Genomic DNA, 144,179 nt, shown 5'->3' on the forward strand with positions numbered 1-144,179 from the left:
GAGACCCAAATAGGTCGAGGGAAAGCTACCTATGCCACATCCTAGAATATCAACCATCCTCCTCTATCTCACAACTAGAGTATTGATGAAGAAGACAAAGCTCTTGTTCCAATTGATAAGCTGCCCCGATCCCCTAGTGTAAGAACTCGAAATCTTTTTGACCACCCTAGCTTCCCCAACCGAAGCTTCACCCCCCATAATGGTATCATCCACAAATTGATTATGAGAGAAAACTAGGGGATTATAAGAAGGTTTGATTTCTTTCCAAAGCCCCTGAAATTTTGTTAGCTGAAATCATCCTTCCCAAACACTCATCCAAAATGATAAAGAGAATAGGCGATAGGGGGTCCCCATACCTTAACCCCCTTGAGGGTTTGAAGAATGTTGAAGGAGAACCATTGATAAAAAAAACCAAGGAGGAAGTAGAAATTAGTTGGTTTATAAGCTTGCAAAACTTAGAATCGAACCCAAAGGCTCTAAGAACCTTGAAGAGAAAAGACCAGTGAACTCGATTATAAGCCTTAGATAGGTCTAGCTTGAGGAGAAAGCCTTCTCTCTTGCCTTCTTCCAAAGAATGGATGACTTCATGAATAGTCATGATAGACTCTAGGATTTGACTCTCAGAAACAAAACCATATTGTTGAGGAGCAATAATAATAAGTAGGATCTTGATAATCCTATTAGCCAAGACTTTAGAAATAACCTTGTAGAAAGTGTTGCAGAGGTTGATAGTTTTGAAAAGATCCATAGAATCTGCCCTCGTAAGTTTAGGGATAAGTACTAAGAATGTAGCATTAACCTCCTTGAATAGACTTTTTGCTCCGAAAAACTCTTGGACCACTTCGATAACATCCTACTGAACCACTTCCCAGAAAAATTGAAAGAAGAAAGTAGGGAAACCATCTGGACTTGGAGATTTGTCCACAAGGAGGGAGAATACTGCCTGCCCAATTTTTAAAGGGGAAGGAATAGCCTCAATCATAGACTTGTGTTCTGGCTAGATCAAAACTAGGATATTAGAGTTAATATCATGTTGATCATCTTTCACAAGATTAAGATCTATACTCAATAGATTAGAGAAGAACCCCCTTTTTTAATCTACTAATTCTGTTATGGACTCTATGTTTCAAAGTAGAGATATGGAAGAATCTAGTGCTTTGGTCCCCCTCTTTTAACCAGACAACTCTCGATCTTTATTTCCAATAAGCTTCCTATTGACCAATAATATTGCGAAGCTCAGAAAGAATAATTGTTTCCTCCTCCATCCTCTCTTCATTATAACCCTCCTAAATAACACCGCAAATGATGTTGAGGTCCTCTAAGATCTTTTCTTTGGATTAGAATATGTTACCAAAATATGACTTATTCCACTTGTTGATTTTGTTCTTGATATATTTCAACTTCTTGGCCACTTTGAACATGGTAGTGCCCTCTATGTGAATACTCCACCACTTCGAGATACAGGGAGAGATATTTGGGTGGGAAGTCCACATTCTTTCGAATCTAAAGGGGAAATTATGTTTGATGGTCATGGGATCAATAGTTAGAGAAATAGGAGAGTGATCTGAACTAGTTTGAGCCAATAAAAACAAATTGCAATTGTTGGAATTCATCCAATCTAAAGATATGTGAGCCTTGTCTAGCCGCACTTGGATGCAATCTTTGCCGACTCTTCTATTAGACCAAGTGAAGAAGCCTCCCTGAAGATAAACATCTAGCAAAGTCAAATCATTGATGAGGTCTAAAAGGTCTTGCATACTATCCAGATTCGAAGCCAAACCACCATGTTTCTCATCGTCCCTTAAGGGGATATTACAGTCCCCTATAATGATACAATTTCCCACTTGGAATCTAGATAAAATATTTCTAATATTTACCTTATAGTTACTCCTACCAATCTTAGAATTAGGAGCACATACATTCAAAAGATACCAGCTTTCATAATTTTTGACATTAAGAACTTGAATGAGAAGAATATTACCTTCACCATATAAGACTTGGGGCTTGAAAATGTTGGAGTTGCAGAGAGTAAGTAGACCCCTCCAGGCCCCATCAGAATTCATAGTAAACCACTCCAAAATACTACTAAAAGAGATTCTCTCCACGGACTCCTTTTTCATTTTGTTTTCTTGAATAAGCATAAAATCTTGTCTATGATCCCTAATCATATTTCTAATTACCTCTTGTTTGTGGGCTCCATTTAGCCCACGTATATTCCAAGATATGACCTTCATCTCTTCTTTGCGAGGCATGCCTCTTGGATGGTTTTCTGACTCCCATCCACTCGATTCATTCTCATTTCCTCTTTCATGTTTTGGCTGTGACTGTTCCTTCCAGGGGTTTTAGGTTTTGCTCCAACATTAGCTTTCGCTCTACTTCTGGTAGTTGCTAGGGAAATCAGAGAAGGGTCTCTACTTTTCTTTTTCTTTCTAACTGTAGTCCACTCCCCTTAATGCTCATCTGCAAAGCTCACAAAGAGAGCCTCCATTCTTGTTAATTGGCTTGGCGATGAGGATCTAACCATTTCCATCACTCTTGAAACCTTCCTAGGGGATGCTACCTCCAGGCTGAGGTTGATAATAGATTCCCTAAGGGAGGGTTTACTCTTTTGAGCAACATCCTCACGCCCTTCAAGAGCCTGGGAGTTGGGAACTTGTGATATGTCTTCTTCTACTGCATGATCAGTGCTTACAATCCCTAACTCCCTAGAAAAAAGATACACCTTGTAATTAGCCTCCATAGGATTAGAAATATGAGGGATAGCAGTTAGATTCATTTCTATGATAAACAACCTTAGTGCTTACCTCTTCTATAGCTCGTAGTTGAGCTACTAGAAGCTTAAGCATATCAGCTTCCATAATGGAGATTTCTTCGGATTCTGCCCCTTGAATCACTACAGCTATCGATGACTAGGCTTCCACTTGGTCCTCCTATTGTTGCTTGGGCCCTCCTTCATGGTTCACAATTTCGTTCGGTCTCCATACCTTATCTCCATCTTTGGTATTCTTGATTTTGTATTTCCTCCAGAAATCCAAGGCATAACTTAGCCACATGGTCTGCTTTCTTGCAATGGAAGCATGCAAAAGGGACACTTTCAAAGTCCAACTTCTGAATATGCATGCCCAGTTTGGAGTGAAGATACACAACCTCCGACATGTCTCTGCCCTCACTCACCCCAATACAGATCTGAGCATAGGTTAATCGACTTCTTGACACCGTTATGGGGTCAATGGATAGAAGCCTCCCAAAAGATTTTGCTATGCCATCAAATACATCTTCGTACCAAAACTCTATTGGAAGTTCAGGAAGGCAAACCCAAACAAGAGCTTGAACAAAGAAAGAATCATTAAGATCCAACTCTGTGGTCCATTTTTATAGAGCAAGGGTAAATCGACCAAAGGACAAAGACCCTGAACAGAGGATCCTTGTGAGATCTTCCAGACAAGAGAACTCAAAGGAGAGGAAACCCTTAGCCATAGTCGCAATCTCAACATGACCTTTTAGGTCTCATTTGTTCCTAGCATAGGTCCGCACAATATCGATATTCGACCTTGGTCCAATGAACTTCCCAACTAGAGAAGAGGCTATAGTAGCAATATTACGATCTACTAGCTCATCAGGAATCTCAATAGCATATTGCCCCTTTTCCTTATCTGAGATATCCTTTATCTCTAGGACAGAGCACTTACATGTAGGTTTGATACCAAAGAGGGAAGACCATCGACCAGTCAAATCCACATTGAGGACTTTTCGAGCAGAGTGCGGGCCTGACATAGTCCAACCAAATCTCAATGCATCCTTCCTGGGGTTCTTCCTTGGTTCACGTGGGCCCTCATTCCCAAAGGATGGCTTAATCCCATAGGCATCCTCCTCCTGGCAGGCCTCAGATCCCTTCTCTGTACCATCTCCCGCCTAAAGCATAATTCATATTTTTGATCTTGTCAATTCTCGCTCCCTCTCTACGCGCCATAAGGCCTCACATCATAATGTTATATCAGTGATACTACATGTTGTGCTTGTCATCTCATGTGTTTTTTAGTTGATTCAAAGAATTTACGTTTTTTGAAGACTAGTTGCAAACAATATTTACTAAGAACTATATTAGACAGAGGTTTGGTATACTCTTTGGTGAGTTTTAGTGGAACAAAATTTTGGTTTGTGATTTAGGATACATCATGAAGACTTAGATTAGCATCTACATACATGTTTTTTTAGGATTGAAGACTTGGATGTCATATTTCATGTTGGACTATGAAAGGGAAATTATTTTCTAGCTAACCTAGTCTAGAAATGTGTTGATTTGATTATAATGATTAAATAATGGATGATAGTGGATAATTTGATATTATAATACATTTTAAATTTGTTCCGACTTACACTTATTCGATCACCTTGGTTCATGCAATTTATTTTGTAATTAGGTCTCATATTGAGCTGACCTAATGAGTATTAAAGACATATAAAAAAGTGAATTCATTCATGAATTCAAGTGTGCAAATGGATGAGAGCTAAGAGGGAGAAAGTGATGATGTGAAGTTAATTGTGTAAGTTTAGATCAGAGATAGATTAGATTAGATTGAGAAGAGGTATGTGTGGAATCTAATAATGTACTTCAAAGGAACTCTACTGGCATTGTTAATGATTTCAACCAGTTCATCTGGGTGGATTGTTGTCCACTTGGATTATTCTCCAGTGTGGGTTGTTACCCTTGTTATAAAAGAGCAGTGAACTTCAAGCGAGTGCTTGAATGCATTTGCATTATTAATCTACATTTAATAAGGTATTATATGTACTAGTACATAATCTAGTAAGTTTGATCCCCACTGTAGTTTTTCCATTAAATGGGTTTCCACAAAAAAATGGTGTTTTGTGTTATGGTGTTATTTAGTTTGCATTGCATTTAAGTGTATAGATTTGTTGTGGAGGATGATTTAACAGTTTAATTTGGTCCCAACTAATTTAACCCATCCCCTGTCAATGGTTTGTTGTGCATTATTATTCCTAACATAAATCAAATGTGATGGAGCTAAAGTATAAATGGGAAGTATGGAAGGTGTAGGAAGGAATCTAGGTCCATACTTCCCATTTATACTTTAGCTCCATCTCCTATATCCTAATTTTTTTTTGCATATTTTATCTCTCAACCTAGTGTGGTTCCATTTTTCCTTCCTCCTAAAGAAGAAAAGGACCCTTTGTTACTGATCATAATCAAACTTAAATCTTAAACAAAACTAAACATTGCATAGTTCCATTACTACTTTCATAGACGACATTATAGGGCCCATGATCTTACTTCCTAAAACATCTCCTCCCCTAAGACACTTTCAAATGTCTTGATTCCCTTTGAACAACCTATGCTTGGCCTAAGGGAGGAAGTTAATCTAAGAAGATGAAATTACATAAACATGGTGATTTTATTTATGTTGGATATTCTCTCATGATTTATTTGAATGAAGAAAATACTCATGGTGATGAGGATTTCATTTTTTCTAATGCAAATGATGTTAATGATAATGATTTTGATTATATGTGTATTGATGTATATCATGACTTACCTATTATATTTACAAAACAATAATCCCTAGCTCCTAGTGAAAACACAATGACTCATCCTTAGTACATGATCATTGTTTGGAACTAATGGTAGGTCCACCTATCGTGCTTGAAATTGCATCTATTGCATGTTGTCTACCTCCCATAAACATTGTAGACCAAGATGAGGGGAAGGTGATATGTTTGATTAGTTCCTCTTGTATGGTGGATTCCTTTATGTGCTTTTGTATTTGTTTAGTAAATTTTTCATGACATGTTGCTTGTTATATGTTTTGTTTGCTTTTTTCTAAACAACCCTTGTTTTTTATTAAGTAAGAAGCCTAACAAGCAAGATGACCCTTACAATTTCAAGGTTTGAAGGCAAGAATTCAAACCATCAAATATCCCATAAAAAAGAGATGGAACACAAAGCCTAAAGGCTTAGCCCAAAAAGAAAGGGCCAAACTCTCGCCTCATGAGAAGTAGAGCAAGATTTATTTTCTCTAGGGTAGTTATCAACCTAATTGTGAGAGTGTTGTAGAAGTTGAGCAATGTGAGGAAAGGTTTAGTAGAAATCAAAGAGAGAATCAGAATAATGGACTATCATATGATTACTACTTGCATCCTTCCACCAAGTAGTAGCACCTTTTCAATGCAAAAGAGCACAATCAATAGCCATGTGTATAATAGAGAAGCAATGCCAACAATGGAAGGGAAGGCCCTCAGTATGCTCGAGTCTATGGCCTTTCCCCTATCATGAGCACCACATCCTTCGGAAGTGGTTGGAGACATCCATATCGACCAAAATATAGGTGAAAGTAGAATGACCCATAGTAGACATAGCTTCATCCACCTTCAAGAAATGACCAAGGGAATTTCCAACAACAACAAAGCAAGACATCTTCTAGAAACGGAGCGGGAGATTTGGAAGGTGAACCCACATTGAACACACATTGAGTGGTTCAGCCCAACCCATAACTTGTTCAAAACCAAATTTTGATCTTTTAGAAGAAGAAAAATAAACAATAAAAAACTCCTTAGCACAAAGGAAGAGCTCAATGTCACCTGAGACTGATGTTCTCCAAGGGTTGGTTACCTAGTAGTTTAGATCTAGAAGAGAGGGCCAAATCCATGCAAACATACCAACCAACCCACCACTCTAGTAGAATTCCACATTCTTCACCACTTCAGGGCCACTAACCACCACAAGTTGGATATTGGCAGAAGAAATGGGAAGATCTTTCACCTTTGAAGGGATTGTAGAAATAGATTTGGTAGCATGGGTATAGCTCCTTCCACCAGGATTTAATTTAATTTTTTTTTGTGGGAAGGGGGTTTGGACCCCTTGCATGCAACCTTAGGACAAGAACTCCAAACACCATAAGCCAAAGAGAAACCTCCAAGCCAAGTAGGGGAGCAACAAGACGTTTCCCAATGAGCAAAGCAAAGGGAGCCCTAAGGCTAAGGCCAACACCAAAAAGAGACAAACGTGAGGAGATGTTGGCATCAACCGCAAGAAAAGCACCAACTAGTTGAACAGATATGCCACCGCCATTAGTAGAAAATGGCCTGCACACAAGATAGGTTCAACAACATCACATGGGGCTAGGATTCATGTAGCACTCATATCAGTGGGCAGAGCTCCTGCAAACCATACTAACCCTATAGTTAGTAGATTATTTTTAGGCTCTTTGTGTCACGTGTCTTATTTTTCTTGGTTTTTCCTTTCTTAGGGGCATCATTTCTATGGTTTATCATTTACATTACATTATCATGCCCTCTACATTATCCAATAAATCCCATTGAAGACAATCTCTCTCTCTCTCTCTCTCTCTCTCTCAAAAGTTTGACCAAGGCAATCCCCTTTCCATAAAATTGCCCTCATTTTTCTGCATGCAAGAACAAGTCACGAACCTACTGACTGAGATTTAAGAATTACAAGATCTGACACAATCTACAACTGAGTTCAGTAAAAAGTGTCAGGAACAAGATGTCTCAACCACCTTCTCAGGAACAAAATTGAAAACACAAGTCACTTGTCTTCTCTAATTTCCATTTTTGGTATGTGTACAGAGCTATTGATTTTTTTGCCAATCTATATATTCTGCAATGATCCCATTTTTAAATCCTTTAAACCTTAGCAAAAATAGTAAATTTGGATGAAACAAAAGTAGATTGTAACTTTCTTCAATGATTCGGACTCAAATGGTATAGCAATCAATGCATGGGATCTAGGTGTAGAATCATTATAATAAGGCTCTTCCCACAACCCTAAGAACATACTAAAACCAAATAGTATGTAGCAAAGCAATGACAACAACAAAGGGAGGTGCCCCATAATCCAATGGTTGAGACCAACTCTTTAACTCCCAACCATCGAAACCACATTTCTATGAAGAGGCAAGGAGAGATCAATATCCACCATAAAATGAGTGAAGCTATAATGTCCCATGAGGGAAGTGGAATCACCAGCCTTCAAAAAATGACTAACAGATGTTAATGAGCTAACATTTGTTTAAAATATGTGTGCCATCATAACTGTGGTACATGCACGGAATGGTAAGAACAAATTTAAATCAATTGTGATCCAAAAAAGAGGCCACATATCTTATCCTATATATGATATGAGCGAATAATTGAGCCTTTGATTCAAGGAGTGATATATATGAAAAACCACAACTGCAGAAATCTCTCAGTCCTAGTCTAAGGATGTCCCTACTACTGTAATGTACCCTATTTAAAACCAATATGTAAGATTGTGACATAGAGTAGCTACCTTGTGTACGTTTGATAATGTTATAAGCCAAGCTGTTTTAAATTGGATGGTGGTCCTCCTTTGTTTATTTAAATATTACTTGAGCATAAATAGATAGGAAAACTAAAATTGTCACCCATGATAGTTAGCAAACTCTATATAGATCTTAGACTAGGTATAGCCATTATATTGTACCATAGAGTTGCTAACATAACTATGGTTGCTAGCTATATTAAATTGGATATAAGTTCCTTGGTCTGGCAAGATGTTTCTTTGAGATGCAGTCAACATCCTTGATCTGTCAAGATATTTCTGTTATGTGTAATGAATGATAGGACAAAAATAGTCATTACCAACGATGGTCAGTACACTCCTAACTACTTACCAATGGTGGTCAGTACACTCATAATAATTTCTCTATTAAAATCAGCCAATTATAAACTGGCATTAAGGATTTATTGCCTGGCAAACGAATCCAGTACACCGTCAAAGTTCACTGCTCCTGATCTCATCTAAATTCCTAATGTTTCATCCCAGCCACGAACTTAACTGGGCATGTCAAGTGGCTTAACAAAAAACAGTATGTCACTTCCTCGACAATGATAAAAAAGAACATCCCCAAGCACTCTGACCTGTGAGACTTGGCAGTGTATTCTGTGTTTGAGTCCAAAGTATTTAATTGTAAACTTCTGTATTAAACGATAAATATATATTTATGGTGACAATCTGTTCAATATATTCCCTCCAAGAAAACCTAATATATATTTATGGTACTCATTTGTTCACTACTGGTCTCTTTAGTGAGAGCTAATCTTGCATTTCGTCTTTCTTGAGCATTTTGACTTTTTTCCCACATGAACATAGTCCATATTACTCAGCTTAGGGTTTAACTCCTTAAACCAGTTATTCTTCACTGGGCCCTTTACTGAGTGCAACTCCAAGACCTGATATATTTGGTCAGCACTCTGATTTTTTCTCCCCAGATGCAGCTTCCCATTAGATTGTGTTGGTATTGAACTTATTAGAAATTCATAAGAGATTGGTATTTGTCTAAGTAATAATCTGACTTAAAAAAACTCAAATTAGTAATCAGAGTTGGATTATCCCTTTTGGTGACAATCTGTTCAATATATTCCCTCCAAGAAAACCTAATATATATTTATCTTTTCTTCCAGGGATCAAGTACGAGGTTGAATTCACCTATTATTATCCAATTTTGTTTGGATGATCTTTTACATTGTATACAAGTTTAAATTTGAATTACCCCAGGCAATGTCTGCTGGACATTTAAAGCATTGCTTTTACCACTTCTATGACTTTCAAATGAAATGCTTTGCAACTCTGTAGACAAAAATTGCAGCTCACATGATGAGTATTCTAATATTACATAAACTAACAACTCACTTGAACATCTTTGTAGACTTCAACAAACTTGCACAATTAGATATAGAGGCTAGCACTTACATTAAGAAAGTCTGTATCAGCAGCACAATATTTCATGACGACTCAAGTAAAGGATTAGTTTGTAAATGAATCAGAAAAAAAATGAAACAATTGATAAACATAAATATTTATGTTAAGTCACTAGCAATAGAATAAAATCCATCTGGATCTATCCTTAAATGGATCTCCCTTGGCCATTATCAGCTTCATTATATTAGTGAGTTTTACCGTGTCTTCTTTAAACATAAAAGGATTTTAGTATTCCACCAAAATTGTAGCCTCCTGTAAACAATAAAGATTTTCCTTCTGATAGAATTTTATCTTCTTCGGTGCTGCCACTAAGATTCAAATCTACACTCATATGATACATCTCGCCCGGGGTATGGATACCATGTTTGCCATGCCTTCATTGTTTGCAAAGCTTAACATGGTTTCTGTATATTGTAAGATCAAGAGATTCAATTTATCAGTCCTAAGTAGCAGCCAGTTATAGCAGTTTCCATGATCTTTCACTGTTCAACTTTGTATTGATGCTGTACACAAATACCAAAGAAGATACTCATTGGATGAACAAGTGTCTGCAAGGTCTTGATGTAAACTAGTCAATGCCTTTTGTAATGACCTTAATGCTGGAAGAAAATCTTTGCAATTTTCTTGAATTGACTTGCCGTGGGCTTTACAAAGCTCCTACAACACAAGCAAACGAGATCAGAAGTTTGCACACTTGGGAGTTTCTTATATAATATTTTATCTCTTGCCTATTTTCACTTAAATGTACCAGCATTATCTGTGGCAGAAGGTTAATGGCATCAAAAGACAAACCTGACACCACTGAAGAAGAAATTCAAGATGAGGAGAGCCTTCCAAATACTCAGCAAATGTTTCAATTAACCTGCGCAAATACTTCGATGGAACTGCTGCAGCGATAGTGGCAACATCCTTTGGTTGCACACAGACAATACACTTCTTGATCAAGCTAGCATCATTCAGACGAAGAGAAAGAACCAGGGCCCTCAGATGTTGACCATGGCTGAGTGCACCATCTACTGCCTGAAACATATGTTAAAAATGATCATCTGATTAGGGTTCATTTTCATTTGTGACTGATTTGCTGTTCATTTTCTCTGGAGGAACAAACTCCAAGCAACAATAAATAACTATGTAGGATAAACATTCTACCTGCTGGGTTCAAAATAAAAACAGTATGACATGAAATAAATGAAAATAATTTTAACAAGCAGAATTTGGAAATTATTTTGTAATTTAATGTTGATGCAATAAGGGCAAGAAACATTCACTGTCAGCCTGGGGTTCAAACAATCATACTGCAATCAAGATATGCCACTGCTCATTCTGTTATATTTTTTACTTCCTATACCCAATATCTGCATATTACATGGGAAGGTAGGAGGATGAGAGCAAGAACACTAAGTATGAGGATATGCCATTTGTTTAACAAAGATACTGCAATCAAGATATGCCACTGCTCATCCTGTTACATTTTTAACTTCCTCCCAGCCAATTATCTTCATGTTGTATGGAAAGGTTGGAGGACAAAAGCAAGAAAACTAAGTATGAGGATATGGCATTTGTTTAACAATGATAGTGCCAAAGCATTTATCAAAGAAACATTTATAAATGAGCATGAATACTCTTGTCAGTGTCTGAAGTTCTACGTCAATGCAAAGTAATAATGAATATTTATCTCATTTCATTCAGGTCTTAATACCAGTTACCAAGCATATCATGACTTGAAAAAGAATGTGCAAATAATTGACATCTACTGGATACCACATAATACCTCTGGTGTGACATCCATATCAAGATCAGTTGGATCAAAGACAAAGGAATCGTCTATTGAATACATCAACACTCCTTCTGTGGTTGCTGCTGCCCATGATCTCCCAGTCGATGAGATTCTCAAGCATTTTGTATAGACAACAGGTCGACCATGGTTAGATGCGGTTCCTGGTAAATCCTCTCCCAGTTGTCCCCTTTCTTGTCGATCCAGCCCTCCTTCCATGTCACTATCTTCATCATCAATCAGACCCATTGGGCCAGCATCAGTCATGTCTTTTGAGTTCAAAAAATCTAGAACACCATCAAGAGAAAGGTTACTGGATATTTGAAATCGCCGAAGTAATACCTGTTATATCCAAAAGAGATAAACAGAATATGACTAGATCAACACTTTATCCATTCAACGAGAGCAGTTTTACTCCTTTATGCCTCAATGATAAAGCAAATATTCAGTATGCAAAAAGGAGCACACAAAACTTGATTTTTTAAGGATTTAAATTTAATCACCAGAATTAACATATTTAATATCATACTGGAAATTGAAAAATCATATTTAATATCATAATGAGAAGTAATGTAAGCACCAAGGAAAATCATACAGAAAGCTGAAAACAGTGAACACAGCTCTGTACTTTCAGAAAGTGTAGTACTGATCCATAATATAATGCTTCTATGAAGTTAGTTATTTACAATTCATTACAACGTTTATTCTATAGTTGATTTAACATCAAATGATTAGTAAAATGCATGTTGCTGACTAAAGATTGAAAGTTTGAAACTATGGATCAAGTCATTCTAAGCACCCAATAAATAGATGAATAGAGCCAAACTGATCTGGCACAGAGGGTACCGGAATTTTTTATAATTTATATTTGAACAATAAAGGAATACACACAGCTCAATATTAACACAAGTATTTATCTTCGAAACCCTAGCTTAAGGATAACCAGCCTGAACGATACTTTGTACAATCCTGAAGCTCATTATGCAAGAACAAAGTAGTGATGGCACCTATAGGGCAAAAGAACAAGATACTTCACCATGGAATTATCTTCAAATTCTTTCTACTCTGCTCTTCAAACTTCTGCTGTTGTCTTCTATCACTCGCAAAAAAGTCGTTAATGTTCCTGAAGTGACATTTTATCTTCCACTCTCAATGAAGAATCATTACATTGAAGTGTCCGTATATACATCATTTCATTAAATTATGAATATACCTGGATCATCCCTCCCACACAAAGATGTTGAAGTCCCTCCAAAACTACTCTTGGAGATATGGAATACCTAAGTCAAATTGACTTGTTTGGTGTGTTTGTCTTTGTGACACAAACAAGCTAGTACTTCAATTCTCCTTGCCTTAGTGCCCGTGTTAGAATGGTAACTAATTCTACAGATACAAAACTATCTGATGCTAAATCAGCAAATATTAGCTAGCTTTTAAGTTTAGTAATGAAGACAAAAAAAAAGTTCAAAATCTCTATATGCATAAAAATCAAGCTCAAAAGCACTGCCATAATGTATATACAAACTTTGAAGGGCTGTGAACTGTAGCGGAAGAATTCCAGATTTTTACATTCATTAGTAAACCTTTTCTTGGAAAAATGAAGCCACACCAATCTTGAAGTGATAAGATAAGATAAGATAAAATTATTGATGTCTAACAAAAGACTAGAAGAGTTCTAGGGATTGAGAGTTTACAAACAGACAGCTAACAGCAGCAGGAGCACCAAACGGTGTCCGAGAAAAGCAAAACAACTGAAAAAACAAGAAACAAGAAGAGAGAGGACAAGAAAATGACTAAGAGTCTTTTCTTGGCAAAAAGAAATCAGCCACAAAAGGATAAGGCTGTGAGTGAAAACAGGAGCCCTGAACTGTCTCTGAGAACCCATGGAGGAGCATCGCTGGCGTAGAAAACCCTAGTGAGGTCTAATAGAGCTGGAATGACCAACTGAACTGGTAGAACAAGTCAGCCTTTTCACACCCCGCAAAGTAGATAAGGGTGCAAAAAAGGCAGTGATAGACTCATTAGAACAATGTCGGTGAGGAAGTAATGATTGCAAAGTACTATCGCGAAGCAGAGTGACCTCCTGAAGATAGAGCACTATACACCGCTGGTCATAATAACTGAAAAAAGTAAAGAGAGAATAGCAGTCCCAAAGCAGACAATAACATCTCCCTCGGATCTCATAAAAGATAGGGCACCGGAAAATAAAGTGAGTCTCTGTCTCAACCTCAACTAAAGTACACAGCTTACAAATCCATTCTTCTCTGTCAATATGATGGTTTGTCTAAGCATGAAGATGATGAGAACCAACTCTAAAAACCCTAGAGAGATACAAAGGGCATGGCTCCACCGTTGAGAAAGGTAACTAGGGCGTACAATAATCCCCTCAATGATCTCCAGAATGTGTTCCGCATAAAAGGCCATCCTTGGATGTAAGCCACCATGTGGGTTAGTCCAAGTAGTAATAATATACTGTTTGTAAATATCAAGTCTGACATGCTCATTTAACTCTTGTCTAGAAGGGAGGAGATGAGCAGGGGCATCCAAAGAAAACTGATAAGGAGGGAGGCGATCAATATCAATCCCAATCGAGCTCAGCAAAGAAGATGCCTGTGCATACCAGCAACAAACACAGGAGCTAGTATCGGAACTAGCAATAGTTGTGGAAGAAAAATAAGCCAGATAGGAATATCTATCACGGTTGCTAACTGAATACACAAAACCACGCAAACGATGAAGGAACCAAATCATATAAAAAATAGTTGCAAGACTAAAGGGATGGGCACCAAATTCAGCAAGAATGATACTGTGAGGAGTAAATCTGTGACATCTAATAATGCGATGTAAGAGTAGTGTCTAAACTCACTCAATCGAGGCCCAGTCAGGACTAAGGAGAGAAGGCCCCCAAACCACAAATCCATAAAGAACAGTTGACCAAACAAGGGAGTCCAAGAGGGATAACTTGGATGGGTTATCCTAGAAATGGTGTCTAAAGCATTGTTTCTCAAGCATAGCAAGAGAGCCCATACCCTTGCAAACTCTAGACTGAATCATTAGTCTCATACTAAAGCGAGGCCCAGAAAACTTAACTCCCAGATACATATAAGACAAAGTAATCTCAATCTCTTGCCCCTGGAAAAAGAAATGAAGATGAGAAGTCTTAAGGCAATTAAAGATCATAATCCAGGTCTTACCTAGATTAATCACTAGTTGTTTCTGAGCACAGAAGGAAGCCAAACCATCCAAAAGCCTCTGTAAACTTTCTGGAGAAGAAGCAACAAGAACCACATCGTCCACAAAAAGAAGAATGGAGATCATAACCTAGTGTAAGTAACAACCGTCACCTGGGAGCAAAGACTTTAGAAGGAAGTTCTTAAGCTCATCAATGTACAAACCAAACAAAGTAGGAGAGAGAGGGCAGCCTTGTTTCACCCCAATGGTGCTATGGATTGGGACAGAGAAACCATCACGAGTCCTGAATCTACCCACAACGGTTTCATATAATCTCATAATAGCTGTTAGTAACATCTCTAAAATCCCGATCTCCTGAAGCTTCTGAAATAAAGCCATCCTATGAACAAAATCAAAATCCTTGTGAAAACCAACAAAGCAGTAGTAAACTTTCTTAGATCTGTGTCTAGCCTCCTCAATAATAGCTCGTAAAGTGAAAATGTGATCCATAGTCTGGTAATCTGCCCGAAAACCAGCTTGTCCTTTGGCCCTACAACCTTTTCTGTCCAGCTCTCTGGATAACATAGCAATGAGTGTTGTAGTATATAGTTTGGCAAATGTGTGGCCGATCATAATAGTCCTATAATTCCTCGGATCAGAAGCAGGACCAGTCTTATGGATAGGATAAATTAGATGCCTGGACCAAGAAGTCAGAAGACCAATACAAACCACCTTATTAAATAGTATAGAGAGATAGGGGCCCAAAATGGAGGCACCAAACTTGAAGTGTTTAGCTTGGAACCCCTCATCATTCGCCGCTTTGTTGCATCTCATGGATCTGATGGCCTCATAAATGTGAGAGGGGGTGAATAGGTGAGAGAGAATAGAAGGCTGCCCGAGAATGTCATAGAGAGCCATGGTATGAGTGGTAAGAGAGCGAAAGTCAAGGATGGAAGATGGGGGGGTGCAACGCCAAAAAAGCTGGGGATAATCATTCCTATGTCTTTCCTTGAACCATAATTTATCAATCCTAGGCTTGCAAAGTCACAAAATTATTTGTCTTTCTTGAACCATAATTTATCAATCCTAGGCTTATTAAATCATAAAACAAGCAATTGTACTGTGCTACTTAATTAAAATTTCCATTAAAGTCGAGAGGGGTAGAGAGGAATTAAGAACACCATATTTATTCTAGAAGCCTGCCAAAGAAAGAAAAAACAAACTCTAATACCTAAGTTATGTAGTTGACACATGCAATGTGTGTCTAAATGATATGGATGCAATCTACACTTTGTTCAGTTCAATAAGATTTTGGCTAGGGATGCAATCTGTCTTTTAATCCATTAGTTGTGTATCTCCATTGTTTGCGTATATTTCTATGCTCCATATTCTGTGCCTCTTTATCTCTTGAAGAACAACACGCAATTGTTTTGCTAACTGTGGAAAAGACACTACAACAAAAATTGTCCCCACCTCCACCAATCTGATAAGACACAACATTTAATTCCGCCCCCCACCCCCCCCCCCCCCCCCCACCCCGCCCCACCATACCTTTTACAAACCAACACAAGCATCTATTTATAACTTTCTTATGATCCAAAGTCCTCCTGAACCCAAACCCAAGAACAATTTCAATTGTCCCTAGAAATTGTATAGACTAGTGTAATAGGACTCAGTGAATCTGACCGGGACTCTGTGAGTCCAAGCTAGAGTCGCCCTTTCCGAGGCAATTTGCCTCTGGACTCAGACTCGGCCAAGTCCTAGCAGAGTCCATGTGAACTCGCTAAGTCTAGGGACTCTGCTGAGTCCCGAGCCCAGAACTCTCCAAAATTTATTTTTATTTTTTTTAATTTAAAAAAAAAATTTTAAAGATAGAGATTTCTGGAAGGTGTTTTTTTTCTATGTATATTATTTTTGAAAATGATATTATGGTATATGACATGTCATGAATTTATTAAGGATTGAATCTTAAATCTTAAATCTTCAACTTTATGTTATGTTATTCACTTTTTTTCCTTCAGAATTTCGCTATTATACTTATGTGATCTATGCAAAATTGTGTATGAGTGGCTTCTATTTATCTCAATTATTGTGTATTTGATGTTAATTGACTAAATGATGCATGAAAAAATCATTAAATCCTTTAAAATCTTTGAATTTCATGGGTTTTTCAATTTTTGGAGTCCTGTCCGAATCCGAGTCGGATTTTGACTTCCCAGGTCAGAGGCAAGTCCAAGTCCCATAAATATGGTATAGACCGTTAGACATATTACATCATTGTGTCTTTAAAATACATACAATAATCATTTGATAGAATATGCTAGGTTTGTTAGTATGTTGGTTATGGTTTGTCATTTGTGTGGATAAATATATATTCTAGGAAAAAAACATTTGCATTTGGTTATATCAATATGAGTGTTTCTAGGAGTTGTTACGAGCACTCTTCTATATGTAAAGGAGTTGTTATAGGAGCGCTTCAAATAATATGTCACCATTCAAATGCATGTCACAGCCAAGTTCTTGAAGACCTTAAGTAGAGCTGAGACTAACCTAGTGTGCAGCTTTATGAAAACTTGTCGTAATTGTTGAATATCAATAGCTGCAATAGAGATCTTATTTGAGTGTCTCTGCATTTTTGTTGTCATCTTCTTGAGCTTCTCTTCATCTGCTTGTGTGCTTCTCTTTTTATTCCTTCGGTTCTAGATTCTCTATGCTTTCATTAGTCTACATATCGTGATGCAGCAGCAATGAGCCTTTGATTATTCTCTCCTATCCTGGTACAGCAGCAATAAGCCTTTGTTAATTTTCATAACATATATAGTTTATCACATATGATGATGTGGCAGCAAGAAGTATTTCATTCATATGACTTGTCTTTTAGAATGCATCGTGTCTCTTCCTATTAGCACTCTATTCACATTCTCAGTTTTCTTCTTTATTGTTAGCAACAGCTCCTATTCCTTACCATCGGGCGTTTTTGAGAGTAATTATTTGTTTACACTTATTAATTAAATTACTTTGATTTAATAAAATAAGTTGCCTATTACTCTAGTTTTCTTAAGCTATCTCTTAGGTGCATATAATTAATATAAAATATTAATTATAATGTGCAACCTAGCTTTTTTAGGCTTTAGGTTACCCTTTTTGGGTTTCGATCTCCTTATATAAGGATTGATCTCTTTGTAATTCTTAATCCGTTGAATAATCTTTTCATCTGAGTACAATTTGCATGTTTTTCAAATCAAACCCTTGCCTCTTCTTGTCTTTTTCTTCTCTGTGACAAGTTTTCTACATGCAGTTACTCTTGGGCTTCATGGATTTGATTGGCATATTTGCTCAAATCCTACATGGTATCAAAGCTAGATCTGCTGTAGCTTGTTTGATATTTGGAGAAAAAGAGAGAACAAGGGTTTGGCGGATCAGATTTGGTGTTTTCCAGATATTTTCTAAGAAAACAGGGGGGTTATTATTTTCGAAGCTTCTTGAGGCCAAACGAACGTCACGGATGGATTCAGAAGGCATCAAAACCCCCATTTCCATATAAAGTTTGTCTGTTTTGGACAACGTTGATCCAGGAGGCAAATTACTATTTTTGCTCAATAGCTTGTTTGATATTTGGAGAAAAAGAGAGAACAAGGGTTTGGCGGATCAGATTTGGTGTTTTCCAGATATTTTCTAAGAAAACAGGGGGGTTATTATTTTCGAAGCTTCTTGAGGCCAAACGAACGTCACGGATGGATTCAGAAGGCATCAAAACCCCCATTTCCATATAAAGTTTGTCTGTTTTGGACAACGTTGATCCAGGAGGCAAATTACTATTTTTGCTCAATAGGGCCGCACAGCCTTTGCACACACTCCGAGGCAAAAAAAATAATTAAAAATCGCAAAAAAAATTTGAAAACACGCAATTTTAACCCGCGGCGGTTAACAAACCGCAGAGGAACTGCTAGCGGTTATCGCTGGCAGTCCGCCCAATGGCTTGCAACGGCTCCACCTTTTTAAATTATTTTTTATTAAAAAAAATAATTTTTTGTGCACTCCAGGGGCCTTGTTGGTTTTTTCTCTGTAACTTGAGCATACGGACGTATTTTTCCGATTTGAAAAATGCATCGAAAAGCTGGTTCCGAGACGAAGACATTGATGCAGGTGTTTTTGGATTTTGATGCAGTTTGGTTGCCTGTTTTGGCAATCAAAGCCGGATGTTCTGTTTTGCACTCCAAGAGGCATATCTTGAGCATCCGATCTCCGATTTGGGACTTCTTTATATCGTTGGAAAGTTGTTTCCGCGTTCTTTGCAGTGATACTGGGTGTTGTTCCAAATTCTACTCCAGGCACATTCTATTCAGTCTTTTATTTTTTTGCATTCTGGTGGATATCCTGGTTGTTTCAAATCCGGGGATCGATTTTGTTGCTTTAGATGATTTGTCATGACTTGTACTATCTTTTGTACCAGTCTTATGTCTTTTCTGATCATTGTTGATATCATTTGTAAGCATCTTTATGCAAACACACTAAGATAAAGTGCCACTCCATGCATTTCGAGATCCTTTTCATCATTGTGATTTATTGTACTCGCACTATATTATAAAGTGCCACGGGGGGATAGTTGATTGTCATTTAGGCCCTCTTCCTTTGTCAAGTGAGTGTCCCTTCCACGACATTAGCCCCATGATGTGTCAGTGACACGTGCCTTTATAGGTGTTTGTACATCGGCCTGTCACCTCACCCTTGTCTGCATTAAGGGGGGGTTATTCTGTTGTTTCGAATGCTTCCTTGGTTCTATGGTTCGATAGTGTGATCTATGTATTTAGTATTTGATCCTATATACTAGGCGATTGCAGTGGCTGGCTACCTATGCATTTCGGTGAGATGGATCATCTACCATATAGACACTCTCGGTTTGTGCCTTCTATTTCCGTGGAGGTTCTAGAGATCAATAGTTTCTTTTTGATAGAGTTTGTGGCTTCTTCATGCTTCAGTGGTTCTCTTCATGATCACTCTTTGTTCCTATCTTCTGGAACATTCTTTGCTATCTTTTTGGAGTCGGGTTTTTCCCATGTGGTTTTCTCTATTTCTCCGTTTCATAGAGGTTTTGCTCTGATTGGGTACCTCATCAGGCCTTGTTGTCAGGACCCATTTTCCTGCTTTCATAGTTGTGTTAGGTTAGCTTACCTCCTGAGCTTCGCTAAAGGGGGGGTGTTAAAGTAATTATTTGTTTACACTAATTAATTAAATCACTTCGATTTAATTAAATAAGTTGCCTATTACTCTAGTTTTCTTAAGCTATCTCTTAGGTGCATATAATTAATATTTTATATTAATTATAATGTGCAACCTAGCTTTTTTAGGCTTTAGGTTACCTTTTTTGGGTTTTGATCTCCTTTTATAAGGATTAATTTCTTTGTAATTATTAATCCGTTGAATAATCTTTTCTTCATCTGAATACAATTTGCATGTTTTTCAGATCAAACCCTTGCCTCTTCTTGTCTTTTTCTTCTCTGTGACAGGTTTTCTACATGCAGTTATTCTTGGGTTTTGTGGATTTGATTGGCATATTTGCTCAAATCCTACAGTTTTCTCATGGTAACCGATGTCTTTCTATATTCCTTCATTTGGCTTCTATGTGGCATTCAATATTTGGCACTTCATCATGCTTCCAACATGGTTGACGGGATATAGTTTTGGAGCAAAATTTGTATGCAATTTTTCTTAGGCGGCAATTCCTCAACAGGAACATGAAAGAGTCTTTTGTCTCAGTTTTTATTCTAGCATGTTTTCAGTGCAAATGAATTTAACCTTTTCTATCAAGTTTAGTTCCAAAAAGTATAATACAATTTGTTCATTAGAAATTCTATACGTTGTTCTATGTCTTTAATCTATGTGTGTCGCATATGTAACTTTAATCATATATGATCATTTATCGTAAGTTGCAGAGATATCTAGTAACAATTATTTGGGAAGCTCAATAAAGAAATTGCATTAGAGTGGGCTGGATTGTTTCCCTCATGAGTGTTACTTAACATTTTGTCTCCTTTCGATATTTCTTCGTATTCCACTCTGATGCCCAATTAATGGAAAACAATCATTCCCAATAGTTGGAAAACCTAGGCTATGCCATCAAACTTACCTCTGAATTGTAAGGTACTGCTCCCTTGTTTATGCGATGTGCAATGAATTTTGTTTGAGCCCTACATAACAGGGGTGTGCTCTTAACCCGAGAGCAGAAGAGGTGATATCCAAACCTTCCATATCCATAAAAGGTTCAAGCATAAAATTGGTCTACGACTGAATTAAATCTCACCCAACTTTGAATGAGTTTGATTTTTCAAATCTTTCCTCTAACTTAACATGCAACCACTATACTCTCACATACATGGTTCAACTAAGGCAATTGATTAACTTCTACACACACAACCGAACGGTGAAAAGAATACAACTGAATTGCAGTAACACTCAAATTACTATTGACACTTTGTCAAAGCGGATTACCCAATAATTATGATCTTGCTCCAGCTTGGCAAGTGCATCTAGTCCTTTTTGTATCTTCTCTACAGCTTTGGCTAACATCTCGTCCAAGGCAGTAACCTTGTGAAGATTAGAGACTCAGAAGTTAGAGGGATGCACTCCACAATCTTTTCAACAATAAGTTGCAATGCAACAACTTATATAGACAAAGAAAGAAAGGAACCCCTAAATGGGGTTCGGCAGGAATCCCTACCATTCTAGTAGTGTGGAGTTCATCAACATAGCACTATGGCGATTCTGAATGTGCTCTCTTTCTTTTTCTCTCTCTAAGGTGTTCTCTAGCCATGATTCAACCGCCAAAACATTCAACAAGGACTGGAGGGAATCTGCATCAAAGAGCTTTATTGCCACCGAGGGAGTGTACTACTTGGAGGAGAAAGGAAATACAATTGTTTTAGTAGAAACACTAGAAAAGGGGCTTTACCTTGGTCACCTTGGCTCTGAGGTGTTACTTGTAGTTGTGAGCCATTGTCGCCTCCGTTAAAGGGTTGGCTATCGTCAGAGCTATCCAGGTTGATCACTTGCACACCAATAACCTTCTTTGACTCTTGATCCTTTCCCTTATCTCCTTTTTCTTTCTCTACTTCTCCAACTGCCTCGATATTTGGGGCCAGACTACTTCCACACATTGGTTGGATAGGGATGTTCTTCTCAAGAGGTTGGTCTTCTCCGCCAGTGGTTTGTGTGGGGCCCAACACGAGAGATGTAGTGCTTGTAGAGCTAGTGATGGCGATAGTAGGGGAGGCCTTGCAAGGTTGGAGGTCGAGGGCAATGCTCCTATTCTCTTCTTTCTAGCCTTGGTCCACTCTACCACTTGTTTATTCTTTTGATGATGCCATTCATTAGCACTTCCAAAGTTTAAGCTGTCAATCCCAAAGGAGGGTTAGAATCAATTGGTGTGTCTTTGATTTCTTTTATGTATGTTGATGGTTGCATATGTTGCTCGTCATCCTCGATTCCTTCAACATTAATGTTCACCCTATACATTTTTATTTGTTGAACTGTCAGCCTTGAGTAAAATCTCTTTGCTCTCTAGTTTAGTAGCACAATTTGCCCAATAATCTTCAAGCTCAGGGACATTCCTAAAGCTCGAGCCCAGCTACAGATTGACTTTGATATAATTTACTAAGACGAACTTGAGCCTTAACACCTCGTAAGACTCCATCTTATACTTCTCTTCGAATGCCTTCAACCTGTTCTTAGCATTCAACCTTGATGCACATGAATAGGCTCTAATCGTAATAGGAAAAGGGATACCTACCTTTCATGCATCCGCACACAGAGTACTTACTTCTAAGATTTGTCGGCAGAGCTCCACCAGAATGATCTTGTCGTCTAGATATCTCCATAGTTTCCATGAGAATTCATCAAATCTAGTTATCTTGATATAGGAGAAGGAAGGGAATAGGATAAAATAATTGCCAAACAAAGTGATAGTGGAAATGGCTTCAAGGGATAATCTCTTTTCCGAGCAACCCTACAATTCTCGACATAATCTCATGGTGAAGGCATCGTTCACCTTTGAGAATTTTGCATCACTCGTGTAGTTGGAGACCAAGGTAGAAATTACACACCTAGATATCATCATCAAATTCTTTCGTATAGGGAAGACTAGGACACAATTGAATTGTAGCCAACACGTAGATTAAGAACGATGAAATGAAGAATTGCCTTTGAACTTTGGCAAACTGCAACAATGAAGCCAATTGATCGCTCATAATTTGAGCCCAATCTACATAGTCGTTCTCTACACACAACACCTATACAAGGTAGTAGTAGTGTTCCACAAAATTTAGGGCATCCTCGTTACCCTTCAGCCGATGTAGAAAATCCAAGATGTCCATGCTCCCTCTTCAAATTGGTGTCATATAGTCTTTGCCAATTTTCTCTTGTTGCTTTGGGAGTATGGAACCATGATGCTAGTAAATCCCCTTTCCTTATGGACTTCTTTTCATTGTAGCTCACCACAAAATTCAACACGTTCATTTCATTGAACACTTCACGAGCAAGTAACTGAAGCAATTCTACATGGTGTTTCTATCTATGGTGAGCAATACCTAGTTGTTGGGCGTTTTCATTTGGTGTATGGATGGGTCGTAGTGGGAGATGCACTACAGTAACAACTTCGTGGACTTGACTCCTACTGGGAACCCTGCAGCCTCCACGAGACCACTCTCTTTCAACTTTTGGGTGATTGGGTGCAAGGCCTTGGAATTCAGTCTCCTGTGCAAATCCCCGAGTCATAGAACCTCAGTTGAGTATCGCTTAAGTTCTTTAACTCACAATCGATCCCACTCAAACTATCATATCTTGCAAATTTGGTTTCCTTAGCTCAAAAGTTATAACAACTTGTAATGGCTTTACTCCATTGTGAAAATCGAAAAATGCCCGTTTGAAGGATAACCCCTTATAATAGTAGGGCCCTCGCCCCCCTGCACCGGGAGGTATATTATTGTAGGGGCCCACTCCCTACAATTCTATGGGCGAGCAGTCAATTAATTAGCCCGCGGGCTAGAATCGAGTGGGGGGTTATACTAGCAAGCTGCTCGCCCATAGAATTGTAGGGGCCCTATGGGCGCTGGGGCCCTTATAAATAGTAGGGCCTTGCTCGAACCCTTGGGCTAACCTGGAGAATAGTAGGGGCCCCATAGAATTGTAGGGCACCCTGCTTCCCAATCGATGAGTCAATCCCACCACCACCCGGCTGAGGGCTGAGCGGAAAGAGAGGGAGGGTCGGACGATGATGGCAAGATTTCCTAGAATCCTTGTCATAAACTTTCCTTTATGAGATTTTGGGTTGAATTTCTCATGTCGTACGATTGAACAGTAATGGCATTAAATTGAAAGTGACCTTTTTGTTTAACAATCAGATTTGAGTTTAATGCCCAGTGGTTAACGGCCGGAAAGTGACGTCAGCACATCACATCACTCGCAATTCATATCCCAGGAAGTTAGATTTTCTCATCGCCTTCTTTCTTCAACACGGGAGTAGCGGCTTTTCTGCTTTCTCGAAATTTGATTTAAGCTTTTAAGTGAATGGTTTCCCTCAATCATTTAGGACTTCGTTCTTGGTTTTAATTTCCCATGGATAAAGTGGTAACCTTGTGGAAGCCACTTGCCCAATTTCCTGCAAGCCTTGATTCCAAGCATTCTCAACTTGTTCACAGTATCCTATGAGTAGCACTTCTTTGAAAGTCCGCCTTTAAAGCCTTCAAGACATATTTGCCCTTTAACCTCCCATACGGTCCACCTTATTCCTTACACGCAAAGTTGCACCTCCTTCACCATTTTTCCGAACTGCGGGGTGCACCAATGGAATCTCCATGGAATATGCCCACGCATTGACTTGATTTTACACAACTCATGCAAAAGTTTGCACCTGTGGGGGCAAAAGCTATTTTAACACTTTTTCGACTAGTGTACAAGTTCGAACTATGAAAGTTCGACATCCCGAACTTGAGATAATAATATGTTTGGCTTGACCTTACTTATCATCCGGGGCAATCCTAAGGACTTATCTCACCCACCTAGACTTGTGAACAACACGGGTGACTTGATCACATTGATTTTTTACCCAACCCAAGGGACGTGACCAGAAATGCGAAGGGGGAAGAGAAAACTGAAAATTCTGACGAGAAGTGACATGACCAAAACTCTGAACTGGACATAGGCCTTGACTGCATGACTTGGACCTTGACACTTTGGGCTCGGATGAAACAAGCTTCCATATGAAAAAATGATAGGGAACAAGAATGAGGGCAACAATGAGGAGGGTTTTTTTTCCAGGATAAATAGTTTTTTTCTGATCGATTGTTCATGTAATCATATTATTTGTATCTTTCTGGTTCAAAATTCAACAGTATTGTTGATATTCAATCTGAAGACAAGTTATACTAATATTCTATTATAGAGATCAAATGAAATTGTGCCAAGGAACCATAACAAATTTCAGAAGGGTACACCTTTGAATATTTAAATGGACTGCCCCAGATAAAGCATATTGTATGCAGCTAGGATTATCGTCCCACATCTTAAAAATGTTCCTATTGCAGCTCCACAATTATTAAACCAATATTTCATTCAATAACTTAAGTTCATTGTGGGAGGTGGTCAATCTATTCAAAGCTTTTATCCATATTGTCCCACAAGTCACCCTTGGCCTTAACTAAGGAAGTTGAAATGATTGACAAAAACAAAGAAAGTCAGTACATCTTCTTGATTTTGGTAGTCATCCAATTAAGTTCGTGGAGGTGAACTCCCGTGGATTTTAAGGAACTACTAACAAAATATAGTAACAACCCATTAAAGAATTTATCCTTAATTTTTAACAAGTTCTTACACTAAACCTTAAATTATTTTTAAAAAACACCTTTCTGGAAATCAAGTTGTCTGCTGATAAAATGTCACAAATTGTGCTTTTTAGCAAGGAATTTGCTGATCTTATATCAAAAGATTTTTGGTCACAAAAATATAGGGTTAGGCTTCTGATTTTTTACCAAATTCTCCTGTTTTTTAGCCAAATCTAGAACAAGAAAGATATTTGTTTATATTCAATACAACACCCCAACTTGCAATTTTCTATTCTGATTGTGCTAAACAGACATTTGATGGACCTAGAAACAGCATTTTGCATACTTGACTGATATGCATCTTTGCAAGTTGACCACTGCTTTCCCCCACCCCAAATGCTCTGAACTACTTGAGTATGTGTTTCTCTGAACAAAATTATTCATCTTGTACCTCTTGGAATACCAAGCTTGATCAACTTGTGCATGTAGAAATTATCCCCACCTTCTTCTGCAATAGCATAAGCAATCTTGCAGAGCTTAAGATTCTCACCAAAACCTGCAACATCTTCGTACCCTTCTTTATAAACCTTATGAACAAATGACTTAAATTGCCCGATGGTGCAAGAGTTGAAACTTGAAGCAAATGGAATTCTAAACAACCTGTCCACCCATTTATTTGTAACCTCTCTTGTATTTTAATACGAAATGAAATCATCCTAAGAAAAAAATCTATTTGAAACACTTTGTTTCCCGCAACTTGTTTGATTCTTGGAGATTTACAGTATTTCGTGGTTGGTGTGGATGTTCCTTTTCCCAATAAGTAATGTTTCTACATCCGAACTGTTTTTTGTGATGTCCTCTTTTAGGATTGCCCTAAATCTTGCCTTATAATCATAAATTTGGTTAAAGCAAGCAACTTAATATAGCTAAAGTTATAACTCCGCCGCTAGTTGTTTTGTGGTCTCGTAGTCTCTCTTGTGTGGTGTTGTTTCTCTTTATTTGCTTCTTGCCCTGTTTGATTCCTTTTTCTCAGACACCAGTTAGTGGTCTTGCTGCTTTCTGGCCTCTGATTGTATCTTCAGTCCCTTAGGCCCGTTTGTGGTCTCTTGTTGGACATTAATAATTTATCTTATCTTTTCTACCAATTAATACACTTTCAGCAAGATAAATCCCAGTTTAGATCCTGCAATAATGTCAGACAATATTGAAATATAATTCATAAGACCAATTATTTCTAAGAGGGCTAAGGATCAGATAACATGTAAGGGCAGACATAACAGTCCACCTTGGCCACTGTGTGCTAAGATGCCATCCATCCAACAAAGAGTGGCCTACTTAGTGGGAAGCTGATCTCTACTCTCCTGACTCGTGTCACCTTATTCACCTGCCTTTAATTTAATTCCAACAATCAACCATCATAGAGGTTGGAGTGTTATCTGCACCCAAGGGCAAAGGCAACACTCCTTGGCCCACGTGTGGCAGGATGCCATCCATCCATCATTGTGGTATACTTAGAAGGGAAATCCATATATGTTCTCCCTTGTATTTCATTACTCACCTCTGAAAGATTGTTTGCAAGAGAACAAGTCGATTTTCATCTAAATTGGTCAGCATTTTACCATCATTAACTATACTAGATTCATTAAATGTTAGACATCTTATGTATTGCATACCTTATTTATGATATCAGAAGATGGCTGTATTCTGAAATGCAGATTTCTTGAACTTGTGAGTGGACTTGTTTGATCTTCCTTGATCATTGATGCATCTTTCCAATGGAGTGATTCATCTTATATATCCCTCACAAAAGGAATTAAAGAGTCGCCACTCTCTCAAGGTATACAACTTCTCATAAATGAGGCGTCCCTTTTTAATTTAACCACTGCCCTTCCAAACTAATTATTGTTTGATAAGACCTGTGTCCCTTTGGAGGATTTGCCGCTGCTTAGGAATGATTAACCACCCCTTAGGTATAATTAATCGCTGCTCTAGTTGATTGATATCTTTTACATAGATCACAGTGTATTAGTGAATTGCTGCTTTATGTATTACTTGATTAATTGCTGCCTTGTTCTAACCACATTAGTGAGTAACTTGTGCTTGGTGTGATAACTTGTTCTCGGTGTGAATTCTGTCCCTGCTAGTTAAAAAAGTACCTAAAGTGAAAAGCTAAGAAATCAGTTTTCTCTATCGCTGACATTGTTTCTATGTAGGCAATGTAATCTGAAAATGTCCTTGAAGAAACCATCGACCACTAGAGGATCTCTACAATCGGTGAGTATGGCCATGAAGTCTAAATATTTGGTGAGGCAATTGACCACCATGTATATGTGATCCTTGCCGTGTGATTTGTTAAGCCCCAGTATGAAATCCATTATAATACTTTACCATTTTTTATAAGGAATGGGTTAAGGCTAGTAGAAGGTTCTTACTTTCGACCAACTCCTTATGGCTTCAAATTTGTCTTCATCAAAGAGAACACCTTAAACATTGACTTTGTATCCCAAATATAGAATTTCCTCCAAACCAAACTCACACTTGGATAGCTTGGCAAATTTCAAGAATTCCAGCACTTTGTCTATGTATCTTAAATGTTCCTTCCAAGTTTTGTTGTAGATTATAGTGTCAGCAAAGAAGACTAGAGGTATTTCCTTCATTGTTTCCTATAAATACAGTTCATACATGATTGGAAAGTAGCAGAAGCGTTTGTTAGTCATAAACCCAAGGCAAGAAACTCGAAGTGTCCAAAATGGCATCCAAAAGCTATTTTAGGGCCATCTTCTCTTACCCTGATTTATTGGTACCCTTAACATAGGTCAATTTTAGAGATATATGCTACTACATGAAGTTCATCAATTACTTTGTCAACTCTAGGAATGTTATAAGAGTGTTTTATGGTTTTCTTGTTCAAAGCTCTATAATATATGCAAATTCTCATAGTGTTATTGTTATTTTTTACTATAACCATGAAAGGGGCGAAGGGACTGGAACTGGGTTGGGTTGAATGCGATTCATTTCAAGAAGCTCATTAATGGCTTTCTCTATTTCTTCCTTTTGGGGTGTCTATAAGGTGTAGACTTCAATTAGCCAAGGTTACTATAAAGCCTTAAAAATCGTCTATTTCCAATTTCATTTTTGCAACCAAATTTTCAACAATAAAGTTGTGTTGCCCCACTATCTACAAGGGTGATTACCTTTTGTCCTTTTAGGGCACTTTTAATTTGAATGGGATGAAGCTTGGATGCTCTAGAGATGGCAGCTAGGGTTCCATTTCTTCTCCATCGCCTCTTCTTTCTTACTTGGCTTTTCCTCTTCTTCTTCCCACACTTCTTTGTCAAACATTGTGTCTATTTCATGGTTGGCATAAATCCATTCTTTTAATGTTTTCTCGCTGTCTTCAAAGGTCTTCTCAATTACAAACATGTCCACTCTCCCATTTGTTTCTTGCAAGTAAAGCACAAATTTCTCCTTTAAAGTTCTTCCAGATTATTTCTAGAAGAGAATGTTCCTTGATGCCCATCTTTCTTTCAGGGGATTTTGTCTGTTGATGATATATTTCAGGAGTAACCCTTATCCCTTGTTCTAGTAGCATCATGTCGTAGCGCTTTAAATTGCATCTTCTAGAATGGAGGGATCAAAGGAATTTACCAAGCCACAAGTAGTTTCCAAAAATGCTTCTATAACAGGTAGATGAGTCTTTTCAACAAATTTGGGGAATATGCTAGACACTGTTCGGAAATTCACTACGTAGTTTTCAACGGTTCCTTCTTGTCTTAATCGATTCAATGCTTTGAATATCTCATCATAATATGAATCCACACAAAGCATGCAACACGTGTAATTGTAACATAGAAATGTTAGGTTGTTTGTCTTTCCCTTTGGTTTGGTCGTGGCATCCTTGTTTAGTTTGTGTTAGTTTTGTTGGGTGCATTTTTTTTTGTGGCTAGTTTTTTATTTAGTTTGTGAAACCAGAGACATTGCTCCATCCCTCACGGTCCTCATCCCCAGTCAAAGGTAGTTGATGCCCTCTTTTCGACACAGAGTGAAAATGTTTTGAATTAAATTATTTCATCCTTACAAGTTTCTTTGCCTGGGTCATCTTCATTAAGGTATTGGTCGAGATTTCAGGATTCAAGCATCATTTGGGAACTACATTTAAGTTCACGTCTCTAAATAGAATTGTCTTTTGTCTATTCCCTTGTCTTTAAAAGTCAATCTTATCTCTGGTCGTCCAACTAAAAATGTTTTTTAGTTTTTGAAAAGTCAAACACCAGTGTCAATAAGCACTTCCAAAATCACCTTTGGAATCCGAGGTAAAAGATGGAGTCAAAGGAAAAATAAGGGAAAGTAGAACAATCCATAAAAAATGTTCATTCGGGAAGGGAATGAGGTTCTAGAACAACTATCGGAATCTGAGCATCCAAGCGGAACTAAGTGAAGTGTAGGAGAATTCATTAAAGGAAAGTTTATGTCATGTCCCCTTTTCAAATAATTAAAAAATAATAATCTTTTTCTAAGGCAGGCAGGCCCAAAAAGGTGAAGTTTCGGAAAAAGGGGATGATCTTTGGAAGCTAATGGACTAATAAATGAAAATTATTATTAAAATATGTTTTTTTAACCCCTCTTGGACGTGAGTTAGGGTTATGCCCTCTTTTAAGGAGTTTGGAGGCATTTTGGGCTCATTCCAGAACTTGATTTTTGCTCATTTCTTTGTTATTCTTTAGAGGCTGCCAAACCTGTGAAGAAGGAGACCCAAGAACGGGAGTTTGCAAGTTTCCAGGGAGACCCAAGAACAAGAGTTTGCAGGTTTCCAGGAAGGCTAAGGACGGGAGTTTGAAGCCATTCCATGTGCATGCTCATGTAGAGTTTGCCTTTGTGCTGAACAGTGCAGATTTGTGAGTTTTCGGGTGTATTTATTGTAAGAGTTTGGTGTTTCCGGTTGAGTATTTCATATCAGTTTGGGTTACTGCTGTATATCAGACTTTTAAATGTTAAAATAGAGCTGAAAATATGTATTTGGATATGATTATACTTCTGTGATAGATTATTAAGTTTTTGTGGTGATTCCGGGCTATTTTGTGCTATTTTCGGGAGCCCGATGAGCATTGTTTTTGTCCTCCGTTTGGGAGCTATTGTGTGCATGTTATACAAATCTGGAAATATCATTTTATAGGCTGTTATGCTGCTCAAATTTTTGTAAAAATGTCCACTTTCAGATTTATTAATAATAGGTGAAGCTGTGAAGCTTTTGGCACTATTTTCGGCATACCCGATTTGGGGTTTCTTGAGAAATTTGGTGGATCTTTGAGATATTAGTTGTTTGATCTTAAAGATCTGATTAGAGGTTGGAAATATCATACAAAATCAGTAAAGGGACATTTCAGTTTAATTTTGGAATGACCATCGAGTTTTGAAAGGCAAACAAAAGGTTAATTTTGGAACGACCATCGGGTTTTGAAAGGCAAGCAAAAATCTAGGAAACTCAAAGGAAATGGCCTAGCAAACGCTCAAGTTTATAAGTCGGAACCAAACCATGAGTTCTTGTACAGTCATCTGGGTCCAAAAAATAAAGTGGAACTCTAAAATAAGAAATAAGTTGACTTGTACATGAGTCAACATTATGGTTGAAGTCCGTAGGAATAGGAAAAAATAATTGTAAAATGATGTCGGAGGAAGCCATCAATCTGCAAATCCGGAAAGAACTGAGTGTTCTAAAAGTGTTGTCATAAACCAATCTTAGGTTGGAACTAATGTATAAAGGAGAGAACAGTTTTCTCAAACCATTAAATAAGGCGGCGAAAAAAGAAAGCACTTCCAAAAGTATTGTTAGCATCCGAAACTCAAGATGGAACAAAGAGGAACTAAAAGAGAGATGATGTGGCACTTCCATTCATCGTTGGCATTTCCAAAAGCAATGAAAGGTGACAAATTCAAAAGAAGGTGAGGTGTTCAACATGTCAAAAACAAGTGGGCATTAATGGTGAAAAGACAAGCATTGATGGTGTTTCAGAGGTACCTAATTTTCCCTTATTAAAGCTTCATAAAAATAATTCTGTGATCATTTTGCAAATGTTGAAGCTCAAGTTGGAGCTAGGACATCAAGAATTTTTTGTTCATCAGTTACAGCCAAATGATTACAGTGAATTAACTAGCTTCTACTTCCCATATCTACTTTTTAAGCTTAATTTTTGTTGAAGGTAAGGCCATTATTATTGACGGTAATCATGAAGCATAGATACATTGGTTACGATCATTTGAATGGTTTAGAATGTGCATGGAATAAAATAGGAGATACAAAGTTAACACGTAAATTTTAGAGAGTTCTGGGACAGAATTAGACAAGAACCAAGACATGCGATTACATAAAAATTGTTGAAAGTGGTTTGACTCAAGCTGTAGGATTTCCGGTTTCCATCTAGTATTTGGATTTAGTAGTGGAATGTATCACACCGTATAACATGGACACCAGGGAAATCAAAACTCAAGATGAGAGGGTAGTAATCACATTGGACAGGGAAACAATTCAAAATTACTTTAGAATACCTGTCAGAGAGGCTTGTGAAAACTGGGATTTAGCTCTATCACAGTCTTCATTTAGTGAAAAGAAAACTTATTACAGAAACATAATCACTAAGAATTGGTTCCATCTATGGAGAGTAGGGCAATCAAAGCTGCTGAAAACCATCAACAGTGCCAATATCTAAGGTGAGATTGAAGACATTATCATGTTGTTGAACGAAGTAAGGGGAAATGAAGAATCAAATGGCTTGGATGAGTGGATGTTCTTTTTCGTTTAGATGATTTGTGCGGAGTCCAGGTTCTTAGATGGACAAAATAATCAACGACCGGATTTGCCACTTGGTTAAGTTGTTCCAATATACCAAAGCTTGTATATGTCATCCTATCTATTAAATGCCCTAGCTTGCACACAAGCATGGCCTGGGTAAGATCATGTGGAAGAATTTGAGGAAGATGTGCAAGTTTATGATTTCTATACCTATTTGCAGCTACAAAATAGATTTACAAATTTTCAGAGGGTGAATGATGCATTTATCATAAAATTGGTGAGGGTACTGCAAGGTTGCCTGGAGAGAAGGATTACACCAGAAGTTATTGCTTCAGTAAAAACTTTTGGCAGCAACTTATAGATATTTTAGTTTCCAACTTTTACTTATATCAGAATAGGTGGTTTCCTTGATTTTCCCTGGAAATTGCCCAGGTATGCAGATGACAGGATAATAATGGTTGAGTTTTCCAGACAAATTTCTAAAGTAAATAGATTATGACATTATGTGCAGAGAATCACAAGGCAACTATTACATTCCCTTTCTCACTGGTAATTATTCCTATTCTACATCCTCAATATGACAAAGGTTGTGAGAATTATGAAGTTCTTAGACACCATTTCGTCTGTAGCAATTATGTTAAAAACAATCTGTAATTGGGGCTTTCCTATTGTAGTGTCCCTTGTTAGTAGGATTTTTGGGCAGATTGTATCAATGACCTAGAGGTCAAGAGAAGGGCTTGGTCGCATTTGAGAATAAGCCAAATCAAAGCTTTCAATTTACATTTCGATGTACATGGAATCAATGAGGATGAGTCAGATGTAGTAGACCCAAAATACTATGGTAAGGTGTTGGGACCCTAAGACCAGATTCTCTCCTAGACCTCGGAATTCCTGGTTCAATTCTCTCAAAACTCTGGTCCTTGTCAGATTCTGTCAGAAGTCTGCCACAGAGACCGAATTTTGTTGGGAATTCTCTCAAAGGAATCCTGGCAGAATTTAGACGACTTCTGAGCGACTTTGGATTCCAGCATAGGAACTTGGGCAGAATTTTGGAGAATTTGGTCAAAAAACACTTTTTTGTTTACTTCTTCAAAAAGTTTTCAATGGCAAATTTGACTCGGAATTAAACTCAAGCACTTGATTAGCTCAGAATTAGACTCAAGCACCTGATTAGACTCAATTACTAATCATATTTAATTTGAATTAAATGCTACTTGAGAAGAATCAGGATGAATAAAAGTATCACACATCTATTATGGAATGTATGTTATACACCTCAATTTGTGCATATAGGCTAACATGTATAGAAAAATATGGATTGAAACAAATCTAAAGAGACCTTCAATGTGGTTAAATCTGGATCCAAAGCCTGCTTGCTTGGCTTTCATCCAGTCTGATCCAAAGCTGCTTTCTTTGAATCATCGAGTATCACAGTTAATGTGTGTGGAGCTTACAATATGGCACAATCACAACATTGGCCTTAAATAGGCCTAAAGCATAACTTTTTCTACTTCTAATTTGCAACAGCATAATTACGATGATTTGCTTGATGGTTTTTGATATTTGATCCTGATGGCTGATTATTAAAGTTGACATTTTTGGTTTTGAACTGAAACATTGACATGGTGGTGTATTTTGCTATGTTGCTTTCATATTAGCATAGTGGTGTATGGACTTATTTGCTGATATATATATATATATTGTAAAACCCGAACCCCAAATGAATCCAAAATTCAAACCCGAATCCGTACCGGCAACTTAGTTGGGACCCCAAAGCCCATCAACTGGTAGGCACCAAAAATGGATGAAATAGATGTAAGGAATGCTCCTATCCTTAGGAGAACTCAGAATTGGTTAGTCAGAGTAAGGGGAGACGATCAAAATACCACAACTTCAGGCACCCCATCTGTCACTCAATGCTCAACCATACCATTAGTAAAGGTAACTCTCACCCTTGCTACTAATGTAAGTGATTGAACTGGAGCACCAACAAGTCAAGGCAATGGAAAATCTCAAAAGCAACCTGCAGAATCCTTCCTACTTGTGGCGGAGGATCACTTCCCAATATTGATCCTACCGTGGATAATGAACTGTCGAAACAGCCACATGATACCAACCTGGTCAAATAGAGGTTACACAACCCAATGATAATCAGGCAAATTAGGCAGCACAAGGGGACCAAGGTGGCCCAAATACACAAGTTCCTGTACAGTCAAAGATGGACAAAGGTAAAGGAGTTGTATCATTCTTCAAATGCCCGGCAACCATTCCATTCTCGGTGAAGAGCACAACCCCAGTAGTGAGCAGGGTACTAAATTTTTCTCCCAATGAATTAATGTTTGCATCTAATGTGTTGGCAACACCTACATTGTTAAAGGAAACTATTGAGAAGAAGAGGAAAAGAAAAGAAGATGTTTTCCTTCCGAGGATGTTATTTCACAAATTTTGTAGCATATACCCCAGCCTCCTAGGGTTAAGAAACTGAATGCTACTGCCAGACTGATCGAAGATGATCAAACAGGGCACATTGTTTTCGAATTGGCCTAACCAACGATGAGCAAAAGACTTGATTCTGCTACAGCGGATGACTATACAATAACCAGGATCAATATTGGAGATTATGAACATAATAAAGATATTGGCCTGCTGTAATCTTCAAAAAATTTGATCCACAAAAGACTCGAGAAAACCAAGTTGGACAAGAGCAGCTTAAAAAGACGGTCAGATTGTTGTCATAGAGTTTGAAGTTCCACTAAGTTACTAACACCTCTCTCTTCCCAAATAGCATCTTCTTCCTCTGACTCAACTCTAGATACTACCATTGATCAGAGCAAGCAGTTTATTAATCAACTGCAAGAGGACTGCATCTTTGGAAAGGCTGCACGAGAATGAGTCAAAACTCTGAAGGAGGGGAATCCCATTCATTGATAAGCTCAACGAATCATTTTTAGGGAAAAGGATGCCACCTACAAGAATAATATGAAGTTAAATAAAGATATACTCGATTTGACTATCCCTACAGTTGTAAGCTTAGGAATTCTAAAATCAAAGGATCAACCAAAAAAGAAGTGGCTTTTCAGTATGGGCTACAAGCTTGAGTGTATACCAACCAATGTTAAGAATTTGAAGAAACAATCGGGAGAGGCTAAAGAAATTTTAGGACAATGACAAACCTACATACACAATATCGGATGTAGTCTACAGCAGGACCAATTTAGGGTTGTGACAACAAAAACACTCAAGAGCCAATACTAGCATAAATTGATAGCATAATTACTCCTCAAAGTTTTAGCATGGCGGAATGTGACAAGTTGAGCTGAATAAAGACTCCTCTGATTTAGTGCACCAATCATCATAAGGCCTTCCTTGCTAAAGCCAAAGAAGTTAGAGAGCGATTGTCTACTTGGCCATCTGTAACACTACTGTCCACATAGTGGAAATTGATAATATTACTGCAGCAGCAGAAGCCGTGCAGACTTACCAACAAGCACACAAAGCCCAAAAGCGACAGAGGCAGCGGCGGCAGTAGCAAGTGGAATGGATACTCCGGCACCGTGACAATTGTATTACTGCAGCAGCAGAAGCCATGCAGATCTACCCTAAGTCACAAGGTTCGAGTTCGAGTTCGAGTTCGTGTTCGACAACAATAAAATTCGGATGAAGTTCGACAAAAGTAAAAAGTTCGAAAAAATATTCGACATTTAATTTTCCATATATAAATTTAATTTTTTATATATAATAATAAATTGATTAAATTATAAAAATAACTTAACATCGTTAGATGAAATTGAAATAAAATAAATTATTTAATTATTTATTAAAATAAAATAATATTACTTTAAATTTGAAACTTAATGTATATATTTTAGTTTTACAATTGATAAGCTAAAATTATAGAAAATAGAGCAATGTAAACATTACAACAAATTTAAAATCAGTATAATGTAAACAAAATTAAAGTTTTAATTATTTATTTAATTAACATATAAATTAGAAAAGTGTTATTTATACTATATAGTACATGAAATAATAAGTAATAAATATATCTTAAATATGTACATTAAGTAATGTGTTTTAATGTATTATTTAGTACTTCATATACATTTGCGTATACATTTGCGGGACTTAAAAATACTTGGAGGACTTGTATTATCGACTCTCATTTTGAGCGCACACCATGCTGGAGAGGATTTGCGTTACAGGGAACAATCCAGACGCCTAGTAGACAATCTCTTTGTGCGGATTTTCTTTTGCAGGGATTTTCTTTTGACTGTTGGCGTGTCTTGCAGCGATATGACTTGTACATTTCCCTAGATTCCAACATTGGTGTGTCTTGCATCGATAATATTTCTTCATTTCGGGACTTCCATTCATTCCGCCTAAGAATGTGTTTCAAAGATCCAAATGTATCAGCTAAAATAGCCCTAACCCTATTGCATACGATTTTTGGGACGAATAAGAGCGAATTTTATAGATTCTTTCAGAATTCGCCAAATTTCAAATTTCATACATGAAATGCGGCGAACCCTGTGACACAGGATCTACCAACAAGCACACAAAGCCCAAAAGAAAGCAACAGAAGCAGCGGCTGCAGTAGCAAGTGGAATGAATACTCCAGCACCATGACAATTGTCATGATGAAATATATATTTGCTATATTTAGCTTGGACTGTTAAAACTTTAATTGATACTTATGTTTATTGGAGGAAGTTAAATGAATAGTTTCTTGTAACGGTCTCAGGAAGACCAAAAGGCTATATAATCTAAGTTAGCAAGTGGAATGGATACTCCGGCACAGTGACAATTGTATTACTGCAGCAGCAGAAGCCATGTGGATCTACCAACAAGCACACAAAGTCCAAAAGAAAGCGACAGAAGCAGCAGCGGCAGTAGCAAGTGGAATGGATACTCCAGCACCATGACAATTGTCATGATGAAATATATATTTGCTATATTTAGCTTGGACTGTTAAAACTTTAATTGATATTATGTTTGGAAGTTAAATGAATAGTTTCTTGTAACGGTCTCAGGAAGACCAAAAGGCTGTATAATCTAAATTACTGATGCCGATTCTGATGCTGATGCGCGGATTTTCTTTGGGGGGGATTTTGGATGCATTTGGGTGCGTCCATATATATATATATATATATATGTACTAAAATTTAGGTATGCAAAGAAATGCAAGAAATATACAAAAATAAACCATTCCATAGCATAATGCTTCACCATTGATAGTTTAACTTCAAATTCACTAATCAAATTCAGTCATTCAGAATCATAAGGATTCTCAAAAAAATCCACATTCTCATTATCATCAATCAAATACATGCTAAAATTGACATCTAAAAGGCGTTTTGGCTGTGGGTGCTTTCTAGATGGGCCCAGATGCTTCCCGGATTCTCCTAGGAAGCACATCCCGGACCTGTGGATTCTTGCTGAATGCGCTGCAGTGCATCCACAAGAACCCACAGTCCCAGGATACGCTTTCAGGGAGCATCCATGCAGCATCCTAATGCACCCAAGCATCCGGACGCACCAGAACCAGCATCCAGCCATTTCAGCAGAGAATCGGTAACTAAGTATATAATCTATTTTGAAACTCAATGCGAAGGATCAATAGTTTTTGATTCGACTTCTCCCTTTAGCTTTGACAATAAAAAGTGACTCGAATTTGGATTAATGTTGTCGTTCATTTGGATATCATTTTCTTTCTAGTGAATGAATGAAAATGGAATGGAATCAATTGTGTTTTGAAATCATAATTTTGAGCTCTTTGAGACTGTTTACTTTGTGCTGGTTGCTTTCTTTCAGTTAGCATATCTTAGTTCTATAATTTGGAGTCACAGTCGAGTTTTCATCTTTGTGTGCAAACAAGTGCTAGTATGGTCATTCTATGTATATCTGAAAATATCCATAAAATTGCTGTAGTATTTCTGTAAATACTTCAAGGTCATAAGCATTCATTAAGGCCTTTCTCTACTTTATGGTTAAAAGCAAACCCCATTAATATGATTGAGAGTAAAAACAGATTTATTGCATATCTGTAAAAAGGAAGTCGTACCTTCCAATTCAGAGATCAAACTGCTTGATAGTTTGTTCAACTATTGTTAAACATTTAAACATAGAAGGCTTTCAAGGGCATGAGTTGTTTTTTATCAAAAAGCCAATTCGATAACCAACAGTAGCATCAAGTCATAGGGCTTTAAATTGCATCTTTGGGAGTGGAAGGATCAAAGGTACTTACCAAGCCACAAATAGTTTCCAGTAGCCATTCTATAATAGGTAGATGATTCTTTTTTTCGACAATTTTGTGGACCATGGTAGAAACCTTTTGGAATTCACCCACATATTTTTCAATGGTTCCTTCTTAAATATCTCTGTGTGTTTTTGGCCAAACCTTTTAATGAGTTTTTTTGGTGAACTCAATGTAAGTTATTATGTCTTGATGGCCTTGAGTAATCAAGCTACAGTGCCACTATTCAGGTGCTACCCCCTCATAATGTAAGACGACAAATTTGATGGCATCTTCTTTTATCATGGGATATAGATATGCATCCAATTTTTGGATCCATGAGTGAGCAGTGACCTCCTCTAATCCATCAAAATTATGGAGAGTCAATTTGCCTAATTTATAATATAAATTGTGATTAGGCTAACCCCTGTCCCTTCTAGGTTTATTTCTTGATCCAACCTCACAAAATTCAATAAATGGAATGCTTCTCTTAACTTTGGAGCAAGCCTTGACGAGGGTTCAACAAGTCCTTCTAGGTTATGATTTGATGCATTAATTTCTTCTTCTCTAATAAGTCCATCTTCTAGGTATGAAGGAGGGCCTGGTTATACTTAGTATTGACGAATGGGACTCTTATCATCAGATAATGATTAGAGGTGCCATCCCTTCCATTGATTTGGTTGGGTTGAAGACTGTTGATAGTGCTATTGAGCCCAACGATGTGATACAATGCCACTTGCCCACAAGTGGCAAGAACATGTCCATCCAACATGGAGCGACCTACCTAGAGAGGAATTGTAGCATCCCTTTTTTATGTGCCTTCGCTAACAACTATCAAATCAATAAAATACAGTTACTACTTCACATTCATGAGAAGACAGTTATAACAGTTATGCTCATGCAAGAGAGATTAATAGATACAATTAGTTTAACCGAAATATCATACCTAACGATTGATGACATCATCAATAAATCTAAATATAGGATTTAAGTTTTTCATACCCCATTTTCCAAAACTGGAATCCGCCTAGGGCAGCATCTACAAAACCCAAGTTAGTCCACATATACCACCTAGGGTACAAATAGTAAACCAATATATCGTAAAGACCAATACCATTTAGGGCATCAATACAATTGTATCATCTAACCACTACCATTTAGGGCATCAAATACCACTATATCATCCCCCTTCTTTACTATTGCCAATTATGGCACTAACATATAATTTAAAAGATACGTTCTTTTTTGTTATTCATATAAAAAAGGGATAGTTATAACATCCATCAAGTAGGCCTATCTCAAGCATATATATATATATATATATTTCATGTTCAATTGGAAGATCAACTGAGTCTAGCTCTTTACCAATTACGTTGAAGAGGAAAAGCTGATTTCATTGGAGAGAATAATTGACTCAATGATATTAATCAATCTAACATATCTTCAACTTGTAATTTCAAATATCATAAAAGTAAAATACTTGTTACCAGAAGATACTGAATGCAAATCCTATGTTTGTCTTGTACAATCCTTGGCATTTGGTGAGGAGAAGCACTGTCAAGGGCTTAACCTCCCAATCGTGAAACCTTAGATATCCCCACACAATCTCATCCGAGAAAGGCCCTCCCTACCCAGAAATAGACATGGGACACCCTGTCCAACCACTGAGCATCCTAGTATTTAGAGTGTCAACCCACCGCTCAACTAGACAACAAGAATTTATACAAAGGATTTCCATGAGCTAACTTAGTTACTGATTTGAGTATTATTATTATATTTTCTTTCCATTGCAGGATTGTTCCCACTCCCTTCATCTCGACTATGTCGGTCCTCATGGATAAATTCTAGGAAGTTTTCTTATATAATTTTTGGTTCATAGAAAAATGTATACAATGCCATCTTTCATGCCAATTCCGGCCTACGGCATTATAAGAGAGTAAAGCCCTTATTATGAACATTACTTTTACATATAGAGCAACTCCCCATCTCAGGGATATATATAGCTCATATCCTTTTATAGTTCGGTACTCATGACAGAAAATAAAACATATGTGCTTTTGAATTTAAGTATCATCACTTGAATAGTCTCTTGACAATCAAATAATTACTTTTTTGTAACAAAGTTATAATTGAAAAGAATTACTTCACAGTAACACCAATCGATTTTGGCTTTCAATGAAAAACAAGCAAGGTCCTGTTCTAAGTGGCAAGGCGGCAATGTTCAGATTGCACATTATAAACTTGATCAATAGTATGTGATTGTAATTCATGACTTGATTATGTGATCAATAGTATGATTGGTATCGATGTCAGAAAAATGCTACCTGCTTTTACAAATCAACTATCAGATCTGATCAGAGATTAATATATGGGATTTCCTCATAAGCTTGGCAAAATCAAGCATTCTTCAATTACAAAAATGCCCCAATACTGAATTATGAACAGCGAGGGATATAGCATGAACAAGAAGAGGTTTCCATTGTAGCAGATTTTGAAAGCTTACCCACCCGAGAGGGCATGAGAACAATATAAATAATATGCATTCATAAGGAGGTGAGCAAGATAAGCAAGGGAAACCCACGTGCATGCTTGGTTATGCAAGAAGGAATGAGGTGGCAGAGAGTTACTCAAAGCCAGCGTTCAAAGTAATTGAAGCCACCAATTCAAATACTTGACTTATTATCTTTCAAGTAATAAGCCCAATGAAAGAAGAAAGAATATTAATAATAATGGCTCATGAAAGAATATTAATAATAATAATGGCTCATCCTCCTAATGTTTTAATGCATAGGCACCATGGTATCTATGTCTACCTATATTTGCACGTACATCACACATATAAATGCGCAAATTACAATCGTATATTTCTCATGTATACATTCTTAATTTGATTTCCGCATATATACATATACATTTATGTACAAGTATAGGTATCTAGGTATCATGGTGTCGATGTATTAAGACATGCCTAATACACCAAGAGGCTCCACAAATATCTCAAATAATAAAGGTAACAACTTGTTCTCACTTTAATTAATGCTTAGTGTTTTGCTTTATTGTTATATGTTACATTATACTTGGTTAGCTCATGGTCATCAAACATACACTCTTGCTTGCCTAGTCGTTTACCCTCAGTCATGGTGGTTCAGGACTAATACCTATTTGCCCAATGATAGGTGGTGCCCTCGTGCCCAATTCTTTTTTGATAATGTTTCCCGCTCCACCCTCTTGATGTTTGTTGGTAAATAGATTGTTCTTTCCAATGTAACTCTTAAATGCTCGAACCTGTGAGAAACAATTTGATACCAACAGTTGTATAATCTATCATGAGGTTGATAGATTTCCTTTGACTTGAAAGGTGCAGCTCCCTTATCAATGATATTCAATGAATTTGTTTGTTCCTAAACTAATTGGGTACGTTCGAAAACCAAGCCAGTCCTAGACAAAACTAACTCAGGCAGACTTTAGTTCTACACCTAGCCAATACCAAGAACCCACAATTCCTATGACTTCTCGACATTGGTAATGCAATGAATATAGATTATGTGAATGCAATGAAGAAATGAAGATTTAATATTCAGATTTCTGCAATAAGAATACATGCAAATGCTCTGATCTACAACACATTCATTATCTGACACAAGATGCAAGATAATGTCCAAAACCAAATACAACAATAGTCTGATTGAATATATTTAGAAAATAATACCCAAATTCTCTGATTTGAAGCAAAACTCTTCTTTGTTTTGAACACAACAAATACAATGCTCTGATTTTTATTTGCCTGCAACTCTGGTCAAATCTATTACAGAAATCAATGCATAAAATAAACTGCTGTCTCCCCTCTACTCCAATAATACCTACTCTTGCAGAAAAGAAGAACCCCTTCAAATGAAAAGGTTTTACAATAAATACATTCTCCAGTAACCGTTTGGTTTCTTCCAATGACTTTTCAGTTCTGTAACTAATCTTGTCTCTTCGACTTCTCATATTTTTCCTTTTGAAAACTGATGTACTTATTAACTTTTAAAGTTAATAATGATATATATTAACATATTTGAATTATATTTTAACAATTGACATTTAAATATGTTAAATCAATATCAAAATCTTTCCTTTGTTGAGTGGACAGCAAAAAAAATACTGCTGCCAGGTAAAAATGGGTCATGTTTTGGGTGGGATATCTTTTGATTCCACCGTTGGATCAAGCTCATCTTTGGATATGTTTTTCCAAACCTGATTATCTTCATTCTGACTAAAGCGATCGGAAAAATAATCACTCAGTCAAAAGATATGAGCTACTGAATTCTGCTCTATATGACAGTTACAAAATCAGAATTGATAAAATAAAGTTTCCAGCCATTCTTCTTTCACATGCTATGTAACCCAAATGTCTTCAATTTGCCACTATGTTATACTTATCTTCCATGCTTACCATGTTTATTCCTTGCTGGATTTTGAAGTGATTCTCTAGAATGCTTGTGGCGGAAAATCCCAAATGAAGGTTGAAAAGTGTACCAAGTTCTCAGTTTTCCACTTCTCTGTTGTAGGTGAAATTCACACATTCTAGTAACAGCTGCACTTTGAAAATAATTAACAAGCAATACTTCTTCTTTGCTATCAGGTCACTAACTATGGAACACTCTAATTCATCCTTTGTGGAAATTTGACTTTTGTCTTCTCCCTTTGTGGAAAACTCCAAACTGACTGTGAAAGGCGTAGCAGAAAATGAATTTTCCACTTCATATTTAATGTCATGTTGATGTCCAAATCTTCAATAAATAAATCATTATGAGATTACCATTCTTTGTTTAATCAATTAAGAGCGCTTTTCAATCTCTCTAATGTGGATTTGATGCTTGGTGGAAATTCCATTTTTGTCCCAATCTTCAATTTTCCACCTCCATGTAGTGGGCACAATTTTGATGAAGATTGATTCATAAATTACTTTTCTAAAGTGGTCTTGATACTGGACCCCATATATCTTCATTTTGGATTGAGATTTGCCTTTTCTCTCATGTGGAAAACTGAACTTTGACTGCGAAAGGCATAGCGGAAAATGAGTTTTCCACTACGCTTTTTCCTTTGGTGGAAATTGAAACATTTGCTTCTCCAATGGAAAATCTGAAAATGATTGCAAAAGGCGCAGTGGAAAATGAGTTTTCCACTACGCTTTTCCCTTTGGTGGAAACTGAAACATTTGCTTCTCCAATGGAAAATCTGAAAATGATTGCGAAAGGCGCAGCGGAAAATGAGTTTTCCACTACGCTTTTCCCTTTGGTGGAAAATCCCAAGTTGACTACTCCATTGTGGAAAATTCAAGAGGTGCTTCTCCATGGCGGAAAAATGAACTTTGACTTCCATTTGCTTTCACATTTGCATATGTGGACTCAATAACAATTCAATCCTTCATAGAGACTTTCTTAGAATCAAAGAACGCATTTGTGGATTTTTATCATGGGTGGCAACTTAAAAGTTTTTTAAAATTGGGATACTTTTAGTGCGCCTACAATGTGCTCCTACAAGGAAAGGAAATTTTCCATGATTATATCATATTCCTCAATATAATTACAATTACCATAACAAGTTATTATTCATAAACCATCATAACTGCTAACCACCATTTCACTTCCCATGATGCAAAATCAACTTTCCAAGATTTCAAATTAACAAAATAATAACATCATAACAATTAACTAACATGTCATCTTCATATGAAATAATAACAATTAACCATCTTACCATTTCACATAGCTAATTTTAACTATCAACTGACTTCGTTTGAAACCTCAACGACTATATGGATATTTTTACATTGAGTCAAAAATTGGGATGTAATAGGAATCTATATCTCTCCATGTGTTTTTGGTCTAACCTTTCAATGATTTTTTTGGTGAACTAAATGTATGTTATTATATTTTGATGGCCTTGACTAATCAAGCAACAGCGCCACTATTCAAGTGCCACCTCATAACATAAGATGGCAAATTTGATGGCATCTTCTTTATCATGGGATATAGATATGTATCCAATTTTTGGATCCATGAGGTAGCAGTCACCTCCTCTAATCCATCAAGATTTGGGAGAGTCAATTTGCCTACTTTATGATATAAGTTTTGATTAGGCTGATTCCTCTCCCTTCTGGGTTTACTTCTTGATCCAGCCTCACAAAATTCAATTAATGGAACTTTTCTCTTAACTTTGGAGCAAGCCTTGAGTAGGGTTCGACAAGTTCTTCTAGGTTATGATTTGATGCATTAATTTCTTCTTCTCTAATAAGTCCATCTTCTAGTTATGAAGGAGGGCCTAGTTATACTTAGTATTGATTGGGACTCTTATCATTAGATAATGATTAGATGTGTCATTGCTTCCATTGGTTTGGTTGGGTTGAAGACTGTCGACAGTGCTAATGATCCCAACGATGTGATACAACACCACACTTGCCCACAAGGGACAAGAACATGTCCATCCAACGTGGGGTGCCCTACTTAGAGGGGAATCCATAATTGCTCATGTACTCAAGTCTCCTTAACCCCATATATGATTGCTTCCATCCTTTAGTTTACTTCTTTAACCAACTATTGTAGATATTGGAGAGGAAAGTGCAATAGAGTACCCTCAACATTCTCAACTAAGCCAAAGGGCGTGATACAAGAACAATTAGCCCAAAAGTGACAAGAACATGTCCTTTTAATAGGAGGTGGTCTACTAAAAAAGGGAAACCATATCTACCCCCTACTTGTACTTCCTTTCTAAGGTCTACATAATTGCTTGTAGGAGAATAAATAAGTGTAATAAACAAAGAATGAAACTCAATTGGTTAGTGTTACACATTATTAACTATACCAAGTTCATAACATTGAAACATCTTCATCATGCATACCATAATACTCAATATAACAAAAGATGGTTTTATTTTGAAAAGCAGATCGCATGTATCCAATACTGATCTGATCCAATTCCACGAATTGCACACTCCAAACTTAGCTTGGCCCTTTTATGCCCATGTGCCTCTCTCAAGAGAGACATCCTTTGAAATATGATGGCCTTTAAGAAAGGTCATGACTCCTCTTAATATTGCCTTTCCAAAATTAATTGTTGCTTTATGAATTCTTAATTGCTGCCTTTTTATTTAGAGTAACCGCCACCCATTAGATATACATATTGCTTTGTTGTTAATATGGATTGCTTAACATTAGTAGTAGAGGTGGGGTGTAGGGTTTTATGGCAGGAGGGATGGAAGTTACAATGCTCATGGCAGATAGTTTCAGCAACCAAGAAGGTTTGAACCCTTCTGAAAGCATGAGGGTTTGACCTATTGGGGCCATAGAAATGGGAAATGGCAGGTCAATGGAAGACAAAATCTAACGATATTTCAATGGAAAAAAAGTGGAGAATATTGGGGAGGGGAGATGGCAAAATGGGAGTGGGAGGATTAGAAACTCTGGAAACAGAGACCACCCAATGCAGAGTTTTACATCTTTTAATTTGGGGGGAAAGGTAGATTTTGGGGATATTGCAAAACCGATGAGGAAACCACAAGCAGTGGAAAACCAAGAAAAACAAAGGATTGAAGACCCGCAAGAAGAAAGATGCACAGTTGAAAGGGTAGTTTTAGAGCAAGGCTCTATGAAGGAGAAGAGAAGTTTTTTAGAAAGTAATGCTTTCTATTTAAAATGGGGAGGGCCATGGCCTGCAATAGGAAAGCTAAAAAAAATGGTGTGATGAAAAGTGGCGAAGGGTTAAAGACTTTAAAACGTTGGAAAATGGTTTTTGCATGGTAACAGTGGACATTGCCCAGGATAGGGATTGGATTTTGAATGGAGGACTGTATTTTTTGGAAGGATTTGGTTTTTATATGAAAGCATGGGTTCCAAACTTTGACCCAACAAAGGAAATCATAAAACAATTCCCTATCTAGGTGGGGTTGTGAAACCTCCCGCAAGAATACTAGAATGATCATTGTTATAGGATGATAGGCAATAAACTGGGTACCTTTGTGAATGTTGTGGAAATGGTTGATAAGGAAACTTTCCACATGTTCCCAAGGATCTGTATTATTTGGAATGATTGTCACCCTATACTAGAAATGATTGAGATTTTTCAGAGGTGGGGGTATGGAGACAACCTCTGTCAATACAAGAAGGACTAATGGTGTGTGAGCACTCTCTATGGAAGGACCATGATTCGGAAAAGTGTAGGCAAGGGGGCTAACAAAAGGGTAGGGAGGATGAAATTTTATTAAATAGAGCGACTAATAAGTCTGGAATATGGTCGGGGATGCAGAAGGAAAAGGAGGTAAACTCTAGAGGAACAACAACAAAGATGGAAAGTACTTTGATCTTGAAAGCAAGAGAGAATAACTTTAAAGATAGTGAGAGGGAAGGAGGCAAAAAGGTTTTGAAAGGGCAGGGAGATTGTTTAGGAGAAGAGAAGACTTATAAGGCACATGAGGTAGGGCTGGAAGCTATGGGGGCTGAAGGAGTTCAAATCCTAGAAAAGGTGGGGGTGTGAAAGGTATGGAGGGGAAATGGATGGCTAGGGAGAGGGATTCTGTAGACTGTTCTTTGATGGGAGGAGTTAATTTGGAAATGACTAGAAGGGAGGAAACCCAAAGCCATAGTAAGGAGGAAAGTAGTGGAGTAACAGGGGGATGGAATGTAGGTGTTTTGCATGGGGATAATGATGATGAAGAAGACTCCAGGATCTCCATAGGAGGAATAGAAGAAAGATGTGAGGTAGAAATCTTTAAAGATATAGAAATCTCCCAAATAAGAAATTTGAAAGGGGGTTCTAGAGATTCTAGCACGGAAGAGAGCTCGGATGAGGATGTTATGGAAAAGGAGGATATACTAAACGATGACTTCCTAGGCTTGGAAGATATGATTGCCCTAAAAGAAAAGAGAACCCTAGCAAAAACTAAACGAAAGAGTCATAAATTTCAGGTTGAGGAATGTCAAAAAAGAGGAAGGAGGACACTAAATGCCTTAATCCAAATAGCAGGGACTGCAAGGGGTGAAAGTAAGTTGAACATAGGAAGGGGGAAGTCCACCTCCCGAAAGTTTTTCCTGGAATGTCAGAGGATACAATGCCCTTGACAAAGTTTATTAGATCAAGGGAGGCCTTGATCAAGTGAGACTGAATGTGGTCCTTATGCAAGAAACAAAGATAAAGTTGAGGATGTAGGAGGAGTTAAAAGAAAATTTGGTAAATGGAGAAGTGAGTGGGTAGCGGCAGTAGGAGCTTCAGGTGGTGTTTGTGTGTTATGGAAGGAAGACTCGGTCAGTGTTGTGGTGATGCAATAGGTAAGTAACTGGCAATGGCTTAAGGTAAGGTCAAAACAACTTGGAGTAGAATTTAATGTAATCAATGTGTATGGCCCTATGCAAAGTAGGGATAAAAAAGCATTGTGGAAATCTTTATCAGTTATAATGGAGGTCCTACAAGATGAGATGAGGGTTCTAGGTGGAGATTATAATGTCCTTCTCTAACCGGGGGGAAAAAGGGGGGGGTAGAGGATGGAGATCAGTAAATCAGGAAGATTTCTCAGCTTTTGTGACAAGTAGTGGGCTAGCGGATAACCCCTTTAAACAAGGAGAATTTACACGAACGAATAGAAGGTTGGGGTTTGTAACTATTGTGGAAAACTGGATAGATTTCTATTGGGGGAGACTGGACACAGGTTGATTAGATGGTGGAAACTGAGACTTTGCCTATACATGGCTCGGATCATTTCCCAATTGGATTGAGAATCTAGGAAGACTCTTCACTAGATTGGTGCCCTTTCAAATTTGAAGCAATGTGGTTGAGGGCAGATGGACTTAAAGATTTGGTTGAACAATGGTGGAGAACTGGCCCAAATTTTTTGAAAAATAAAGCTTGTATTGTTTTTTAAAAGTTACAATTTATCAAAGGGAAAGTGAAGGTTTGGAATAGAGAATCCTTCCAAAACATTTTTAGAAAAAAAAGTGGAACTAGAACTCTCTTTAAAAGAATTAAGTGAAAGAGTGATTCTACAAGGAATGAGGGAGGACTTTAGAGAAGAGCAAAAGTTGAAAAAGGCTTATGAGGAGATTTTATTTAGAGAGGAAGTGTTTTGGCGGCAAAAATCTTGAGAGATATGGCAAAAGGAAGGAAATAGAAACACCAAGTTCTTCCATAACTCAGTTAAAGTAAGAAGAGCATAAACAAGATTTTCTATGTAGTAAATTCTGGAGGGCTACTAGTAAAGGAGCCAGAGGAGATAAAGAGAGAGGTTGTATCTTTTTTCCAAAATAGGGTAAGGCTAGATGCAGAAGGCGAGCATGTAGAGGATGAAGTCCTCGACTATATTCCTAGTTGTGTTTCAGTTATGCACAATATAATGTTGTGTGTAGTAGTGACTAAGGAAGAGGTAAAAACTGCTCTATGAGGACTTGTCAAGGATAAAAGTCCTGGGCCTGATGGTTTTTCAAGTTTTTCTGGGATTGCTTGGGAGATAAAGTGTGGACGGTTGTTGAGGAATCAAGACAAGGGAGATTTGCTTTAAAAGACCTAAACAACACCTTCATAGCATTAGTGCCTAAGAAGGAAGCATGTAGGACCTTTGAAGAGTTCAAGCCTATTTTTTAATGTAATACTCTTTATTTGATCATTTCTAAAGTGATTGCAAATGGATTAAAGCAGCTTTTAAGGGCGGTGATTTCTAAGGAACAAAGTGGGTTTGCTCTTGGGAGATCAATCTTTGAAGGCGTCATTATAGCTCATGAAATGATTCATTCTATTAGAGTAAAGAAACTATATAAAATGATGGTGAAGTTAGAAATTAGGAGAGCTTATGATGAAGTGAATAGGGATCTCCTACTGAAGTTTGAAAAATTTTGGCTTCAACGAAAGATGGATTAGTTGGGTCAATGGTTGTTTGAGCTCTAGAAGGTATTTTGTCTTGGTCAATGGCAGACCTCAAGTTTTTTTTGAATTAGAGAAAGGCATTAAACAAGGGGATCCTTTATCCCCCTTTCTCTTTATCATGTTGGCTGAAGTTCTAGGGAGACTTATCAATATCAAGAGAGTGAGATGCCAGGAAAGGTGTGAGAGTGGCTAATGGAGTTGAAGTTGTGTCCCACCTTCAATTTGTAGATGACACTTTCCTAGCAGGGGATGCTTCAGAGCAGGAAGCTAGATTGATGAAGAGGACACTTGAGCTTTATGGAAAAGTATTTGGGCAAAAGATTACTTGGTTAAAATCTGAGATTTTTTTCTTTAATACCCCTATAAGTAAAAAAGTGGTCATTTGGCATTAGTAGGATTCTTAATATAAAACAGGGGTTACTACCAAGCAAATATCTAGGAAACCTGTTGTTCCAAGGCAGCAATAAAGGTTAAGTGTGGAGGTGTTTAGCAGAAAGTTTTAGGGCAGAAGATTACTTGGTTAAAATCTGAGATTTTTTTCTTTAATACCCCTATAAGTAAAAAAGTGGTCATTTGGCATTAGTAGAATTCTTAATATAAAACAGGGGTTACTACCAAGCAAATATCTAGGGATCTCGTTGTTCCAAGGCAGTAATAAAGGTGAAGTGTGGAAGTGTTAAGCAGAAAAGTGTTTTAAGAAGATGGAAGGGTGGAAGGGGAAGTGGCTTTCGTCGGCAAGAAGAATTCTGATGTTAAAATCAATGGGGTCTACAATTCCAATTTTCTCAATGATGTGTCTTAAAATTCCTAAGAAGGTAATAAGTAGTATGGAAAAATAGATGCGTAGGTTCTTTTGGAGTGGAGCAAGGGAAAGTAATAAAATCCCTTTGTTAAGATGGGATAAGATCTGTAGACCGAAAAAGAATGGTGGAGCAAGATTGAGAGACTAGAATCAAATGGATGTGGCTTTCGGTGCTAAATTAGTGTGGTGGATGGTCCCGATCTCATAGCAAATGTGGACTAATATTTTAAGAGCAAAATGTTTGGATTCTAATGATGAAACAAGGATCTTAACATTTCAAAATCCCTTAAAAGGATCGGCTATATGGAACTTTATCGTATCTTGTTGATGTGTCATTTCAGATCACATCTCTTGAAAGATTGGTGATGGTAGGCGAGCAAATTTTTGGATGGACTCGTGGAATGGATATCAGGGTCTGGATGAAGAATGTCAGGATAGAGACCTAAAACAAAAATTATGTGATTTGTGAGGTTGTAAGTTTAGAGACTACTTGATAGAGTCTGATGGGGTGTTTAGTAAAACTTGGGTTTGGAAGGATTGGCGGGTGGAGGGTCTTTCTCTTGAACAACAATCTTTAAAAAATGTTTTTGTCTCAAAGGAAAGTATGTTTAATTGAGAGAAAGGACGAGATTAGGTGGTGTGCTTCTGCCTAGGGTGAGTTTTCTGTAAGATTAGGCTGAGTTGATGGCAAACAGAGCGGATGAAAGTTTTGAAGCAGGGAATTTATGCTGGCTTTAGAGATTCTGCCTAAAGCAGGGACTTTCTCTTGGCTAGCTATCCAAGGTCGAATTCTAACTAGGGAAAGACGAAAGAAATTAGGATTTCAAGGTCCAACTAAATGTGTGATGTGTGGTAAGGAGGAAGAATCGATGGACCACCTGTTGTTATAGTGTGAAGTGGCAAAGAAATGTTGGTGTCAAGTGCAAGGTAAGTTGGGATGGCATGGCCCTTGGAGATCTTCTTTAGCTGATTTCTTTTTATCCTGGCCAAGAATGAGTAAAAGAAATATGCTTGAAAGCGTGTGGAGGATAAGCCCATCAATTATAATATGGGAGGTGTGGAAGGAGAGAAATAGAAGAATCTTTCAAGATGTGTTTGAATCTGTAGAACAACTCCTGAGAAGGATTAACCATTCCATTAAAGAAGTAGTCAGTGCAGCGATGTTTAAGAAGGATATGTTGAAGTGTGTTTTTATGAGAGAAGATAGAGCTATTCAACAGGGATGGTCGGGGATTAAAATTAGAGAGGTTGGAGCTTTAAGTGGGTTTAAATCAAAGAAAGAACAAAGACAAAATTCAGTGTGGAAAGCTTTGGAGGAAGTTTGGATAAAGGTAGATTTTGATGGAGCTACAAGGAGTAATCCTAGCAAATCGAGGGCGGGTTGTATAGTGTGGGATCATCATGGAGAGACTCCGGCTTTCGGAGCAAATAGATTAATGGATGGCACAAATAATGAGGTAGAATTCCAAGCAGCATTATTAGCAATTCAGTGTGCTAAGAAGGTGGGTGGGGTAAAAGTAATTGTGGTGGAAGGTGACTCCATGGTGGTGGTTAAGGTGGTCAGAAGAAACTAGATTTTGGCGTGGCACTTAGAAAATTTCTTGATAGTGGTTAATGAGGAGTTGAAAACTTTGGGAGATTTTAAATTTTGTCATGTTTATAGAGAGGCTAATAGGGAAGGGGGTTAGTTATCAAAATGGGCGGCACAGTGCTTGGAGGTGGGAAAAGGGTGTTTCGAATGGTGTAGTCGTTGGGATGGGGTTTTGTTTTATGTTTAAAAAAGTTAAAGCCATCTTTTTAAATGATAAAGTGGAAGGTGTCAACCGAGGTGAAATGTCAGAATGGAGAAATCATGAAAGATTTGGGCGATCTGAAATCAAATGCTCACATAATGTAAAAGGTGGGTTTTAAAAGCAAAGGACAAAATGATTAGGAGTGTGGAGGTGATCTAAGCAAAGGGGTGGTGATGTTGCTATAAAACACGAGTCGTAAAGGCATTTTTTAACAAAATAAAATAAAATAGTAAAGTCCAAAACTTTTGAGATAGTGACAGGCAAGAAAAGTGACTAAGGGTTGGAATGGAGACTACATTTACCTTTTGGACGACTAGACAACAAGAGTTGCTCTTTGGTCCAGTCCAAAATCATAGACTTCGTTTGTTGTTTCAATGTCCATCGCCAGGAGTGATGGAGGCAATGAAGGGAACAATTGGAGAACTTTTTCAGAATTTGACCCACCATTGGAAAATAAATGCGGACATAGCAGCAATGGTTATGGCGTGGGGGTTGGAATTGGCTTTCTTGGAAGAAGAAGTGGAGTGGGTAATGAAATTGTTGTCTCCAAAAGACTTGATTGTTGGTATTGAATCCTTATTAGAGTGGGCATGGCCGAGGAAGGGCTTCAATTATAGTGAATTCTATGTGGATGAAGAAGAAGGGAAGGTGAGAGGGAAATTTGGCTTTATCTAGTGGCCAACTGGGGTGAATAAGGAAGTTTATAAGGATAAAATAAGAATAGAATGGCTCAGGTTGGTGGAGGAGATTCGCTCTTTCTAGGAGAAGGCAAGAAGAAAGGATAAAGGGTTTTTGGTTTCCCATCCGCATTGTCGTCGCACCGCAAGAAGCCGTAAAAGGCGAATGGTGGTGAGGGTAGTTTTCCAAATAAAGGAGTAAGTGGTTGATAACTGAAAGTGACCAATTTTTGCTTCTTGATGAAGGCCAGAAAGAAAATGGTCCTACGTTTTTGTTTCAAGGTGGATGACAGGTTTTTGGGGTGTTAAGCCTTTGTTAGCGGATGCACAAGTTAAAAGTCGAAATTTACAGCGGAGGGCTAGGAGCTATAAAAATGAAAAAATCAAAGCTAAAAGCTATGGAGGACCGCATAACGGTGTTGAAAGCCAAAAAATCTTAGATCTAGGGGTGAACAAAGGATTTATCAGCTAAAGGAAAATGCAAATGGTGTGGAAAAAGAGCAAGGGAGGGATGAAGGTGACACAATGTCTAAAACATCATGCAGAGCCGAAGCAAGTTTTGAGTGCAGTGTTAATTTAGGGCTTTTTTAGCTTTAATATTGTGAAATCAAATATATTAATTTGTGTAGCCTTTGAAAACCTCGATAAAACGGGGAATAGATAATAAATATGTGCTGGATAGTAATAGTTTGGATTTGTAGTAAGTTGTAAGTGGTTTATAGTGTGAAGGTTAATTAGGAATTTTAGCCTTTCTATGTATCTTTGAAAGTTTATAAATAAAATCAAAATATTATTACCAACCAAAAAAACATGAATTGCTTAGCTTATGGATAATTCTTAATATGTAAAATGTCCCCTATTTTTAGTAGTTGGCAAGTAGTCAACGAGGCCAATTCATCATTGTGATCCTCGTGGTGTGGCAAGATGTTTGGAGGGTCCATGGTGATCGTCTTACTATTTTTAATAAATCAATGATGGTTTCCACTTATGGTAGGCTCCTAGGTGCTATTTTCAGTCGATCATGGTATTGGTACTTTCGGTGATATATATTGAGTTTAAGTTATAAATTGTTTTTGGGTGCCTAATGGGGTATTAATCATTAATCCACATGGAATATAAACCTAAGTCTTAAAAGCAATGCTTTTAAGAGAAAGATGTGTTGAAGAAGAATTTTAAGTGAAAAGTGTCTTCATGAAGCTTTAGCTTGGGAGTTGTTTATTATAAATTCACCATTATTAAATGAACGCTTCTAATTGAAAAGTGTATTGGTGAAGGCTCTTTAGTGAAAAGTGTGTGAGACAAACTAGTTGCTTTTGGTGTCTTGAAGAAGACATTTTTTATTATAAAAGCAATACTTTGTGAGAAAGCAATTCATTCTATTGCTTATTTTATTTATTATGCATTTCAGACCTTTGTGTTTAGAGAAGAGATTGAAACAAGGGTATCAACACTCTTGGAAACTTGGGAATTCTTCACCATTTCAGAACTTTGAATCTGTGAAACACCAAGTGATTTGTGCTCTATTTATTGAGTATTGGTCTAAGATTTATCTAAGGATTGAATGGTGTTGTTGTATACTATTCAATTAATTATTTGATTGCATTTTGGAGAGGGATTGGAATGAGTTTCATAACATTGAATCTGTTACAATGCTTTTGCAAATTTGAGTGTCATTTTGAGTTGTTTTCACAAGGTTGTGATCTTGTTACAAGGTCTGCATGTTGAAAGGTATTTTCAATTGGTCATGGTATTGACACATTTAGTGATATATATTGAGTTGAAATTATAAGTTGCTTTTGGGCACCTACTAGGAGTATTAATCATTAACACACCTACTAGGAGCATTAATCATTAACACATGGAATATAATCGTAACTCTTAAAAGCAATACTTTTAAGTGAAAGGTATGTTAAAGAAGCCTTTCTAGTAAAAAGTCTCTTCATAAAGCAATACCTTGGGAGTTGTTTATTATTAATTCAAAATTACTAAATGAAGGCTTCTAATCTAAAAGTGTATTGGTGAAGGCTCTTTAGTGAAAAGTATTATGGTAAAATAATGAATGTGTTATTAAACAGAGATCATAAATGATCTATATATACAAGTATACAAAAGAATGTTTCTATAACAAACAAAGAGAGAGAAATAGTAACATTCTGAAGAGAGAAAGAGAAAGTCCCCATGACGAACTAAAGGAGTTTATGGAAACATTACAAAAAGAGTGACCATTAGAAAAAAACGAAAGTGAGAGAAATATCATAATATCGTACAAACTATCTAATATCATAATACCCTCCCTTAATTGCCAAGCTATCGTCAAAAAACAAAAATTTCAATATCCTCAAAAGGTGTAAATTGCAAAAGGAAGCCTTAGATTGATCAGATAGGTTTGCATATTCGACAACGTTGGCATGTTCTTTAGAAAGAAGGCTCTACTTTTATCTTATGTCTTGTGGAGATCCTTTAGTGTTATCCAAATCTCTGTAGCTGTCTTGCCAGACAACACTTGAGGAAGCTGATCAACAGTAATTGGAGCTTAGAAAACTTCTCTTGAGTAGCTTCGACTATGTTAGGACGAGTCTCGGTACCCAGAACTAGTGCCTCAAGGCGATGGTACTCAAAGATCGTCATCGTTCTCTGTTACCAAGTGTTGTAGTTCTTTCCATTGAATTGTTGACTGACTTCCAACATAAGACTAGTGAGAGATGCCATTGCACATTTTTCAATGAAAAAGGGTGAAAAACTAAGATGGCACAAATTTTGAGGCAAATGACGAAAGACCAAGAAAATTTTAAGAGATGCCTAGATAAGCACTCAAAAAACCCAGAGAGAATCTTTTGTCAAATTTTGATTTTGCTTGATCAAAAGTCGAGGCGCAGAAGATGATGCACCCAGAAAAAAGCAAGACTAACCCAGTTGAGATCAGCAAAAACCCACTAGGATTATGAAAAAATTTGAGGGAAAAAAAATGCAAATTTTGAACACACTCAGGCAAATATTTCAAAAACTTTGAACTAATAATTTCAAAAAGAAATTAAAGAATTTCAAAGAGGCCAAGAATTTGCTCTAATGCCATATTATGGTAGAATAATGAATGTGTTATTAAACAAAGATCACAAACAATCTATATATACAAGTATACAGAAGAATGTTTCTATAACGAAATGATCTACATATACAAGTATACAAAAGAATGTTTCTATAATGAACAAAGAGACAGAAATAGAAACATTCTGAAGAGAGAGAGAAAGTTCCCAAAATGAACAGAAGGAGTTTATGGAAACATTACAAAAAGAGTGACCATTAGAAAAAGACAGACGAGAGAGAAAATTAAACTATCTAACATCATAATAAAAAGTGTGTGAGAGAAGTTACAAGCTTTTGGTGTCTTGAAGAAGACATTTTTCATTACAAAAGCAATGCTTTGTGAGAAAGCAATTCATTCTATTGCTTACGTTGTTTATTGTGCATTTGATAACTTTGTGTTTGGAAAAGAGATGGAAACAAGGGTTTCAACATTCTTGGATAGTTCGAAATTCTTCCCCATTTCAGAGGCTTTGGTGGAGAGGAGAACCATTGTCAGAGGCTTAACCGCCCAACCATGGTCCTAGTGTATCCCCCTCACACTCTCAGCTAAGAATGGCCATACCTTGCATGGGATAAGGCACAGGAACACCATCTCATCCTATTACTTGAGCATCCTAGAGTGTCAACTACACAACTAGCTAGACTGTAGAACCCTCCTATCAACCTAAGCATTCGACTGCAACTTATCCTGACCTCTAGTGATTACATTAGCATCATTTTCCACTAATCCTACTCGACCAGGGATTTACATAGATAATATGTGCCCAATCACCCATCGCTCAACTTGAGAAACAAGACTACACCCAATTGCCCACCATGAGCTGACTCGATTTACAATTCAGGCTTTAGTTTCCTTTTCTGTTGTTTAATCTATCATTGATTCAATCTCTTAATTTGCAGGGATAATTCCCACAATCCATTGATCACACAGACTATACCTTTCATCTCAGCCATGCTCCGTCATCCTTGATAATCCAAAGTGTAACTGTCCATCCTTCATGGAATTCGAAGGTTGTTCATACAATAATAAGTTCCTTGCCTCGTAAGGCATTTCAAAAAACGATATCAAGAGTAAAACATGGCTTTCAAGAGAAAGCAGTATTATACTACAAAGGGGTACATTTCCTTGTTTTGGGCGTGCAGCTTGTATAGGTTATCAACTTTGATTCTACACGATAATCTCATTTGTTTTAAAATGACAAGTTATAGTATACGCCACAACTTTGTGCAAGGCCGATGTGAACATTTCTCATCCATTATGCTTGGCCAAGAGGAATTATTAGACCGATTGGATCATGAAAACAATAAAATAATTGACATGATGATTGATTACCAACTAGCAGAGATTTCAAGATATAAACATGAACTTTATCATCAAACATATGACTTGTAAGCTCGGTTACAATACTTGACAACTTGAGATTCAATAAGGAATAACAAAAGCATTTCCAAAATACAAGCTAACAGGGTTGTGATGCAAACTAAGTGTACCCTGAGACTCCAAGCTGTGAGCTCCAATGTCAGACTTGCTAGCGTCTATCAACACCATTAATAAGATGGATTTTTTATGATATGAAAATATATCATACGGAAGTATAGATTTGCAAGCATGTTTTGAGAACAAGACCTTGAGTGGCTGCAATCTTCCATCTTATAGAGCAATGCTCAGTTACAAAGGAATTATGCCTAACCAAGAAAGATTTACGTGTATGAAAGATTTACAAAGGCGGCAAGAATGAATTACAGTCTTGATAGAACTTGAAATAAAAATGTAAAAGGGTCGAAATAATAAGAGGTCGATACGCTTCATGCATTAATTGAATTTGACACAAGAAAAGAAGAAAAAATAGAATCCTTCCCATAATTTATTATATCAAATATACTTATATTATTTACGCACGTATGCACGTTTTATTTATGTACATATATACAAATATACGTTATATTCCAAATATATGTATACTTACACATACGTTATACACATACATACATATACATATATGTTATGCATATAAATGTACTTAAGTACTATGGATATTATTTATATAATAAGTCATCTCTAACATCACAAGAAAAATGAAGAGCATCCAAATTCCCAAATCAAAGGTAACAATTGTTTTTATTTCGCTTAATATTCATGCGAGTTGGTGGACACTTGACATAATCTAATTTGCCGCCTGCTTTCCCCTGACCATGGTGGTTTAGACTCATACCTGTTAGCTCAGTGGCAAGTTGGTGCACTCATGCCCTATTCCCTCTCTACCAATGAATGCTTCCCCCCATCACCGAGCTTCCTGCAAGAAGAATTAACATGGTGAAAGCATACTTCCACATCATTCAAATGAAATAGTTATCATAACTAAAAACCATATTAACTAACCATCTTCCCTTCATGTAATAGTACATAATTAACCAACATATTCCATTCCAAATGAAACATAACAAATAACCAATATTTCCATTCATATGAGCTCAAAATGAATAACTAATTTAACAAACCATTTCGGATTAGCTTGAAATATCAATGGCTAAATAAATTTTCAAAATCAACAAAGTAGGGGATATAACAAAAATATGTCCTTATCACTTGATGAGCTTAATTAATAGCTCATAAGGCACAACACTTGATGAAGGTTTTGCAAATGGGATTGCAAGCAGAGTGGATTTAACCATGAAGGAAAATTTGTAGTTAAGTGTGCTCAAGTTGTAGTATTGGGATGGGTGACCTGCCGAAAAATCTATACGTGTTATTATTTATATGCATGATGAGCAAACACCACTACACTGATATTTCTAAACAAAACATGAACTTACAGGTTACACACCACTTATTTTTCATTTTGTCAAATCAGTCACACTTTGGAGATGACTCTTTTTCCCTTTTACAATTCCATCCTATTCTCATCTACTAACCAAATATCTCAATGGAATTAACCTTTGTCTTTGCCTCCAACTGCTTTGGAACAATCATCGCCAACACTCCATCTTCCATGGAAGGTTTCACATCCTCCATGTTAGCATTATCCGACGACCAAAACCATTGCAAAAATTTGTCACGCAAAAAATCTGCTTGATGATATTTTTCTAGGTAGTGCACCTGAATGGATGGGTGTTCCTATTATTGTACTCAAACCTTTAACAAGGTTATTACTTCTGCAAAGTAATCATTTGTGGGTTCCATCATCACCATGGTTTTTCCCCTACTAACAGGGTTTCCACAATAAAAATCATGGTTTTATGTTGTGGATGTTGTTATTTTCTTTTGTTCTTTACTTTCCACTGCTTTTGGTTTGGGGTTAAGAAATCAGTTAATTAAGGTTAAATCTTGTACAACATTAACTCACCCCCTTTTTGTTCCTTAATACCAACATGTTTCACTCCCTCTCAATTATTGTACAAGCATCCCCTACTATAGAACTGCAATTACATCCTAACTCTAATATAATCCACATTAACTCTAATTGTACAATTAACCCTAACACTAATACTAACTCAATGTTAACTTAAGACTATCTCTATCATTAATTTAAATCTCCCATATTAAAATGCACACTACCCGAGATAATATATACATTGTTGGACCATTTTTTGGAAGTCAATGGAAGCACAAGAAAATACTCTTGTAGCCTCACAAGTGTTATCCAATGGCTTGGCATGGCTTGGCGGTGCCCAATCAGTTTAGTGTACAAAGTTTGTGTTAGAATGTACAGAGGCATACAATCCAGATACACAAGAGGTGGCAATGGTCGAGAATAGGGTAGTGGCAAGGTTACTCCCAATTTCCATTGCAATTGTGCTTTCGATTACCAATCAAAGATCCATACACAAATGTTAGCAAAGGAACACCAGCTTGAATGCTAATTGAACCCTAATGCTAACTTTGATACTAATTCAACTATAACTCTAACCACAAGTTTATCTTAGAATGTTATTCATGTACTTGAATGATAACATTAACTCTAAACCTAATTGAATCTTGATACTAACCCCAAACCTAACCCACACCTTCTTTTAAGATAGAAACATAAATTTAACTCTTAACCTTAACCTTAATCAACCTTATCCCTATATAGGGTTATCCCCAACTTCTATATTCTAACCCCAACCTTTTTTCAAACTTCATTTAAATCTTAATGGGCTGTCCATTTATTGTTAGTCTTCTAATCCAAGTCGTTATCAAAACTCCATTCCAAATCTAATGAACCTCCATCTTCTAAATACTATATCTACCATATTCTAATAGAACATCTGAATTCACCCCAATAATTCTTCCATTATAATCATATCATCCACCACTTTAGCTTAATCCAACACAACATTTGAGCTTTTTCATAAATCAATCTCATCAAATTTCTTCTAATCCCCTTTCTTTCGTCTTAATGCCAACTAACCTCTCACGTCTCTAAAGATTCAACACAACACTTCCAAAGGCCCGTTTTTTGGGTATTGCAAAATATTTGAACTTAGCAGCATGTATGTGAAAACAAAGTTACTATTTCAATTTAAAAATAGTCAAGTGATAATTAAAATTATAATCTAATTCATTCTAATTAAATTTAGGGAATTGATTAAAATATAATTGGTTTCATAAGAGTCGTAATTAAATATAATTTTAGAGTTCATAATTTGATAAACATAACTCAATAGATCCAAAAGAATTTGTATATATAATAAAATTAAACTCATAAGTCTCTAAATATTTAAATAAAAGCAAAAATCAATTCTTAGATTTATTACAATTAAAATATTTCAAAAATATAATAAATATATTACAAAAGATCTCAGACTAGGGATTTTGTGGTTAGACTCAGTGGCAAATATCAGATTTGGGGTAAAAATAGGAACTGGATGTGGTTTGAAATTGCATCATGGCAACACTTGAAGGTTTGGCAAACCTTTAATGGCTATGGCCCCAACAATCCAAATTTGAAAAGACAAGTGTGGTGGGAACACTTTCAGCTATCCTTACTTGTAATCAAGATGAGCTGTTCATTATTGGGGGGACCTTGAGCGCGATCCTGAGCCTGCTAGGAGAAAAAATGAGGGAAAGGATGGAGAGGTAGAAGCCAATAAGACTTTGAGAAATTTGTAACAGATAATGGGTTGTTGGAGGTTGAGCTTCCTAATGGTCAATTTAAATGGTCAAACAAGCGTGCTGGATTCTTGAGTGTGGTAGAAAAACTTGAACAATTTATGCTAGCTGGAAACTGGCTTGCCACAAATTAAGTGTGTTCAGCTGAGATTCTTCCTAAAATAGGCTTTGATCATTATCCTATCTGCCTACGGATCCAAGATGATTGTACTCCCGAGAAGGCTCCTTTAAAGTTTGAGTCGATGTGGTTACATGACCCGTGTTTGAAAGAGAAGGTTGGTGAATTGTAGACGGAGGCTCTGTGGAATAGAAACTTCAATTTCTAAATGATCAATTAACGGTGTGGAATAAAGAGCTCTTTCAAAATATTTTTGAGGATAAGTGGAAGCTTGAAGGTGAGTTGGATTCCCTTCACTCAAACGTTATTGAAAATGGAATGTAAGAGTTGGATTTTCTCTTGGAAAAAAGACTTGAACAAAAAATACACCGAGACCCTGGCTTGAGAGGAAATCTTTTGGAGACAAAAATCTCGAGAGACACAGCTAAATAAGGGAGACAAAAGGGATGGAGGGGTTGGGATTAGAGACTAGCAGTAGATGAATCTAGCTTTAGGGACTAAGCTAGTATGGACAATCTATATTTGACTAATTCTTCTGTGGGTACAAATTGTCAAGGCTAAGTATTTGGATAACATGGAGAATGAGAGGATTCCGACCATTCCCAATCCACCAAGAGGATCAGTAGTGTGGAACTACATTTTAGATTGTAGAACCCTTGTTACTAATCACCTCTTATGGCAGATTTATAATGGAGCAAATGCAAAATTCTGGGATGATTCCTAGGGTGGCTTCTCTATTCTTAAGGATAATGCTGAGCTTCAGGATATAAGGGTGCTGGTCACAAACCGATGGGGTGAGAAGGTCAAAGATTATGTTGAATTGAGACAGGGTCTAGGGGGAATGGTGTGGAGATGGAAGTCAGTAGATGACATGGGGTTGAGTGATCAGTGATGTGATCTGTATAACTTAGTTGTAGAACTGAGACCAATCAAATTTTGCAGCAAGAAAGACAAACTATAATGGTGTGCAGCAAAGAGTGGTCATCACTCTATGAAGGTGGGCTATCAACTTTTGGTTGGAGGACTTCAGTTGGCAGATTGGCCTGTAGAACTTTTTTGGGGGAAAGATTGCTTTCCAAAGGTGGGATCCTTTGCATGGTTGCTCAGGATAGGATCTTATCTGTTGAAAGGGGAAAATGATGCAGCTTTCAGGGACTTACTAGATGTGCTCTAAGTGAAATAGCCGGGGAAAATGTTGATCATCTACTCTTAAATTGTAATATTGCATCGGAATGTTGGGAGATGGTGCTGGGTAAGTTGAGATGGCATGGCCCAATGCCACAAACTTTGAGAGAGGCCTTTGTATGTTGGCCTTAAAAGCACAAGAAGCCTTTATTATCATGTCTATGGAGTCATGGACTATACGCCCTTCCATAATCCTTTGGGAGTTGTGGAAAGAGCGAAATAGGAGGATCTTCATTGGGGAACAGGAGACTATTGAGAGAATTAAGTGTTAGAATCAACCTATCAATTGAAGAGGTTGTGGGGTGAGCTATGGCCAGATTCCATAAGGGTGTCCCTTATACATGGTGGGACCAAAATATTCATTCAAGTTGGCCTGGAATCAGGATTAAAAAAGCATGGCAGATCAAGGATATTAAGGGTCCTTTGAAAATCAGAGCACAGGCAAAGTGGCAAAAACCGAATGGCTGATGGGTGAAAATAAATTTTGATGGGGCTTCAAGCTCTATCTCTGATTTATTTGGAGTGGGGATTATTATTAGTAATGAGATGGGAGAAACTTTAGCAGTTGGAGCTAAAAGAATTGTACATAGCATGAATAACTCTGCAGAATTGTAAGCGACCTTATTTGCAATTAGAGTAGGAAAGGAGTTGGGTTGTCATTAAATCCACCTTGAAGAGGATTCCATGATAGTGGAGCAAGCTATCATTAAAGGTTACACAGTAGAATGGCATCTTCAATCAATTGTAGATGTCACCAAGGAGGAACTGGAAACTTGCACAGATTTTAAGATTAATCATGTTTATAGGAAAGCTAATTTTTGGAGGTTGGACGATTTTCAAAGGGGAATGTATGTGTAATAATTATTGACAGACCCATAGCACAAACTAACGATTGGGGTTGGATTTGATGAAGCCACTTGAGCCATGACTATAAGATGCAAGGCATGGCAAGGGTGCTGGAGGAGGATCCACAATGACCCAGAGCACGTGCAGGTGGAAGTGGAAGAATTCGTATTGGGTGAGAATGGCGCAAGAATAAAGCAAATTGAGTTCTGCTTTATAGTTTGTTGGTTCTTTTTGCTGCAACTTGTTTTGTCTGGGTGTAAGTCGATAACCATTTTTATATATGCAGCACTATCTGTAGATGTTTGGATATATGTCACGATGAAGAAGTGTATTCACTGTTATGGGTCTGTAGTCAGTGTAGGGCAATTGATAGTAATGTCTAGTTATCAATGTCAATGCTTAGAAGCCTTATGTTAGCATGGTAGTGGGTGTCTCTGATCGTAAATGATGTAGAGCAAGGCTTGGATCGAGTCTGGAGTTGATGTTGTTAGAAAGATTAATGCAAATTTCATTCTATATATTAATAAATACAGAAATATGACTGATCAAGTAAATAGATTTATATAATTATAATATGTTAATAATTTGAACAAATGAATAATAAATTTAAATTAAATGTACATTTATTATAATTAAAACTTATTCAAATTAATTCATTTTATATTTTATTTTATTATCTCTACTTTTATGTTTTTAATTCTACGAGTATTTTGATCATTATTATTTATTATTTAATCTTGCTCAATATTTTTTTTTTATTGATAATATTTGATTTTATTGAAAGATAGGAAATTCAGTACACAACCAGGTCATCCATATACTACTTGGCCAAAAGACTACATAGCCCACCAAAAGCAAGTCACTTAATTGGCAGATTCAACCATACAATCAGAACCCACAGAAAAGGCCACTCAACTGGCCGTATACAGGACAAAACCCAACCTCCCAACCATATCTGCACTGCAATACATGCAAACAAGCGCCGTCAAACAAAATAAAAAAAGAGGACACCAGCTCATAAAGTCCCCATCGGCAAACCACTCAGCCAGCTATTTGAACCAGCCTGCTGCTTCCTCCTTAGAAAAGATCTTGCTCAATATTTTTTTCTTATAATGTTTTAGTATATTATATTTATTTTTATTTTTAAAAATCAAAATTATGTATATATATAATTGAAATTATATAAATTTTAATTATATTCGATATTTTAATATCTATATATTTTCTTTATATTTTAAAGAACACTCTTTTTTATCCATATTGGCATACAATCAAGAATATTTTTAGTAGATTTTATATTAGAAGAGTTTTAGAAGATTTTATAGTAGAGGAATGCTTTTTAAAAAGAAGTTATATTATTGTTTCATATATGTTTATTGCAGTTTAATATTGATATTTATTTATATTTTACATTAAATTTTTAAAAGATATTATTATCATTTATAGTTGACCTTGTGACTTATATTTTACCTAAGATTTTATATTGTTTACATTTTACATTAACATTATTTATTAAAAAATTATCATATAATATGTTTAACATTATATATTAAATTAAGTTTAATGCTCTGCCTAGCGAAAATGACAAAAATTTCGAAGAAAGCAGGAAATGTGATTAATCCTAAATGCAAACCTCCTTTAAACAATACGGCGAATCAACATCGGATGATAGGACGAAGCGCCCTACATGTCAAAAATCAATTTGATGGCATTCCGCAAACCAGGAAAAACAACAAGATTACAAAATAACAAAAAAGTCGAATGGTTTTGAAACCCTAATAAGGCTTTACGCAAAGCGAAACACAGTCATTCACAAAAACTAGAATAGCAACGATGATTACAGGTGGAAGATAGTTCAAAACATAAAGAATAGCAAGCATGGAGACAAAAAACAAATCTCAAAACCCTACACCAGGAATGAAGGCCTAGATCAACGATTGAAGAATCAAATTTTTTTCATAAAAACCAAATATACCAGCGGAGAAAGTGAACATAATAAGTCTTTGCTGAATCATAGAAAGCAAGGCACTCAAATATCTCAACCCATCCATATCTCAGAACCTAATAATATACCTCTAGGATCGTTGAAGAAATATCCGTTTTAGTCACAATTCCCAGTAGAAAAGCATAAATCATTTGTATCTAAAGTGAAAAACCCTATTGATAGATCAACTAAGAAGGTAACAAAGACATCCCCAGCACATGTACATTCCACCACATCGGAAAAAACAATCTGATTTAAACAAATGAAACGAAGTTACAAACCCTAACCAAAGAAAAACAGACAATGTTGAAAACGTCGAAACAATTATCATCAGCAACAAATACAGTGAAGCAAAATGGCAGGAATGCTCTAATCTAGGCATCTGTGCAATATGGAATAGTCCAACAAAATATAGAACCAATCTGGAACGGAACCTAGCAAAAATTTGTGGAGCAAAGGTAAGTAACATAACTCCTCATGTAAATCAATATTGGTATCTACAATGTCAGGATATTAAATTTAGGAATGAACTATTAGAAATATCCAATTGTTTTTACAAAGGGCATCATATAAAAATTTTACCATGGCGGCCCAATTTTAATGAAAGCTATAATAAACAGAAACAGGCAATTAAATGGTTGGAAAGTGCAAACATTCCATCAAAATTAAATGATATCAACATAATAAGAAGAATAGGACAATCTCTAGGAACTTTAATAGGATTTGACATCAATAAATTTAAAACAAGTAAGATAAGATTCTTAATAAAAATAGAACAAAGTGAATCCATAAATAGAAAAATCATAACAAAAAAATCTATATATAAATTAACTTTTACTGAATATAGAGGAGAAATAAATAAAATTATAGGAACAGAGTTTAATAGCATAAACATCAAGAATAACTTAAAGAAAATATCAAGGACAAGTAGGAAAAGGGAGGAAAAGGTAGAAGAAAACAGGGAGAAAAAGAAAATTAGAGAACAAAAGAAACCAAGACCTGAAGGAAATAGAGGTAGTTCAAGAGGATCAAAACAAAAATTCAAGAAGAGAAGAAGAGACAGAATACAGATGGAAGACAAATACGGATTACCAACATTCAATAGAAAAATATAGAAACTGTAAAGACTACAGAATAGAAAAGGAAACACTAGAAGAGATAGAGATCAATGTTAAAAAAATAAATATGCTTTCCCATGAGGTACTGCTCCTACAGAATGATCTAGAAGACCAATTTATCATAGCAGATAGCAAGCATACAAATCATAAAGGTAAGGCACCCTTGAGGTCAGATTCAGAAAAGGAAATATAAAGGAGGCAATATAAAGTTAAAACCATTAGAAGAAGTGACAAACATGGAACAGAATGAAGAAAATTGCAATAAACAATCAAAAATAGAGACCTACATAGCAATGGAATCAGAGGAAGAGGTGAATCAAGAACAAAATCAAATAAGGAAAGGAGAAGAATCATTGGAGGAAAATGATAAGAGCCCTAATATCCCGCCAGCAGAATCAATCCAATGGAGTAATGTCACCATCAGGAAAAAATCAAAGAAGAAAAGTTACAAATTCTGGCAGACACCAAGCAATGGGAAGGATATGTTTAATCTGGACAAGGAAGAAACAAGGAGGACAGAAGACAAAGGAGAGACAGAGTTATTGATACCAGTAGATATAGAAAAAATATTCATAGAAATAGAATAGAACATCAAACAAATAAGTAAGCAAGGAGAAGAACACAAATATCAGATAGAAGACTATTCAAGATGGGAAGAATTTGGAACCATGGTGGACAATTCCAATTGGGAAGAAGGACTAGAAAAAGACAGAAGGGAGGGTGAAGGTAAAAATATAGAAGCAGAAGAAATTCCAATAAACAACCAACTAATTAAGGAACTTTTAACAAAGGATGATCAGAGAACAGAAGAATTAGAAATCGCAGAAAGGGTAAGAAATCAACTAAATTTGGAAGAATTGGATATATCCATTAATCAAGAAGGGCTAAAGACACCTAATTGTGGAAAAGAAAAACAAAAATGAGGACGAAAATCACTCAAGGAGCTTAGGAGGCAGCAGGACAAGCAAAGGAACAAAATAAGATTAAAGATATTCTACAAGGCGGGAAGGGGAAGAACCTTCCCAAGGACCAATAAGTATTACTACATGGAATGCTAGGGGTCTAAATGCCCCTAGCAAGAAATGCTTATTAATTGTAATCTAACACTATTTGATACAGAAATTCTATTAATTCAAGAAACAAAATTAAACAAAGAAGAAGGTATTAAGTTAGGATAGACACTAGGAATTTGGAAATCAGAATTCAATACATCCCATGGTGCTTCAGGAGGATTGGGAATAATATGGAATCACCGAAAAATCAACCTAGAAATTAAAACCGCAAATTCTAACTGGATGGGAAGCAGAGTCTCAAGTATGAAAAATACTCTCCAGAGTATAGTAATAAATCTCTATGGGTCTACACTAACAGTAGACAAATTAGTAGTATGGCATGATATCAACACATTTTTTAGTACACTACAAAATGAGAACATTATCATTGGAGGAGATTTTAATGCAATATTAAAAAGAGATGAAAAATATGGAGGGATTCAGACAATATCAAGAGCAACAGAAGATTTCAGAGAATGGATAGAAAGAAATTCTCTTATAGATATTCCAACAAAAAATGGAGTATACACATGGAATAACAGAAGGAAAGACTTTAGCTACAAAGCAAAAAGTTTGGACAGATTCCTTTTTAAAGGAGAGCTAAGTAGTCTAGAAAGAGAAATGAATACAGAAATTCTACCAATGGCAGGCTCGGATCACTTTCCGATAAAAATTGAAATCAAGAAACTTTCCAAACCTAGCAGAAACCCATTTAAATGTAAAAAAATGTGGTTTATTGATAAAAACTTCATGAATAATATAAAACTTGGTGGCAAGAAGAGCAAATTTAGGGCTCAAAAATGTTATGTTTCGTTTCCAAACTAAAAAGGATAAAAGAAAAGATTTTAAAATGGAATAAAGTACAATTCAAAAATATATTTAAATAGAAGTTGGATATCGAAAAAAAATTGGAAAAATTAAACAGAGAAATTATCAAAAAAGGAATGAATAACGAAACTTATCTGCAAGAAAAAGAATACCTACTAAAACAAGAAGATATTTTAGCCAAAGAAGAGGTGTATTGGAAGCAAAAATCTAGGGAGAAATGGCTAGCAGAAGGAGATCGCAATACCAAATACTTTCATACAAGCACCCTACAACATAAAGCCTATAATAATATAACAAAAATTAACAACTCACAAGGTGAATTAATAGATAATACAGATAAAGTAGCAAAAACTTTTGTAGATTATTTCAAAGATACCCTTAATAATTATGAAACTTCTAACTGATTAGAACAAGAGGAAATGTTGAAAGCAATACCTAAGGTTATTACAACAGATGATAATAAATCCCTCAATAAACCATTCACATTGCAAGAAATCAAAAAGGCTCTCTTTAATATTAAACCAGACAAATCACCAGGACCAGAGGGATTCCAAGCTTTCTTCTTCCAAAAAAGTTGGGAAATAATTGGAGTAAACTTGTGGAAAGCAACTGAAGCATCAAGAAATAGGGGAACACTTTTAGCGGAAATCAATCACACATTCCTAACTCTAATCCCAAAGAAAAATAAGGCTGAAGAACCAGGTGACTTAAGACCTATTGCTCTTTGCAATACTATCTATAAAATCTTCTCAAAAGCTTTAGCAAATAGACTTAAAAAACATCTCCCCAAATTAATATCATAAGAACAAACAAGATTTGTACTTGGGAGATCTATTCTAGATGGTATATCAATCATTCAAGAAACAATACACTCAACATCAAAGAATACAAAAGCATGCATGTTATTAAAACTTGATATACAAAAAGCATATGATAAAGTAGACTGGAGATTCCTATGTAAAACACTTGAAGCTTTAGGATTCTCAAAACAATGGATCAATATCATTTTTCAGTGCATCTCTATCCCAAAAATCTCGCTACTTATTAATGGAACTCCAGAAGGATTTTTCAATATATCTAGGGAGCTCCGACAAGGTGATCCTATCTCCCTTTCTATTCATCATCATGGCAAATACCTTTAGGAGATCAATCAAGACAGCACAACTTCAAAACAAAATTAAATGTATAAAGGTCACTAAAAACGTGGCTAATACCACACATCAGCAATTTGCTAATGATACAATACTAGCTAGAGCAAGCACCAAAAAAGAGACAGACTATATTAAAACAATCCTAAACAATTATACAAAAGCTTCAGGTCAAAAAATCAATGCAAAAAAATCTGAAATTTTTTTCTTAAATACAACAGCAGATAGAGAAGAATATATATGCAATGAACTAGGATATAAGAAAGGTACCTTCCCTTGTAAATACCTAGGAATATATCTGGAGAAAGGAAATAAAAATAATCAAGGTTGGGAGAATGCATTGGATAAAATGGATAATCAGACAAAAGCTTGGAAAGGAAAATGGCTGACCAAAGTTGGGAAAGCAACAAAAATCAAAGTTGTTCTATCGGCCATACCTAGTTATCAACTATCATGTTCACAACTACCTAAGAATATCAATCAGAAAATTGAAAAGAAATTAAGAAACTTCTTCTAGAAAGACATAGAAGATAAGAAGAAAGCAGCATTAATAAGATAGAAAAAAATATGTAGGCCAAAAGAAGCAGCGGGACTAGGAATAAAAAATCTAGATTGGCAGAATGAAGCATTAGGCACAAAACAAGTATGGAGAATGTATCAAGAAAAAGACAGCAAATGGGCTAAAATTTTGTATAACAAATATCTGAACGCATCAGAGAGTACATCACTATTTAGAACTAGGAACCCTCCCAGAGGTGGTTCTACAACATGGAATTTTTCATTAAAATGTCGCCCCCTAATTACTAAATATATGACATGGGATATAGGGAAAGGAGATAAAGCTCTATTCTGGGAAGATTCCTAGAATGGGTATCCCCCCCTCGACCATTTTGATTTAACCCGCAATGCAAAAATTCATTTACAAACAATTTGGGGTACTAAGATAGAAGATTATATTCAACTGGACCAGTCTAATGACGAAACGACCTGGAAATGGAAATCCTTAGAAAATTGTGGTCTCAATCATGTAGATTAGGAGATCCTAGAAAATATCCTTAGAGAGCACCTGATTAACTTCAAAAATAGGGAGGACAAACTTATTTGGACAGCTGCTAAAGATGGAATCTATAAAATAAAGGAGGGATACAACCAAATTATAAATTCACAAAGATGGGAAGTAATAAACATCCAGATAAACCTATGTTGGGATCCAGCAGGTCTTCCAAAGGCAGGTATCTTTCTATGGGCAGCCTCCAAAAAGAGAATCCTAACAACGGATAGAATTAGGAAAATGAGATTTGAAGGTCTAGCAAGATGTACTCTCTATAAAGAAGAATCAGAAACTACAAAGCATCTTCTTTACCAATGCAAATTTGCGAAGGAATGTTGGTTATGGCTCAAATCCAAACTAAATTGGACAGCTCCTCTGTCGGAAAAATGGCAAGACCATTTGATAGGGTGGCCAAAAAAAGCAAACAATAAAGTTTACGGAAAACTCTGGAATATCACTCCAACAATCCTAGTTTGGGAGATATGGAAGGAGAGAAACAGATGAATCTTTAAGAATGAAGAATTCAATCTACCATCTCTTTACAGTAAAATTGAGGCTAGCATTGTAGAGGTCATAAATTGTAATCTTAGGAAAACATCAAATGAAGAAGGTCCTTCTCAGAGTGAGATGCCGAAATTAAAAAGAATTGGAAACATCTAATCAATCCACCCCTCATTTATAAAAGAAGCAATAGTGCAGCCAGAAAAGAATGCAAATGGGTACCTCCACCGAAAGGTTGGAAGAAACTCAATTTCGACAAAGCTTCTAAAGGTAATCCCAGAAAAGCAAGAATAGGGTGTATAATCAGGGAGGAATTTGGAAATTGGCTCATAAAAAGAGCAAAGCCTCTAGGAATAGTCTCTAACAATATGGCAGAACTAGAAGTAGTAGATGAAGGACTAAAACTTTGTATTAGCCTAAAAATTAAGAAAATTAGAATCAAAGGAGATTCACAAATCATCCTAAATGCACTTAGGAATGGAAGAACTCCTAATTGGATATTAAACTCTAGACTAGAAAAAAACATTAGACTATTGGAAAAATTTGAAGAAGTAAGATTTACAAATCTTTAGAGAAGGCAATACTAAAGTTGACATTTTAGCAAATAAAGGTATAGATGGAGAAAACATACTAATGTTTAATCATAGTTAGTAAGGGATAATTATCATAAGATCTAGTCCTCTATTGCAATCTCCCTTGACACTTGGATACACGATTATCCCTATTGATGTAAATCTCAGCTCACGTATTTCCGCACATGAATCTACAACCCAAAGATATCGTGATCATAGGCATTATTTTAATTATGATTTCAAGTGGATAATCATCCAATTGCATGGAAATGGCGTCACCACCCGATTCTCTAGATGCTTCCCTTCTGTAATTCTATAAATGCGAGCCGGGTTAATTTCTCTTCACATTCCTCCCATCTCGTCTGATTTAGGTTTTGAGTTGTCCCCTTCATAAATACCAATATTTGTTTGTGTCTTGCCTCTGAAATTCGAACCACGGCCTTTCGTGGTATAGTTAAACCCGAGAGACGGAACCAGTTGCTCAGGCCCATACACGACATGAGTAGGGTTGCTATCGGTAGGGTTATGAGTGAAGGTGTCTTTGACTATTCATGGCGTACAATTAGTGACATCCTGGGGACATGGATTGGATGCCTAGCTAGGGCTAAAGTAGACAAATGGGATATAATCAAACTCTACTACAACCTATTATCAAACTCTGCTGCAACCTATTTGACCCAAGTTGGTTAGTAGGTTTAGAACAAGTGGTCTTTAGTATCGACGAGAAACTTAAAATGTCGCTGCCAAAAGCCTCCATGGCTCACCAACAAGGTAGTTTCGAACTCGCAATTGTCCCTAGGTGCCCTTGTTTGGTTGTCAAAGATAATATTCTCTTCTTCCGAGAGTGGCCCAGAATGGAAGCCAGTGCGCAATTTCTACTACGATGAAGAAACATCAAAGAGGATCCTGCGATGGAGTGGCTCACAACTTATCTACAGGCCTTTGACGCTTATATTCACCCGGATGTGGACTTCTCTGACCTAGATGTCGTCGAGTTCTGCCTCCCTAACTTTGACAAATCCAACAAAATGAGAAACACCTACGAGTTCCCCCTGGTTCTAGGGCAAAAAACATCAGGGAAGCCTCAAAAATCATCATGGTTTTTGGTAAGCAGAATCCTGAAGAATAATCAAGATCTCGAGCGTGGTAATGATGGTCTTTTTGTTTTTTCTCAGCATGGTGGCCCTTACTCTCTCTCTATGAAGCATTGGGAGTGACTCTAGAAGTATAATTTTCAAGTTATATTAGGTTTAGGCTTGCTGCATTTTCCCCAAGCAGTGAGTAGATTTTATTAAGAATAGGGCATCCTCAGTACTTGGCGGATTATGGCTTTCTCTCTTATGTAAATATATTGTTTATGTTAATACTGTACCCTTTATCTAATGTGTGTTTATTTTTCGACCGATTTGGGTTTTGGGCTCGACCCCTTTGTTTGGCATTGTCCTTCGTGTTTGTACATGGATACCAAATTTGGTTCTCACATCAATTTAAAATGTTTTGCTCAAATTTTATATATCTACAAAAGCTTTACTTTACCAACACTCGTTTGTAGTTATTTTATTTTTGACCATATTACTGCAAACTCGATGTTAGATTATGTTTTAGCATTTTCATCTTTCACCTTGTTTTCTCAATCTATAACATTTAAAATTGCAAACGTTGCTAAGGCTTGTATGGGTTTCTCAAACACTACTAATACTCTTACACATATTACCTAAAAATAGCAATTAACTGCAAATCAATTAATCAAGTTAATTTCAAAATCAGCAAAGAATATTAACAGGCACCATTATATCAAAGTAAATCCAAATTGGGATAATTCTTAAAATTAGCTATTGGCATAATTTAACCCATTCTGTGAAGAACATTTTAGTTAACCCATTGGCATAATTTGGCATCTCTCCTTATTTTACATTTAGGACTGGAATGAAACACTATCTTTTGACAAGTCTGTCCAAATTAGTTATTGGCAGCTATCTTTTTCACTATAACTTGTGCTACTTAACCCCTTTGGTTGTCAGAATTTTTTGTCGCAGTTCCATTATTCCTTCAGCAGGCTTCTTGTTCCTCCCAGTTGACTGTCCATTTTTCTGGTGCTCATTGGTCCCTTCATCTTGGATGCTTCACGTTGCTCTGCTTTTCAACTGAGCATTATGTTATTATTTTGAACTTATATTCTCACTAGGGAATGCCTCTTTTATTATTTGTATAATGTAGGACTTTGGTCTCGGGCAAGACTAGAGGTTTTGTTACTCCATTATTTCATACCAGTGCCCTTCAGAATGGAGAATTTTGTAATCTCTTTTGTTTATCTAATATAATACAAGGCGTTTACCGATCAAATTTAAAAAAAACATTGTATATTAAATTATATACTTTAAATTATTTTTCAGTGTATGTCTTAAATCTTTAAATTAATATTTTCTCTAATTTATAATCTATTTATCAATATTACAATAAATTTAGAAAGTAATTTACTATAGTTATTCTAAAATATTTATTTTATATAATTATTTTTATTCATTTGAAATAAATGTACAATTTAATTTAACAATTATTATTTTTAATTGAAAATTAATTTAAGATATGCAATTTATTACAAATTTCTTCTACTCAATTTAACTTATATCTTCACCAAGTATTATAATAGAATATACTCCAAACAGAAAACACCAATGTGGATTGTGCTATGTTGCCTTATATGTTTATTTGCATTAAAAAGGCTTTAAAATATTCCACATCTCGTGCCTGGTGAGACTCAATGCAAATTATAACCCTGAATGTTTCACTTAGGGATTAAAACTTTGGTGAACTGGAAAAACATACCGTCAAACATTTCCGCTATTAAATTTTTTGTGCATGAGACATTACAAAAAAACATGACTTTCCGCTTTTGGAAATTCAAATGATTCAATTCAACGCCAAATTTAATATACCGCGATTTTATCCAGGCGCCCAGAAAAGAATCTCAGCACATTTAATACAGCATTTGCTCAAACAATCTCGACCATCTCCCTCTTGTTTCTAACAGTCGGGGAATTTTCCCATGTGAGACATCACTCTTTCTGGTTGAACACCAAATATAATAACTATTTGACTAAATAAGATAATTTTATGTTAATCAATGTATATTTTAATTTATTTACTCTTTCTTTTAAAAACAGTTGAGGTGAGTCCTAGGTCCCCGGGGGCAAGACACTAAATGAGACCCATCCTCATCAACATGAAAGTCAACACCCAGCAAACAAATCCTGCACTTCTACTAACTAGGTACATGTTTTGCGCATCTCCTTCCTAAAATTAACTGTTGAATATGCTACCAATCCAAATCCTAAATTTATACTAAATGCAAGTCATATGGCACAGTTCAGTGCCTCTCAAGCTTCATACATCTACTATTTATATGGAATCTCTGTACTGACAAAATTCAGTAGCCTTGTTTAGCCTTGTGTTAACATTCATAGAATTTTCAAACTGAAAAGATGGCTAATATGTAAAGAGACAGCTTCAAATGGAAACACGTCTTAAAAAAGAAGAGGTCAGACAATAAAAATGTTGACTATTATAAGAAGCAATCTTTAAAACAGATATGGGAGCTGAAGAGAAAAGCATGGCATGCAAGCATGCACAAGGCACTATGAATACTAGAAATGATGTTTGAGGAATTTTAAATTCTTGTAAACAACCAATAAAATTACAATATGAAAGGCAAAATCAAGAGTAAATAACAATGTCTATATAGAGGAATAAATCTATAACTCAACAGAAATGCAACAAATATTTATAACCAACCTGTTCTTCTACATCATACATGCAGATGTATTTACTCTTGCCAGCAGCTATAATGTAGCTACCATCAGCAGAATAGCATAAACTTGTGAAACACTTCCCTGAGCTTGAATTAGCTGCTGTCCTACGATCGCCCATTAGCCTTCCTCCTGCAATGTCTCTCCGACCCTCAATAGTACACATAAGCTGACCCTCAATTGGGTCCCAAAAATGAATCTGACCATCTAGAGTACTACATGCAAGCTGCTTTCCATCAGGGCGATATGCAACTGTTAGAACATCATGAGTGTGCACAAATTTCTCTACTGCACCTTTACTCTCAAAAACATCCCACAACCTTACAGTTTTGTCCCACGAAGATGAAGCTAGAATTGTCTGCAATGTCAGATAAAAAGAACATTGTCAAGCTGCATCAATGCAAAGTTCCAGCTCTAGATTGAAGAACTGCTGCAACCATGTAACCCAGTAGTAAATTCAAATTGAAGGAAAAGGAAATAAGGGTCCTACATAATATACTTGACAGGCAAGAACTAACATATTGTAAATACAAGATAACTAACTCAAATTGTGTATGATAAATAACCATTTTCTAAAGGTTGTATTGTTAGCAGAGAGTCATTGGAAATTTGTAAATTTGTAAATTTGTAAGTTTTCTAAAGAAATATACATAATGGAGAAACAAGCTCTAGATTGAAGAACTGCCCCAACCATGTAAACCCAATAATAAATTCAAACTGAAGGAAAACGAAATAAGGGTCCTACCATAATATACTTACAGGTGAGAACTAACATATTGTAAATACAAGCCAACTAACTCAATTTGTATACAATAAATAACTACTTTTTTAAGGTTGTATTGTTAGCAGAGTGTCATTGTAAGTAAGTTTTCTTAAGAAATCTACATAATGGAGAAACTTTCGTAAAATTCACTAGATAACTTGCTTACAATAAATAATCACTTTATACCTTGGATGCTTTATAGTTCTTTGCTAAATATTTTTTCAAAGTTTGTAATCAAATACCATTGTCTCTATCAGCAAGTAGACAGAGTGCACTATCCAATATCTGCTCAGCATAGCATTATAGGAAATTTAATTCATTGACATAGAACTAGAAGCCTCGCAAGTATGAATTCTTAAGAAACGGCAAATAATGTCCCACAAACATTAGACAGGTTAAAATATATATGTCATCAAAGGCAGGTGACAAACAAATTACAAATAAGGGGGCAATGTAGGACCTGCACAGTATCAACATTTGATCGTGGCAAATGCAGAGCAATTGAGCTACTCTTGCAATTTTCAAGTCTTGAACTGGTGACACAATGAACATTCCTAGGCATCATACAATGACCAAAATTATACATATACTTGCTGCAAATAGTTTCTAGATGTGATTGTGTAAGCTTTAGCATAACGTTTTGGACCACTCCATGATCCATCATCAAGATGTGAGAATTCAAGGATGCAAAAGATCCATGATCCATATACTTAGTGTACCCATTTTTCCTCGTTTTTTAAGAAAAATTAATCTTTTAGTTTGTCTGTGTTTTCCCCAAAAAGTTTTTGCTTCTTTGCTTAGTTCTATGACGAAAGAATACCATTACTGGTCTGGGTGTGCAATCTCTCACTCTGACGCAGCTCCTGTTTTCTTCAATAGACCTATGCAGCATCAGAGAACAAGTTCATGGGCTTTTGTGTCCAGATTTGTTCCTGCTCACAATGGAATTCTGCTCCATCTTGTCAACTAATGAACATCTGTTTGCTTTGCTCCCCCAGAAAACCTTGTGATTGGTTGTATTAAAAAAAAAAAGTTACAAGACTGTCATTGCATTACAAGGAGGCAAGTTCTACTAGATTAACCTGCGATAAGTGTAAATAGTTAGAAGACAACAAGAAAGGGCCCTACAACGTAAATTCATTACTATTTTCCAAACACCAAATCAAAGTGTATTGTCATTACTTGCTCCTCCAATGCTCTGGAATGAGAAAGAATAAGGGTATGGTCGTACTGATTAGAATGAATGCAATTAATGCCTTTAAATACTAGAACATTACATCAAATCACTCAAACGTGTGTTTAGTCATCTATGTGTGAGAAGAGTGAAGGGAGCTAATTGAACAAATGTAAATTTTGAAATTTAAAAATATAGGAACAAGTCCATGAACAAAAAAATGCCCCTAAATGAACAAACAGTCAGATCCAAGTAGCTAAGGGCTATGTGCATAAATGAATGCAGTAAATGTGAGCACAAGACAAACAATGTATAGGGACATGTCCCTGTGTGTATATTAGTTAGGTAAGTGTATGGGGATGTGTTATACTGGGGACTTAAGGACTATGGGAATGAGCCCATCTTCATACAAGTCCTTTTTAGGTATTATTTTTCCTCTATATGGGCACCACACTACTTGGAAATGGCATGGGGATGCAAATATCACCAGCACAATTATATATATTAGAGAACAAAATGCTGCTAATACCATATTCAGATATAGTATGAAATATGTTGTCATTCTTTTCCATTGAGACTCTTATGGCCCTTTTTCTTCTATTCCTAATTTTTATATATCCATAAAAATAAGGCTTCTGCTGCTTCTATAAATCTAGTTTCAAACTTTATAATAAATAGTTGATTATGGGATGTCATTGTGATTAAACAAAATTTCATAATCTAAAAACTTAGTGTGGCTCTTCTACATAGTTACCTAGAGACATCTACATATGCATACAGGTACAAGAATGGGAACACCAATCAAGTCAAGGTATGCCAGTAAAAGAATAAGGGTACAGTTATATTATATGTAGTCCCTAGAAAATATAAGTACAAAGAGAGGGATATGATCCTTGTCACTCCATTGGAGTTTTCTGGTGATTCTTGAGGTATTCTCTTTTAACATGAAATAAATGATTTGCTTTTATATTGAAGAATTGTTTTAAACATTTTAGTCTATAGAGTAGCTTGAAGGAGGTCATCTGTCCAAGCCTCCTGATTTAAACCACAAACAAGTTGCAACAAGAATTAATGATCTTGAGGAATAGTCGTTCTGTGAAATTGTGAGGGTTGTGCAGTTAAATCTCTGCCCCCAGTAAAGATACAAATTCATTCTATCATCCATTCCCTCCCACCCGCAATTGTTCATTCTTTTGGGACTTGAAATCCATAATGAGTCCCAGCCTCTCCCATACCAGCCCAGCCTCATTTTTCTTTGTAAAACTCCCTGCAATCTGTTATTATATATCACAAATGAGCATGCATAGAAAGCTCCTTCAGGGATCTTAATATGGTGGTGGGTGGTGGAGCTCAATATTTTATAAATATTTTCCACCTTTTATTTGCCTTGATTATAGTTGATCTCATTTTCATGTTACAAATTATGTATCATTGATTTTCTTCATAGCCTAGGTTGATTATATGGTTATGATCAAATAAAAGAATCACTTACTGCATTTCTTTGTGTTTGCAGGAAATCATAATTTATCATCTAAATCAAAGGTGCCTATCTCAAAATGCATTCCTAGGGCTTACTCATCACATGGAAATCCCTATCAATGGATCCTGGTTTTGATTTTCCTGAAATTCTTGCAGATGGAAAGACAATTGATCGTGAAACGTGGATAGGGATTTGCCATGCAATGTAAGAGCAGGCCCTAGGAGCAGCAAGGAACGACGATCTGGAGATGACCAAGACAAACTAAAAGATTGAAAGGATGATTGAGATGGAGATCAAGGCCCATGAGGTGATCGCAGATGCAGACTTGCTTGAGAATGATAAATACCAGGAGCATATTAAACAATGCAATGATTTTATTGAGGAATCGACATCAGATTCATCTCAATGAATCTTGTTCTCTTATAAACTTGTTATGTTTAATTGGCAGTTGTTATTAGTTGGCTGGATTAGGATAAATTTTGTAAACAAAAGGTCACACCTTTTCATTTTGTAACCAATTCGATGTCTATAATTATAAGGAGCAAATTTGGACATCATCATACTTTTTCCATACACATTTTATAGAGAAAGTCGATCCTGTTGTCTACTTCGGATAGTGCTATTTGTATGCACCAGCAACACATGTATTTGTGGTGAAAGCATTTCAAATTCAATACAAGGGTTTCATGTGCTCAATTGATCTTAAGGTGATATCATTTCTATCTCACACATTTTGTTTCCTCAGATCAAATCTCAAGTTTGCTTTAATTGATTGTTCGGTTGATTGAATGCAGTAAGTTATTTTAGTGTTTGTAAAACAGTAATACTGTATTGATAAATCAATCTTCATTGCTGTCTTATTGGGCTCTTTAGGGGAGTTAAATTCAATAAGACTTAGTATTGAAATTTACTTAAGCATTCAACAGTTCATACATCATTAAAGTGATAACAATTTATCTTAAAGGGATTTATTGTCTATCTCTGAGGGTTACTTTAAACATTGTGAGTGATTGATAGAATAATGATGAAGACTCCATCGGTTGAGGCAATGGTCTATTGATTATTGTTTTGAATCTTCATGCTGATTGCAGAAAGGACATACATCCAAGTGACAAAGGTCGTCAAATCCATTATACATTTATATATTACACCTACAAACATTTATCGACTTTTAAAAATTCTTAAAACACTCAAATATCACAAATTATCTGCTCTAAAAAGCCTCCAGGGTGTGAGGTATAGGCCTACCAGCCTTGGTCCTACAAAGCCAGAATTGCAAAGGTTCACATTCAGTTAGAGTGGAACCTGTCAATTGGCAAATTTCTATTAGGAATCCTCATAATTGGATCATCATTCCATAGGAAACCTAAGCTGCTAATTTGGGCACCAACAGTGGGGAAAAGAATAAATGAAAGGGCCAAGTAGAGAATATCATCTCATTTCACCCAAACAAAGACACGAGAAAAAGAGTAGCCATAAAACCAAGCTGATAAAAGGAACTGGAAATCACCTCACTGATGTCAAGATTTGGAACTCCCATACTCCATTTGGGTCCACAACACGTTCAAAATTAAGAACAAATGGGATTTAGAAAGTGTGGAAGAAGTTGGAAATAAACTTCAAACTTGCACAACCAATGCCAACTACCTTCATCCACATTTCGGCAACAGCAATCTACAATTTTGACATCATTGTTTACTATCAGAATTGTTAATCACAGCATTGATCACGACAGTGTGATTACTTTGGAATATCTCAAAGTGAAGTGAGTCAAGAGAATGTAGTCAACAACTCTTCAACAATAGTAAATGCTTCTGTAGCACTGTTTTGATAACCCAAACTAGAAATCATCTTTGGTCATAACTGGACAATCAACTTGTCATCCCAGGCATTTATTCTAGATCAAGACAGCTAAAGATCACTTCACATCAATCAACAAATTAACCTTTGAATCCCTAATAAATCTAATGTCAATTTCCCTGACTGTATCAATAACAATATAAAATTTCAAAATTAAGAACAAAAGGGAAAGTGTGGAAGAAGTTGGATGGAAACATGGTCTGAGTAATTCACCATCTTAGACATGATTTCCAGATCAAGATGGCTATTATGAAAAAAATGTATCACTCAACAAAATAACCTTCAAACTCACACAACCAATGCTAACTACCTTCATCCACATTTCGGCAACAGCAATCTACAATTTTGACATCATTGTTTATTATCAGATTTGTTAATCACAGCATTGATCACTACAGTGTCATTACTTTGGAATATCTCAAAGCGAAGTGAGTCAAGAGAATGTAGTCAACAACTCTTCAACAATAGTAAATGCTTCTGTAGCACTGTTTTGATAACCCAAACTAGAAATCATCTTTGGTCATACCTGGACAATCAACTTGTCATCCCAGGCATTTATTCTAGATCAAGACAGCTAACGATCACTTCACATCAATCAACAAATTAACCTTTGAATCCCTAATAAATCTAATGTCAATTTTCCCGACTGTATCAACAACAATATAAAATTTTAACAATCAAGCTACATTCTTGACGACTCTGCTTTCCATTTTGTTGATTCTCTAATGCAAACTGTGTTTTGCACAATATTCACTGAATTAACCCCCTTTTTTAGTTATCTACCTTATACAGAGGCTCAAATAATTACCATTTACAAAACAACATTTCAGACATCTTTTTAAAGTTATAAGAGCTTAACAGTAATAGATTTCCACAATCCATTTGTAAAATACCAAGTTTTCTGGATTCGATTGTGTGTGTTTATTTATCATCAACGTTTCGGATCACACTACATGATCCATCATCAGGATGAGAAAGTGCATGGATCATGTAGTGTGATCCGAAACGTTGATAATAAATACACACACAATCGAATCCAGAAAACTTGGTATTTTACACAAGAGCTATCAGGAGGGATTACAATATTGTCATTTTAGAATCCTTAATCCTAGAAATAGGCAAATCTTGTAATTTATGTTTAGAATATTATATTAGTAAGTTGTCCACCATAATATCAGAATTTAAATCAGACAGTCAATTGGGGTGTGTCTGAAACGAGTAGTTTGTTGCCAAGCCACAAACCTGTTGACATGAGCAATGCTTTCTTACAAAATAAGCCTAATGTCAACTGAGAGCTAATCTAGATGCCATAAAGGTACGTAAACTTCTTTCATGCGACCAGGATTACAATATGCTAAACTAACTTTGAATCTGACAGTAAAAAGGTGGTACTTATGAAACACGCAAACCCTACCAACATTGAGTGGCATGACCGTCACCAAGCTGAAATGTCTAAAAATTTACTTTTAGGAAAAAAAATGACTTCTGTAGAGTTTGCAAGAGCGTCAATCAAGCTTGAAAACGATTAATCGTAACTTGTTGACATAGATTATGTTTAAGTAAAGATGTCTCATACATTCGTTGGTGAAAATGCCAATCCGTGCACAGGCCCTTCATGACCACTCATTACATCCAATAGTCGCCCTGTCTTCATTGACCAAACAAAAATCTGCAGTTTAACAGTTAACATGGCACAAGTTATTCATCAAATAAATGTTTTAATTTATTTTTAAAATAAAGTATTCTGAAAAGCGCGCAATCACATAAGCTTTGATTTGCAATGTTAAAATCCTACTACAAAAACCATCTTCTGAAACCAGTCCCAATGGTAAATTACCTCATAAGAGTCCAGTGTACCAGCACATATTACTTCGCCACTTGGGTCTGCTGCTAAGGAAACAAACTGTTTGGGAGTAGGAGTAGTAAAAGTCCGAAAATTTCTGTAGCGAAACAAATCCCAAGCTCGCACTGTCCCATCAATTGATGCACTAAGGAGTGCATGATTGCCTGGCAAAAAATGAACAGCAGTAACTGCATTTGTATGTTCTGCAAAAGTTACGAAGCAGAAACCAGAAGAAGCAGTCCAAACCTGTCCAAACGCACCACAAGTAAAAATAACAAAGCTTCTAATTAGACGTTCTTAAGCATCAATTAGCAGAAACAAGTATAAACCTAAACTCCAAAGTTTTGAATCAAGGATACAGCAAAACTCACTGAAACTATCGAAATTTAACCAGACTGTCTTCATCAAGATAATCGATTTAAAATAGAACAAATCTAGCAGACAAACTTCGAACACATAAATAAGCAAAAAAAGCGTCATCCATGTTGCCCTCAGGCAATCAAGCATCGACAGTGGAATATAGCCATTGTTTAAATATTCAGATCAAGGGAAATGCATTAACAACAATCTGGCTATTACAACTAACCTTGACCTTATTGTCATCTGCTCCTGTTGCTAAAAGTTGTGAATCGGGAGAGAAGGCCAAGCAATTAACATCAAAATAATGACCCTGCTGTTTCAATATATATGTTTCTGATCGCCACTCCCACACAAGCAGCTGACCCAGTTTTGCACACCCGAAAGCCAACCAATTACCCAGCCCATTGAAAACAGCCGTTGTAATCTTCTCCCTTGTTATAGAAAGCAAATGAATACAAATGAAATCTGGCATCTGGTAGATTCCAAAAATTCCCGACGAGAAACCAACAACTACCAGCTCGAGATCCGAATGATAATCACAAGCAGTCAAACGTGCCCCCGGCTGCATGAAGAAATCCTTCTTCAGTAACTCCCATCGACCTTGGTGCAGAGGTAGCATCAAGTCTTCCCGTGTAGCCTTTGACTCTGCAACAGAAGCAACATTGTCAATGATTTTTTGATCATTGGCATCTGTCTGGGTTTTGTAGCCATTTTCCTGTCCACTGTGAGTTTCAGCAGTTAGGGGTTCTGTATCTGGGATACTCGTAGTTTCTGGAACAAGGATTTTATTAGAGTTCAGGGTTTTACTGGCCTCTGCAGAAAGCATTTTACGAGGATTTGGAGCTTTTGGATTTTTAAAAGTTTCGTTAGGATTTATCAACACAGTAAAATCCTCCGCATCATCCTCATCCTCCCACTTCCTCTTACTGTCTGAATTTCTTACATTAATACTAACAGCAGCACTTCCGTTGTTAGAAATCACATTAGTTTGGAGTACATCGTCCAAATAAAACTTCCAGCTGAAAATTGCGCCATCTTTCGAAACAGAATAGGCGCCGTCTACTACGCCCTTGGATACTCGAAAAAACGCGCCTACGACAACATCACGGTGGCCCAGTAGCTTAACCGGCCGGTAGTTTTCAACAATTTTTACGCAAAATATCCTGACACACAAGTCTTTTGAACCAGCAATAATCCAGTTTCCGTCTGGACTCCAGTCCAAGCAGGTAAGAGCATCATTGCAGCCAGTTAAAGTTCGCACTAGTTCAAACGGCATAAATTCTTTCCTAAACGCCGGCATTCTCCATACCTGCACAGATTTCCCCACGCCAACAGCAAAGTGGGATCCGTCGGGACTAAATTTGATGGCCGCCACAGCACCTTTGAAGGAAATCCTGTGCAAAATAACACGGCGGTGCACATTTATGAGTAAGCATCTGCCTACTTCGTCGATGGAAAGAAGTAAAGTTCCATCTGGAGAGACGGCGATTCGCGAAATGTTTTTTGAGTTCTCGCAGGGAAGCGTCACGGTTTCAGATTTCACTAGGTCAATAACTGTCACGCGGTTGCCCACGGGCGTCAGTAACTGCGTGTTATTCGAAAGGATTGCATTGCCGCCTCTGTAAGGAGCGCCCAGCAGATTCTTGAACCTGTAATTCATTATTTCAAACCCTGATCAACAGAGAATGCTCTTAAAACTCGGACTGTTAGAAGCCTGAATGCAAAAAATATTTTGGTTCACAATAAATGCTTCATGAAAATCATAGTAGGCTAACAAGGTTTAGGGTTTTAAGATATTAATTTTCTTCTGTTACTGATTCTGGTCTGCTATTGTGTACGGGCTTCAAGAAGCGCTGCAAGACGGCGAATGTGATCTCATCTATTTATTTCTTCGCCGGTTTCTGTATGCTGATTTTCCTTTCACGACAACTTCTCCTTCTTTCGCCGGTTGCCGTATCGAGCTCAAAATTGAGCTGTCAAGGGGGAAGCGGAAAATTTTCCAACATACAATAGTACCAGTTAAGCACATCGAAATATGTAAAATTGATTTTCTATTTAATATTCAGGTAAGTAAAATTAAATTTGTATTAGGGCAAAGAGACCACTACCAGCCATTAGGGGTCACCTCTAATTATTGCTATTAGAAAGTTCTAAAAATGACAACATATATCGATAGTTGATGATACTAATACTCAATAGCACATGTATTAATAAACTATTATATTTTAGCTTGTATGATACTTGATTGGTTCATTTGTACCAAAAGTATTGATTTTTTATTGAGTGGCTAGTGAGGGTGTAATACCAAGTATCTAACAAGTGTTTTAAAATGGTACTTTTTTACCACTTCGCCCTCCATGATATGATATGATATGATAGATTTTAATGACGTCCACGAGACTAAAGTAGTCTATGGGACCCATGCAATCGCCCTCCCGAGTCAGGAGCCAAACTAGTCAGTTGCAAAGTTTTGGTTAACTTGTTTCTTCTTCTCTGAATTTTGATAATCAACTCCGCTGTTCTCTTCACTTGATCTTCCTCAAATAAATAGTTGAAGTCCTTGTTCTGCAGAATTTTTGTATAATCAAATCTGATGTCGTTGTAAGCCAAGCATTCCATGACAAAATGTTGCTCTGTCTCCACTGTTCCCATATTGCAAAATAAACATGTTCTGTCTGCCCACTCTTCCTTTGGAACTTGCCATCTACCAGTTTCACATCGCAGCTGATGTGAACTAGTTCTAATTTGTGCCATCAACATTTTTGCTTTCCAGTTAATAGGTGCCCTTATATAGGCCTTTTCATCATGACTAGAAGTGGGATTAAATTCTTTAATGTAATAAGATTTTTTCCTCCCTATGTGTCTTGTCCACAGAATATTGCGAAATTTTTCATTGACAAACTTTTTTATTTCTTTAATGTTATCCGGGCAAGCTTGGATAAATGTCCAAATGTTGAACCTAACATATAAAACAAATAACATTTTGAACCTAAACAGGTTTCTCTTGATAATATGGTTGATTATTTCTTTTGTTGTTCTCCAAATGATATAGTTGATTATTTCTTTTGTTATTAGTACTTATCATATTATTTGTATTATTTTATGGATTGTTCATCTTAATTGAATGACTTCTTACAAAGCAATTAAAATTATATATATATATATATATATATATATATATATATATATATATATATATATATATATATATATATATATATATATCTTAAAATATAGATGCAAGATTTTTAAATTTATAATTTTAAATTATATTTTATTCTCTTTTCACTGGGTGGATGAATTGAACTCTTATACATGGATTATTGGCACATTGTAGCTAGATTTGTTGAGCAATTCTAGTGTCCCCCGAACTAACATCCTTATTTAGATAAAGTTCATGTGATGGACTTTATAATTAGTGTCTCTCATGTTAAGCTTGATTTTTCAACAAGCTTTATATTAAAGAAATTTTATATTTTATATTTAGTAGTATGTTTGTTCCAATGTAATTTTTATCATACAATTAGACATGTTGAACAAAAATAATATATTTACATCATATAATCTTGTAAGATAAAATATTCTAGATTGTTATTTTTTATACTGAAATATTTTTAAAAATTATTACTTGGTTAAATTTTAATTTACACCTCCCAAAAACTATTATATATTATTATAATGTATAACTATTATATATTATTATTATAATGTATAGTGTGATAATGTTATTATATTCATAATTGTCATACATTTTTAAATATATTATATTATAATGATAATTTATGTATAATATAATACTATTATCTTATATATAAAGTAGTATTAATCATATATAATAAGAAAAATCAATAAAATAAATCTCATGCGATTCTTATATTTTAAAATTAATTACAAGTAAAATTAAGATGAAGATTTAATTTAATTATAATTAATAATTATCTATAGTTCCAATACAATGGAAAAAACTATTATTAGAGATGCAAATGGCGACCTACTTGCACTAGGGGAAAAAAGACTTCAAGATGGCACTAACAATGTCGCAGAAGTTGAGGTTGCATTGTTGGCAATTAGAGCTTCAAAGAAATCAGGGGTTGTTAAGCTATGTGTGGAAGGTTACTCGCTTATTATCATCAATGTCATCATAAAAGGAAACATGGAGACATGACATCTATAAAACTACATTCTTAACATTAATCAAGAATTAGCCACCCTAGAAGATTTTAGAATCACAAAAATTAAAAGGGTTGGTAATGTTGAAGCAAATAGAATGTCAAACTGAGTGTTAAATCTCAATGTGTCTGAATTAATAATGGAAGACTTCACTAATGTATGGTAGAATGATTAAATTCTACCATTTTTTGTGATTCCTCCTCACACAAGGACACACCCACATCTACATTAAATAAACATACACTGAGAATTAATGTAAAGTGTGTTCTGACTAGCTCAATATGGATGTGGCGGGCATTTATGAAGCCATCATTCACCACCCTTAGTTCTTTTTTTAGTACCCCTTCTCGAGATTGCAAGCTTTAGCAATTCCAATACCTTTGCTTAAAGAGATTGTTGGGTGTGCAGAATGAAGTCATCTTCCACCTTATAGTATAGTAAACAACAGCAAAATCCCTTTCATGGACATGGTGGGAAGAAGAGAATAGATAACATGTTTAGGTTTACCCATTCCAGACTCATAGATGTGGTAGAGTTACTTCTTAGTGAAATGTTCTTTCTAATGGACAATTATTACCACACCAACATGGGCATCTATTATGTAATCCTCACATGGGTACTGTAGGTGGGGAAATTGGAGGAAATTTTGAGGTTTATGATGCACCAGTTGATTCTCAAGTGAGCCCTAGGTTGTTTCAAGGAAATCCTTGCAACTTCAATTCCTAGTTGGGTGATACATTTGGGAGAAAAAGACTACATCCATAGGCAAAATCTCGGGCATGGAACTCACCCCATTTGTGTAGCAATTTATGGAGAACCAAAGGCACAAATGATTTAGTGAGGCTAGGAAATGATGGTTTGCCCTTAAGTTATTGGTAATGCAACACATAATCAACCAGGGCGTTGAGAAAAGGAAAGCTAGGGTTGGATGGACTGAGAAAGATGAAGCTCGACTAGAAAATAGGCTTAGAGCCCAAAAGGCTGCAAACCAAGGTGACAACAATTGGCCAAAAGTTGGTGTGAACGTTATGTTACAAGCAAGGATCAAGATCTTCATTCCTAAGGCTCTAAGATGAATCAAGGTCTTCTTACTTCCTACCAAACCTTAAGTGGGGGATGCTTGTGGGTGTGATTGTGAGTTGGCGGTGTAGTTTATGTTAGTTTCTTGTTAATTTGATGCAATGTTTCTTGTTAGGGTAGGTTTGAAACCAATTTTTGGATAATCATGTATGGAGGAGAATTTCAAAATTATTCATCAATCTTCGAGGTTGGATTAAGGCATAGATCTATGTACATTAATGCCACAATTTTCATCTGCAAAAAAACTACAATTGTTGAAGGCCCTATAATCACAACTGCAAATTTGGTTTGGTTTAGGGTTGGTTAGGACATGGTTGAAAGCCCACTTTGTTGGCATTGTATTGATTTACGTTAAAATCTCTTTGTAACAACTAAGGTAGTACTCATGGGTTGGGTCTATGGTGTAAGGAAAATGGATGCATTTTGGGGTGGGTTGTTCATGGTTGATGTTCAACCAATGTAAGATCGAAGCCAATGTAGTCATTTTCTTTCTCATTATGTAATGTTGTTTAATATTTCAATAAAATAAAAATTATTACCAAATATATATATATATATATATATATATATATATATATATATATATATATATATATATATATATATATATATAATTTTACTTATTGCTTCAATTCTAGTTATTTAAGAAGTTGTAATTGTATATGTTAGAGTAATAAAGTATTTTCTAATCAATTAAATCATATTGATTTGATTATTAAGTCACTTATTATCTCTAGTTTACTTTAGCTAAAATTTGGCATATAATAATTAATTTTTTAATAAATTATTATCATGCAGCCTAGGTTTTACGCTTTTTGGGTTGTGATCTCCTTTATAAGGGTAGTCTCTATTTGTAACATTCATTCACTCTTGATAATAGAAATTTCTCTTTTTGCTCATCAAGAATGTCTCATCTGTGGATCTAGGAATTCCAGCCTCCATAGCTTTTGCTTCTCTTTTTATGACAGGTGTTTGCATGCAAGTGATTCTTGATAGCTATGAGGTTGATCTTTCATCAACTTCAACTGAATAATTCTATGATTAATTAAAATCTCTTGTATATTACAATTAATTATAAACTAACAACAAGTACTTGTCACTACGTGACACTTGTTACATATGCAATTGTTTATTGTGATATCTAACTGTAAGCAATGTCTAATCATAATAACATAGTAAGCACTTTATTGTTATGTATAATCCATTATCTTATGAAATGTACAAAGTCATTTGATAATCATGCATACTGAAATACAATTATGTTTGGCATATGCATTCCAATATCTAAATCTAATAAGTTTATAGCAGATCTCATAAATGATAACAACATGAGTATATATATAGCATTTTGTCAAATATCATAACATGTTACTTTTACATAAGTACATAGTCATATGATATTTATGTGTATTGAAATACAATTACATTTGAGATATGCAAACCAGTATCTAAATGTAATAAGTTTGTAGCAGTTATCATAAATAATAATAGCATTCATATACATCTAGCACTTTGTTAGATGTTATAACATTGGGAAATTTGCTTATGTTATATAACTAGTTATTCGACTAATTCAAGTTACAAAGATCCATAGTTTTTTTTGTCAATGCCCCTCCTACAACCTACACATTTTATGCTTGATAGTTTTTATTGAGCATTAATGGTATTTGTTCACAATCAAAAGAACCATAAACATTTAAGCAATTATCTAGAGCTATACAAAAATCAATATATACCTTATTGCTTGATTTTATGGTTATTATTAATTAAGAATGACATTGATAATAACATTGTTCTAATTTAATGTGAAGTGCTCCCTTGTTGAGAAGTCATCTAACATAAAGATGATTGTTGATTTATCTTTAATATAGTCCTCATATGTAATATTTTGTAGATCATGCAACAATATATCAATTGTGGATTTATCAAGTGAAAAGTGCATGGTTTGTTGTATGTTACTATCACGGGTAGTATTATTCTTAGATACAAGGAATGGATGTAGGAAACTTGTTCTTCACATCTAGCATAATGTGTGTGTTTTCCTTCAAGTGTTCCATAAATGTCAAACTTTTAGTTTCATTTTGGACTAAATATATGGAAGGGATTAGACAATGCATTTGTTATTTTTAGAGTTCCATCAATGTGCAATATTTTTCAATATATTATTTTGTTGTCAATGTGTATTTAATGTCTATTTCAAATTTAAGAGTTGATGATTTCTATTTCATTACCTCAATTGTTGACTACAGTAGTTTCTGCAATGTTCTTTTATTTGTTAGCTTCCAAATGAATGTTGGTTGACAAGTGGAAAATCTATTATTGTGATACGTCTATTTCATAATGTTTTTTAATGTAAGTGTTAGAAATTTGTTTTTGTGCCCCTGATCCTCTATTTTTGCAAAGTGGTGTGCTAGACTCGAATATAGTACGAGTTCTTTAATATTAAAACAATAGTATTTGTGTGGTTAAACTCATACACTAAAAGGAATGAGAAATTGTATGAATATAAATGCACGGACAAGGTTGGAGAAATATGTGTACCTGTGCTATGTCCATAAATGAGTCTCCATTTTGTATTTCAACTACATATTGGGAAGGTGTTTTTGTTGTGGCCATAATCAATGCACCAATTGTCCCAGTAACATAAGCATTTGTGCTTGGAAGTAGCTAACTAATTGTTGTATCTGGTGTGAAAATTTATTCTTCGCAAAGGCAAGATATGTTTTCAACATTACTTTCTTCCTTCAGAATGAGAATACAATCACAATCTCCATGATTGTAATTTGTTTTGGGGCAATTTGAAAACTTGATATAGAAATAACTAGTCCTTGTACTATTTTTTGTTTGAAGTCTTTAATGAGTTCTCAGGTGACATTTAATGTAATTATAATTTTTCCTTCATGTATGTTAGATTAGCACATAATATTTCATGCATTTTGTTGATTCTCTCTAGGTTCATTTTGTTAATGACCATTATGTCACCTTCAAATATATTTCTAGCTTTGTGTGCATTGAGATCTTTTATTGATACTATCTTTTGAGCTTTAGCTCTTGATCTACATAAAGCATAATAAAACAATTTAGACTTAATAAAATTGAAAGAGTATAGTTTAAGTGCAAGTGGTGAATGTTAATTACCTCTCGGATGCTTTTGCTTGGCTTGCTTGTATCTGTTTTGTCAATCTTCTATCGGTTTCCATTTTTTTCCTATAGTACTACTCTAAAGTATTTAGTTGTGTGTGTTAATACTTACAAAAAATTACTTTGCATGAAATAAGTTTTATGAGTCTCATATAATTCATTTTGCAAGGATGTGGAAAATTTTGATAATTTTGCATAGTGTAGCATATTTAATTTGATTTATTTTGGTGAAGACTTGTGAGATTTATGAAAAGTGGCTCATAGTATGTCCAATATGCTTATGATTCACAAATGTTGTGTGTCTACATTGCTCCATACAAGATCAATGTGTGGACAATGTTTATTTATTGACTAATGCAACAAGAAGTGGATTTTGTTTTTGTGCATGATGTTAGTGAGTGTTTTTTAAATTGTTCGTTGACATGTCAATGTGTAAATTACCCACACTATATATTTTTGTTGATGTGCTTGCAAATGAGAGAATTTCATATGTAATTGTGAGAAGTTCAATTGTTGGTGTATTAGGTATTGCATATAGACTGCATATATTTGTTGTGTCAATGGCAATATTTATTACCATTGTTAATACCTCGACATTTGTTGTTTTATTTATGTCTATTTTTTGTGATTGATAACTTTGTTTTAGCAAATGTGGCTATGTTGTGTATATGACACATTGAGTAATATCTAAACTTTTGTAATAGATTGTTTGTGTCATTGAGCAACATATGTGTGTGCCCTATTGCCATTTTGTTTTCTATTGGTGTAAGAATTTTGTAAAATTTTGGTTTGCTGATTTTCATGGTGTTCATAAGATTGGGTTCATTTTTTGAAGACAAAGTCTTTTGGCATAAATGTCAGTGTCAATTATGCTTGCAACTTTTAATGACAATGCTTTGATCAAAGAATTAGGGTGGGTTTGAAACCAAATTTTGGATGATCATGTACTAAGGAGAATTTCAAGACCATTCATCAATGTTTGAGGTTGGATTAAGGCATAGGTCTATGTTTTTTAATGTCATAATTTTCTTATATGAAAAATCTACAATTGTTGAAGTGTTTGTAATCACAACTATAAATTTGGTCCAGTTTATGGTTGGTTAGGACATGGTTGAAAGCCCACTTTATTGACATTTTATTTATTTATTTTGTAAAATCTCTCTGTGATGACTAAGGTAGTACTCATGGGTTGGGTTTGTAATGTAAGGAAAATGGATGGTTTTTGGGGTGGGTTGTTCATGGCTAGATCGAAGTCAATTTAGTCATTTCATTTCTACTTTATGTAATGTTGTTTAGTCTTTCAATAAAATTATAATTATTCCTGAAAGAAAAAAATTGTCTATATAATTATAATTATAAATTTACTTATTGCTACAATTCTAGTTATTTAAAAAGTTGTAATTGTATAATTCTATTATTATTTATAATATCTTATATATTACAATTAATTATAAACTAACAAGTACTCATCACTGCGTGGCACTTGTTGCACATGAAATTGTCTTTTGTGATATCTAACTCTAAGCAATGTCTAATCATAATAACACTTTAAGCACGTTGTTATAATGTCCAATTCTTTGTCTCTTATGAAATGCACAAAGTCATTTAATAGTTGCGTACTAAAATACAATTATGTTTGACATATGCATTCTGATATCTAAAACTAATAAGTTTGTAGTAGTTCTTGTAAATAATAACAACATGAGTACACGTATAACATTTTTTCAAATGTTATAACTTTGTACTTTTACATAAGTACAAAATCGTATGATAATTATGCATATTGAAATACAATTACATTTGAGATATACAAACCAGTGCTTAGATATAATAAGTTTGCAATAGTTATCATATATAATAATAGCATGCATGTACATATAGCACTTTGTCAAATGATATAACATAAAAAATTTGCTCATGTTATATAAGTAGTTATTCGTCTAATTCAAGTTGCAAAGATCCATAGTTGTTTTGTTAATGCCCCTCCAGCAACCTGCATATTTTATGCTTGATGGTTTTCATTGAGCATTATTGATATTTGTTCACAATCAAAAGAACCAAAAACATTTAAGCAATTATTTAGATCTATACAAAAATTAATATATACCTTCTTGCTTGATTTTATGGTTATTGTTAATTCAGAATGACATTGATAATAACATTATTCTAATTTAATGTGAAGTGTCTCCTTGTTGAGAAGTCATGTAACATAAAGATGATTGTTGACTTGTCTTCAACATAGTCCTCATATGTAATATTTTGTAGATCGGGCAACGATACACAAATCATGGATTTATTAAGTGAACAATGTATGGTTTGGTGTTTAATGCTATCATGGTTAGCATGATTCTCAAATACAAGGAGTAGATGTAAGAAACTTGTTCTTCAAATCTAGCACAATGTGTATGTTTTCCCTCAAGTGTACGATAAGTGTCAAACTTTAAATTTCATTTTGGACAAAATATATGGAATGCATTGGACAATGCATTTGCTACTTTTAAAGTTCCATCAACATGCAATATTTTTCAATATATTAATTTCTCATCAATGTGTGTTTGATGTCTATTTAAAATTTTAGAGTTGATTATTTCTATTTCATTACCTTGATTGTTGACTGCATTGATTTCTGAAGTTTTTGCAGGGTTCTTTTATTTTTTATCTTGCAAATGAATGTTGGTTGACATGTGGAAAATCTATTATTTTGATACTATCTATTTCACATTTTTTTTAATAGATGTATTGGAAATTCATTTATGTGCACCTGGTCCTCTATTGTTGCAAAGTGGTGTGCTAGACACAGATGTAGTATTAGTTGTTTATTATTATCACAATAGTATTTATGTGGTTAAACTCATACGTTGAATGGAATGATACATTGTATGAATGTAAATGCATGGACTAGGTTGGAGAAATATGTGTGCCTGTGTTGTATCCATAATAGATTCTTTGTTTTGCATTTCAACTACATATTTGAAAGGTGTTTTTGTTGTGGCTATAACCAATGCACCGATTGTTCCAATAACATAAGAATTTGTACTTGGAAGTAGCTAAGGAATTGTTGTATCTGGTATGGAATTGTATTGTTCACAAAGAAAAGATATGTTTTCAATAGTACTTGCTTGCTTCAGAATGAGAATACAATCACAATCTCCATGTTTGTAATTTGTTATTGGGGCAATTTGAAAACTTGATATAGAAATAGCTAATCCTTGTACTATTTTTTGTTCAAATTTTTAATGAGTTCTCCAATGACATTTAATGTAATTATCATTTTGTCCTTCATTTTTGTTAGATTAGCACATAGTATTTCATGGATTTTGTTGATTATGTCTAGTGTCATTTTGTAAATGACCATTTTGTCACCTTCAAACATATTTCTAGCTTTGTGTGCATTGAGATCTTTTATTGATACATAATTTTGAGCTTTAGCTCTTGATCTACATAAAGCATAATAAAACAATTTAGACTTCATAAAATTAAAAAAGTATAGTTTAAGTGCAAGTGGTAAATGTTAATTACCTTTCAGATGCTTTGTCTTGGCTAGCTTGTATCTGTTTTGTCAATCTTTTGTCGATTTCCATTGTTTTCCTATAATATAACTCTAGAGTATTTAGTTGTGTGTGTTAATACTTTACAACAAATTACTTTGTATGAAATGAGTTTTTTGAGTTTCATATAATTCATTTTGCAAGGGTGTGGAGAATTTTGATAATTTTGTATAGTGTAGCACATTCAATTTGATTTATTTTCGTGAATACTTGCAAGATTTATGAAAAGTGAGTCATAGTATTTCCACTATGCTTATGATTTGTAAATGTTGCGTGTCTACATTGTTTCATACATGATCAATTTATGGACAATGTTTTTTTATTGATTCATGTAGCAAGAAGTGGAATTTGTTTTTGTGCATGATCTTAGTGAGTGTTTTTTATTGTTTGTTGACAAGTCAATGTTAAAATTGGCTACAATATATATTTTTGTTGATGTGCTGGTAAATGAGACAATTTAATTTGTTATAGTTAGAAGTTCAATTTTTAGTGTATTAGTTCTTGCATACATATTGCATATGTTTGTCGTCTCATTGACAATATTTATTGCCATTGGTAATGCATCAACATTTGTTGTTTTGTTTTGTCTATTTTTTGTGATTGATAACTTGGTTTTAGCAAATGTATCTATGGTGTGTATGTGATACATTGAGTAATATTTGTGTCATTGAGCAATAAATGTGTTTCTTGTTAGCATATAATGTCATATGACATCATGTCATGGTCATTGAGTATGCCTTCCTTGTGCAAAGGAAAGTTTCAAGTATTTAATGTAGAAAATAATAAATACATGTCACTATTTAGTTGTACTTGTTCATTATCAAGATTCCATTTCCAAAAACTTTATGGCATTAATTCCTTTGATGATGGTGCATTTTCAAATAATAGTGCATCTTGCATAGGTTGTGCTTGATATAGGTCACCAAAAAAATAGTATCAAGATTTTCAAAAAATGTAGCAGGTGTATGCATTATGTCTTGTAATCTCTTGTCTATATTGCACAAGAACCTCACACCTACCAATGAAATTTTCTCTGTCAAGAGCATTCATATTTTTTTCCCTTAAATAATAATGAAATAGGGGGATGCAAGGATAAAGGCATAGTTCTAGGAACTTAAGATAGAGAGGGTCAGCAAGTGATGACAACTAGAATGGGGTTGGGGGTCCTTTGTTTTGCATCTATCCCTTATAATATTTTGATATTGTGTCTAATTTTTCAACATTAATTCTAACTTTTTGAATGACGTGTGGAGTGTTGAATGTATTGTCATTATGTCTATATTATGTTCTTTCTTTTTTTCTATGTAAGCAGGGATAAGACAATTTGGATTTTCTAGATCATTATGAGCTCGCAATTGAGAATATGAGCCATTAATGGGCTCTCTTCAATGAGAAGCTCTCTTGTTGAGTAGCTTTGTCTAAATAGATAGGATGTATGTTCAAGCTTTATGCTTCAAAAAGGGCTTCAAATGGAGTTGGAATTTGGGTGTGAGTGTATGGTTTTGATGTAAAATGGCTTCTTAAAATGGAATTATGACTTTACTTCATGGATTGTGTTATTTTGCAAAGGGGAAGGATCCAATTTATAGGCAAGAGGCTTGAGGGATTGAGGGCTAAGATGCAAAGATGGGAAAAAGCTCATGGAGGGCTCAGATTGCATGAGAGGAGAGCACATGGATTGTGCTTCCTTACAGCCAATCAGGGAGTGACACATGTCACAGGGTGAGAGGATGGAGGAAAGGGGAAGGATGAGTCAACAAAGGAGGCTCAAGGGATAAAATCTTCATAAAGACCCTCATAATGGCTTGTAAGAGCAATAAAAGGGCTTTGGAAGAGTCATTTATGGCCTAGTGGACTTCATAAAGTTTTATGGTTGGGATATTTTGAGGGAGATGAGAGGAATTTTGACTTGAGCTTGATTAGGAAGCTTTTAAGCTTGCTTAGGATTGTGAAAATGATTAGAGGATGGATTAGGATGGTTTAGGATTAGCTTAGGGATAGGCAAGTGGATGGCATTTAATGAGGGTGGGTGAAGGAGGAGATATTTGTTAACTTTGGCTTGGGTTAGTAAGTCTTAACCCATTTTTAGAGAATGTGACAAGGTTAGGAGGGGATTAGGATTAGGTTTAAAGACATCTTCTAGAAGATTCTAGACTTTGGATGAGGATAAAGACTTTCTAGAATAGTCTAGAACTTCCTAGGATGAGGATGAAGACTTTCTAGAAGAGTCTATAACTTCTTAGGATGAGGATGAATTAGATTTTTAGGAAATAAATAAAGTTTTATTTATTTCAAGGGTTTGGGTTGAGGAGATATTTATTAAAACTTTTTTAATAAACATGAGGATTAATATTTAATCTTAATTAAATATTTTGAGTTGGGATTAGGGGTAGGAAATGATGGGATTAGCCTTTAATCAAAATTAAAGAAGGATTAGAAGATTTTGGAAGAGGTTAGTGGTCCTAAGGAAATTGGCCAAGTTTTGGGCAAAAAATAATTTTTTAATTTATTTTGGGTTTTTTGGTCAATTTATTAATTAAATAATTAATAAATAAGGAAATAATATTTAAATAAGATTTAAACATTTTTGGGAGGGATTCCTTAATTAAATATTTTTAATTAAGATAAAAGGATTTAATGGCATAAAAATAAATTAATTAATTAATTAATAAATGATGATGTCATCAGGAATTTTTCAGAAAATAAAAATACTTTATTTTCTAAAGGTTTTTAGGTGTCTACATTTTGCCCCTCTTTGATGTGATGCCGCAATTGGCATGGCATCAAAGATAAGAAAATAAGATGCCCAAGGCTAGAGCAGAAGAGGAGAGAATGGACTGTGAGATGCCCCCTCAAGAAGGCGGTGGGGAGAGAAAGCGAGGCTCGATGGCTTCTTGAAAAGTACAAGAATCTCGGATGAGCAAGGAAACTCAGATTGGCAAAGAGAAGGGGTTGAATTAGCTAAAACTCTCACTATGGGAGAATGATAAAGGAGAATCAGATGCACAAGAGGAAGCAAGCTTAAGACTTTAGGGAAGGTGGAGGATGAAGGAGCAAAGCGCTATAAAAAGGAATCTAGGATAGGGAGATGGATGAGGGGATTATAAAGCTGATGCAATAGGATTTCAAAGAGTCAGATTGGCAGAAGATGGGTTTCGGAGATCCCTAGGACTAGGATTGTGGATCTCGAAAGATGAGGCTTGGTGGATTGATTTGGATTGGTGGATCCCTAAGACTAGGATTGTGGATCCCTAAAGCTAAAAGTGAGGAGTGATTCAAAGAGATACTAATGCATAAGCTGGGGTAGGAGAGACAGATGTTGGATATGGATAGGGGATAATGGAGATGAAGGAAAACCATTGAAGCTTTTTGAGCGGGGGGATACTTCAAAGAGAAGTACCACCATGTAGTTAAGCACTAGATTTTCTATAGGACTGTTGGTTAATTGCCAAGGTTACCAAGAACATCAAGGCCTTTTCACCAACTGTCCAGAGGACTGACGAACTGACTCAAAACAAACACGCAAGGATTGCCCTAGTATCACACATGAATCCCAGAGGAAGCAGTGTGGAAACGACACTGGGTAACCCACAAGCAGAAAAGAAAACAAGCAAAAGACATGATCAAGACCTTACGCTCTGATTGCCCCATTTGCAATATACCATGATATGGAAGATCGTGCAACCTTGAGGAGGGAACAAGGAGATTGCTTGGAAAAGATATTTCAAGACCCAACAGGGAAGAGTCCAAATCAAAAGAAAGTGAAAATCCAAAAGAGAACCGTTTGCCAACGAGATGGGTAGGACGAGGTACTAACGGACCAAGATCAGACATGAGGAAAGCTATATCCTGCAAGGACCTATCGGAGAGCACCTAAGCTGGTGGATTTGGATGAGTGATGCATCTGGCAAGCTAAACTAAGAAGGATAACACTTTGGTGATAGGAGATCTAGCTAAAGGATGCATTGGGATAACTAACCAAGGGTTGTGCGATGTGTGCAAGATGCTGAGCAAGGACGAACTGACACAAAAGCTGGATAGATACAATGGTACTAAACTATAGAGGATGTACAAGCTGATGGACCAAGATATTTACAAGCTGAAGCTGACCAAGATAGTTACAAGCAGGCAAAAGCTCAGGATGATAGGATAGCGGGATGGTTCGATGTTGTGCAAGATGCGAAAGCTAAGGGTGGGGTGATAGCGAAAGATATGGATTTGGCAAGATGCATCCAATGATGATGAGAGATTTTGTGACCAAGAGTAGCTAGAGGAGCAGGATGAGATGGCTGGATAGGATGGTAGATAGCTAGGATTATGATGGATATAAAGAGATGACATTGGGTTTGTATGAGGATAGCCTAGAGCTAGATACCAATGACAAGGGAGGATGGACAAGACAATATCTCCAAGGAATATAGTGCCCCCAATCAGAAGATAACATGTGGAAGGAGGTCTTATGATTGATGTGATAGGATTGAAGCTAGGATGGAAAAAGCTGAAGGGGCTAGGGAGATGTATGATAGCTGGGATGGTTGGCTAAAGCTGCAGGAGATAAGTGGATGGTGTGAGATGGAAGATGGAGGGTGGAGGATAGGTGGATAGATTGGAAGATGGAGTTGGATGTCAAGAGATGACCAAAAGCATGAGGGTGATAGGCTAAGCTGGGGATGGCGGGATTACGCATGATGCTTGTTTGCCAAGTTTTCATCATGGTACTTGTCCAAGGCGCTTGAATTGCCAAGTTTTCACCAGTGGACGCTTTATTTTTCTTTTTCTTTTTTGACTTTTTGACTTTGGACTTAGCTGGAATGATTTTGGCTTTCTTCAACTATTTTGGCTTTTTTGGGATTTTTCACTGGCTGTTGGAATGTTCAATTTTGTTGCTAGTTGTTGGTACACCGGATGTGTGATTTATGCAATAGATTGGATTAGATGGGATTGATGGTAGGAGATGGAGGGATGAAAAGGTTGGAAAGAAGCATGAGATGGGGATGCTTGCAAGAGCAACATTGGCAAATGTTGGGACGGGTGTGAAAAGAGCATATGGGGGATAGATGGTAGATGCAGGCATGATAGAGGATTTGTGGAAGCGTACTTGGGGATATAGGCACCCAAGATGGAGTTAGGAGATGGGGGACATGAGTCACTGGATGGAGGATTAGCAATGGTGGATGCCATTATGCATTGGGTTTCAACTTTTTTCTTTGGGATCCACATAGTTTTGGATTTTCTTTTCATAGGCTTTTGCATTATTTTGCATTCTTTGATTGGATTTTTCCTTTTTGGAGTATGTCTTTTAGAATAGACATATGATTGCCTAGGATGTGGATTTTTAGCTTTATGCATTTTGAATTTGGCATTTACATTGTTGTGGTAAGCTTTGGGAAGATGGTTAGGAGAAGCTTTGTGAGATGAAGAGGATACAGGAGAGCGTGTAGGGGGATGATGATGGATGATGTGCCTCGATATGTGCCTTTGCTGATCTTGCATAGGAATGGAGGGAATATGATTTGAATGATGGCTGATAGGAGGATGGAGGATGGTAGATTTTGGGACATAGGGACCCAAAATGGATTTAGCGGATGAAGGGGGGGATATGGTAGGTTGTTTTAGTTTGCAAAGATGGTGGAGGGGGGATGACATAAGATTTCTTGAAGGAGTGATGGGAGGCTAGAATGGGGGGTTTGGAGATAGGCTTGGTTTGGGGGTGTGGTGTACCAATACCTTTAGATGGTGAGCCTTTGGATACATATCCAAGACCATGAAATCCTAGATTTTTTTGTGCAATAATAGGCTTTCTGATTCCTTGCTCTTGTGGTCCTAAACCTTGACCTTGATAATGCCATCGATTGAGCATTTGAACTAGCTGAGGATACTTTTTGCTTGCAGAAAATGGTGGAAGTGCTTTATTAGATGTACTGCAATAGGGAGATACTATTCTTAATTCTTTTTCTGAGAGGAGGCCACTATGGATGAATGTAAGTGAACCAAGAGGGTATATTATAGATGGTGAAATAGCTTGGATGGGTGGTAAGATGGAAGCATGGAGTGGAGGAGATGGTAGGATAGGATCTTGATTTAGCTGATGGGATGAAAAGATATCCTGCAATAGAGGAGGTATGGCTTGAGGTTTTGGAGATGGAGGGGATAGCGACTGCACTATGGATGGAAGACATGGTATGATGATATCTTCGTTTATGCTTTGGGGGATGTCAACATGCTTTTGGGCAGGATCTTGATAGGATTGGTTTGGAGTGGATGGTGTGATAGGAGGTGAAGGGATGGACTCTTCAAAGGCAGCAGATGGATAGATGGGATATTCAGTAGTGGAGATGGGTGAGTAGAAGATGGATGCATACGGGTCATTATGGGAGATTTGGGAAATGCTTGGAGGTGATGTGGATAGGATTTGGAGGGTTTTGACAGATGGTGGGATTTTGATGCTTATAGGAAGTGGAAGGATTTTAAGAAATTTGATGGATGGTATGGGGATGATAGCTATGGGAGATGGAGGTGATATTATAGATGGGGAAGCTTCATTACTGACTACTTCACATGGTTGGATTAGATGACATGGCTTATCGACTGCTGGAGGTGACTTTTCTTGTATTTCCTCTAGGAGATTCCTTGGAGACTCGTGTGTCGAAGGTGGAGGTGGATTGACAGGATGTGGCGGGAGTGGAAGATTGGAAGCTTGGTTGATTGGGTGATGGAGGAGAAGCTGGGATATCAGATGGCATGACTAGATAGTTTGGAAGAATGCATGGATTTTGTGGGATGCTTGGGGGAATGTTTCTAAGGCTTTCAATATACCCGTCATAGTCAACAAGATTTTCATCATCATTGGAATAGGAGGTGGCAGGAGCAAGGACAATACGACCGAACACATCATGATAGGTTTGGGATTTCATGTTTTGATGATGAGTCGGATGGGGATATTTGTGAACAAGGACAATATGACTGAACACATCATGATAGGGTGGGTGAAGGAGGAGATATTTGTGAACTTTGGCTTGGGTTAGTAAGTCTTAACCCATTTTTAGGGAATGTGACAAGGTTAGGAGGGGATTAGGATTAGGTTTAAAAGACATCTTCTATAAGAGTCTAGACTTTGGATGAGGATAAAGACTTTCTAGAATAGTCTAGAACTTCCTAGGATGAGGATGAAGACTTTCTAGAAGAGTCTAGAACTTCTTAGGATGAGGATGAATTAGATTTTTAGGAAATAAATAAAGTTTTATTTATTTCAAGGGTTTGGGTTGAGGAGATATTTATTAAAACTTTTTTAATAAACATGAGGATTAATATTTAATCTTAATTAAATATTTTGAGTTGGGATTAGGGGTAGGAAATGATGGGATTAGCCTTTAATCAAAATTAAAGAAGGATTAGAAGATTTTGGAAGAGGTTAGCGGTCTTAAGGAAATTGGCCAAGTTTTGGGCAAAAAATAATTTTTTAATTTATTTTGGGTTTTTTGGTCAATTTATTAATTAAATAATTAATAAATAAGGAAATAATGTTTAAATAAAATTTAAACATTTTTGGGAGGGATTCCTTAATTAAATATTTTTAATTAAGATAAAGGGATTTAATGGCATAAAAATAAATAAATTAATTAAATAATTAATTAATTAATAAATGATGATGTCATCAAGAATTTTTTAGAAAATAAAAATACTTTATTTTCTAAAGGTTTTTAGGTGTCTACAATATCTATTGTAGTGCATATGAAAGATTTATAAATGATTTTTGTAGTAATCATTCTTCTTATCCTCACTCCTCCAGTTAAGAGCATGCATAGTGGTTCTCTTGGATTTGTTTTTCTTCTTCAAAGCAATGTCTTTCACAATCACTTTTTGGTCTTTATTTAACATTCTTCTCATCTTATAGTCCTCTATATTATTACTAATGTGAGGATGTTTTGAAATCTCAAATACATTTTGAGCAATTATTTTCTTCTTGCTTCCTTTGATTGTTTCAATATCTGATTGCAACTTATAATGATATTTTAGGTGCTCTAATGGGTCATATGGAAGCACAAATGGCCAATACTTGCCTACAAACCCTACTTTTTGATTTATTTTCCTGTAGAATTTTAGACATATTCAATGGTTTTGGCACCTGGATGATTTTGGTTTTGGCTTTAGTAATGACATTAGGGGGCTTTAGAAGAATTGAAGTTTTTTGTATGGGTTTGATTTGGTGGGGAAAGAGTGCCCGAGTGAGATGAAGATTTTAGATGTTGAAGGGTTATTGGTTCTATAAAAAAAGAAGCTTTAACAAGTCATTAGTTTTTCTTCATTAGAGTAGATTAGGGTCATTATAGATTGTTGGCTAAAAAAATGTAAGCCACTAACCCACAAGTTACAAAATTGTGATTTTATGTAATATCATGAGAATCCCCTCTCTTATCAGCAATAGGGGAGGCTCCCTTCTTACCATAGGTGGCTTTGACAAGAACTTAACTTAAATTACAAAAAGAGTGGTTACCTTAATCAATCTCTCCTTTTTACGAATGACTTGTATACAACAATAACTTTCCAACTTAGCAAAAAGTATCTTATTACTATGGTAATTTTGGTGACCCTAGAATTGACGTAAGAACAAAACTAGGGATTGTCATTTACTTTTATATTTTGTGAAACAAAAAAAGGAACCCAAAGTCTCCTATGATTATATCAAATGAGGATTCCAGTAGGATAAGTAGTAAGGCACAAAATCTCTTACCAGATACTCTCAAATTCAATAAAAATACTTTCAACTGAAGCTCCCAAAATCTTCAACTCTAAGTGTTTGCAACCACTACTATCTATTACAATTTGTCCTCTTACTAGTCTGCATAATTAAATTCAAGTCCCTCTTGAGAAAGGCTCTAAAACTCACAATCAATATCTATAAAATGTCATCACATAACACCTCGAATCAACATAAAGTTTGAAAGAAATTTGCCTCTTTTATTGAAAGCAACTTATATTTACATCTAAGCATAAAGTCTTAGAGTGCATGTACAAACAGACAAAAAAATTTTGCTTTTCAAAAATATGAGAATTTACAGTGAGATCCCTTCTTTATATAGGAAAAGAAGAGAGATAAAGGTGGAGAGAAAAGGGGAAACCCTCAACCACCTTGGATTATTTAGAATTTTATGTCTAATGTAGTTGCAACTTGATTACATGTTCCAACTTTACGCTTGATACTATCACATGCAATTGCATCTTATTTTTCCATTACATGTAATATGTTAATTACAAATTACAAATACATGATGAAAATATTCTAAGTGTCTTGAAAGACACAAATTATATTACATCTTACTTTATTGTTCTTCACGCTGCTACAAGACACTCCATGTTTTACGATTATTGTGCTTAGGTTTGGTGGAAGCATTTGGAACCAAAATATGAATATGCATCCTTGATTTTTTTTTTGAGTGTTCGTTGACCATTTTATCTTGAAAGTACTCTATTATTATAATCATTCTTTCACATCATTTTAGGCTCCATTATATTTTCATGTTTGTTCCATGTCCTCCTTTCTTCTTTGCATTTATAAAATTGACTCTTTAAATGAAGAAAAAAATCCAAAAATAGGGTTTTGGAGGGAAATAACATGTATGGACAACAAGCTTGATGTGTGGATGTGAAAAATGACAAGGAATCATACATTTTCCTCAAGAAGCAAGTGAAGAAGTTTTTTAAACACTTGCACAAAAAAATTGAAAATACAATCAAAGAGATTTCCTAGAACTAGAAAGATTTCAAGATAAAGTGTTAAGTAGATTTCAAAAATTGACTAAATCTTTGCAAGAAATTAGTCAAAATTTGTAGCTTGCCAAGTGTAGGAAGTTAGAGAAAAAAATTGCATCATTTTAACAACTATTTTGACCAAACAATGTGCAATATACAAAGAATTTGAAAAATAGTGTCCAAAGCATAATAAGTGATTTAAAAGACTTGAATGTAAGCTAGAAAGGATAGGAAATGATTTGAAACTTACCTTGATCCAAAAACTTGTTGTTTTAATGGTGCTAATTGCTCAAAAAAAAGGCATTTTTGGGCAACAACATGCCTATATTGGTTGACAAATGAGGAAAACACTCAACAAACTCTATTTTTTAATAGCCCAATGAGATGCTTGGGTTATTTTGGGAATAAATGACATATAAATCATCAAAAACCACCAAGTAATGCTCAATAAATGAGAATTTGAAGGCTGCAAAACCTATTTTTGGAGAAAAAATACCCAAGAAAGTGGGGTTTTGAGAGCTAAAAACTTGTTTTTTGGGCTAAAAATTGCCACTTTTGGGTGTTTGATCAAAATGCCTCATATTATGAAGTGAAGACACTTTTTGGTTAGAAAAGTATGTGCTTTTGGACCAAAAATTGCAACTTTACTCAAAACCACCCATTTCTCATTAAATACACACTTTTCAAAGCCAAAAACATGTGCCTTTGAGACAAAAAAATCACCCTCAAGCCTTGTAGTTATAAAACCATTAAAGATGCACTTTTTGACGATTAATGCATGTTTTTTTTGGTTGAAATTCCCCACATTAAATGAATTAAATTTTAAGCTACATGTTATGAAAGTAAAGATGTGCTTTTGACACAAAAATCTCCACCTTTATGCATTTTAACACTAGCATCAGTAATGATGTGCTTTTAGAATTGAAAAGCACATACTTTGGAGTTCAAAAAGTCCACTACATGCATAAAATATCAAGAAGTAATGATGTATTTTTAGGAAGAAAAACATATGTTTTGGTAATTACATGTGTTTTTTGGGTTGAAATTCTCCACCTATGTACTTTTTATAACTAACAGAAGTTATTAAACACATTAATAAACTTAAAAAATACAATAACACATGCATTTGGGTTCAATTTCTCCACCTTAAGTTATTTAAATAATTAAATAACATGTTTTTGTATTTAAAAAGCCCATTAATATGCTTTTAGGACTTTTAGTTATTGGTAGTGGGGTTTTAATAAGTGTTTAACATGTTGATATATGCTTTCAGTGACAAAAAACCCATCTTTATGCATGTTTTATGTCTCGTGTGGTTAAATTTAATACAATGATTATATTTTTTAATAAAGTAACATGCAAATAGACTTTAAAAGGCCATTTTTCATAAAATATTAAAAATTATGGTCAAATCAACTCAGGTTGAGTTAAAACTTTAAAATAGATGCCAAAATCTGCTTTAAAAATTAAACATAATTTGATTCTGTGCTTTTGCCAATAAAAAATCCACATTTGGAGTTTTTTTATTTTAAATTATGATGTGCTTTCGACCTGAAAAATCTTATCTTTTCCTTCATAACTTGAGCTATGAGGCCTAACTTATCTCGAAATGAGCAAAATTACAAGGCTTATTGAAATAAGACAAAAACAAGACTCAAAACTATTCATAAGAAGAAGAAATATAAATAAAAGCCATAAAAGTTTACAAAACATCAAATGTTTGCAATCAAAGAAAAAATACTCTTTTTTGCAAACATTGGAGATTAAACTTGATCGTACCTTCCAAAAGAAACACATTGAGAATGTTAGAGTATAGCATTAATTGAATTATATTAATTAAATTAACTTTACTACCTTCTTAATATTTCACTTTCATGCACTTGCATTAGTCACATTTACTAATTATAATAATTATTAAATGCTTTTACCTTTTAGGGTGTTCCTTTTAGCTTTTTGATCTCCTTCTATAAGGATTGATCCATTGTATATTTTATTCATTCTTTTGGCCTGATAATACAATCTTGCATATTGTTAGAGCGAAACCCTTTTATTTTCTTCTCTCTACTTCTCTATGACATGTTCTTGCATGCATGTGGTCTACAGATTTTGTGAATTTGTATTGCTCAAATTCTACATAGTATCAGAGCTGGATCTGCTACAACTTGTTTGATTTTGAAGGAATCAGAGAAACAAGGGTTTGAGTTTATCAGATCCAAGAATTTTTTAAAGTTTTTTTTATTGCAATGTGGGGGGAGGGGGTAAGTATGTTTTGGTGAACTATGAGCAAAAATAGACCTCACAGCTGAACTCACAATACCCAAAACCCCTATTTTGATATAAAACACATATTGTCACCACGTGACCACCACACAAACATCACACGACCATCGCACAACCTGTGACCCCACTCCTCTCAAGCGTCACCCATGCACCACTACTGCTGGACTCACTTGATATTGTCGTTGACTTCCTTGATATTATCGTGGACTTCCTCTGCCACTGTGTTGCCCAAGAGTTACTGGCCTCCTTCAACCCCCTGCACATAGTCATATGGCACCTAGGGGCTAAAATTTGAAGCCCCAAAAGGTTTTGTGGAGCCTTTTTATGCATAAGGAGGCACCTTCACTAAAATTGGAGTAACTTGAGCATATGAAATTAAAATTGGGAAAACAAGATACCATTGGAAAGCTAATTTGGAGTCCGTCGTGATCATGGCATTTATTCTAGTATTTTTTTTCATTCTTTTTTTTTCTTTTTTCTATTAAATACATATGAATTTTTATGCATTTTGGAGGGTGTAATTTTCTTGATTTGGATCCATTTTTTAAACCCAAAATAAGCATTAGAAAGATATTCTTGTGCTCTATCAAGGTTCTTTGTCATTTTTTATTGAATTTTTTTAAGGTACACATGATTCAATCTGAAACATTTGTTGCTCTTTTCTCATACTAGCTTTCTACATAGCTTTTGGGGTTTGGTTAGATCCATTGTGTGTGTGTGTGGGTTGGGGGGGAGGGGGGGGGGGGGGGGGAGGGGTTTATTTCTTGTTTTTGTCATTCACATTAGAAAACCAAAAATAACTCAAATAAAAATCCTTCTAAAAAAATGGCCAAGACCTCTTCTTGTCTAAATCCTCTAACTCCACATAACTATCATACATGGAAAGCCATCATGATATGACTTCTTAGTTCAAAAGGATGTGATCTTATTTAGATGAAGTGCATCTAGTTTTATAGGGGCACTTTGAGGTCATGCAACAAAGGAATGAGATGGATGAGGTCATGGGTTTGATTTTTTTGCACGTTTCAAACAACTTGTAGTTTCATCTTGATGGGTGTAATACTCCTTGAGAGATGTGGTCCAAATTCACTTACTTATTTGGTATCATCAATGAGTTTAGAGCATTTCATATTAAGGCTGATATTACATCACTTGTACCTAATTCTTTTCCTTCCATTGAGGACTTTCTAATGAAGTTTAAACAACATAGATCTTTGTTACATGGTTGTGAAAAGTCAAGATTGATAAGGAGTGTATTTTCCTGATTATGTCAAAGCTTCGAGGAATCTTTTAGATTTTCTCATCTACCTTTTATTCCACTATGGATGCTTTGGCTCCTACATTCATCATGCCCACATTTGAGGTTTTTTATGATCAATTAAATATAGAGTAGACCAAGCTTACACAATTGGACTCTTTATCAGGATCAAAGAACCAGGCATTGGTTGCTTAGACATCTATAGGGGGAAAAGAAAAAGACAAAATAAAAGGCCAAATTAGATTAGGCCATTCCTCCAAGGTATCTCCTAGATTAGATAAACATAAATCTACTCTAAAGGGAAAAACTTGTAAGTCTAGTGAGTCTACCTCAAAGACTAAGAAGTTTATAGGTGATCCTTGTAATTTTTGTTGCAAGGAAGGGCATCTAGTTTCTAGGGGTTGGAAATGTCTTGAGACCCTACAGGAGGCCATGCAATCTCTTAAGCCACCACCTCCTCCCTTAGGGAACGACCATGCTCTTTCTACATGAGCTTGTTGGAACTACAATTGGAACAATTTTTATCTTATCATTGATGTCAAAACCTTATTGGTAAGAGATTTTCTATCTTAATAGAGTGCCATATCAAGATGATTGATGAAGAGGATTTGAGAAGGAGAGATAACAAAAGGACCTAGAGGAAAGGTTGAGTTATGAGAAACTACAATGGGAACTTGATTAGTTAGACCTTGACAAGATAATGTGATTGTTTAATCATAACCTAAGTGGAGAAGATAGTTGCATTGAAGCCTAGAAGAAATGATCAAATTCATAAGCTTGGCTAAGTAAAGAGAAGACCGACCAAGCATCACTATTGACTGAGTATCAAAAGTACGTCGAGTAGAACAATTAGTAACAACTGAGTGTCAAAACTCAGTGTTGGTTAAGGGACAACATTTGACAGATTACAAAGAAATCTTGATTTTTAGCCGACATAATTGAATTCTCAGAATATGTAAAATGTGTTGAAGATAAGGATGGATGACTTGGAGTATTTAATTCTAGGGAAACTATGTTTGAGTGTTTCTATGCATGGATTCAAAGAGAATATTGTAAAAGAGAAAGGAGGAAACAAACAGTTGGAAGGATTCGATGGATCTGACCAAACCCTAAAACCTACGATGATGTTTAAATAGAACACGATCAAAATTACCTATTTAAGGAGGCATAAGGGCTAATCTATGACATGTTGGAGCAGTTGTTGATTCCATTGATTGGAGAACTTGAGTTGAAGGCTGAACAATGAAGTGTTGAGGAGAAGAGTGATTGATCAAAGGGTAGCCAAGAAAATTAGCGATGGAGATGTTAATAGAGGCTAATCAATGAATTAACTATTGGACTGAACTATGATCTATATTTGTAAAGTGAGTTGTATTTATCAGATCAACTTACTATTACTCTTTAACCATTATAACAATATTGAAATCCTTTAATCAAGGTTGACCTAGCAGTCATTTGTAAATCCTTTAATCAAGGTGGCATTCTAATGGAATGTTATAAAGTGCTCTAACAAGGTCACTCCTAAAAGGTGATTAAATCATTTAACAAGGTCACATTTAACAGTGTATTTTGTAACCTTTAACAGGGTTGGCTCCTCACATAGCTCACTTTAGAAGAGTGAAAATTGGTAGCATGTTACTGGTGGTTTTTCCCAAATTGGGTTTCTACATTAAATCCTAGTGGCATACTTTTGTGGATGTCATTGGAGATGTTTTATTGTTAATGTTTTACATTCTACAAAGTTTGTTACTATTAGGATAGTGGACTGCAACTTATATGTTGTTGATTATTTGCTATAGATATTGAGCTATTATATTTAGATCTTAAGTATTTGAAGTGATTAAAAGTTTAATTGGTACATATTTCACCCCCCTCTCAATTATTCTAAAAAAATCTAACAGATCTTCGTCTTCTCCTGCTACTTGGATCATTGATTCTGGTGCTTTACACTATATGTCGCACTCATCTAATTTGATTACTTCACTTTCTTAGAGTACTAATTTACAAATTACATTGGGTGACTCAAAACAACTTTTGATTATAGGTTTTGGCACTATTTCATTGGTTGGTGGCTCTCTACAGGATGTTCTTTTGGTTCCTTCTATTTATAGGAATGACATGAATGACTTCTTAGGCAATAATTACTCCATTGAAGATAGATCTACCATGTACAAACCCTATCTATTCCTTGCTAATCAAGTTTGGGAGAATTTTATGGATTCTCATTGCAATAGTATTAGTAAATGATTTATGTAGAGTATTACAAAGATTAATGAGATGATAATCATCAAAGGTCTCTGATTTCTCCTTTTTTGGGATAAGGGAGATAAAGGTATTGTTCATCTCCCTAAAGATTTTTTTCAAAATTTCATAATCCTTCGAAAGCCTCAATTGTTATACATGTTTAGAATAACTAATAGGGGGAGAAGGGGGGGTGAATCAGTTACTCAAGGTCCACAAGTACTGTTTGAACAATTAGATATAAAATATTCGTTGTTTTACTTATCTCATTGTTGCTCTATCTCTACTATATTGATAAACAAAATAATTGTCCCAAACATAACATACTTTGCTGAATATAAACCTTATCAAATGTAAAAATATATAAAGAATTCAATACAAGTTTGACACTACATGGAAACCCAATTTGGGAAAAACCACTAGCAACATGTCACCACTTTTTCACTCTTTCAAAATGAGCTCTGCTAGGAGCCAACCCTGTTAAAGGTTTACAGTACACACTATTAAATGTGACTTGATTAGAGGATTGAATCACCCTATTAGGAGTGGCCTTGTTAGAGGGCTTTGATCATTCCATTTAGCATGTCATCTTGTTAAAGGATTTACATAGACTATTAAGTCTTTCAAATGTCTATTAGGTCAACCTCTGTTAAAAGGATTTCAATACAAATTGTTTACAATGATTAGAAAGAAAACAATAGGTATTGATCTGTATGATTACAACTCACTTTGTAGGTTCAGATCACTATTTAGTTCATGTGTTGATTCATTGATAAGTTATCCATTGTTAGCTATGTTCTTGATTTGCCTGGCAACCTTGCAAGTAGTCAAACCTTCTCTTTTCAACAAAACTTAAGCCATCTGCTCAGATTCACTTATCAATATCAACAACATCTATGCAAGCAATCTCCTTTAGCTTCACATTCACTCACACACACTTGTGTTCACCCTTATGTGTCTTTGATCTAACTTTTCTCTATATGTGCCTTTCTCTCACTTTAAGTTTGACTCTAAACCTATTTAAATAGGTAATTCTTGCTTTGTCATTTTCCATCATCATTGTAGATCTCAGGGTTTACGATCATGTTCAACATGATTTGTTGTATTTGTCCACCTTCTTGATCATCCTCTAGAAACTCTAGAATCTGTCTATTAGGTCTTTACCTAATCCTCACCTTGAATTTAATGATCATTTTGCAATGACAGAGGAATTAAACTCATCAATATTATCTTCAACACAATTTATATCTCCCAAGAAATCAACAAAGTCAGCTAGAAATAATGATTTCCTCAATTTCATTCTCAACATTGTTACTCAATAATCACTAGGTTCTAACACTCGATCATCACTTAATCACTCAATCATTGAAAAACTTATGCCTTGGTATCAACTACCTTGCTTGGTTTATACTGATGCTTGGTCAACACTAGATTTGCTTAGCACTTACTGTGGCTCATTTGACACTAGCATTACCCAACATTCCTTAACTTTTTTCTCTATTGCTCGACTTAGCTTAACTTTCTTGATATAAACAATGACTTTGTCTTATCAAAGTCTATCTAATCAAATGTCCTTTGTAGCTTCCTTTTCATAACTCGACCTTTCCTCTAGGTGCTATTGTTATGAGAAATTTCTCAAATCCTCTTCATTAATCAAGTAGACATGACATTTAGATTTGACATCAATGACAAAACAACAATTGTTCCAATTGTAAGTTTCGAACAATCTCCCTCTTTGGCATTGATGAAAACATCTCAATATTAGCAACAACTCAATATCTCAATGTATCTAACTTTGTTACCATACAATCCAAAAGATTTCGCTATCATTAGTAATCAATATCCTTAGTTTCAATCTAATTCTCTTTGCTGATTTTCTCCCTTTGAAATAATAGATCTCCCTCTTCGATACATCTGTCCTTGAGTAATAAATTTCTCTCTTGTATATCTCTCCCTTTATTTATATTCTCCCTCCATGATTGATCTGTCCATGACTGATCTATTATGTTGTACTTGACTATTTACCTTAGACATTTCCTAAAGTAGAGTTGTTTTGCATCAATGTGTAAGATATTTTGATTAGCACATTTGATGCAATGCACCTTGTCTCCTTAAGTAACTTTGTTTATGGGAATCAACCCTAATTTACCTCTAAGATATTTGTGATCATCTTTAGGTAAGGCTTTAATGAATATTTCAGCAATATTTTCTTTGGTGTGCATATATTCCAACTTGACTTCTTTGTCTTGAACTATTTCCCTCAAGTAGTGATACTTGATAACAATGTGCTTTGTCATAGTGCGCATCATTGGATTCTTTAATATATTTATAGCAATTGTTTTATCATAATAGATAACTAATGGATCTATAATTTCTTTATCCATGTAATGTTTGAACATTTCACTATAGCTACCACATACTCGGCTTTAGTTGTTGATTGGGAAATAGAATTATGTTTCTTGTTTGTCCATGACACCAATCTCTTTCCTAGAAAGAATGCACCTCCATTAGTGTTTTTTTTTTGTCATCAACATTTCCTTCCCAATTAGAGTCAGTGAATACCTTCAGTTCAAATCTATCACTTCTCCTATAATATAATCCATAGTCTTATGTACCTTTCAACTATCTCATTATCCTTTTCATTGCCATCATGTGATTTTATATAGGATTTACTGAAAATCTAGCAATTATCCCAACTATTAATGCAATATCAAGTCTATTGTGAATAACAAATTGCAATTTTCCAATCATGGATATGTATAATGTTTGGTTCACATCAGCAGATTCATCATTCTTAGATATCTTATATCCTGTAGACATAGGTGTGCTTACTAGTCTTGAATCTTCCATTCCAAAAAAAAATTAGTATCTCTTTGATGTATTTGGATTAAGTAGTGAAAATACCAAACTTCATTTGACAAACTTGTAATCCAACAAATAATTTAATTTCACCAAACATAGACATTTCTAATTCATTCTTCATTTCATCAGCAAATGATTTGCACAATGCTTCTCTTCCTCGAAATATAATATCATCAACAAATATTTTAGATAGCAGTACTTCATTGTTCTTACCATTTTTCAAATATAGGTTATTGTTATTATTTGTCCTTTCAAAACCAATCTTCACCAAATAATTATGTAGTCTTTCGTACCATGCTCTTGGGGCTTGTTTCAATCCATAAAGAGTCTTATTCAATTTGCATACGATGTTCTTCTTGTCTAGATCCACAAATCCTTCAAGTTGTTCAATATACACTTATTCCTCAAGTATGCCATTAAAAATGTAGATTTGACATCTATTTGATATACCTTGAAATTCTTGTAGGCTAAATATGCAAGCAGAGTTTTGACTCCTTCAAGTCTTTCCATAGGAGAAAAAGTTTCTCCATGATTAACTCCTTCTTCTTGAGCATATCCTTTGCATACCAATCTTGCCTTGTTTCTTGTTACTTCACCATTTTTATTGAGTTTTTTTCTAAAAATCCATTTTGTTCCAATAAAATTTTTGTCTTTAGGTCTTGGCACTAAAGTCCAAGTATTGTTCTTCTCAATCTATTCAATTTCCTTGTTCATTGCTTGAATCTAATCTTCATTGTCTAAAGCATCTTTTACCGATTTTGGCTCAAATTCACAAAGTAAGCATGCATCATCTTTGAGTCATTTCCTTTTCATAACACTCGATTCAACATCACCAATGATTTGTTTAGGTTTGTGATGTCTCCTTACAAACTTTGCCAACACAAGAGGTTTCCTTCTCTGTTCTTCTATAGATTCATATTGGAAAATAATCTTAAGCTAATTTGCTCTTTCTTATTTAGGTTTTGGTCCAGTTTTTGTATGCTTGACATTCTCTATCTGATTGTCGACATTGCTTGTCTATGACTCGACATCTTTAGTCTATTGCTTGACACCCACTATCTATTGCTGGACAATTTGTAGTTGCACTATATCATTTCCCATCTACTACGAAATTATGGTTTGATTTGCTTGATCATTTGGAATGCTGGGAGCATCGTCATCCATATAGATGAATGTATTGTAATCTTTAGGTTCTTCATTGCATGAAATGTCATTTCTTTCTACAAACTCATCAACTTTCACATTTATACTTTCCACAACTTTGTTAGTGTTAGAGTTTAAACACTTGTAAGCTTTACTCTTGGTGGAATATCCTAGGAATATACCTTCATCACTCTTTGCATCAAGATTTCCATTCCTGATATCTTTAAGTATATAGCATTTAGTTCCAAAGATTTTGAAATATTTGACATTAGGAGCATACCCATACCATATTTCAAAAGATGTAGCATTTGTACCTTTCTTGACTTGTACTCTATTTAGAGTATAGACAACAATACTAACCGCTTTTCTCCAATACTTCTTTGATACAATCTTCTCCATCATCAATGTTCTTGCACAATCCATTATTGATCTATTTCTCCTTTCAGCTATCCCATTATGAGGAGGGGTCCTTAGTGCTGAGATCTATCTTTTAATTCCTCTATCATTGTAGAATTTATTGAACTCATTTGAAATGAATTCACAACCTCTATCAAATCTTAGGCACTTTAGATTTTTCCTTGTTTCTTTTTCAACTCTGGCTAAATACCACTTAAATAACTAAAAACATCAAATTTAGCTTTAAGGAATATCACAGTCATCATCCTAGATTAGTCATCAAAAAATACAATGGAATACTTATCTCTACAATAGCTTTGAACATCAATGGGTCCACATAGGTTAGTATGAACCAATTCCAAAATATCATTAGAAGTATATGTTTTGCTCTTGAAACTAGATTTGGTCATTTTTCCCAATTGACATTGTTTACACATAACATTGTCAGACTTCTTCAATTTAGGAAACCGTCTTACTTTCTTCATTTTACTAATATTCACCAAATTGTCAAAGTTTACACAATATAACCTCTTATGCCATAACTTAACATCTTCTTGTTGTGCAAACAAACATGTATCATTAGATAAATCTAGATAGAACAAGTTACCTCTTGTCTGATCACTACTTCCAATCAACTTACCATCAACATCATGTATCTTGACCTTTCTATTATGGAATTCAACTCTATAACCTGATTTATTCAGCTGTGAAACACTCAAAAAATTATAGTTAAGTCCTTCGACCTAGTAAACATTGTCACATTTTATCTTGTCAGTCAGTTGAATAGTACCTTTACCTTTTACAACACATAAGATATCGTTACCAAATTTAACACATCCACCTTTGTATGGACCAAAATCTTCAAATTTATCTTTATCAGTAGTCATATGATAGGAGCATCCACTATCAATTATCCATTTGTCACTTTTGTTTACATATGAGATTAATGTAGTTTTCTCATCTTTATCAGAATTTTCTTTCATAGCAACATAGACAACGCCATCATCATTACTTTCATATTCATTGTTAGTTACTTCTTTAGCAATATAACAAGATTTCTTACCCTTGTCATCTTTATTTCTCTTGTAATCTTTGTCATCTCTTCTTCCTTTGTACTTCCTTTCCTTCCTTTCATCCTCATCCTCTCTATCAGGGCACCTAGCTTTAATATGACCAACCTCGTTCCATGATAAACAAATAATAGGTAGTTTACTTTTGTATTTACCTCTTCCTCTTCCAAATCATTTTGCAATAAGGGCTTCAAGTTCATCAATCTCATCATCATAACTATCACTGTCACTCTTCACATACTTTCCTTTCCTTTTGCTAAGAACCAATTGTGACTTAAAGGAAGATTCAATCGTACCAGGTGTGTAGTTATCAAACTTAGACATCTCAAAAGCAGTGTGTCTACCAATTGCACCTTCCAAGTTCAAAGTGTTGCTTGGTGTGCATCTCATTTATGGAATTATAGACACTCTAATGGCATATATAGGAAGTAGAGTCCTAAATACCTTGCTTATCACTGTTTCATCTTTGATTTCTCCATTTGGACCACAAATAGAATTAACAACTTATTTGACTCTTGTGCTCTATATTCTCACCTTCCATCATTCTCATGTCATCAAATTTACCTCTTAGGTCTGATTTGGCTCTCAAGACATTGTCGTCACCTCAATTTATATGGTTTTTAATTTGTCCAACATCTTCTTTGCACTATCTCAATCTTTTAAATCATCAAACTCGACATATCTTAGGACTGAGGAAATCTCCAATATTGCTTGATTGTGTTCTTGCTTTTGCTTCAGTTGATCAACTATCAGAGGAGTAATTGTTACCTTCACATACTCGTTGTACACAAAGTCTATAGAAGCATCACTAATATAGAATATATACAACCTCATCAAAGTTTTACATGTAGGAAATTTCTCCTTGTTCAACGTTGGTACATCTCTTTTGTGAGTCATGATCTTTGGCTTTATGTACCTTCAAAATTTTCTTTATAAGCATTAAGCTTTGATACCAATTGTTAGAAATGTTTAGAATAATTGAGGGGTGGGGGGGAGGGGGTAGGTGAATTAGTTACTCAAGGTCCATAAGTACCATTTGAATAATTAAACATAAAATATTCATTGTTCTTCTTATCCTATTTTTTGTTATTAGATAAACAAGTTTTACAGGGACCCTGAAACCCAAGAGTTAAAACATTAATAAGGTGATAATAAGAGTGAAAATCCCAGCCAAAAGAGTTCAAGTTCAAAGGTTGATAATAAGCCCAAGGCCCAACCAAAAAACAAAGATCATAGAAAAGACTAGGAATAGATACAACAAGAATGACAAAGGCAAAAGCCCTAACAAAAAGCCAAAAAAAAAGATTGAGACAAAAGAACAGGTAGTGGATTAGTCCTCGTTCTTTCTCTCTAGGTCTTGCATGGCCTAAGTAGCCTCATAGGCCATCTGGTTCTCCTTAGCCTCTTGCTAGTGTACCCTTTGATACTCCTAGTCCTAACCATTGTTGATGTTGTCCTTTGCAGTGTCAACCACCAGTCTAGATTTTTCCCTGTCTTTTCCTTCCTCTTCTTCCTTCATTACTCTGTCTTTGATCCAGCTAGTTAAAGATATGATGTTGTTGTTAATGGAGCTAAGCAGGGAAATCATCTGGTTCGAGAGATTATGATTGTAGAATTTAAGGTTGTTAATCCTTCTCTCCGCCAGACTAAGCCTCTCATCGTTGCCATCTTGATTATCAGAATCTACTCCATTCTTGTTTTCCTCCATATGAACCACCTGCTCTTTGACCTCCTCCAGCTCATGGAAAAGCCACTTGATTGATTTGAAGTTATCAATCATACTATTGCGGGAATTGTTCAAGAGGTTTAACCCACTTTCCCTTGCTTTATTCGAAATAGCCACAATCGCTAGGTCTATGAGTTCTTCAAGCCATGCCCCTTCTTGGTTTTCCACAAGGACCTATGGGTTCATGGCCTCTCTAAAAATACTCATTTTCGAGGTCCAAACATTAAAGTTTTTCCAAGCTTTCCTCCTATCTTTAACCTGCACCTCCCCACCCTCGGTATCAGATTCCATTTTTTCTCCTCAGGTTAGGCTTGAATATGGATAGGAGAAAGAGGCAGTGAAGACATATCTCGTTCTTGTTGCAATCTCTGTTCCTCTAGACCCACCCTCTTGCATTTCTTCCCTCCTTGGTCTTCCTTATTTTCCTCCTGCATCTCCTTTTCCTCCTCTTTCGTCTCCACATCCTCCTCCTCATTGCTATCAACCTTCACATCCTTCATAGGTTACTTCTGCCCATGAACCCTAGGGCTTTTTCTACTAGGGGTTATGGAAGAACTTGAATTCTTGACTAGATGGGTGACGTTTTTGTCAGCGAAAGAAATCCCACCATCCTCAGAGCTAAAGCTTTGAATATCATTTGAGTCTGAAGAGAAGCTGGAGCTTCCAGAGGTCACATTCTCAGTCTGAGGGGGGGCATTTCTTATTGTCTGAGCCTTAAAGTGCTCATAAATAAGCAACAAGAGCCCCTCATGTAGAGCGGGGTTATCAATGGGCTTCTTTTTGAAGCTAACCACCACGTTGCTCATGGAAGTTAACAAGTAAAAAGGAAAATAAATTTTATAGCTGTGCCGAAAATGATTCAAAAGAACAAAGTGGTGGGTACGACCTCGATCAAACTTAGGGTCCAGAGTAATGTACTCAATTACAGCTCTTAGAACATACCTCCATAGTTTCTTCATGGTATCAAGAACATAGTATGCGTCAATATTCTTCAAGGCTTTCAGTTCCTCCGCATCCTTCACAAAATTTCGCACAGCGTTAGCCGAGAGCTTCTTGTCCCTAAAAAACTTAAAACCCTCAATCAAGATTTCAGAAATAGTCGATATCACCTCCTCAGTGATCATGAAAGATACCCCATTCACCTTAACTCTTCCTTCCTTCCATGAACCAACCATGCTACTGGTCACCTCCTTATCAAAACCATGCAGTTTTGTCATGTATCTGGTAATCTCGCCCTAATCTAGCTGCTCCCAAACTTTTTCCCTACTCCTCCATTTCTCTATTTCACCAATTGACTCCTTTTTGCACGTTTTTCCTACCATATCTGCACTCTACGCACCCTCAATTCTCATATGCACCTCGCATTGTAACTGATAGGAACCTCTGTGTATAAGCAGAATGTAGAAAGAATTAACCTTTCTATTGCTCCTTATGCAAATGCAAAAAAAGACCCACAAAGCGTGTCGAATAGTTTGTAATAAATTACAGAAATTACAATTTCCTATGCTACCTTTTTGGGAAGTACCCTTTCCCCTTGATCCATTCATTCTCATAATTGCACATTGATCTTCTCCGTACTTCCTTGGATCTTGTCTAGTTCAATCATGCTTTTGACATCTACCTGCAAAATATTTCTGAGATGCCATGTCATTATTTGGTTTGCACCGACCCCTATATTAGCAAACCTGTCAGCTACTAGGTTAGCTTCTTGGAATATATGAGTGACGTGGACTCTACCGAATTTGGCAAGAGTCACACGAGTCTCATCAATAAGATTTGCAATTGACCATGATGGCTGAGAGTTGCCATTAATACATTTTATAATGTTGTTCGAATCCCCTTCAAGCCAAAGATTAGTGACTCCAACTTCAAAATCCAATTTGACAGCATTACACACAGCATTCACTTCTGCAAAGTGGTTGGTTTGAAATCCCAGTGGGAGAAAAAAAGCCACAATACCATCGCCATTTTCATTCCTTATTATGCCTCCACTTCTCGAGGAGCTAAGATTTCCCTTGGACACTCCGTCGAAGTTGGCTTTATGCCATCCTTCCAGGGGGAGAAGCCATTTGGCTTCCTGTCTTTTCGTCTTTCTGTCTTTTGCCTTCTCCTTTTATCTGCCACCTAATCCTATATCTCCCCCTTTCCTTGTTGAATAGTTTTCCTTAATGTTTGCAAATATTTTCTTTCCTATCACTATAGTCGACTCCTCTTTATCTCTGAAGATTCTGTTATTTCTCTCCTTCTAGATGCTCCAACAGAAATGAGGCAAGATCTAAGAACTTAATTCCTGAAGATCAGACCTATTGAACATGCATTTCCATTGACATAAGAGATCCAGAAGGTTAAAAGGCACATACCAGTTGAAGCCCAAGTCCTGGGTAAGGAAAACCCAAACCTCCCTAGAGAAAGAGCAATGAATGAACAAATGATTGCCAGTCTCCATCTGATATTTACATAACACACATCTACTGGGCATAATATGACCTCTTTTAATGAGGTTATCTTGGGTGAGGATTTTGTCCTATAGAACCAGCCAATAGAACATATTAATTTTTGGAATGAGGCCAGGGAGCCAAGCCCTCGACCAAGGAGGAATCTCATTTAATCTCCAAAGGGTCGAATACCCAGAGGCAACAGTATATAGCCCATCAGCGTTATCTCCCCAGACTAATTTATCCCTATTGTTATTTAGGGCCATAGAGTTTAGCATAATCATAATAAGATTAAGATCTTTAGAGATGACGGAAAGGTCTATCCATCCCTGGTTGTTCCTATAGTTACTAACTTTTTGCCCAAAATGGTTGATGCAATCATTCACCCAGACCTCATAGCTAGGGTTGTTCATAAGAGGGCCCTAAATAAGCCAGCTATCAAACCAAAACTGGATATCCTCCCCATTTCCCAATTTCCAAGAGACTCCAATATTTGCCAGGTCCCTGGCTTTTAAAAAACCATTCCAAATAGCAGATCCTCTTGGGATATCTTTGCTGAAGAGGGTAAACTATTTAGAGGGCCTCTTTATATACTTTTTTTCCATAATGTCTCTCCATTCCCCTATGCCACTGAAGGTATGCCATATTTTCTTAGCCAAAAGAGCCTTGTTGAGGTAAGTTAGCTTCTTGATGCCTAGACCTCCATATTTCTTGGGGAGGTAGACTTTTTCCCAAGCAACGAGTGGATACCTTTTATTCTTTTTAGCCCCCATCCACAAGAAGTCTCTTTGAATTTTTTCCATCCTCTCAGCAAATTTCACAGGGATCACAAAAAGGGTCAAAGCATAAACAGGCAAGTTTTGAAGGGTGGATTTAACCAGTTGGCATTTTCCAGCTTGTCTAAGAGAGGCCCCTTTCCAACCAACTAGCTTCTTATTGAATCTATCCATAATGTTGTTCTAGAAAGAATCAAGAGGATTTGTGCCCAAAGGAAGCCCAAGATAGGTAGAGGGAAGCTTCCCCACACTACATCACAGAATTATGGAGATTTTCTTCTGTCTATCCTCAGGAGTGTTGATAAAGAAAACATAACTCTTATCCTAGTTGATGAGCTGTCCTGACCCTCTAGAGTAGATATCCAAGATGTCCTTCATTGCCTTTGCCTCCTTAACAGAAGCCTCCCCTCCCATAATAGTATGATCAAAAAATTGTTGATGCATAAAAGGGTCACTTTTAGAAGAAGTTTAAAACCTTTGATTCTCCCTTCCTTCTTATTCTTCTCAATAAGCTCGCCTATGCATTCTGCCAAGATTATGAAGAGAATAGGCAAAAGAGGATCCCCCTAACGAAGACCATGAGAAGGTTTGAAAAAATCAGAGGGGGATCCATTGACTAAGACAACAAGTGAGGAAGTAGTAACCAATTGAGAGATTAGCTTACAAGTTTTGACATCAAACCTAAAAGCCTTAAGCGCCATATCTAGGAAAGACCAGTCAACCCGGTCATAGGCTTTTGAGAGGTCTAGTTTAAGTAACATCCCTTCCCTTTTTCCAGCATCCATAGAGTGAATCACTTCATGCACCATCATTATAGAGTCTAAAAATTTGTCTGCTTAGGACAAAACCAGTTTGCTGTTGAGAAATAATCAAAGGGAGGAGTTTGAGCAACCTGGAAGTAAGAACCTTCGATATGATCTTATAAAAAAATTTGTAAAGACTAACTGGTCTAAACTTGTCCAAGGAATTGGCTACATGAACTTTAGGAATGAGAACTAAAAAAGTAGAGTTAATCTCCTTTAGAATGCTTCTAGCCCCAAAGAATTCCTGAACAGCCTTCACCACATCCTTCATCAAAATAGGTCAAAACAATTGGAAAAAGAAAGAAGGGAAACCATCAGGGCTAGGAGATTTATCTATAGGTAGAGAGAAGAGAGCTTCTTTAACTTCCGAATTAGAGGGAATGGCTTGAAGCAATTTATTATGGTGAGGAAGGATGATCTAAGGGATGCAGAAAATAATGTCATCCTGATCCACTTTGGATAGCATAGGATCCCAAGACAATAGGGAGGAGAAGAAAGAAACAACCTCAGTTGATATTTCCTCATCCTTGGTCAACATTCCCTGTCCTTTCTTTAAACCTGTGATTCTGTTATTAGAATGATGTTTTAGAGTAGTAAGATGAAAAAACTTTGTATTCTAGTCTCCCTCTTTGAGCCAATTAACCCTTGCTCTTTGTCTCCAAAACTTCTCCTCTTTACTGATAATATTGTGTAAATATGAAAGGATAGACAACTCAGCCTCCCTATTTAACTCGTCATACCCATCCTCCTAAATTGAGGCTTGGATAGAAGAAAGATTGTCAGATAGGACTTCTTTCTCAAAGAATATTTGGCCAAAATCAGGTTTGTTCCAAGCTTTAACCATCCTTTTAACTTTGCTAAGTTTTCTGGCTACCCTGTACATAACTATGCCTTCCACATCAATACTCCACCAGAGCTTTATCTTGTCTAAAAGATTAGGGTGGGAGGTCCACATTTTTTCAAAATGAAAAGGGGGAGGCCTTTTGGGGCCTATAGGAACAACCAAAAGGGAAATAGGGGAGTGGTCAGAACCCACTCTAGGCAAAAGAGCTAATTTGCAAGAGGAAGACTACAACTAGTCGGGAGCGATAAGAGCTCTGTCCAATCTGACCTGAATACAGTCCTGACCAATACATTTATTTGACCAAGTAAAGACACCTCCCATAAGGTCCATATCCAAAAAAGCCAGACCATTAATGAAGTTTGAAAGGTCATTTTCACTTTCCCAGTCCGAAAGTAGACCTCCCTTCTTCTCCTCATCCAAAAAAGGAGTGTTAAAGTCACCCATAATAATTCCTTTCTTTAAATTGCTACTCTGCACCAGACTTTGAGCTCTAGTCTAGTAATTCTTTCTTTCTCTCTTATTGTTGGGAGCATATAAATTCAGCAAGAACCAACAATCATTGGAAGGAATATGAAAAACTTTACACAAAAGAATATTACCTTCATTGTAAGCAGATTCCATTCTAAAAATTTTCGTGTTAAAAAGGGTCAGCAGTCCCCTAGAGGCACCATTAGAGTCTAAAGCCTCCCCACTCATCAAGTTGCTAAACTTAATCTTCCCCAAAAAGTCCTATTTCATCTTAGTTTCTTGTATCATCAAAATGTCTGGTCTCTGATCTCTGATCAGGTTCCTAATAATTTCTTGCTTATGTGCTCCATTAAGGCCCCTAATATTCCATGATATGATCTTCATGATTAATTCTTGGAACACTCCTAAAGAGTTCTCTGGTGCTCATTCACCAAGCTTCTTCTGGTCTCCTCCTTTCTGGCTTCCTTCTCTGATTTTTTGCCTCTTTTGGCCACTGAGCCTAGATCCAATTTGTAGCTACTTCTAGTCTCCACCAGAGAGCTCAAAGAAGGTTCTCTAACATTTTTCTTCCTGGGCTTTGGGGATAGAAGAACTTCACTCTCCATGCCAAAATTTAATGACCTAGAAGCCTTGAGAGCAAACTTTGGGTTGGTTGGAAGATCCTCGCACTTGTCCAGTTCCTTCACCAAAACATCCAACTTTCCTGTGTTGGTCCCTCCAGCTATAGAAGAAACAAGATTTTCCTCTGGGTCTTGATAGATGATAATATCCCTATTAACTCTATCCTTCTCTACCTCAATGGAAGCCAGGTCAAGCCTTCCCACAGAAAGTGGAGAACTTAACATCATAGCCTCCTAAACAGCCTGTTGTGGGGCATCCTTGCCTACCTCATCTCTTGAAATCACTTGAGGATCCAACCTTCCCTCAGCTAGAGCACCCTCAGACAGTTGGGGTTGGACAATAATCATTTTCTGCTCCCTAATGACTAGAGAGGAGTTTGGGGCTGTCTTCAACAACTCATCCTGAGGAACAGTCTTTCCATCCATGCCTAGAGTCAATGTGGAATCAGAAGGTAGCATTAGATTTACCTTCTTTGAAGCTTCTGCTACCTTCTTATTCGTTGAAAGAGGACTCTTCTGGCCCTATTTGGTGATCTTTTTTTTCCATACTTTCTTGACCCTGAAGAGAGAAGTAGCAGAGGGATTCTTCTTCTGAACTGACTTTGCTTTCGAGCATTGAAAAGCCTTTTTGCCTGTCTTAAAACAATGATAACATCCAAAAGGGACACTCTCATAATCCAACTGCTAAATATGAGTGCCATGTTTTGACTGAAAGAACACCACTTCAGGCATATCATCCCCTTCCCTAACACCTATACAGATCCTTGCATAGGTTAGCCTGCTCTTAGAAGCAGTAGTTGGGTCTATGGAGAGAAGCTCTCCAAATGAACTAGCCATACCCATAAAAACATCATCACTTTAGAATTCCAAGGGCAGCTTAGGGAGTCTAACCCATACTGGAGCTTGGTGAAAGAAAGATTCATTTAAATCCAATTTTGAAGACCGTTTTTGCAGCACTAGGGTAGCCCTTCCAATGATCCAGGGTCCTTTACACAAGATGTCAGCCATATCCTCTTTACAGGTGAATTCAAAAGAAAGAAATCCCTTTGCCATAGCAGTAACACTAACCTTCCCTTTCAGACTCCACTTCTTTGTTGTGAAGGATCAGACTACATCAATGTTTAGTCTCTGACCCATAAACTTCCCCACAAGTGTGGAAGCCATTGTAGCAATACTGTGGTCAACAATTTTGTTTGGAATGGCAATCGTGCACGATCCCTTTTCCAAACCTGACACAATCTTAACTAGAGGGAAAGAGGAATTACCCAAGGGCTTAACACCAAAGAGTGAGGCCCATTTCACTGGGAGATTCCCTGGTCTGTCCACCTTGGATTGTGTTTCTAGCTTTTGCTGGGTTCCACCGGCTGCACGTGGGTCCCCAATCCTAGACTCCACCTCTCCATAGTCAGCCCAGATCCCATCTTGCATACCTGGTTTCCAAGATCCACCTCCCTAAGATTTCCTTCCCAGCACTAGGTTTAAAATTTGAACATGTGCTTCCCGATCTCTCCCCTGCCCGCTCCCCTTCTCGCTTTTCATGATTATCCTATTGTTGCTCAATCTCTATTGTACTAATAAACAAAATTACCGTCCCACATATAACATACTTTGTTGAATGTAAACCTTATCAAATGTAAAAACATATAAGCATTCAATACTAGTTTGACACTAGGATTTTTATGTGGAAACCCAATTTGGGAAAAATCACCAGCAATATGTCACCACTTTTTCACTCTTTCAAAGTGAGCTATGTTAGGAGCCAACATTGTTAAATGTTTACAATACACATTGTTAAATGTGACCTAGTTAGAGGATTTAATCACCTTGTTAGGAGTGGCATTGTCAGAAGACTTTGATCATTCCATTTAGAATGTCACCTTGTTAAAGGATTTTGTTGAAGTTGATGAAAAATCAACCTCATAGCTCCCAAGAATCACCTACATGCAAACACCTATTACAAAAGAGAGAAGAAAAAAGCTATGGAGGTAGAAATTGCCAGATCCATAGATGAGACATTCTTGATGAGCAAAAAAATTGATTTATATAATCAATAATGAAATTAATCTCAAATACAAAGAGATATCTTCTTTATAAAGGAGATTGAAATTCGAAAAAGGGTTAACCTAGGTTGCATCGTAACAATTAATAAAGGAATTAATTATTCAATGCCTAAAGTTTAGCTTAAGTAGACTAGAGTTAATTAGGAAATATCTAATTGCTATAACACCCCCCTTAAGATAAACTTAGGGAGTAGCTAAAATCCTAGAAACTACTACTGAAAGTAGAATTAGGTCCTGACAAACAAGGCCTGATGAATTACCCAAGCACAACCAAATCTTTGAAAAAAGGAGAAATAGAGAAAACCACATGGGAAAAACCCTACTCCAAAAAGAGATGGGAATAATGTTGAAAAGAACTAGTGAAGGACTAAAGAAGCCTCCAAACTAGGGAATGTCTCAAAAGATAGGAATAAAAGATGATCATGAAGAACACCACTGAAGCATGTAGAAGCTGCAAAGCTTTGTCAAAAGTAACTATTGATATGAAAATTCTCCACTAAAATAGAATTTGACCAAGTAGAGAAGACTTTAATCTGCTTCGAATCAGGAGGCACACAAAGGAAAACAACTCAACTCAAAGATACAGGTGTCATGAAATGCCAAAGCTTGAAGAGTTGATCAATCAAACCAAGGAAGCATGAGAAACAATAGAAGAAACCCCCTAATGCAAACAAGGGTGAGGTGACAGGCAACTAGAAAAATGGGCCAAAAGAACTGCATGTTAAGGAACCATGATCAGGATGAACAAAAAATTACATGTATGTACTGAGGTGATCAATCTCATACACGTCATGAGGCTAATGTCATGGAAGGGACACTCACTGGACAAGGGAAGATGACAAACAAAGGAAAAAAATCAACCCCCCATGACACTTTAATAATGAGTAGTACATATACAATAAGACACAAGACATGGTGAATCTCAAGAATACAATAATATGCATGAGTGTCCTTTGATGACACTGCTTGAATCAGAAGGCAAACAAGGCAAAAAAATTGATAGGAAAATACAGATGCAATGTGACACTTTATCTCAATGTGTTTGCAAGAATGCATACAAAAGATGTCTAAATAGATCATAAGAGACATAAGACTAATACAATAGATAGTACAAGTTATAACGAATCATCTAAAGCAATGGAATTGATCCTCAGACCTTAAACAACCAAGATATCCACTAGAATGAAAAAAATTGCAAAAGATTCAATAGAATGTGCTTGGAGTAGAATATGAAAAAATAACTAATATCACTAGAAAGCACTCTAAAAGACCTTTCCAATGATATAAAGAATTCCCAAATCAGAGATTAGATGCTCAAGATATGCCCCCTGAAGTGCAAAATTGTACTGTTGACTTTGATAATAGAAAAAACAATAAAAAAATATCAAAACTAAAAATCACCTATACCACTGTGATAGACTCAGAATCATCTTTTCAATGATATCTTATTTGCAGAAAATAGAGTTTGTATGCTTGAGACATGAGCAAAAACATGAAAGTAGGTCTAAATAGAGCTTGAAGGGTAAACATGTTGATGATGTAGTTCTCACGTCAGCAAGTGATGAGCCCAAATTTGATAATCAAATGGTCATCGAGGCAAAAGAATGCCAAAAAATTACACCTATCAGAATAAATATTTGATCACCAAAAACAAGACAAAGGTTGCAAAAAATCACTGTCACTAGTAAAAGAGCCGGTGTTGAAGTAAAAATCCGATGGCCAAAATAATCGCATGTGGAAAAAAGTCAAAGAATATTGTCCTTTGCTAGGAATAAACTTGTTGGTGCCAAAAACAAAGCCGGTAGAAAATAAAAATTCCATGTGTAAAAAATGAATACCTCCAAAATATAATCCCAATTTTTTTTTTTTACCAATGAAGATCTGACACCAATCACAAAAAACAAGAGGAAATAAGAGGTGCCAATTTTTTTTTACTAGTCAAAGAAGTCAAATCTATAGACTTGATGTGGGTAGGAGAGAACAGAGCTAAACAAAATTTGAAGCCTTGTTGAAAGAAGACTCCAAACTTCTTGGTGTGGAGTAGCAGTGCAGAGGTAAAAGACAAAAGAAAAGGATTCATTGTGGGCAAAGAGGAGCCACATGGTGGATCCCAAATTTGTATAAGTGGCAAAAAAAGTTAGTGTAGACGTAGGCTTAGGGAAGGCCAAATGAGAAACATCCATGGCAAACTCTAGTTTGAAGACACATGATAGGAACAAGCGTGAATGGTGTCAATATTTGCAATGGAGACCAAGGCCCAAACACAAAACATGGTCAGATATCACATGCTAGGAAACTCAAAATCCATAAAACAACAAACTGGAGATGACGCAGGTCAGTTTGCATAGAGTCCCTTGAAGTACAAACTTGCAGAGGAAGTCCCAAAATTGTTATCCATGATATTTAACCTCCTCAAAAATGACACTCCACCTTCTAATGCACAAAAAATACCTTTATGCATGTAAAAATCACGTTGAATGAGGAGGTGAGATTGCAAGAGGTCTCCACAAAAACATCTGCTACCCTACAATGTCCACTCCAATCATTGCCAACTCCATAAAAAAATGCAATCTCCAAATTAGTTGCAATAGAAAGTGTGGAAGAAGAGGTCACGACTAATGAACAATGCATATTTTGATGGGATTAAGGATCAATGCACATGAACACCCCCAAAAAGGTATGGTTCCTGAGAAAGATTCAACTAGTCAAAGTCATGAAAATCAAAGAGATCCCAAAAAAACCATTGAAAAAATATCAATGCCCAAAATCACGACTCTCAAAAAGAAACTTTTCTTTGTTAAACTACATGATCCAAAACTAGAGAAATGACGTTGAGTTGATGGACATAAGCATGTGTAAAGTACGTTATCTATGGAGCAGGAGATGGACCTTTCTTACCACTTGACTACTAACTTCAACACATGTCACAGGGAAGAGAATTTGCCCATGGGGGTGCTGACAAAAAACAAATTCCAATCATGCCCAAATACCTACCATAAAAAATACTTCCTCCACACAATCTTCCCAAAAAAGCACATCAAAAAATTCTTGCCTTGTTTTTTGTGCCTAGGTCAAAATGACCTAGGTGCAAAAAAATTGCCTCAAATTTCAACAGTGTCCAAACTAGACCTATTTTGTATGGAAATGGGGGTTTTTGAGTGCTTTAAGCTCAATGATGATGTCTGTTTGGGCTCACAATGCTCTGAAAAATAACCCCCCTGAGATCCAATAAAAAAATGTTGAAAGCTTAGATTTGAAAACTAATGCCAAATCTCTCACGAATAGAATAGGGGCATGAAGATCCAAAGCTTTGATACCATGTTGAAGTTGATGAAAGATCAAACCCACAGCTCCCAAGAATCACCTACATGCAAACACCTATTATAGAAGAGAGAAGAAAAAGCTATGGAGCAAAGATTGCTAGATCCATATATGAGACATTATTGATGAGCAAAAAAGTAGATTGTTATAATCAACAATAAAATTAATCTCAAATACAAAGAGAGATCATCCTTATAAAGGAGACTGAAACTTGAAAAAGGGTTAACCTAAGTTGCATCATAATAATTAATAAAAGAATTAATTATTAGATGCCTAAGTTTAGCTTAAGTAGACTAGAGTTAATTAGGAAATATCTAATTACTCTAACAGATTTACATAGATTTTTAAGTCTATCAAATGACTGTTGGGTCAACCTCTGTTAAAAGGATTTCAATACAAACTATTTACAATGATTAGAAATAAAATAGTAGGTTTTGATTTGTATGATTACAAATCACTTTGTAGGTTTAGATCATTGTTTGTTTCATGTGCTAATTCACTGATAAGCTCTTCATTGTCATCTCTATTCTTGATTCACTTGGCAATCCTTCAAGAAATCAAATATTCTCTTTTGAACAAAACTTAAACCATCTGCTCAGATTCACTTATCAACATCAACAACATTTTTGCAAGCAATCTCCTTTACCTTCACATTCACTCTTACACACTTGTGTTCCACCTTTCTCTGTATGTGCCTCTCTCTCACTTTAATCTTGGCTCTATACCTTGTTAAATAGGTAATTCTTGCTTTGTCATTTTCCATGATCACCATAGATCTTATGGTTCATGATCAGGTGCAACATGATTCATTGTATCTTTCCACCTTCTTGATCATCCTCTAGAAACTTCTTTGGAATTCGTCTATTAGGTCTTTACCTAATCCTCACCTTGAATTTAACAATCCAACTCATCAATCTTATCTTCAACACACCTTACATCTCCCAAAAAATCAATAGAGTCGGCTAGAAATCATGATTTTCTCAAATTCATTCTCAACACTGTTACTCGACAATCACTAAGTTGTAACACTCGGTCATCACTTAATCACTTGGTCACTAAAAAAATTCTTACTCAATATCAACTACCCTGCTCAGTTAATACTAATGCTTGATCAACACTATATTTTCTCAGCACTTACTGTGGCTCGGTTGATACTAGTATCACTTGACATTCCTTAACCTTTTACTCTATTTCTTGACTTAGCTTAACTTTCTTGATATAAAAAAATACTTTGTCTTATCAAAGTCAAACTAATCATATGTCCTTTGTAGCTTCCTTTTCATAGCTTAACCTTTCCTCTAGGTTCTATTATTATGAGCAATTTTTCAAATCTTCTTCATCAATCAAATAGATATGACATCAATGACAAAACAACAATTGTTCCAATTGTAAGTTTCCCCTCCTTAAAGATCTTTCCCAAATTTCATAATCCTTTGAAAGCCTCAATTACCTTTATCCCTATGAAGTACCAAGATTATTTAAATAAATATGCTAGAAACCCATCTAGCCCTGGGGATTTATCTAGATTCATTTTCTTAAGGGCCATACTTCTTAAAAGGTAAATTTTCCCAACAATTTTTTTTTTTTTCTTTGGATATAAGCTTTGGGATGTTCTTAATGATAATTTCTTGTGCCCCTAGGTTCTAGTTACCATTATTATTGAAGATTTATTCAAAGTACATTATTGCCTCTTTTGAAATATCATCTCAGTCCTCTAATTTTTCCCCTTCCTTATTTTGAATGGAAGTAATTTTATTAGCTATTCTATGTTGTTTTATGCTATTGTGAAAGTGTTTTGTGTTCCTATTTCTTGCATCAAGCCATAATTCTCTTATTTTTTTGTCTCTAAAACAATTTTGTTTTGATTAAGATGAATTCATAATTCTTCATTAGGCACTTCTCTTTCACATAAGGGTAAATTCATCCCTTTCTCTATAACCTCCTTTTTTAGATTCTCCAATTCTTCTTTAAATTCTTCCTTATTTTCAAAGATATTCCTGAAGTGTTCAAAGTTCCATACCTTAAGCCTTTTCTTAATAACTTTTAGTTTGTTAACCACTTGGTAAATTTTAGACCCATATAACATAATTTTTCCACCATTTTCCTATCATCTTTAGAAAGTGTAACGCCCCGCCAAGGGATCCAAAAGAATTAACCTAAAGTTTCACTAAGTTTGCTAAACATTTTTTTTTTTTTTTTAAAAGTAAGAATGTATAACATACACATCAAACACATAGTAGCGGAAGCAATAACATGTAATCATCGACAACCATACATTGCAAGTTACATTTCTTAAAGATCCCAAGACGTTGAGTCACGTTTAAATTTAATTAAATCTAAGTCTAACAACTATCACATACATATGAAAGAATAATCAGAAAGTCCCATGTCCATAATATACATTTGATCCGAATGCCTCTCGGCAAACTAATTCGAAATGCTCAATCATCCACTGTACAAGTCACAGGGTATGAAAGGCTTAAAAGAATATACATATGTAATGATAGAAATACATCAACCTCCATGAATCCATGATACAAAGTACAGTAAAGATATATACAAAACTATTCACCATACATGATACATCCATACATCCATAATGATAAAACATCTATCATAAAATCTAACCATCCATCATAATAATCCAAGAACATAGTGAAGGTAAATGCCAATCACGAAAACTCCAGCCACGGTGACCACGGAACGGATCTCAATGGTAAGAGTAAAAGCACTACCACCCGACCACGTGGAACCTAAATGGTCCACTCCCACCGCGCTGAGGAGATAGTCTCAAGTCCCAAATAGGATAACAAAACCTATAATCATAAATACTCTCTAAGTCCAGGAAATCCTATAAGTATGCTAACTCAAGGGTTCCTAAAAAGATCGACATCTAAATCCCAGAGGTACCACAAGACACGTAGGAAACCTGATATGCAAGAGGGAAAGTGTCATCGCAAAAGTCACGTAGAAGTTACCCGAGCAATCCCTTAGGAATCCTGGGTCCCTACTGATCCCTGCGGCCATTAGTATCCTCTCGTACTGACGAGGCATACTATGGAATGCAAGGTCGTAACCAAGCGTTCTCTCTACCCCATCCTAGTCTGTACTAGCACTCAAGGCATGGGAGAGAACATACAATTATCTTATTAGGTTCATTTTCCCTTATTTAGTGTAAATGTTTTCACTTATTAAAACAACTTACAATGGGTTACTCCAGGCAGCCTCTTAGGGCCCCGATCCCCATTGCAAGCCACTTCTCGACTCTACACATAGATAACCTACCCTAGGCTCATGAAATCATAAATCAAAGAATCATAATAAAACCACCTCAGTCCTATACAAGCAACTGAAAAGACATCATAAAAGATAAGCCACAAAAATTACATCAGTTCTTCATGAGCAACAGATAAGCACCAAATAATAATCATATGACCACGACAGTTCTCTATCAGCAACTGAAGGCATCAATGATAAATCACAAAATCCAATGGTTCTCCAATGAGCAACCAGAAAGTATCCCAATAGTAAATTTCAATACTGATCGAAGACTCCAAAATGGTCAAATCAAAACATGACATCATCAAGAACATAACCACCACTTCAGTCCTCTCAAGCGACCAAAAAGCAGTCCAAGTATAACTGATCGAGACTCAAAAATGGTTATCAAATATAACTGATCGAGACTCGAAAATGGTTAAGTCAGGTATCTCATAAACATACACCTCAGCTTCACACAAGAAGATTGAAAGCAATAACAACTAGTAAATACAATCATGTCATAGAGCACTCCATCACACTACCATGGTCGGGTTAAGAAAGATCGAGACCAAATCATCATAACATCACATTCACAATCACCGAGCCTCTGGTAACAACCTAAACTGGTCAATACTAGAACAAACCCCAAAACCTCAAAACATAGACAATATAACAAAACAATATAGTTCATATTCTCACTGCTAGATTGATTTGAATGTATGTAATCAGGTTAAGTGTAATATTTTTGTTTCTAGTTTAATGTATGTTTTCATGAAAATAAGTTCACAGTTTGACCTACACGTTAACCCATTCGTCTCATAATTAACATATAAATATAACCCATATAGATATTCGAATAAAATTGTACAATTACTTTACTCTTGATTCTAAGTCAATTAATCAATATAATTAGAAGAAAATTATTTATTTAATTATTGAAATGATGACCTATTATTTTAAATAAGAAATTTCAATTTAACTAAAAATCAATCCTATATAAATCTACAGTTCTATTAACAATTTTCATTATTAATTAAATTTAATTAAACTAATTTCAATTAATTTAATCAATAATCACTGTGCTTAATTACTTATTTTAATATCTACATTAATTACTAATTTATTAATATTTATCCAAAAAATTAATTAATAAATTAATACTTACAAAAAAACTATATTAAATGCATTAATATTTAATTATTAAATATTAATAAAGATTATTATTAAAACATTATTAAATAAAAAAAAAATATTAAAATTTATTAATAAAAGTTTTAAATATTAATAAAAACCCTTTTTAATAACATTAATTTAATTAAAAATCGAATATATAAAAAAAATTGCGTAATTTTTTTTAAGCTCGCCGGCTTATACACAAAGGCCGCCTGCGGCCTGCCATAGAGGACTGCGGCCGCCGGCAGTACTCTGTACTGCCGCTGCCGCAGTACTCTGCGGCAGGGACGGCAGAGCTGCCGGAGCGGTACGGGGGGGGTGTGGGTATTCCCGCCCCCTCCCAAAAATTTATTATTATTTTTTAAAATTTTTTTTATTTTTTTATTATTATTATTATTTTTTTTAAATTTTTAATTTTTTTAATTTAATTTAATTTAATTTAATTTTATTATTATTATTATTATTATTTTTTTATTTTTTTATTTTTTATTTTTTTTAAATTTAAAATTCAACCCTTTCTCGTTCAAATCTAAATTTCTTTAATCTATCGAACAAGGATTCATGATCACTCTTTTAATCTCTATGTATGTCGAATATATTGACAAGCATTTAATAATTTACAATATTGAAATATTGAAGCTTTCATCACAAAGAATTCAAATGTACAATCCACAAACACGAAGAAGACAGGAAAGAGAAATTACGTATTTAATCAACAATCAAAGCACAAGACCCTACCTGGTCTTGATGCTAACATGAAACCCCCGAAAAACTGTGAGAGAATTTGCTCCTCTTCAATTACTTTTCTCTAAAAATCTTTCCTAGAATTCCTCTTTTGAAATTTGCTTCCAAAAGTTGTCTCCCAAAATTTCTGTCTTCCCCAAATTCCTTGTTCAAATTTGTGTCCCAATTCGTGTCCAATCTTCCTCCCCCCAGAAATGAACCTTCAATGTTGTGATAAGCAAATTTTCTCCTCAAATCGGGGCACTAATTGTGCGTTCACCCGAGAAGACTCTTTGCACAACTGAGTTAACTCCAAATTAACTTTTCTTATCTTTTCTTTTATTTTGCATTCAACTTTCATGCACATTAAGTTGATTTATTAAATAACTTTATTTAATATTCCACTTGACTTCTATTTTTAATCTTTATTACTTTTAATCTCATGCGCACTTTATGAAATTAAAGTAACATTATTATTTTCACTTATTTTTTAATCTTTTAATAAATTTCTTTTATTTAATCTTATGCATAAGTCATGCGAACTAGAATCTTTTATTAAATAATTATATTTTCACTTTTTAAATTATTTTTAGAAACTAAATTGATAAAAATATTTATTAACTCAAATAATAATAATATTTAGCATTTATTTAAAAATGAACTCTAAATATATTATTATTAAATTAACTAAATATTATCACGTTCTAAATTTAGACTTAAAGCTTTTATCTCCAAATTTAATTCCTTTCATTTAATTAATTTCCTAATTTAAATTAAAAAAAAATTAAATATTAAAATGTCATAATAATCTCCTATTAAATTAAATCATTAATTAATCATTTTAATTAATTTCTTTTATATTTAAACTCATGCTTAGATCATGCGATCTAGAAACCTTTAATAATTTAATATCTTTTCCACTTTTAATTTATTTAAGAAATTTTAATTGATAAAATATTTATTAATTCAATTAATAATAATATTTAGCATTTATTTAAAAATGAACTCTAAATATATATTATTATTAAATTAAATAAATATTATCACATTCTAAAATTATACTTAAAACTTTTATTTTCAAATTTAATACTTTTTATTCAATTAATTTCTCAATTAATTAAATATAATTAAATATTAAAATATCATAATAAATTTCTATTAAATTAAATCATTAATTAATCCTTTTAATTAATCTTAATTAATAGAAAATACATCAAGGACTCATAAAGCAACATATGAAAACCCATCATAGAAGAACACATACTAAATCAAACAAAAAGGGTTATAATTACGAAATAACATCATTTGATGCATTCGAAGGGTACTTAACTCAGATACTTGTCCTAATTATCAATTAGGACAATTGGCTAAAGGGTTTAGGATTTGGTCTTAAGAGTTTATCTCCCCTCTCTTACCATTGAGATAATGCGATAGGGTACGCTCATCCTGGCAATTCAGGGAAGTCGATACCCGGTACCTGCAACCTGCATAAAATTCACGCATGTACAGACACAATATTCTAATCTAAACAGACAATGGCAGGAAGTGGTGCATCGTGTAGATCCCGACTAGCAGGTGACTACGACTCCCTTCCTTAACCACATCAGAAACACCATACATAAAGAAAACAAACACGCACACCATACACATGCAGTATGGGGTAAGTATCCATAAAAAAGCACGTGTGATAATAAACCATCTAACTAATCATCATCGATAACTGAAAATATTGAATAATCATCATACATGCATGAAATATAGAGTACCAAGTAATCTCATCATATAATAAATTGAGTGTAAAACAACATCTAATAATCTGAAAGTAATGCTACTAAACATCAAGTATAAAACTGGCCTAAAAGAGTTTGGCAATTAAAATAAAATGTGAACTAGGGGTAGGCACTACAGAAAGCCCTTACCCTTAAACTATATTTGTTTAGAATTCAAAGGACAATTGTCTAACATTTTATCCTTTATGATATGTAATTCAAATGGGTAATGATCTGACCCTAAGATGGGTTTCACTTCTAATTCCAAAGTAAATGGTAGTTCTACCATAACCCCATTTAAAAGAAATCTATCCAATTTTTCCACAATAAAGATGAACCCTTTTCTCCTATTATTCTAGGTGTAGCTATCTTTAGAAGTGATGATATCTATTAGTCCATTTCTGTTAATCCATTTGTTAAAATATATTACCGCTTTAGGGAGTTTTTGGGTTCTGCCCCATTTTTCTGATGCCTTGGTTATAGTATTAAAATATCTCCTTTATAAATAATTAAGTTGTCTTCAATCTCTTTCCAAATTTGATTTTCTCCATATTTTGAATTGGCCCATACACATTAAAAATCCTAAAGTTTAACTTCATTTGGGAGTTTCTTACTAAGCCACAACTCCAATCTCCATAGTCTTCTAAAGATGTTACAGTCAGAAGCCTTGGGTTGTATATGAAAGCCAAACCTCTTGAGGCTCCCTTAGCTAGAGATCCCCATATCTCCCTAAATCCCAGCTTCTTGTTAAAACCCTTTAGATAATTCTTATCTAGCTTTGTTTCTTGTAATAAAATGAGTTCTTCTTTTGTTTTTGATATGCAGTGTTTTAAGACTTGTTTCTTGTTAGGGGCATTTAAACTCCTAACATTCCAAGTTAGGACATTCATGACAACTTGGGAAGGATCTTATCCTTCCTTAAATTAAAGATATCAATTAATTTGGATTGACCATGAGAATATTCATCCCTCATTCTCAGTTCTTGTAGGGATTTTCTTCCCCTCTTTTTATATATTTATGTATAAGCAGGGTTATTCTTACTTGGCTAAGTCATGGCTATCCCCAATTGTTCATAATCATTTAGTTCATGCTCATCTAGTTCTGCTAGTAGATGTTCCACTTTCACTTTCTCCATCAGATCATCACCATGTAAAATTTCCTTGATCAAAAATTCCTTTTGTTTTAGTAGTTCTTCCTCATCACAAATTTCATCCATAAATTCATTCATGGGTTCATTAAATACAAACTCGCATAAATGCTTAGAAATGATCTTGACTTCTTCCTCCACTCTAGCTTGGCTATCAATTTCCTCAATTGAAGGGATTGATGGACATAATGTTTCCTCTTGGATACCTATTTCATTATCCAAGTAATCCCCTCCTTTGTAATCCTTTTCCTCTCTCTTTTGAATTTTTTCAATTCTTAAACATATTTCTTCCTCATTAAGTATTTTTTCTATGTCTTTCTAAGGCTTGTTCCTTTTGGAGTCCCTACCCCTACCAACATGGTTTCTACTTCCATGTTTTTGCTAAGATCTTGCTTGGAACTTTTCTCACCCCTTGTTTTGTCTACAATTGTCTTTAACTCCAACTGGGATAAAATTAGGGGATTCATGATGAATCATGTGGCCTCTCCTTCCTAATTTGTAGAGATAACACTTCCCACTATATTCAAGGGAAGTAAGGGAAAAACTTCTCATTTATCTTCTTCCAAATTATCCCTTATAAGAGATTCCACAATCTTAAAACCTCCCTTTTCCTTATGAAAGATAATTTGTTTCACCCTATGAGAATAAGGAAAAGAAGGGTTGCAATTCAGGATCAAAGAAGTTGATGTTGGGTCCTCTATCAAAGATCCTTCCATGAATCTTGGTTTTATTACAAGGGGCCTTCCCTTAATGTACATCTTTAAGTCCTTAGGTTTACAGATGTTTTGGATAAAGAAAAAAGGTTTTGAAGGGCCCCTAAAACCCTTTATAGCACTAAAGAATAAAACATTAAAAGACCAATCTAACAAAAAATAGAGCTAAAAAAGACAATGACCAAAAAGTCCAGCTAGAAAGGGAATCAACATAGTGATAGCCCGAAACAACACAAAAGGAACAATCAAAACTAGGGGTCCATGTTCATAAGGATGTCACAGCCTCCTTCTCCATAGTGTCCATCTTGCTTGCAACCTCTTTGATCTCAGTGAGCTCATTGTTGTACTAGAGATTTTATTCTTCTTGTTGGACCTAGTCCTACTCCTTGGGCCTTTTGTATCATCTCGAACACCCCCATCATCTATGATGATCATCACCTTTTCCATTCCCTTTCCCTCCAGTCTACTAATAAGAGCCTTGAGGTTTTCAATGGAGGCTTTTAGGGTAAAGTAGCTCTGGTTAGCTATGCCTTGTAGGGTCGCTTGAGTGGCATCCACTTTGTTGGTAAGACCCAACACTTTAGCTTTCAGGCTATAGAAGGCAAAAAGGTCAATATATTGGTTAGACTTAGCTCTGTCCCCTTCTATATAGGTCTTCTATCCTTCTAGCAGACTCATTCTTTCCTTAATCTCAACAATATGGTGGAACAACCATTTAATGGACTTGAAGTTTTCCATCATGTTGTTCTTAGCATTGTTGAGAAAATTGAAGTTATCTTCCTTACTAAAGTCACTCGTGATCAATATAGCAGGGTCAATGAGCTTTTGGAGTTTCACCTTTCCTTTCAGGTCTTCATGAATTTGTAGGTTGATAGTTTCTTTGGCTATCCCCAGGCAAATATTGTCCATGTTTATGTTTTTCCAAATTGTCACCCTTCCTTTAGTAGAAGCAGCAACCGTCACATTTTTTTCTTTCATCTATTCTTCCATAGGGTTGGTGGGAGTCTTAGACCCCTGTCGGTCTCCTCGGTCTCAAATGCGTGGTCTCCTCATGATGTGGCCACTTTTTCTTTTCCTTGTGGGTCTTTTTCACAACCTCTTCCTCCCCTTCCATTCCCATTTCCTCACCTTCCTCCTCATCGTTCTTAGAAGATGACTCCCTTCCTTTCTTCTTCTAGGGTTTCAAGGGCTTTTTATCCTTCCTCTATTTCTTAGCACTGCTAGTCTTCCCTCCATGTCAGTGTCCATGTCATCCTCACTAGAGATGAGATCATCTTTAGAGTTAGTAAGATTGTCCTTTTTTACCCTTTTTTGAAGTTGATCTTTTGAACTTTTCCTTTTGGCATTTTCCATCTTACTCTTGCTTGACTTAGAGTCCTCATCAGAGTCAGGGTCATCATTGTCTTCCTCATCCAAGGAATCGTCATAGTCATCATAATCATCACCATAACCCTCTCTAGTCTTGATTTTAATGAACTTCCCTACATTGTTAACTTTAATGTCCTCATAAATAAGAAGCATGAGGCCATCATGAAGGGGGAGATTGGTAACACTCCGATCTCTAACCCCATTGATGATATTGTTTAGCAAGGAATACAAATAAAAAGGAATAGAAATCTTAAAATTATGTCTAAAGTGATTAAGCATAACAAAATGATATGTATAAACCCTAAACAATTTTCCATTAAGGGTAATGTAGGAAATAATGGCCCTAAGAATAATCCTCCAAAATTTCTTCAAAGACTTGGGCTAAAACTAAGTAATACCTTTTTTCTTCACCAATTTCTTCTTCTCCTTGGGCATCTTCAGGAAGGTGTCCACTGTAGAGTTTGAGATCTTCTAGTCTATAAAACTTCTTACCAATGATTGGGATGCCCCTGACCTTGGAGATGTACTCCTTAGTGATAGAGTATTTCCTACCATTCATAGTCAAGCAACCCTCATTCCAATTCTATAGAAACAACTAGGTAACTTAGGGATTTCCCCCATGCAACTTTTGTAAGAAAGTAGCAATACCCCCTTTTCTTAACGCTTCCCAAATTCATGTTCTCTTCCTCCATTTATCATATCTAGCAGGCTCCTGACATCTTCTTTAGACTCCCATTCTCTTTGTTGTGTATGATGTGCTAAAGCAAGCGATGAAGGAAAACATAATAGATAATAAAAAGACCTAAAATTCACGTGAGAAAAAAGGCATAGTTATGGTGAGTACCACCGTCACCTCTACCACTCCAACTTAGTATACATCACTATCTTTAATAATCCCCTTAAACCCAACCATCACATAATGATTTATTCTTGAGATGATTGGATCAAGAAGGTTTTCATTCCATTTTTGCAAGCTTTGACATGTGACGACTAGGTTGGCCATGGCGTCAGCAACCTAGTTGGCTTCATGGTAAGTATGACTAATGAAGTAGTCCTCAAAGGTATTGAGGATATAATTTTTTTCTTTTATAATATTTTCTGTGGTCCAACAAGGATCAAATTGGCCTTAAAGGCATTTCAAAATGCTGGGTGAATCTCCTTCTAGCCAAAGTTTTGAAATACCCCTCTCTTTAGCAAGCTTAGTAGTCTGGAGGGCAACCATGGCTTCTACAACATGGTTAGTCTAAACACCCAAAGGGAGTGCCACTCTTGCCCAACCATGACCAAGATAATCTCTTATCACTCTCCCACACCCACCTAGCCTAGGATTGCCCTTGGCTACCTCATCAAAATTTACTTTGCTCCACCTAATAGGGGGGAGGGTCCATCGACAATTAGCTCTTAACTTAGTAGGATATTTCTTTTTTTTGCTTCTCTTAGAGGATCTCTTGCCAACATGTGCATGAGACCTTTCCCAATTTTAAAAATTCTAAAATGGCACTTAGAACCTTAGAGGACACCACGCTGGGGGGAGAATCATGAAATATCTTATTGTTTCTTTCTTTCCAAAGACCCCAAATAATGTGAGGAAAGGAAATTCCCCATACAAAGGTGAACAGGGGAGAAATAAAAGGGGGGAATCCATTGGATAAAGCAATCATAAAAAATCCTCGGGAAAAACCATATTACCCCAAATTTTTTTAGGATTTCCATCCAGATTTGAGAAGAAAAAGGACAATGAAAGAATATGTGATCAATAGATTCCACATCATCTTTGCAAAGATAACACATATTAGGGATCATGATACCCCTCCTGTTGAGATTATCCATTGTAAGAATTATGTTCAAAAATAATAGCCAAAGGAAAGCATTGATCTTCAGAATGAGAATGAAGCTCCATACTTTTTTCCAACTAAAAGGATCATTCTTCTCTCCTAGACTAGAAAGATAAGCTGAGGCCACTAAGAACAATCCAAACAAATTACCTTCCCAAATGATAATATTTGGTTCCATACTTAAAGAAATAGAGTTCAAGAGCAACATAATCTGGTTAAGGGAGGGATCAATAGTAATAAGATTTATCCAAGCCCCATCCATCCAATAGTCCTCCACTTTTGTACCAAATCTAGCTTCACATAAATCCTTCTAGACATTGAGATCGCTGAAAGAATTTAGAGGGCCTCCACTCTGCCAGTTATCCTCTCAAAATTTGATTTGGTTTCCCTTCCCAACTCTACATTTAATTCTTAGTTTGGTAGTATTTATTACTTTCAAATGGCTATTCCAAATATGAGAGTCATTTGGGATATCCTCTGAGTATAGAAAATCAGTCAGTCTTGGTGAATTAAAAGGTATTTAGCCTAAAGCACCCTGGACCATTCACCATCGCCTTGAAAAAATCTCCATATCTACTTAGTAAGGAGGAAATTATTGAAGAGCCTTAATTTCCTAAGTCCCAATCCCCCCTTCTCTTAGGAAGACAAACTTTATCCTAGGAGATAAGGGGAATTATTTTGTGGTCTTTAACCCCTAACCAAAGGAACCTCTTTTAAATTCCTTTAGTGGTCTCCACATATTTGTTTGGAATCTGAAAAAGACTTAGATCATAAGTTGGGACGCTTTTGGAGAGTTGACTTAATCAGTCGAATCTTCCTCACTTGACTCAGGATAATCCCTTTCCATCCAGTTAGCTTCCTATTGAACCTGTCCACCAACACTTCCCAAAAAGAGTCTAGAGGTTTGGCTCCCAAAGTAAGACCCAAGTATATCGCTAGGAGATCTTTAACTTCACATGAAAGGATGTCAACAATCCTTCTTTATCTATCATGGGGAGTGTTTATAAAGAACAAAGAACTTTTTTTGCTAGTTAATAAGCTGACTAGAAGCCTTGCAATAGATATTTAAGCACTCCTTTAAAATAGTAGCTTCTTTATTAGAAGCCATACCCCACAAGATAGTATCATCGACAAATTGGTGATTGGAGAAAATTTCTAGGCTTGAAGAGGGTTTGATGCCTTCCAATAGGTTGCTATTGATCTTATCTGAGATCATCGTCCCCAGTCCTTCTGCAATTATGACAAAGAGGATTGGGGAAAGAGGATCCCCCTACCTTAGGTTACAAGAAGGTTTAAATCATGAAGACAGGGATCCATTCACCAAAAATACCAAGGAGGTTGATTATACCAACTAAAGAATCAACTTACATACCTTTTCATTAAACCCAAACACAGAGAGGACTCTAAAAAGGAGAATCCAATCCACCCTATCATAGGCCTTAGAAAGGTCCAACTTTAAGAAAAATCTTTCCTTGTTTGTGAGCATCATAGAATGAAGGACTTCTTGAACAAGAGAGATTAATTCTAGAATCTACTTGCCAAGGGTAAACCCAAATTGTTGGGGAGAAATGATCAAAGGGAGAAATTTGAGGAGTCTGGACGTGAGGACCTTAGAGATTATCTTATAAAAAACATTACAGAGACTTATGGGTATGAATTTTTCCATGGAGTTAGCCCCAATAACTTTGGGAACCAACACTAGGAAGGTAGCATTAAGTTCTTTAAGAAGGTTCCTTGACCCAAATAATTCTTGCATCGCTTTCACCACATCCTTCCTAACAATGTCCCAAAAATGTTGAAAGAAGAGCAGGGGGAAACCATCTAGACCTAGGGTCTTCTTTTGGGATAGCTAGCAAAGTCTTCTTTGCCTTGCAGTCAATAATAGAAGGAATGTTCCTTAAGAGCAGCTCCTAATCATTCTTTGAGAGAGAAAGGTCTTTAGAGAGCAGGGAATGAAAGAAACTCTTGGTAACTAATCTAATATCATATTCCTCCTTCAAGTTTATGCCATTACTCATCAACAAAGTTATGTGATTGGCTGATCAGTGTTTAAGAGCAATGAGATGGAAGAATCTCAAGTTCCTATCCCCCTCTTAAGCCATTTAGTTCTTGATCTTTGTCTCCAGAACATCTCCTCTTTGCTTATAATATCATGGTAGTATGAAAGTAGATATTTTTCCTTGGCCATTGAGAAATCATCATACTCTTATTTTTGCACCATCATCTAGATTTTGTTTAATTTGGTCTATAATCTAGCCTTAGTTTCAAATATGTTTCCAAAATCTATTTTGTTCCAAACTTTGATATTGTCCTTTACATTCCTGAATTTTTTTACTACCCTAAACATAGTTGTACTTTAATATAAATGGACCACCACTCTAGAATAACATTATTGATACATGGGTCCTCTAGTCACATCTTCTCAAATATGAAAGTGAAGCCTTTTCTTCTGCTTAAAGCATTTATACTTAGGGAGATAGGTGAGTGGTCTGAGCCAAACCTTGTAATAGCCAGGAGAGTATAAGAGGCAACCCCTAGCCAGTCTAGAGAGATAAGTGCTCTATCTAGTCTAACTTGCATACACTCCTTCCATAATCTTTTATTGGTCCAAGTGAAATCTGCTTCTTGAAGAGCAATATCCAAGAGAGAAAGGTCATTAATAAAACTCATAAGGTCTAGTCAGCTAGTTAAATCACTATCAACCCCCCCTTCTTCTCTTGGCTTTTCAAAGGGGTGTTAAAATCCCCCATCAAGATCCACCTTTCTTTGTACAAATTCCTTAGTAGGCCTCTTAATCTATCCCAATATCTAGCTCTACCTCTTTTAGAGCTAGGAGCATAAACATTTAAAATGAATTAACATTCTCTATCCCAAGAGTTGAGAAATTTCATCACCATGATATTATCTCCTTCATAAATAAAATCTCTAGAAACCTGAATAGAGTTCCAAAGGATAGCCTAAATAACAATAGTTCTTGAATAATTTTAGTTTATCTATTTTTTCCTTCTGCATTTTGGTTTCTTGTATCAAACAGACATTTGGCTTATAGTCTCTAATTAGGTTCCTCAAGACATCCTATTTATGTAGTCCATTCAGACCACATATATTCCAAGAAATGATCTCCATTACTTTTTCTGAGAGCAGGCCTCTCGGATTGTAAGTTGTATCCCATCTACAATATTCCTACGTGCTTCCTCTTCTTTGATCAAGGATGCCCTCTTTCTTCCTAGTGCCTTGGGCCTAGCTCCCACATCAACCTTAATCCTACTTCTCATTGTAGTTGGTGAGACAGGGGAGGGGTCTCTGTTTATTTTCTTTTTATGTTTCCTAGAAGTAAAAATTTTCCATTCATCAGAAGGAAAGCCCCCTTCTTCACTTTGGATTCCTTTGCTCAAACTTGAGTCTCCCAACACATTACACCCCTGACCTTCCTGATGTAATGACTATGCAAATCCATTCTCGTTAGGATCATCTTGTACCCTAATCTCCATTTCTTTAAAGGTATGCTCCCCTAGAGAGTCTGGGACTATCAAGATAGGGGCCTCTTGAGAGGGTATGGGAGACTCAAAAATTCCCTCCCCTCTATCAAAGCTAGGGGACTCCTTCTCTTTCTTTGATTGAGCCTTAGACTTA

At 35.7% G+C, this 144,179-nt stretch overlaps 1 protein-coding gene across 2 annotated transcripts; it reads right to left on the reverse strand.

The window, feature by feature from the left end:
- Positions 1-9,817: 9,817 nt before the first annotated feature.
- On the reverse strand, positions 9,818-84,571 carry PWP2 (periodic tryptophan protein 2). Of its 2 annotated transcripts, none has more exons than XM_089799025.1 (7): positions 82,792-84,571; positions 82,200-82,451; positions 81,939-82,031; positions 75,072-75,443; positions 11,532-11,876; positions 10,553-10,780; positions 9,818-10,417 (listed from the first exon to the last, which is right to left on the reverse strand). In XM_089799025.1, exons 1-7 carry the CDS (start codon positions 84,223-84,225, stop codon positions 10,247-10,249), a joined length of 2,895 nt encoding a protein of 964 aa, XP_089655151.1. In that variant the 5' UTR covers positions 84,226-84,571; the 3' UTR covers positions 9,818-10,246. The 2 variants fall into 2 exon arrangements, with proteins under 2 accessions (XP_089655151.1, XP_089655152.1); XM_089799026.1 differs by having other exon boundaries at positions 10,205-10,404; positions 82,792-84,420.
- Positions 84,572-144,179: the final 59,608 nt, after the last annotated feature.

Source organism: Cupressus sempervirens, chromosome 9 (assembly GCF_028749045.1).
Source record: "Cupressus sempervirens isolate cs-2001-9-10 chromosome 9, ASM2874904v1, whole genome shotgun sequence".
Classification (NCBI taxonomy): Eukaryota; Viridiplantae; Streptophyta; class Pinopsida; order Cupressales; family Cupressaceae; genus Cupressus; species Cupressus sempervirens.

What these genes read in the sequence shown, in the direction of transcription:
- PWP2 (XM_089799025.1), bottom strand. Translation starts at nt 84,225, where the DNA reads ATGAATTACAGGTTCAAGAATCTGCTGGGCGCTCCTTACAGAGGCGGC. An exon ending in TGGCATTTTCACCAACGAAT is followed by an intron (nt 75,444 to 81,938) that starts GTATGAGACATC and finishes CTGACATTGCAG; the next exon opens with ACAATTCTAGCTTCATCTTC. An exon ending in TGTATGATGTAGAAGAACAG is followed by an intron (nt 11,877 to 75,071) that starts GTTGGTTATAAA and finishes TGGATATAACAG; the next exon opens with GTATTACTTCGGCGATTTCA.